The sequence below is a fragment of the Budorcas taxicolor genome, chromosome 9, assembly GCF_023091745.1.
Source record: "Budorcas taxicolor isolate Tak-1 chromosome 9, Takin1.1, whole genome shotgun sequence".
Classification (NCBI taxonomy): Eukaryota; Metazoa; Chordata; class Mammalia; order Artiodactyla; family Bovidae; genus Budorcas; species Budorcas taxicolor.
The window spans coordinates 83692269-83836447 of record NC_068918.1 but is presented as its reverse complement, the minus strand read 5'-3'; positions in this window follow the sequence as shown (position 1 = coordinate 83836447).

Genomic DNA, 144179 nt, shown 5'->3' with positions numbered 1-144179 from the left:
GTAGATGCTCAATCCTGTGAGGGGTGGGGGATGCAGGGGCAGAAAAGGCAGTTTGCCAAGTCTAGGGCAGGGTTTATATCGAGGGGAGTCAGGGAGTATCTCCCTGGTTGTGTGTATGTGTGTGTGTGTGTGTGTGTGTGTGTGTGAGAGAGAGAGAGAGAGAGAGAGAGAGATGAGAGCCTTCCCTGAGCACTTCTTAGCTTGCTTCTTCAAGTGGCAGGTGTGAATCCTTTATATATTTGTATATACTGAGTGTCCAGCCCAAGGTCACAATATTGACCTTGGCATTGACTCATTCATCCATTCATCAATTCAACAACTATCTAGTGACAACATCTGTTATGTGTGCAATGTGCTTGGTTATCAGGGTTTTTTCCCCCTTAGATTTGCTCTGTGTCTATCCAGGACTTGATACACTCATAGTGGATAATTGTTAAGTGATCATTGGTTGCCCTTGAATCATCCAGTTCCTTCCTTCACAGCCCAATTAACTAATACTCATGCAATTAGTTACTAGTATAACTAATACCTACATCTGGATTTGAAAGAAGTTTACTGGCTTAAGTGTTTTTTCTGACATTTCTTTAACTACAACTCCTTTATTCACCTTTTTTTCCCCTTAAAGTTGTCTTCCATTTTTAGTGTGAATCCTACCAATTTATATTTTGTGCATTCTTCAATTTATTTATTCTTTATTATGTGTAAAAGGTTACTCAAATCTAGCTTACCACCAGATATTGTAAATAAAGTTTTATTGGAACACAGCCACTCCCATTTGTTTCCAAATGGTTTATGGCTGGTTTTTACAACAGCAGAGTTGAGTAGTGGAGGCAGAGACCAGTATGACCTGAAAATATTTACTGTCTGGACTTTTATAAACATAGTATTCCAACTCCTGAACTATAACACAGTCTCCTATTGATGAACATTCAGGTTGTTTCCAGTATGGGGTCTGCGAAAACAATGTTTCCTTGAACCTTTGCAACCTGCTCACTCTTACATGTGCAAAGGCCTCTCTACATTATATGCTTAGGAGTGGATTCCAAGGGTTGAAAAGTAGGAACATTTTTAACTCTGCCTTTTTCCCTAGCTAAATTGTATCTCAGTCCTCTGTTAATTCTTTTCAAAGTGTTATGCATATTATATTCTGTGCAAATTGCTTTTCTTTTTAAGTAGTAATATCATGAGGCATAAATCCTACAATTAAGCTTTCTCATTCTGTGAACTTGAATACCTTGTCCTGAAGACTTCAGTAGAGAAATCTGAAGCTAATTTTTATTCTTTTTTTTAAGTTTTAAAATTTTTAATTGGGATATAATTTACTTTTCATGTGTATTACTCAGGCTAACACAACAAAGCAAATTTGCTATACAAATATTAATACATATATCTACTCATTTTTAACCTTTATGGATGCTTGATTATTTTATGTACTTATGTATTCAGTTGGCCAAAAAGTTTATTTGGGTTTTTCAATGAACATTTTGACCAACCCAATATTTATTTATTTATTTAGTTTGGGTACACTAAGGAAGATTCGTCTCTCTTTTTCTTTTATTTGAAGCCTAGGAACTGAATCATTTTGATCTATATTGAATGTAACTGGATGAAGGGTCCCTGTTCAACATGAGCAACACTAAAAAGAATGGGATTATAATATTTTCCTCCATTTTTTATTGCTTCCGCCAGAAACTTAAAGATATCAGCCATCCTGCATCCTGGTATTAGGATGAACAGTATTTCTCCAAATTCCTGTTCTTTCTGGACCCTCAGAATGTCAGGATGTGACCTTATTAAGAAATAAGCTGATTTCAGGTGTAATAAGTTAATATGAGATCATACTGGATTAGTGATGGTGAAAGTCACTCAGTGGTGTCCAACTCTTTGAGACCCCATGGACTGTAGCCCACCAGGCTCCTCTGCCCATGGAATTCTCCAGGCAAGAATACCAGAGTGGATTTCCATTCCCTTCTCCAGGGGGCTCTTCCTGACCCGGGGATGGAGCCCAGGTCTCCTGCGTTGCAGGCAGAGTCTTTACCATCTGAGCCACCAGGGAGGCCCATACTGGAGCAGAGCGGCCCTTAATCCAATATGACTGGTGTCTTTGTGAGGAGAGGCACAGAGACAAAAACACACAGAGCAGAAACCATGTGATGACGAGGAAGACCAGCGTGGCGCCGCTACCAGCCAAGGAGCTCCAAGGGCGACGGCAAACCCCGGAAGCCAAGAGAAAGGCACAGGGCAGAGCCTCCCTGGGCACCTCCAGAAAGGACCCATTCTGATGACACCTCCATCTCGGACTTGGAGTCTCCAGAACTCTGAGACAGTATATTTCCATGTTCCAGAAAAACATTTCCTTTTGCCTTATTGACTATGCCAAAGCCTTTGACTGTGTGGATCACTACAATCTGTGGAAAATTCTGAAAGAGATGGGAATACCAGACCACCTGACCTGCCTCCTGAGAAATCTGTATGCAGGTCAGGAAGCAACAGTTAGAACTGGACATGGAACAACAGATTGGTTCCACATAGGAAAAGGAGTACGTCAAGGCTGGATATTGTCACCTGCTTATTTAATTTATATGCAGAGTACATCATGTGAAATGCTGGGCTGGATGAAGCACAAGCTGGAATCAAGATTGCTGGGAGCAATATCAATAATCTCACACATACAGATGACAACACCCTTATGGCAGAAAGTGAAGAACTAGAGAGCGTCTTGATAAAAGTGAAAGAGGAGCGTGGAAAAGTTGGCTTAAAACTCAACATTCAGAAAACTAAGATTATGGCATCCACTTCCATCACTTCATGGCAAATAGATGGGGAAACAATGGAAACAGTGAGAGTTTATTTTGGGGGGCTCAAAAATCATTGCAGATTGTGACAGCAGCCATGAAATTAAAAGACGCTTATTCCTTGGAAGAAAAGCTATGACCAACCTAGGCAGCCTATTAAAAAGCAGAGACATTACTTTACCAACAAATGCCCATCTAGGCAAACTATGGTTTTTTCCAGTGGTCATGTATGAATGTGAGAGTTGGACTATAAAGAAAGCTGAACACTGAAGAACTGATGCTTTTGAACAGTGGTGTTGGAGAAGACTCTTGAGAGTCCCTTGGACTGCAGGGAGATCCAACCAGTCAATCCTAAAGGAAATCAGTCCTGAATATTCATTGGAAGGACTGATGCTGAAGCTGAAACTGCAATCCTTTGGCCACTTGATGCGAAGAACCGACTCATTGGAAAAGACGCTGTTGCTGGGAAAGACTGAAGGCAGGAGGAAAAGGGGACGACAGAAGAAATGACTGGATGGCATCACCGACTCAATGGACATGGGTTTGGGTGGACTCCGGGAGTTGGTGATGGACAGGGAAGCCTGATGTACTGCAGTCCATGGGGTCCCAAAGAGTCAGACACGACTGCACAACTGAACTGAACTGTTCATGCCATCGGTGTGTGGGACTTTGTTAGAGCAGCCTGAGCGAATGAATACAGTCATGCTACTCCAGTTTCAAACACTAGGATTCCCCAGGCTGTGCAGTGATTTCGAAACCATGCCAAGGCTGGCTTCCCACGGTCCCTCCACTTTTCAGCTATAGCCTATCAGGCCCCAACCTTAAGTGTGTGGCCATTTTCCAGGGCTCCCACCTTGGCACTCCCTGGACAGCTGCTCTTAAAGCCCACTTTGGAGAAGTCCTTTTAGATGGATGGGAGCAGACATCCTCTCTGGGTGCCCCCTTCACTCTGGTGCAATTTTCACTCCACTTGGCAGCTTTTTATTTTTAATGTATATTTTGGCTTGGGTTCTAAGTAATTCCATTTTCATGAAAACGGTGTTTCTTTGGGCCCCCTTCTCCCCTCACTGCCCTGTTGGCTTACAGAAAGGAAAAGAAAGAGGCAGAGTTATCTTTATTTTGTCATCTTATAACTGCATTCCCATGGCAGATTTTTGAGTGGGAACTTTGTTTTTTTGAAAATCTTTCAAGAGGATCCAGAAGATAGGCATCTTACATCCTTTGTGGGACCGTATTCACTTGGTAAGACTTTAATTAGATTTACAGCAAATGAGCCAAGTTTATGTGCCCAGAATCTATATCATTTGCCTGGTTTGGGAATGAAAAGATGATTCAGAAATGTGGACAAAAGCATTGTGCAGTCAGGTTCTTGCTGAAGCATAATCTGAGGCCACAAAAAAATACAGATGATACACAGGTGCTGCAAAGTGATTAGCTCTACTTATTGAGCCATAGATTCTCTGTTTTCTCTCTCTTTTCTAAAAACAGAACCATGGCCCAATCCTCTTAATTGGAAAGTCAGAGGGTCAAAAAACTAAATCTGAAAGGAGAAATAATATTTGGCTAGTAGGAAAGCAGAGTACTTGATCCTGGTCCATTCTGACAGATCCCACAAGTCATTGGAAGCATGGAAGTGGAGGAAAAATGATATTGAAAACACAGGGCAAAGTTTCCATTGCTTCACTTTGAACGCTTTCTCCCTTCTGTTGATGACTTACAGTTATTAATAGATAAGTCTTTTAAGTTTGCTAATTGAGGAGCTTTGAATTAATTGACCCATTTTGAAGGCACAGGTTAGGGAAATAATATTTTAGAACAGCTATTCTTGCAATGAATCATGAATCATCCAAAGTACAGCTAAGGTATAGCAATTGTTTCCAATTATTCACTCCAGTTCTTGGAGTCAAGATAGACCATGTTGAACTTATTATGTGTTAACATCTCTCCCCAGAACAGCATGTTAAAGCTTTTTTTTTTCTTCTTCTTCTTTCCTGTTACTACTTGGGTCACCCTTTTCAAGCTATTCCTGAATTCTGCTTTGTCTTGTTTAAACTGATCTGGCTGAAAGTGAACTTGGTCCTTAAAATCAAGGGAGCCCTGAACTTTTGCTCTATGTAATGGCATCCCTCTAACATGTCATATTCACTTTAAAGGATTTTGGGGAAGATTATGGAAAATGATTTCCAGTGGAGCATTACTTTTCCTTATCTAAGCGGAATTTCTTTCCTTGGCCATCTTTGTGACTTATTTCTACCTTCCTTACAATTTCTCCTACCATTGACAGACTGTGTAATTATTTTTTTATCAGCACATTTTGCACTTTCAGGTTGTTAATAAATATATGGAAGAAAATTAGCACTGGAGGATTAACTGTAATCAGATTCTTAAAGCAGTAACTATTAACGTTGTCTAAGGCTGAGAAATGACCATTGATTTCTGTTCTTTAGTTTCTGTCTCTTAACCAGTTCTAACAACCCATAATAGGATTTCACACCTTACTTTATGTATTCACCAAGTTTTCCCAAAAAAGTCACTAAAATCTTTTGGAAGCCTAAATTTGTTTTATGCACTCATTTTTCCTTTATCTACATTTAAAATAAGACCTTTCAGAATATTCTCTAAGCTAAATAGTAACACTCTCCCCTGTACAAAAATAAGTATGTCTTTATTACAGAAAACTTTCTCTTGCAGGTGCATTACAATATCATAGTTCTTAGCCTGACATTCTTAGCTCCTCCCAAATTGTTGAAGGAGTAAGGCAGAGGGAAGGTCTATCTTGTAATGGGTTTCCAAGGGGGTCGTGTGTGTATTTCTAAGTCTTGAGCTAGGGAAGCAGAAGGGGGAATTAACAGACATCACACTTTCCCCAAAGATATTTAAAGATAAACTCAGCCTAATGCATTTAGAAACTTGGATTTACTATATCTTAGAAAAAAAAAAGTGTTTCTGGAAAAATTGTATCAGTGTAATTTTGGATTATCCAGCATCAGGTCTGGATATCTTTGTCACTTTTTATGTGAAGACATCCCAAACATGGGTCTCTGGGTTTAGAAAAAGAAGTATTTAGGCTGGAAGCAATCTTAGTATGGCTTTATAAGAAGTAATACTTCTTTCTAGGCAACCAAATGAATTTGAATTGGAGCCAAAAAGACATTGCCAATGAGTGAGCCACAGAGGGCAGATACAAATGTGTGGCTTGCAGATCCTGGAAGACTGCAGGAATGGAAACACTGGTTCAGATGAAATAAGAAATCCCCCAGACTTTCTCTAAAGGTGCACCCTTGAATCTCATTTCTCCCTAAGTTTTGGAAAGAATTGGACAATAGGAACTTTCCACACCTCTTATTTAGGGGTCTACCAAGAGAACTCACGCATCCTGATTCCAATTTTCGCCAAGCCACAGAGCCTGACCACACTGCGTATAAAACCAGTTCTCTTCTTGTTTGTCAGCTGAGTGTAGTTGCCCTGAATCCTCACCCTGGTTTCACTACAGAGCACTAGAGAGCAGGCGTGTGCCCCTCTTCTCAGAAGCTGCAAGTTTAGGGGCTGTGTGTGGCTTGTTGCTATTCAGTCGCTCAGTCACGTCCAACTCTTTGTGACCCCATGGACTGCAGCACACCAGGCCTCTCTGTCCTTCACCATCTCCCGGAGTTTGCCCAAACTCATGTCCATTGAGTTGGTGATGCCATCCAACCATCTCATTCTCATCTCATTTAGTCGCCCCCTTCTCCTCCTGCCCTCAATCTTTCCCAGCATCACCACACAGTATTCCAGTCTAGGCAGAGGTCACAGCAAGAACAGGCACAGCTGTGTCCTCCTCCCCCCCCTCCATTTTCATTCCTCTCATCTATTACAACCTCCCTCTAATATTGCTCTATATATGCTCATGACTTTCTCTGATGTAAGGCTATGAGAATCATTCATTTTACTTTATTAAGAAAATATAACAGGTTTGGGATACTTATTCTCAAAATCAAGATAGAAATGTAGTGAAGAGTAGGACCATGGCTTCTAAATCCAGGTCTAGCCATCTGCCACGTGAGTCTCCTGGGGTTCCTAAAAAACTCTCTGCCATGTGCCCTATCCTGTGACAGTTCTAGATTTGAAATGATTCAAATTCCATTAGAGGATATTGAGGTTTCAGAGAATTTGTGGTTGCTGTTCAGTCGCTAAGTTGTGTCCGACTCTTTGCAACCCACCCCTGGACTGCAGCACGCCAGGCTTCTCTGTCCTTCACTGTCTTGCAGAATTTGCTGAAACTCATGTCCACTGAGTCAGCAATGTTATCTAACCATCTCATCCTCTGCTGCCCCCTACTTGTCCTGCTCTCAATCTTGCCCAGCATCAGGGTCTTTTCCAAACAGTTGGCTCTTGCATCAGGTGGCCAAGTAAGTTACTAGAAGACTGATGTAGGTTGCAGTGGACTGAATGTTCATGTCTCCCCCAAAGCCATGTGTTGAAGTCTAAATTACTGATGTGATGGAAGTGGGGCCATTGAGAGGTCATTAGACATGGAGGTGGAACCCTTTTGAGTGGGATTAGCACTATTATAAGAGGGCTGAGAGACCAGAGCTCCCTCTTTCTGCCATGTGAAAATACAGAGAGAGCATAGCTGTCTTCAAACCAGGAAGGAGGTTCTCATGAGACACCAAACGTGCCAGAACCTTGATCTTGGACTTCCTGGCCTCCAGAAGTGTGAGATCTAAATGTCTGTTGTTTAAGCCACTCAATCTGTGGTGTTTTTTTGTCTTTTTAAATGGGAGCCTGAACTGAGCCTAAGAGAGACACCTTCAGTAAAATCTGTACAAATTTCTTTTCTGGAAAGTAAGTGGTGAGGCCTAGTATCTACTGTCTATTTCCCTTCTTTTGTGTACAATTTCCAACAAAAAGATTCTTGTAGATGTCTGTATCTGAGCCTTAGCAATTCAGAATTCCCTATAATCATATCATGGGCCATGCATGTCCATTTTTAAATCAGATATATCTTTAGGGAGTGGGGAATACACATCAGAGATTAGTAACTGTTGTTGCCTCGGGTTCAAAATCCTAGGTAGAAAGGTTGAGCTCCCTCTCTGCTAATAAATGGACATCAATCAGTATATATAGCTAATAAGTACATTAAATTAACTCCAATTATGATGAATCCTGCAAGGCATCTCCCCTCTGTTATGACAGTTTTGTTAGATAAGGGTAGAAATTTGACAGGTAGAGATGATTTCTAGCATATAGTCGACAAGAAATGTTTGTTAGCTTATTAAAAAAGACATTCATTTTGGATTGCTTAATAAGCATATTTGAAATTTTCTGATCTCCTCTTTGCTGCTTATTGCCTATACCTCCTTGTGCCTAAAGTGTCCTGAGTGGGCCGAGGGCGGATGTGATCTTTTGATTTATGCTGATAGTAGGAAGGCTTCCATATAGTGAGGACTATCTTGTTGCTACTGTTGTTTGGTCACCAAGTCGTGCCTGACTCTTTTGCAACTTCATGGACTGTAGCCCGCCAGGCTCCTCTGTCCATGGGATTCCCCAGGCAAGAATACTGGAGTGGGTTGCCATTTCCTTTCCCAGGGGATCTTCCTGACAGAGGATCCAACCCATGTGTCTGGCATTCACAGGTGGATTCTTTGCCACTGAGCCACCAGGGAAGCCCCAAGGACTGTCTTAGGTCAATACAATTAATGTGCTTTATTTCATTGGGTCAAAATATTCAAAGTTTATGCTTTTTTCTTCTTGCTTTATTTTACTTTACAATACTGTATTGGTTTTGCTGTACATCAACATGAATCCGCCACGGGTGTACATGAGTTCCCAATCCTGAACCCCCCTCCCACCTCCCTCCCCATACCATCTCTCTGGGTCATCCCAGTGCACCAGCCCCAAGCATCCTGTATCCTGCATTGAACCTAGACTGGTGATTCATTTCTTATATGATATTATACATGTTTCAATGCCATTCTCCCAAATCATCCCACCCTCTCCCTCTCCCACAGAGTCCAAAAGTCCGTTCTATACATCTGTGTCTCTTTTGCTGTCTCGCATACAGGGGTATCATTACCATCTTTCTAAATTCCATATATATGTGTTAGTATGCTGTATTGGTGTTTTTCTTTCTGGCTTACTTCACTCTGTATAATCGGCTCCAGTTTCATCCACCTCATTAGAAATGATTCAAATGTATTCTTTTTAATGGCTGAGTAATACTCCATTGTGTGGTACATATACACAAAGTTTATGTTTTTATCTACATTTTCAATGTGAGGAAGCATGGCCAGACACTGCTTAAGAAATTGCATATAAGAAGCCATAGAAATGAAATGCAGGTCCAGACTGATCTCATCCTGGAGTCTGAGCTTTCGCTACTTGGCTGCATTCTCTCTGTTTGTCAAATCCCAACATCAGTGAGTGTGTTGGTGATAATGGTGAAAAGGGAAGAGGGAAGAGCTCTTCCTGTCATACTCTGACTCCATGGCTTTCCCTTGACGTGGCCAATGATGGCGGAGAGTTGAAAGGAAGGACCTCAAGTGTCCTTCGTCTGTGTCTACACCACACACCCTGCCAGTCATCACAGGGACTTCTTTCATGTCTGAGCGATGGTCTGAGCAGACACGCAAGTGATGATGTGTATCTAGTTTTAATTCTTCTTGTCTGTCAAATGGTACTTTAGCTCATGCATTGGCATAGGGCTTTATACATTTACATTTAGAAAGTTTTTGTTTGATGGTATTTTTCTCCCTGTGGTTATAGCAAGATCTGTCATGTCACGTCTTTCTGAGCCATTGGTGATTTACTGTGTCTGTACTGTTTGGAATTTTCTAAAAATGTTCAGACAACCTTACCAGGGTTGCCATGCTATTTCTGCCTCCTATTTTTTTTTTTTTTTTTTTTTTTTTTTTTTTTTTTTGCTGTCACTCTTTTTTTTCTCCAGGGGAAAGGTACAGAGTTGGGTGTGTGACAGGATGAAGGTGGGGGGGGGGGGGGCTACACTTGGCCTCCGTAAAGTTTCAGTTCATGAGGAAGGAGAATTGCTTTAATTAATGTGTCTCCTAGGAAATCTGAGATAGACTGGGACAATCTCATCACAATCAGAGCTGTCCCCTACCTAATTAGTGAAATATTAAAGCAGAATTGCTTAAGTCAACCAATCTCACTTTCATAATCAGATGTGCACCCTGAATTTGCATGCATTCCGATCTGGCCTTTCTACTTTTAATTTATTCCAGGGACTGGGGTGAAAATTCCTTCTAAAAGAATTGTCCTCCTCAAGAAATATGCAAGTAGGCCCGGTGCCACATTAGTTAGCTGAGCAGATTGGTGTTATTTTGGGTGTTTTCTTTTCCCCAACATCAGTCCAAGATGCTTTCTGTCAAAATGCATTTGTTTGTTTGCTTAGTTTGGTCTTTAAGCAAAAAGCTGGGGCTTTATAAATTCAATAAATAATGTTTAACATCCAAAGCTGACTTAAGAAGATATGAATAGTTTTAGTTTTATTTATTTATTTATTTTTGCCCTTTGACATCGCTGAATCAAGGACTCCCATCCATAATAGAAATTTGTGGTTCTGAGGAAAGCCTTAACATTTTCCCATGTATTTACCTAGTCAACATTCTTAACTTATAGTCACTCAGTTTGCAAATGAGGCAAAAATGTTTAGCAGCCCCTACCGCTGCCTCAGCATAAGTGGCTCTTCTCTCCATTTTTATCAAAGGACCAACCAGGTCCCTTCACCTCTGTGCTCCTGAGTGCTGAAGTCATCTTCCTCTGCTTGAAGTCTGTGCAGGTCCTGTCCGGCATCTACTTCCATTCTCCCCAACTCCACATCTTTTATAGAATTCACTCTTATTTACAACTTATGACTAGCTCCAGAAGAGATCAGGGTTCAGATAAAACCTTGCTCGCCATTCAGCCACATGAAGTCAACTTTTCTGGTAAATTTCTGCTTCCCTTGGAGTTACTTATTCCCTCTGATTTTATATTTGTTTCACTTATTTTTCTGCAAACGTCTCATTAATTAATCACACAACTCTAAGCTCTTCCCAATACCTCAGGGAATCTCGCTGTTCAATTATTTATCTCAGAACGTCTTCCTGTCTCTGTGTGGATGGATGGTTCACTGAGCCCGACGTACAGCTTCTTCTCGAAGCATCCACAGACCTTCATCCTGGAAATTTCCTCTGCTTCCTCCACTGTTCACTGAAACCTGTATCTACCTCTCTTTTAGTTTACTTCTTGGTTTGAAGAAGCACAGATTCTAGATGCTTTCTTAGGTCCTATGGGTGTGTTTGTACCAACTGAAAATATTGTCATTCTGTACTCAAACTTGATTAATAATTTGACTCACTTAGAATTCTAAGTGAGAATTAATTTTCAACAGGACTTTGAAGAACTATTTCAGTGTCTGCCAGCTTCCAGTGTGACTTTTAAAAAGTCAATTACTCTTCATACTCCTGACCCCTTTATATGTGGACTGTTTTTTCTTTTTGTTTTCTGAAAATTTCTGACATGTTTTTTCCTCCTATACTTCTAAATAATGTCAAAATGGCTTGAATTGGTAAGGATATTTTTATTCAACTGGCTGGACACTTTATAGTATTTCTCAAGATGAAAACTAATATCCAAGATGTTTTATTGCGTCTCCCCTCTTTTTTTCTGTATCCTATCTGAAATTCCTAAAATTTGGACACTAGACACTCTACATGGATCTTGTAATTTTATTTTATTTTATGTTGGTGATCTCTTTGACTTTTTATTCTACTTTCTGAGAGGTTTTCTAAGCTTGTCTTTCATACCTTCCATCAATATGTTTACTAAATTTCCACCATCATACTTTCATTTCTAAGGCCTCTTTCTTATGCAATGAGTATTATTTTTATAAGTTACTGTTCTTATTCTACGGATTTGAGAATATTTTTGCAAGTGCTTTTTTTCCCACTTCTGTCTTCTGTCCTTGTGCCTACTGATGCAAGCAAGTCTTTCCTAAAAGAAATCAACCCTGCATATTCATTGGAAGGACGGATGCTGAAGCTGAAACTCTAATACTTTGGCCACCTGATGTGAAGAGTGGACTCATTGGAAAAGACCCTGATCTGGGAAGAATTGAAAGCAAAAGGGAAAGGAGGCAGTGGACGATGAGATGGTTAGATAGTATGACTGACTCAGTGAACATGAATTTGAGCAAAAGGCAGGGAGACAGTGAAGGGCAGAGGAACCTGGCGGGCTGCATTCCATGGGGTCACAAAGAGTTGGGCACAGCGACTGAACAACAATTCAACAATCTTCCAACGTGTTTGTTTCCACCTCTTTGCCCTTCTGTCACGGTGCCGCTTCCGTCCCACATGGAGTGAAGGTAGTGTGCCAGTTCATCTGTAAAGGTAAGAGCATTGAGAATGTGGGATTGCTGATAGTGATCCTCCGACCAGAGAAGGGGTGGAGAACCAGCCCTTCTGTTAGGAGTGCCTTAAATGTTAGTTTGTATCTCTCCCTCTCGGCTCATTATTTTCCTTGGAGAGGAATCCTCTACTTTTCTGCCTATAGAATGTAAGTTTCTTTGTAAGTATCCTTGGAGCCATCAGGAAAGGGGCTGGGATCTCTTTGCTGAAATACAGCTTCTCACTCAAACCCCATTTCTTGTTCTTAATTTAATTTTAATTTATATTGGAGTATAGCTGATATGCAATATTGTGTAGTTTCAGGTGTACAGCTAAGTGATTCAGTTATACATAAATATATATCCATTCTTTTTCAGGTTATTTTCCCATGTAAGTTAGTACAGAATATTGAGCAATGTTCCCTGTGCTATACAGGGATTATTTATTTTATATATATATATTGATTATTTATTTTATATATAGTAGTATGTATATATTACTCTCAAACTCCTAATTTATCCAGCCTCCCCCACCTTTCCCCTTTGATAATCATGTTTGTTTTTGATGTCTGTGAGCCTGCTTTTGTTTTGTAAATAAGTTTATTTGTATCATTCTTTTATATTCTGCATTTAAGTGATATGCTATTTGTCTTTTTCTATCTGACTTACTTCACTCAGTATGATCATCTCTAGGTCCATCCATGTTGCTGCAAAGGGCATTATTTCATTTTTGATGGCTGAGTAATATTCCATGGTGTACTTGTATCAAACTCCACATCTAAGCTGGCTTCCACCCCTGGCCCAAAATGTGCCTGAAGTCTAGACAACACTCTGTTTCACCCTTTTCTAAGCTCATCTCTTCAGTCTGTTATCAAGGTAGAGGAGTGACTGCCTGGGCTTAGAATTTGATGGAAAATATAATTCCATTTGGGTTTCTCTGGTGGCTCAGAGGTTAAAAAAAAAAAAAAAAAAAAAAAACTGCTTGCAATGCAGGAGACCTGTGTTTGATCTCTGCATTGGGAAGATCCCCTGGAGAAGGACATGGCAACCCACTCCAGTATTCTTACTTAGAGAATCCCACGGACAGAAGGTCCTGGGGAGCTGCAGTCCAAGAGGCTGCAAAGAATCAGACACGACTGAAGTGGCTAAGCAGCAGCAGCATACCTCTTTGCGCACATCACCAGCTGAGCGCCATGGCACTCGCGTACCCAGTGTTCCCGGCGGGGCAGCAGACACTGGTCTGATTTCCATGCCCATGACCTGATTGTTTTCCTCTGGAAGCCCTTGGAATGGTCTCTTCAGTTCTGGTGTTGTGATGAGACCACATGTTGAATGTATTGACATTCATTACGTTCAGGATTCTCCATGGACCTTTTCATCCTGGCAACTCCTGTCTTTCCACAGCTCTGAGAAATCTTTATTATATCATTGCTTTAATGTCCTCCCTCCTGCTCTCTGTGTTCTCTCTCTGAAATTCCTCTAGTCAGATACTTTACCTCCTGAAGTAATCAACTCTGTCATTTACCTTTTACTTCATATATTTTTCATTTCTCTTTTAATTTTCTTTTGTGTGAGAATTCTTTTATCTTCTAGACATCCTATGAGATTCTCTGTTTGATCAAACTATTTTTCTTGACAAGAAATCGTTCTTGTTTTCCTATTATATTTTCTGTAATGCTGTCCTGTTCTTGTTTTTTAAATTCATATCTTCTTAATTTCTTTGAGGATATTAATTAGAGGCTATCGTTCCTTTAAAGTCCTTCTTGTGATGTTCTGTGGGACTTATCATCTTTATCTTACATGCTCCATTTTTTTCTAAGTTACCTGTTCGTGTATTATATTGAGCAGCTGCAAGTTTACTGCAAGTCTGGTCCTGTACGTGGACTAGAAGCTTCATGTGAAATACGGAGGCAGCTGTAAACCTTTGAGACCACTGAGATAAGTGAATGTGGTTTGCAAACAACAGCACCATATGTTTCCTTTTTTAATTTAATGAACAGTCATAATTTTATAGAAGGGTGGTGGTTTTCAATGACTGCCAGGCATCTACTTGCAAGAACAGGAGTGAAGGGTAAGAAAAGTCATTGTTGGATTTTCTGACATTCCAGGTTTTTGCAAGGAAGTTCTCTCCGCTACTCTAGCCTACTTTTGTTTCTCCTTCTTTTCCTGGAAATTTTACCTTTATTGCTAAAGTAAATGAAATATTTTTAAAAAAATCTCACTTTCTCATTTTCTTGGTACTAATTCTTATTGATCTTTGATGAAATATTTTGAGTTTCTAAGCATACAATCATACGACTTATAAATAATGCCTCCTGCTATTTAAGCTTATACATTTTTTTGTTTCATTACATTAACCAGAATTTCTAAAACAATGATGACTAATAGATTAGAATAGGTGCACTTTCTTATTCCTGATTTAAATTTGATTATTACTAGTGTTTCACTTATAAGGCTGATGTTGGTTTCAAATAGGTATTGTTTATCCAGCTAATAGCTATATTGTATTCACAATGATTTCTTGTGATAACATTTTCTTGAGGAAAAATTAATATTGATTTAGTCATAGAGTTGGGAGAAGAAAAGCAGCTCAAATTGAATTCTAGAAACTTACATTGACTTAAATGGAAGATGTGGGAAAGGAAAATAAAGGAAACTGGTGTTGAAGGACCACTTGGCATCTATCAGTGAGGAGATAAGCATCGGGTAGAGAGATACTGACTTGTTGATTCATCTGTGGAATTCAAATTTTCACTGATCTCCCGGGGCTGACAAGCATAACTTGAAAATTAGGACACCATGTTTTGATCAGCTTCAGAATAAATAAGGGACTGAAATCAGTTGTTTGAAGGAAATATGACTGCAGGGCTTGCGTTTGATCATCAATCTTCAAATTTTTAGGTGAATGCAAGTTATCTGCATAAAATTTCTTGTTTGTTCTTTGTAACCTTTTTCTTAAAGAGTGACAAGATTCTTTAACTCTCAAGCCTTGGTTCATTACCAGCTTAACCGCTGATTGTCCAGAGAAATAGGTTGTTACTCGGGGTTACTAGGGTTTCCTTCCTGGAGACCTCCAAATTTTTAGGGACAGAGATGCCGTGTAGGTCAGACACAGCCTTCTACTCAGTATCACTTACACTTTGATGTGTTTCCAGACAGAGATTCTGGATACCTGGGTAAATCATCAAATATACTTTAGCCTCCATTTCTTTAGACTTGTATTCTTCCTTGGTTTCCTGGGATACTTCTTTCTTTCTTCTGTCATCAAAGCCATGCAACATGCTTTGGCTGCCTTTATGGTCTAAATTATACTCATATTAGACCCAACCTAGCAACGTGAAGCTAGTGATGATGCTAAAATAAAACAGGGGCTTCCCTTGTGGCTTCGTCAGTAAAGAATCTGCCTGAAATGCAGGTTCGATCTCTGGGTCAGGAAGATCCTCAGAAGAAGGAAATGGCACTCTAGTATTCTTGCCTGGGAAAGCCCAAGGACAGAGGAGCCTGTCAGGCAACAGTCCACAGGGTCGCAAGAATTGAACACAACTCAGCAACTAAACCACTGCCACCACCACCAAAGGTATTATAGAAAAAGCTTAGTTCTCTGGGATTTGGTGAAATCATTTTTATTCGATTTAACCAAATGACCAGATTGACAACATTCTGGAATGGCTCAGATTTGAGAGTATTTTCAGCCTGGGGAAGAGGGAAGAAAACAAAACAAAACCTTTTTTCTGAGTTGAGTCTCAAAATGGGGCTCAAGACCTCTAGGTGGACTTGAATTAAGTTGTGGACACACCATCTTCTGGATCCTTGATGTTTCCGTAGAAGTACAACTCTCCTTGGACCATTGTTTGCCAGATTTCTTCCCCACATGTTTTACTATGAGCGTCTAGTAGTTGGGAATTACTGTGTGAATCATCACACCTGCTTTCAGCTTCTGCTTGCTTTTTTGGATTTCTTAGCCCATGTGGTGCCAGAGAAGACTCTTGGGAGTCCCTTGGACCACAAGGAAATCAAACCTGTCCATCCTCAAGGAAATCATTCCTGAATATTCATTGGAAGGACTGATGCTGAAGCTGAAGCTCCAATACTTTGGCCACCTGATATGAAAAGCTAACTCACTGGAAAAGACCCTGATGCTGGGAAGGATTGAAGGCAAGAGGAGAAGGGGATGACAGAGGATGAGATGGTTGGATGGCATCACTGACTCCATGGACATGAGTTTGAGCAAACTTTGGGAGATAGTGAAGACAGGGAGGCTTGGTGTGCTGCAGTCCATGGGGTCAGAAAGAGTCAGACACAATTTAGCAACTGAATAACAAATGCATGTTCTGAGAGAGGAAGAGGTGTGTGAGGTTTTCTGGGAATGGTCTGAACTCCAAGCTGTCACCACAAAGCTTCTCACTGAAGAAACAACAGGTAGAAAGAACACTTGTCGCTTTCAGTCCTGTCTCTTCCTCCACCCGGCTCTACACAGAGATATAAAAGCCAAATACTAACTTTGCATGCCACTGGATTTCCACCCCCCTTATCACTTTCCTCGGGGGTATAAAGTGCTGATGCAGTTGAGATCTTGAAATAAGTGATTTATAACCAAAATGGCCCTCTGCAGTGAAAGGTCTATGAGAGACGGCAGAATTTATTTGCTGAGTTACTATGCAAATTTCACAATTAAATCTTAACTCAGCTCCTGAGGGGATAGCAAGGATTACTGAAGGAAAGGAGCTTTGACACGATTTTTAAAAAGGAAAGAGCGCAAAGAACTGCAGAATGCGGTACAGTTTCTCAGCCCCACTCCTCCATGTCAGTCTCTCAGTGGGAATCACGTTGGAGAGAATCAAGTAGAACAGGGAACCAAGAAGATGCAATCAGGGGAAAAGCAGACAAACCTGCTTTCTTATTTGCGAAACTGAATTAATGAATTTTTAAAAGCACTCGTCGCCACAACACCCTGTCCAGGGGGAAATGCATTTGGAGACACACACAGCCACTCATCTATTCCTTCCCCGTGTGCCTCAGTCCCCTGTCCTTCTTTCTGCACGTTCCCCAGACTCTGGTGGTGGGGAGCTGACCCTCCCGCCTCTCCCCCCAGCCTTTCCTGCCTCCAGCCCCTCCTGACTACCCAAGCTTTCTCAGCTAAGGTAGTTTCAGCAAGAGACTTCTGTTTTGACAGCCAGTCTCTTGGGTCTCTTCCCTGAAAAGGCCAAAGCTCCCAGTGCAGCTAAAATCTCTGCCTTTAAACAGCTCCCTTCTCTGAACTGCATGCAAATAGGAGGGCTCTCAGAGCTTCCCCAGGCTCCTGGGGATCATCTCAGCCCTGGAAAGCCATCACTGTGGGAAAGGCTTCTGAAGGGCAGTCATCCCGTTGACACTAGTCCACTGGTCACCACCAGGCTGTCTTCGGAGTCCTGCTCCCTCAATGTTCAAGGGCCTCCATCTTCTTCGTGCAGGTGAAAGGCTCTTTCTTCTTTCCTCCAGATTCAACTACACAGGAAGGCAGCTGCTTGTCCATGCTGCTGCTGCTGCTAAGTTGCTTCAGTCGTGTCCGACCCTGTGAGACCCCATAAATGGCAGCCCACCAGGCTCCCCTGTCCCCTGGGATTCTCCAGGCAAGAACACTGGAGTGGGTTGCCATTTCCTTTTCCAATGCATGAGAGTGAAAAGTGAAAGTGAAGTCTCTCAGTCCTGTCCGACTCTTAGCGACCCCATGGACTGTAGCCCACCAGGCTCCTCCATCCATGGGATTTTCCAGGCAAGAGTACTGGAGTGGGGTGCCATTGCCTTCTCCATGCTAGACGATAACAAATAGTGGGACAGTGCCGTGACAACACCCTTGCTCATTAGCTCAGGTTCCTCTCTGAGAAGGAAGTGAATACTTTCCCTTCCAGGAAAGAGTGCATGTGGTTGCCAGCACCAACTCACCCTTCCCCACCCCCCACCCCACCCCCCCCGCTCCCCACCCCCCACCATGAGGGCCATTGAGCAATGTGCAGACAAACACTGGGGGAGTTGTGTGTATCTTAGGAAATTAGGAAAGTGAGATTGAAAATTCCCATGAGGCCCAAGCATCCATTGTATTTAGTTCCTTTCTCCATGCCCCTGCCCTGATATTAATAGAAATCCACCCCTGTGGAAATGCTTGAAGTGAAAGTCTCTCAGTTGTATCTGACTCTTTGCGACCCCATGGACTGTATAATGCTAAATTCTCCAGGCCCGAATACTGGAGTGGGTAGCTTTTCCCTTCTCCAGGGGATCTTCCCAACCCAGGGATTGAACCCATGTCTTCCGCATTGTGGGCAGATTCTTTACCAGCTGAGCCACAAGGGAAGCCCAAGAATACTAGAGTGGGTAGCCTATCCCTTCTCCAGGGGATCTTCCCGACCCAGGGATCGAACCCAGGTCTCCCACATTGTAGGTGGATTCTTTACCAAGAATCCGCTATGGAATTTGCTTGGAAGAGGCCAAAAGGCTTGGGGGCTTTTCTGTGCTCTGCTTGGGCCAGTTATAGTCCCTGGGAGAGCTGGCAGTGGACAGGAAAGACCATGCAGCAAAGACTTTGGGAAGTCAATGGAAGTTGCAAATAAGTTTCCTTTTAATTATCCTGCAGGCTGAGATTAAGGAGAATGTGTGTATGCATAAGCTAAGTCACTTCAGCCGTGTCCGACTCTGTGACCCTGTGGGTTGTAGCCTGCCAGTTTCCTCTATCCATGGGATTCTCCAGGCAAAAATACTGAAGTCAGCTGCCATTTTTTCTCCCAGGGGATCTTCCCGACCCAGGGATCACAGCCACCTCTCTTATGTCTCCTTTGGCTGGTGGGTTCTTTACCACTAGTGGCCTGGGAAGGAGAGTGATTTTTTCCCTGGCTTTTAGGCATGGAGTCTTCCTAATTTGGTTGCATGTGCCTCTTGGAATTTTATCTGCTGGGCCTCCCCAAAGTTTATTTCCATGGGGAAAGTCTGTGTATTTTTCCTTGGGATCTAGTTAAGTTTGTAAATCTTGATAAAGTTTATCAAGATTTATATTGATATTTTGTTGTTATTTATCTTATGTTGAAGGCCATTTTGTCCACTAAGATACTGTTTGTGATAAGAACCACAAATTACCATCACAGACTTCCTTCATTCCTGGGAACACAGCGAGCTTTCTCTCTGAACAAATGAGTTTCTTTTCTCTAGCTGTGGTGTGGAAAGCATTCATAATTATACTTTAACATCTTGTAAGGTGGAAACCTTATTCTGTGGTATTGCTGTACGTAAGTTGTACATTTCAAAAGAAGTTAGACTTGGAGCACGTTATATAGATCCCTTTTTAGTGCCAGGTCTACCGAACGAATTATTTTCCCAAAGCTCCTCCATAGATGTCTTATTTGATGCTTACCATAACCCTGTGAGGCAGATGGGACAGGTGAGGTGATAAGTGGGTTATTTGGAACTTGTATGTGGTGGAGTGCATTTTTCACTATAACGTAGCCTCTTTCCTCTACTACTTAATGGTTATGAAAACATTGAGCTTGTACCAGCTCTTCCTGAGGAATGAAGGCAGATGGTGGGAAATTCAGCACCAATAGCAGGAATCATAGGCTCTCATCATAAAGGGACCCCAGTGTTGCCTGTTAGCTGGTATAGCACGACCACCAGTGCGCTTGCCCCATCGCCGCTTTGTGGAGGGTCAGACCCCCCACAGACCCTTCTGGTGACAGGGAACTCTCTAATCTCCTGAAACACCCTGGATTGTTGAAATACAATTTCTTAGTTTGAGTTTCCTTGTAACTTCTGCCAACTGGCCCTTATTGTTCCCCTGTTTACTTCACAAAGAGAGACTAATCCCTTATTTCATTTATTCAACAGGTATTTATTGAGCATCCACTGTATGTCAGGCACTGTTCTAGGAGCTAGGGAGATGGCAGTGAGTAAGACAGACAAAAATCCCCGTGTTCAGGGGACTTATATTCCAGTGGAAGAAAATGAAGAACAAAGCAAGAAACTGATGTAGGGAAACGAATATGATAATGATATTGAGAACAATAACAGGGAAGGGTGGAAGTGCTATTAGCGAAGGGGGCCTCAGTGTAAAAGAAGTGCTGAAGAGGTGACATTTGATCACAGACCTGGAGTAGTTGAGCCAGTCACCCATGCAAATCTCATTTTAGGCAGGGTGCTCAGTGAGGAGAGTGTCCCTGGGGTGCAGAGGAATGGCTATTGTCCAGCAGGACAGCTAGGATAGTGTGGGCTGGAGGACGAGAGGTAGGAGAAGATGCTGGAGGGAAACTCAGCAAGTGGGCCAACTGGGCAGCACAGGTTCTGTGCACCTCTGGGTCCTCCTCAGAGCGACATGGGAAGCCTCTGAAGGCCACGGACAAGCGACCTGCTATGAGTTCTGTGAAAGGAGTGCTCTGGTTCTTGGGTTTATACTAGACTTGGATAAGGGTTGTAGGTCAGGCAAAAGTGAATAAAGGAGATAAATTTAGAGGTTATTAGAGCAAACACCCTCTTCTAACAACACAAGAGAAGACTCTACACATAGACATCACCAGATGGTCAACACTGAAATCAGATTGATTATATTCTTTGCAGCCAAAGGTGGAGAAGCTCTATACAGTCAGCAAAAACAAGACTGGGAGTTGACTGTGGCTCAGATCATGAACTCCTTATGGCCAAATTCAGGCTTAAATTGAAGAAAGTAGGGAAAACGACTAGACCATTCAGATATCACCTAAATCAAATCCCTTATGATTATACAGTGGAAGTGAGAAATAGAATCAAGGGACTAGATCTGATAGACAGAGTGCCTGATGAACTATGGATGGAGGTTCATGATATTGTATGGGAGACGGGGATCAAGACCATCACCATGGAAAAGAAATGCAAAAAAGCAAAATGTCTGTCTGAGGAGGCCTTACAAATAGCTGTGAAAAGAAGAGAAGCAAAAGGCAAAGGGGAAAAGGAAAGATATAAGCATCTGAATGCAGAGTTCCAAAGAATAGCAAGAAGAGATAAGAAAGCCTTCTTCAGCGATCAATGCAAAGAAATAGAGGAAAACAATAGAATGGAAAAGACTAGAGATCGCTTCAAGAAAATTAAAGATACCAAAGGAACATTTCAGGCAAAGATGGGATCGATAAAGGACAGAAATGGTATGGACCTAACAGAAGCAGATGATATTAAGAAGAGATGGTAAGAATACACTGAAGAACTGTACAAAAAAGATCTTCATGGCCCAGATAATCACAATGGTGTGATCACTCACCTAGAGCCAGACATCTTGGAATGTGAAGTCAAGTGGGCCTTAGAAAGCATCACTACAAATAAAGCTAGTGGAGGTGATGGCATTCCAGCTGAGCTATTTCAAATCCTGACAGATGATGCTGTGAAAGTGCTGCACTCAATGTGCCAGCAAAGTTGGAAAACTCAGCAGTGGCCACAGGACTGGAAAAGGTCAGTTTTCATTCCAATCCCAAAGAAAGGCAATGCCAAAGAATGCTCAAACTACCACACAATTGCACTCATATCACATGCTAACAAAGTAATACTCAAAATTCTCCAAGCCAGGCTTCAGCAATACGTGAACCGGGAACTTCCAGATGTTCAAGCTGGTTTTAGAAAAGGCAGAGAAACCAGAGATCAAATTTCCAACATCTGCTAGATCATCGAAAAAGCAAGAAAGTTCCAGAAAAACATCTATTTCTGCTTTCTTGACTATGCCAAAGCCTTTGACTGTATGGATCACAATAAACTGTGGAAAATTCTGAAAGAGATGGGAATACCAGACCACCTGACCTGCCTCTTGAGGAATCTATATGCAGGTCAGGAAGCAACAGTTAGAATTGGACATGGAACAACAGACTGGTTCCAAATAGGAAAAGGAGTGAGTCAAGGCTGTATATTGTCACCCTGCTTATTTAACTTCTCTGCAGAGTACATCATGAGAAACGCCGGGGTGGAGGAAGCACAAGCTGGAATCAAGATTGCCAGGAGAAATCTCAGTCACCTCAGATATGCAGATGACACCACTCTTAAGGCAGAAAGTGAAGAGGAACTAAAGAACCTCTTGATGAAAGTGAAAGAGGAGAGTGAAAACAGTTGGCTTAAAGCTCAACATTCAGAAAACTGAGATCATGGCATCTGGTCCCATCACTTCATGGGAAATAGATGGATAAACAGTGGAAACAGTGTCAGACTTGATTTTTGGGGGCTCCAAAATCACTGCAGATGGTGATTGCAGCCATGAAATTAAAAGACGCTTACTACTTGGAAGGAAAGTTATGACCAACCTAGATAGCATATTGAAAAGCAGAGACGTTACTTTGCCAACAAAGGTCCGTCTAGTCAAGGCTATGGTTTTTCCAGGAGTCACATATGGATGTGAGAGTTGGCCTGTGTAGAAAGCTGAGTGCCGAAGAATTGATGCTTTTGAACTGTGGTGTTGGAGAAGACCCTTGAGAGTCCCTTGGATTGCAAGGAGATCCAATCAGTCCATTCTGAAGGAGATCAGCCCTGGGATTTCTTTGGAAGGAATGATGCTAAAGCTGAAACTCCAGTACTTTGGCCACCTCATGTGAAGAGCTGACTCATTGGAAAAGACTCTGATGTTGGGAAGGATTGGGGGCAGGAGGAGAAGGGGATGACAGAGGATGAGATGGCTGGATGGCATCACCGACTCGTTGGAAGTGTGTCTGAGTGAACTCCAGGAGTTGGTGATGGACAGGGAGGCCTGGAGTGCTGTGATTCATGGGGTCGCAAAAAATCGGACAAGACTGAGTGACTGAACTAAACTGAACTGAGAGTCATTCAGTGACTTGGAAGCAGTAACGATGCTGACTATTGATACATCCTGAAGATAAAGCCATCAGGATGTGAGGTAATGTGAAGAGAAAATTCAAGGATAACTCTTGGGTTTTTAGGCTGGGGACGGTGAAAGGATGCAGCCTTTTTTTAATTTGGATGAAAGTGACTGTGGGTGAAACAGAATTTGGAGAAATAAACAGGGGTTTATTTCCTGTTTAAAACTCATATTATAAACTCCAGTTCATTTCTGCTATGTTAGATTTGAAATCCCTAACCCATGATATTTCAAATGTTTAAAGACAATTGTCACACCCAGATGGTAATCGAACATAGTCCCTTCTGCTATAATGGACATATGTGTCCCTAAGTAATCAGCATGCCATGCAAAACTTCATGCTAAAAACTGCAGAGTGAAATTGGAGGGGGGAGGCGCATAATATTAAACTTTTTCAGAGACACTTCAAAATAAAAAAAAAACAGCATTGTTACAGATGTGTTAAATGCTTATGGAATACATAAACTCTAAGATAAAAATGGCACTTTGCCCTGAAAACACTTATTCACTTGGGAAAGTGGGCTTTTCAAAGGTTGTAGCATGTGAGTTATTGCGAAAAGTGGAGTATCTGAAATGGCTTGAAAAGAACCAGTGTGGAGGTGGGCGTGGCTTATTGTTCTTGGTTCAGCATTGGCATTAAACATCACAGTTATGTGATCTTTCCCAGCCTTAAATCCTGGGCATATTTTTCTGCCTTTGAGTTGAAGGTCCTTCAAGACATACATTTACAGCAGATGCCTGTTTCATTCAAAACTGAAAATTTGATGCAGTATGTGTCATTCTTCTTTAATTAACTTCTTTGTAACCTGGAAAGTCTTTTATGGATTTGAAACTGTAGCAATGTTTGAAATCACTAAAGGAGCCACTACTAGCATCAGAAGGAGCCACTTCTGCAGGATTTAGTGACTTCTAGTGAAAGTCTTTGAATACAGATAGTCCTTTGAAAAAAAAAAAAATTCCTACATGAACTACTTGGCATTTTAAACCAGAGCAGATAGGTAAGTCTGAGATGTTTCTTTAGTGTGTGTGTGTGTGTGTGTGTGTGTGTGTGTGTGTGTGTGTGTGTGTGCATGCATGAACTTGGTTTTTGTCTCTTGTTTTGTGTTAATAAAAATTTAAAAAATACAGAAGGGTAACAAAACATCGCCTGGTGGAATAACACACTGGCTGAACCAGTGTGCTTGGTAGATGTTTTTTAATAGGCAAGACCAAATCAGATTCCATATTGAATCTATTTCTTTTACTTTAACCTTGTATTGTTGCATTTGCTTCCAGTCAAGAATGTTTCCTATAGCTTGAAATATTCAGGATAGCCCATTCTCAGAGCTCTGACATTTAAGGGTACAATACCTTTCCATTCACATAGAAATAAAAAAGTTGCAGAATAAACAATAACATGTCTTGCTGGAGGTTTACAGAAACACTGTGACCTGACCTACCTCACAGCTGCAAGAACAAAGGATTCCCACAACCGTCCTCGCCTTCTCTCATCTTGCCTTTTAAAATGCTTTGCTGAAATCCTTTAAGGAGTTCAGGATTTTTGGTCATGAGCCACCCATCTCCTTGCACCGCTCAGCAATAAACCTTTGTCTACTCCAAACTCCAATGTTTGGGTATTGTTTGGCCTCATTGTGTGTCAGGCACACAAACTTGTGTTCAGTAACAGTTTGACCTGTGGGCATGTGTATTTCCATGCAGCTCAGTTCAGTTGGATGCAGTTCTTTGTTTCTCAGAGACAAATGTCAGAAAATACAAAATTTGGGTTATGCTCAAATTGTTCCCAAGTATATCTGTTTAAAGGTTGAAGGCAAAAGGCAAAGAGAGCAGCAGAAGATGAGATACTTAGATAACATCACCGACATGATGGCAGCACGTCAATGGACATGAACTTGAGCAAACTCTGGGAGACAGTGAAGGACAGGGAAGCCTGGCATTTTGCAGTCCGTGGGGTTGCAAAGAGTCGGGCACAACTGAGCAACAGAACAACAGCGTGTCTGTTTATGAGTTGCCCTGGAACAAATAAACAACTTCAGAGCAGTATGGAAGAATTAACACTGCCACAGTAAAATTGTTGAAATACTAGAAATGTAAATGTGTAGGGAACAAATTTAAGAGTGCTTTGCATCTCTGGTGTTAGTTTGATGTAGAAGAGGGGCTTTTGTAGTATAAAGCCAAATGGGACTTCAATTTATGGAAAGAAGTTAATCACGAAATCTGTGCCAGACCTCACATGGTGGAGGAGTTTCAAAAACTCCCAACCTCTAACCTGCTCTGGGGACTGAGTCCTGGGCAGCTCAGAAACCCCCCTCCCCGTGGGATCTCCCACAGCCTTCTGGCCCCAGCAGGATTGAGGATAAGGATTGCTTAGTAATTGCTTGCCCTGTGCAGAACTTTACCTTGACCCTAACTGGGCACATTAGCTTGAGCCTAGAGGCCCAGGACCTAAATGAAATGTAGCTCAACTCACAAGGAGCCCGAGTCTCAGCAAATAAGAACCACGTATAAAAATGAAATCGTGGTCCCATATGTCTTTAAACCCATGACGGTTACTGCTGATATGATACTACAGGGGAAAATGACTTAGATTTTTGTTGGGTAGATGGATTTGGAGGGGTCTCTCTGTGCAATTTTCTGTAACATAGTGGGGTCTTTGTCACTGTAATGAAAACTGCCTTCAGCTAGAAGGAAAAAAAAAAGAAAGGAAAGGAAAAGAGAGATACAATAGCAGCCTAGAAGCAGAATTTTCCAAATTAAGCACTTTTGAGACACAGGATTTATATTAGAAACACTGATACAAGTTTATTCTTGAAAGTGTGAAGATCTAGGATCTTAAAATTAATGTAAATAGCAGTATTACTGCCTCAGGCATCAATGGAGATCTTTGAGTGTATGAAAAGCTATGTATAAAAATGAGGGGGAACAAAAGAAGGGGTCACTCCAATAAAGAATGTTTGCAAAATCTTAGAGAAATCTTTGCAGCTTTGAATTATAACACCTTTCATTCTTTTTTTTTTTAAAAGATATTATATAAAATGAAGTAAAAAGAAAATAACAAAGAGATGGTTTTGCACATGCTTCATTTACATGAACAAATTTGGACTTTTCAGTGTTTCTTCTATTCTGTGTATGTGTGCAGAATTCTGTGGATCCACAATCAGGAGGTCTGAGATCTATTCTTAGCCAATCATAGATGTGACCTTCCTTGGGTTTCTTTCCTATAAATATAAAAACTGCTCACCTCTGAGGTTTATTGGTCAGATTAGATGAGTTGATACATATGAAAATATTTTTCAAGTAGTAATATGCTCATCGAAGATTATTAATGTGGGAATATGGAAGGAAGAAAAATACTCAAGACAAGAGGAAGATTGCTTCGGTTCATCCAGCTCATCCAGCTCCCGCAGGAAATGTGTGTTTTGCTGGTGGGGAAACTGGGGCAGCTGGGTATGTGAAAGACAGAGAAAGACAGAGTGCACATGTTCAGGTGTTTGTTAAATGCAAGGGGGACAACCCTTTATTAGGCAAGAGATATGCTGAGTTTCAGGTTTCCATTACCAGGAGACTTGGAAAAGTTGAAACTCAGCCTAACTAGGGCTGCCAATGGCCTCTAATGAAAATTTCCATTTGGAGAGACTAGATGTTGACTTGGCATGACACCAAACAAGCAGCCTGCTGCAAAATTTTACACCAATTGTATTTCTCCTAATTAAACCCTGTCTGACCTCAGCATTAAGAAACAATTTGTTTCAGGATATAACCAGCACACATAAGCAATTACATTCTGTTTGCCCCATTAGCATTATTTGGCTCCTTTGCTACCCTGGGCTGCTACTGCAGCGAATGCTGCCCCAGAGCCAGAGCTATAAAAAGCCTGGAGTGTTCGGAGGCTTTTTCCCCCATACTAAGAACTAAGAATATCATCATATTTAGCCAAGCCAAAGATTCTGGGAACAGTGTGCTTCTGTGTTTATTATAAGGGTGTGTCTATATATATGTATGAATATTTTTATGCGTTAAAGATTTTACTTATAAAAAACCTGAGGAAGCTATAATAGTCTAAGTTTATAATAAATTTAAGCTTTTCTGGAATGCTATTTTTCATTTTCCCTTTCAGGTTTGACCCTTGTACTTTTACTTCTTTGTAGCTGTCAGACTTGGTGAATTTTAGATTTTAAACAGAAAACACTGGGTCCTATGAAGCTTTGGGGTGCTTTGCGGGCAAATGTTCTTTTCTTTAACTTTATTGCTTTATTTTTTTAACACCAAAAACATTTTGTATTGGAGTATAGCTGAAACAATCTTAACATTGTTACTTGGCAAATGTTCTTTTATAAAAGAAGCATCCTATCCATATAAGGAAGAGTGAAATAGACAAAGGCTTTCAAATTTGAAAACTGTGAGCAGACCCACCTATAAAGTTCACTGAAGTGGCAGGAGCTCCAGTCCTGGGATCAGGGAGAGGGTTTGGTCCTCTCAGTCCCGTCACTTGTACCTTCTGGGTCTCATCCCTAAACCCTCTGAGATTCTATTTTTTCTTGATAAGATGGAACAAGTGATATCCAAGTTAATTCTGTAAGGTTAATTTCAGGGATTAGCTAAATCATACTTTGTGTTTCTACTTGGTCATTGAAAGTTGCAAAGCTCTAAGCAGATACTAGGACATTCTGCATTCTAACTTCATTCTGAATCTTACAGCAGCAGGCTTCTCTTTTTCTGTCGTCCTTGGTTTGGGAGCTGTGGTGGGTAAGATAGGAAAGAGGGTGCCGTGAATTCCATATCACAGGGAGATACGTGGAAATGAGGAATGGATTCTATGTATTCTGTTGGAGTAAGCAACAGAGGGCGATGGGGGGAGTCCTCAGTTTTTGTCTAATTTTTGCCTTCAGTGCCTAGGAAAGGAATTTATCATTGGTTTTTTAACTCTAATTTTTCAACCTGTAAAATGGGAATAAAACCTTCTTCCCCATTTTATTTCAAAATGATACAGTGGGATTATGCAAAGCTTGCCTGTTAAGAGCTTTGAGAGACCTCAGATTGCAGGTGTTAGTGAATGGAATGTGGTTCCTTTCCATGAACTGCAGTGAGGTGTACAGACAGGCTCTGACACTCGCTCTGCAGAGCGGTGCTTCTCTGTGAATCAAGAGCACCTTCTGTTGGCAACTAAGTCTCGTGAGCCTTAAAAATAGGCCTTTGCTTCAGCGCTGAGGCAAACTTAAAGGAAAAAAGAGAATAAAAAATAAGTACTAATTGACCTTAATAAACCAAAATGATGAATACCCCTTTTTCCTGTCTCAGCCCAATTGTTATCCTGCTACATCATCACCCTGGTCTTAATGTGTAACAGATCAGCTCCTATTTGGAGACCCAGGGTCTGGGTGTAGTAGGTCACAGTGAAGCAAGAGCTGCCCTTTGTTATTAAAAAACTGCTATGTGAGTCCCATTGCAGACATTTCCCAGCCATGTGGCTTGGGCGAGTCCCTTAACTTTACCCGGTATGAACTAAACATATTTAATTTTCCAGACAGCATTATTTGCATTTTGCTTTTCTCCTGCACATTTCTCACAAGTCAAAGGCACTAACATACCAGATTTGTATTAAACAGTTGGTAGATCAGTGATTTGAAAATTTCAGAATCATCTCAAACACTTCAGATTCCCATATTCCTTTATAGTTCATGTGGGGCCCAAGAACCTACATTTTAAGAACAATTCTGGTGAATTTAATGCATTTATGCTGAGATCAAAATACACTTGGTAAACATACCTAAGGACTTCCCTGGTGGCTCAGACGGTAAAGCATTTGTCTACAATGAGGGAGATCCGGGTTCAATCCCTGGTTTAGGAAGATACCCTGGAGAAGGAAACGGCAACCCACTCCAGTACAATTGCCTGGAAAATCCTGTGGACGGAGGAGCCTGATAAACTACAGTCCATGGGGTAGCAAAGAGTCGGACATCACTGAGCGACTTCATTCACTCACTCACTCACTCAAACGTACCTGGCACCCAGAACAGAGCCTGATGTGTAATAGGCATTCAATATTTACTGAATAAATGCAGAAGCAGTGGCCTAGCCTGGTAGCAGAAGGAAAGAGAGAAATGGTCAGAATAAGGGTAGGAAGCCCTGGAATTTCACAATTCCATGACAACAAGGCCATTCTGGCAGACTTTGGGCTGAACCCCAGCTTCTTCTCAGGTGGCGCCAGTGGTAAAGAACCTGCCTGTCAATGCAGGAGAGAGAAGAGACTCAGGTTTAATCCCTGGGTTGAGAAGATCCCCTAGAGGAGGAAATGGCAACTCACTCCAGTATTTTTGCCTGGAGAATCCCAGGGACAGAGGAGCCTGGTGGGCTACAGTCCATCAGGGTTGCAGAGTCAGAGACACTGAAGCAACTTAGCATCACACACTCACAGCGTCTCACTTTTTAATAAGCATTTCCCTCTCTCTCTGTACCTTCGTGGGCCCTTGACTGCTACTTATTTTGCAACTCTGACATGGATATCTGCTCCCTCCTGCTCTACGTGGCTGTGACCATAACTGCTAATGGCTAGTGAATTATGATTTCTTTGCATAGTTCAGTTCAGTTCAGTTCAGTCGCTCAGTCGTGTCCGACTCTTTGCGACCCCATGAATTGCAGCACGCCAGGCCTCCCTGTCCATCACCATCTCCCGGAGTTCACTCAAACTCACATCCGAGTCAGTGATGCCATCCAGCCATCTCATCCTCTGTCGTCCCCTTCTCCTCCTGCCCCGTATCCCTCCCAGCATCAGAGTCTTTTCCACTGAGTCAACTCTTTGCATGAGGTGGCCAAAGTACTGGAATTCCAGCTTTAGCATCAGTCCTTAGTTGATGGTAAAATACAGGAGACTCCATGAAATCTGAATTTTGGATAAGCCACACTTATCTTTCAATAAAAGTCTGTCCCAAATATCACATAGGACATATTTACAGTATAAACTATTTTTGGTTTGTCAGAAACTCAGACTTAACTGGGGATCCTGTATTTTTATTTGCTGAATCTGGTAACCCTAGATGATCTTGCTTTACATCTTTGGTTCTTGTTAATCTCTGATTTTTTAGTTTTTAATTGGAATATAACTGCTCTACAATGTTGTGCTAATTTCCCCTGTACGAAGTAATATAGCAACTTCCCACTAGCCGTCTATTTTACACATGATAGGGTATTTATGTCAGTGTTACTCCCTCAGTTTGTTCCACCTTCTGCTTCCCCTGCTGTGTCCACAAGTCAGTTCTCTACAACTGTGTCTCTGTTCCTGCCCTGCAAATAGATTATTCAGTGTATTTTCCCTAGATTCCTAATCTCTGAGTTTTGATTGTCGAAGTTACCCTAGCTTTCTGACGATTTGTGTTGACTTTTCATGGCTGTCTACCAGAAGTTTTTATCTTTCTATGTTTCTAATCTCAATTTGCAGCTTTCTGGTTCTTATAGCCCATTTTGGTTTTAATACATCATTACTAAGTAACAGTTATTGCCTTCAGTGGAGACTGTTCTAGGCCTGTTGCTAATTTCAACACAGCTCTGAAACACACAAAGGTTCTCTGGTATATTCTCCCTATGACTTGTATCTGCCTCCTAGTCCTGGAAAAAAATAGGAGGAGGTTAGGAGCGGTGACCAAATTGCAAAAGGGGTTGAGCCACAGTGGCCTAGCACTGAGTAGTAGTCTAGGTTAGTTTTGGCTGCTCCTGACCATCGCTGGTTGCAGATGGAAACACAGATGCCCAACCTTCAGATCTATTCCTTACGCCTTGGGAAACAGAGAAGTTGGACATCAATGGGAGATATTTGTCAAGATGCTGAAGATAACTCTTTTCTTCTTTCTCTCATTACCCTGACCTTTCCTGTCTATCATAGTTCCTTCACCTCATCACAACCTACCATTTCATTATTTTTTTTCAATTTCAGCATGTCGTGCGTGTGATTCACACAAGACTTACTAATTCTCTAAATATTTTCTTACTATTAGAGACTATTCTGTTGTTGTTGTGTTTTTTTATTTTTATTTTTTGAGTTTGGTGGGGGTCTTCCTTGGTGGCTCAGATGGTAAAGAATCTGCCTGCAATGATAGAGACCTATATTCAATCCCTGGGTTGGGAAGATCCCCTGGAGAAGGGAATGGCAACCCAATCCAGGATTCTTGCCTGGAGAATTCCATGGACAGAGGAACCTGGTGGGCTATAGTCCATGGGGTCTCAGAGAGTTGGACACGACTGAGTGATGATCACACACACACATTCTGTTTTTACTTAATAATAGCCCATATTTACTGCAGCCATGAAATTAAAAGATGCTTACTCCTTGGAAGAAAAGTTATGACCAACCTGAAAGTGAAAGTGAAGTGGCTCAGTCATGTCCGACTCTTTGTGACCCCATGGACTGTAGCCCACCAGGCTCCTCTGTCCATGGGATTCTCCAGGCAATAGTACTGGAGTGGATTGCCATTTCCTTCTCCAGGGGATCTTCTCAACCCAGGGATCGAACCCGGGTCTCCCACATTGTAGATAGACACTTTACCATCTGAGCCACCAGGGAAGTCCAACCTAGATAGCATATTCAAAAGCAGAGACATTTCTTTGCCAACAAAGTTCTGTTTAGTCAAGGCTATGGTTTTTCCAGTGGTCGTGTATGGATGTGAGAGTTGGACTGTGAAGAAAGCTGAGCACTGAAGAATTGATGCTTTTGAACTGTGGTGTTGGAGAAGACTCTTGAGAGTCTCTTGGACGGCAAGGAGATCCAACCAGTCCATTCTGAAGGAGATCAGCCCTGGGATTTCTTTGGAAGGAATGATACTAAAGCTGAAACTCCAGTACTTTGGCCACCTCATGCAAAGAGTTGACTCATTGGAAAAGACTGTGATGCTGGGAGGGATTGGGGGCAGGAGGAGAAGGGGACGACCGAGGATGAGATGGCTGGATGGCATCACGGACTCGATGGACATGACCCTGAGTGAACTCTGGGAGTTGGTGATGGACAGGGAGGCCCGGCATGCTGCAATTCATGGGGTCACACAGAGTCAGACATGACTGAGCGACTGAACTGAACTGAACTCAGTGCCTTCTAAGAGCAACCCTCGTGCCGAGCATTACATTACATCTGTGGCCTCATTTCAGTTTCATATCACCATCATCTGGATGATACAGAAAACAGAAAAGTAGATGCATAGAAGTGAACATAACTTGTGCTAATTTACATTATTTGGCGAAGCCAAAACTTGAATCCAGTTCTGATATCACAGCCCTGCTTTTAATGTTATGCTGAACACTCTATGCGACTTCTGCTAAATTCTAAGAGGAATAAGAATTACTTATTATTCAAGCCATTTGCAATATTTCTTCCCGTTTATAGAAAGAATCAACTATAATCCGGGTGTGGAAATCCAGACTAGAGGTACCCATAGTTTTCTCTTCAGTCTCCCGTGTCTCGATTTCTTCCGTAAACCTTTCCCATCCCCCCCATTGACCTTGACCTGGTACCCTCCCTAAAGTCTCTCCCTTTGATAATTTCAACCACTGTCCCCGTCGTTGGTGGGTATTTTTTTTTTCTTATGTGAAACTGAAATGGATCCCCTCCTGTCACTCCAAAAATATTTTTTCTCCAGCTGTAGGATTTATAAGATTCTTGAGATCTAGTCAGATCTAAATTTGGAGCAGTGAGTCTCTTGAGACAGTTCACTGAAGTCTGGAATATTCCTGAAGTAATAAGATTCTGCTGTATTGTTTCTACCAAAATTCAAAAGAAAATACTTTTTCTCTGTTTCACAAGCACTACTTATAGAAGAAACTGATCTACCCCAGAAGAGAGCATGATGGCAGGGGTGGGATACAGTCCCATTTACCAGGTTATCACCCAAACCCAAATCTTTTTGCATTTGCCCTACCTCTGCTTGGAGGGTCAACCTGCCTCCAAGGAGCAGTGTGATTTGTTGACTTTGCTTGAATCAAAGAACGGTGAGAAACATCTAAAGTGACAATGGGTATTTTACTCTTACTATTAAACATTTCTCAGTGAAAACTGCTACTGTGTTCTTCAGATTGCACGCAGTTTCTGTAGAATACTATTCTCTTTGTGTTCCTCACTCTCTACAAGCTGAGGGATTTATGGCACAGTGCAACATGGACCTTGTTTTTCCATTTTGAACTTGACCTTTCTGTTTAGCTTTATATTGAGACATTGAATACCAACATGAACCTGCTCAGGCACTTATGACTCTTTGCAATCCTATGGGCTATAACCTGACAGCCTCTTCTGTCCATGGGATTTTCCCACAAGAATACTGGAGTGGGTTGACATTTCTTCCTCCAGGGGATCTTTCCAACCCAGGGATTGAACCCACATCTCCGGCACTGCATGCGGTTTTTTACCCCTGAGCCACCAACGAAGCCCACCAACATGAAGGGGATGTGTGATTTGTGAGACCCCAGCTGCAGAAAGCTTCTAGGAAGCAATAGTGTCTGCCTACTAAGCACACACATGTGCAGGTATAAACACACACACACACATTCTCCAGAGCTAGTGTTCTGGGCTATCGTGTGGACAAATCATCCTGAGGTCCAGCCTGGACTTTGAAGGCCAAGTTTCTAGCAGTTCCTTAGGGATTTGACCCAGGCTCTGCCTATCACCGAAATGTGCCAGGTTGTCCAATTTGTGCTGCCTGCAAGACAGTGGAAGGTGAAAGCTGGTCGCTGAGTGAGGCATGGAAATACCCCTCACTTCTCAAGAGAGGTTGGCCTCAGCAGGACGCTTTTACTTCTTTTCTAGTTAATTGTTGAAAAAGTTCTCAGTGGTGGAGCAGCTAGGAAAGAGTTCATCCGAAAAAGGTCATGATCCAATTAGGTAATGGGAAGAAAGAAAGAAGACCCCTCACCCCTCCAGTTAGAATCTGGGAAGGAGGAAGGACTTTGTCTAGAAGTCACTGTGTGGACCCTGACATGGAAATTTAAGGAGGCAGAGATCCGTATTAGTTAAGAGCTCTGGCTGCCAGAATTTGAATTATGGTTCTGCCATTTGTTATACAGACATCTAGATTCCATCCTATCTAAAGGCCTTTGTGGCCTGTAAAGAAGGATGTCTGTATTATTCAAGCAGTGGTCAGTGCCAGGATTAGGTGAGATAATTATGTAAAATGCTCAGCAAAGGGCCTGGGACATAAGAAGTGATGAAAACAATGAGGGTGGTACTTAGTTTTCTATTGCAGAGTAACAACTGACCACAAAGATAACAGCTTTTATCACTCTTATCACTCAGGGTTCTGTGAGCATCTCTGATCACTCAGGGTTCTGTGAGCATCTCTGATCACTCAGGGTTCTGTGAGCATCTCTGACTGATCCCTCAGGGTTCTGTGAGCATCTCTGATCACTCAGGGTTCTGTGAGCATCTCTGATCACTCACGGTTCTGTGAGCATCTCTGATCACTCACGGTTCTGTGAGTCATAAATCTGGCTTGGCTCCGATGGGGTCTCTGTTTAGGGTTTCACCAGGTGGAAATCAAGGTGTCGGCTGTGCTGGTTCTTTACTGGATTATTCAGGGAAGGATATGCTTTCAAGCTCATTCAGGTTGTTGGTCAAATTTCGTCCTTGTGGGTGAAGGGTGGAGGTACCCTGTTTCCTTGCCTGGTGTCAGGTGGAGGCATCTGTGAGTTCAAGGCCACTTATATCCTTCTCATGTGTATCCTTCATCTTCATGCCAGCAATGGTGCATCAGATGCCTCTGTGCTTTGAATCTACCTGAATTTCTCTCCTGCTACTAGTCAGAGAATACTCTGCTTTTAAAGGATTCACCTGATTGGGTCAGGTCTACCCAGACTGTCTCTGTATTTTAAGGTCAACTGACCGAGAGCTTCAACTCTCTGTAATATCTCTTCCCAGCAGTACCTCGATCCATGCTTGATTGGAAAACCAGAGGACAGGAAACTTAGGAAGGTTATCTTTAGAATTCCATCTTCCCTGATATCTCTGGGGGTGATGTCAATTGACCACTCAAACTTTTGACCAGTCTTTGTTTATGCAAGGAGAGGGCTAAAGCTCAGTTTGGAGACAGATGGTAGAAACTGCCTAACAGCTCTGTATCAGAAAGCAGAGTTCATTTCTTCACTCCTGAGAGGGCAGAGGAGAGTTGTTAAATGAGGTCTGGATGGAGAGAAGAGAGAGGAGCTAAGGCACATGGCAGTGAAACTGATGAGTTTAAGGATCAGGGTATTTCCAGTCAGAATGCCTGCTATCAAAAAGTCTACAAACAATAAATGCTGGAGAGGGTGAGGAGAAAAGGGGACCCTCTTACACTTGGCGGGAATGCAAACTAGTACAGCCACTATGGAGAACAGTGCGGAGATTCCTTAAAACACTGAAAACAGAACTGCCGTATGACCCAGCAATCCCACACCAAGGAAACCAGAATTGAAATAGACATGTGTACCCCAATGTTCATCACAACACTTTTTACAATAGCTAGGACACAGGATGGAAGCAACCTAGATGTCCATCGGCAGACAAATAGATAAGAAAGTTGTGGTACATATACACAATGGAATATTACTCAGCTGTTAAAAAGAACACATTTGAATCAGTTCTAGTAAGGTGGATGAAACTGGAACTTACTATACAGAGTGAAGTGAGTCAGAAAGAAAAACACCAATACAGTATATTAATGCATATATATGGAATTTAGAAAGATGGTCATGATGACACTATATGCAAGACAGCAAAAGAGACACAGATGCAAAGAACAGACTTTTGGACTCTGTGGGATGATTTCAGAGAATAGCACTGAAACATGTGTATTACCATATGTGAAATAGATCACCAGTCCAAGTTCGATGCATGAAACAGGGCACTCAAAGCCGGTGCCCTGGGACCACCCAGAGGGATGGGATGGGGAGGGAGGTGGGAGGGAGGTTCAGGATGGGGGACACATGTACACCCATGGCTGATTCATGTCAATGTATGGCAAAAGCCACCACAATATTGTAAAGTAATTAGCCTCCAATTAAAATATATAAATTAGTTTAAAAAATAAAATGGATAACCAACAAGGACCTACTGTGTAGCACATGGAACTCTTCTCAATGTTATTTGGCAGCCTGGGTGGGAGGGGAGTTTGAGGGAACATGGATACATGTATATGTACGGCTGTTCACCAGAAACTATTGCAACATCATTAATTGGCTATACCCCAATACAAAATTTAAAAAAAAAAAAAAAAGGATATTTCATATGGTAATCTTTTTTGGCAAGCTTTGTACTTGTCTTCATTATTTGTCTTTATTATTATTATTATAACCATTTTTAATTGAAGTGTAGTTAATTTACAATGTTGTGTTGGTCTCAGGTGTTATATTGTTATAAAATATATATATTTTTTTCAGATCCTTCTCCATTATAAATTATTGCAAGATACTGAGTGTACTTCTCTGTGCTGTACAGCAGGACCTTGTTGATTATCCATTTTGTATGTAGTAGTATGTATCTGTTAATGCTAAACTCCTCTCCCCCCACTCTTGCCTACTCTGCTCTTTGGTAGCCGTAAGTTTGTTTTCTATGTCTGTGAGTCTATTTCTGTTTTCTAAATAAGTTCATTCCTATTGTGTGTGTGTATGTGTTGTCACTTCAGTCGAGTCTGACTCTTTGTGACCCTTTGGACTATAATCCACCAGGCTCCTCTGTCCGCAGGATTCTCTAGGCAAGAATACTGGAGTGGGTTGCTATGCCCTCCTCCAGGGGATCTTCCTGACTTAGAGATTGAACCCCTGTCTCTTATGTCTCCTGCATTGGCAAGTGGGTTCTTTACCACTAGCACCACCTGGGAAGCCCTCATTCATATTCAATTCAGTTCAGTTCAGCTCACTTCACTTGCTCAGTCTGAACTCTTGGGTGCTGCTGCTGCTGCTAAGTCGCTTCAGTCGTGTCCGACTCTGTGCGATCCCATAGACGGCAGCCCATCAGGCTCCCCCGTCCCTGGGATTCTCCAGGGAAGAACACTGGAGTGGGTTGCCATTTTCTTCTCCAATGCATGAAAGTGAAAAGTGAAAGTGAAGTCACTCAGTCGTGTCCGACCCTCAGCGACCCCATGTACTGCAGCCCACCAGGCTCCTCCGTCCATGGGATTTTCCAGGCAAGAGTACTGGAGTGGGTTGCCATTGCCTTCTCTGGTCCAACTCTTTGTGACCCCATGAATCACAGCATGCCAAGCCTCCCTGTCCATCACCAACTGCCAGAGTTTACCCAAACTCATGTCCATCGAGTCGGTGATGCCATCCAGCCATCTCATCCTCTGTCGTCCCCTTCTACTCCTGCCCCCAATCCCTCCCAGCATCAGGGTCTTTTCCAGTGAGTCAACTCTTCGCATGAGTTGGCCAAAGTATTGGAGTTTCAGCTTCAACATCAGTCCTTCCAGTGAACACCCAAGACTGATCTCCTTTAGGATGGACTGGTTGGATCTCCTTGCAGTTCAAGGGAATCTCAAGAGTCTTTCCAACACCACAGTTCAAAAGCATCAGTACTTTGGTGCTCAGCTTTCTTCACAGTTCAACTCTCACATCCATACATGACCACAGGAAAAACCATAGCCTTGACTAGACGGACTTTGTTGGCAAAGTAATGTCTCTGCTTTAATATGCTATCTAGGTTGGTCATTACTTTTCTTCCATGAGTAAGCGTCTTTTAATTTCATGGCTGCAATCACCATCTGCACTGATTTTAGAGCCCAAAAAAATAAAGTCTGACACTGTTTCTACTGTTTTCCCATCTAATTCCCATGAAGTGATAGGACCAGATGCCATGATCTCAGTTTTCTGAATGTTGAGCATTAAGCCAACTTTTTCACTCTCCTCTTTCACTTTCATCAAGAGGTTCTTTAGTTCCTCTTCACTTTCTGCCTTAAGAGTGGTGTCATCTGCATATCTGAAGTTATTGATATTTCTCCCGGCAATCTTGATTCCAGCTTGTGCTTCTTCCAGTCCAGCGTTTCTCGTGATGTACTCTGCAGAGAAGTTAAATAAGCAGGGTGACAATATACAGCCTTGACATACTCTTTTTCCTATTTGGAACCAGTCTGTTGTTCCATGTCCAATTCTAACTGTTTCTTTCTGATCTGCATATAGATTTCTCAAGAGGCAGGACAGGTGGTCTGGTATTCCCATCTCTTTCAGAATTTTCCACAGTTTATTGTGATCCACACAGTCAAAGGCTTTGGCATAGTCAATAAAGCAGAAATAGATGTTTTTCATATTACTCTGCCATAAAAAAGAATGAAATTATGCCATTTGCAGCAACATGGATGGACCTAGAGATTATTGTATTAAGTGAAGTAAGTTAAACAGAGAAAGACAAATATCATATCATATTGCTTATGTGTAGATTCTTAAAAATGATAAAGATTTATATTTTTTATAAAAATAATAAAAATTCATATATTTTGTATTACATCTGAGGGTTTTTTTTTTTTTAATCTGCTGCCTTCCCAAAGGCTTCCCCCGCCCTGCCCTGCCCACAGTGCAGCCTGTGTGTAGTTTTCTGGGAAAGTTTGGGAAAATTGAATTCCAAGGCTGTGATCTTCTTTGAATGACTCCGATTCAGTGCGAAAGGAGCACAGGCTAGAGATGGGTTGGGAATCTGTGGAATCTTCAGATGGGTTTTATTTTCTCCACAAATTTAGAGTGAAATCTGTGCAGTTTTCCCTGATCATATGAGGCACAGCAGTCACAAAATAGTACTGCAATTACATATAACACTTAGAGCTGGGAAGTAAGTTAGAAAGAGAAAAACAAATATCATATGTTAACACATATATATGGAATCTAGAGAGATGGTACTGATGAACTATCTGCAGGACAGCAGTGGAAACACAGACATCAAGAACAGACTTGTGGGCATGGTGGGCGGAGGAGAAAGAGGGACGAATTGAAAGAGTAACACTGAAACATATACATCACCACGTGTAAAACAGATAGCCAGTGGGATTTGCTGAATAACACAGGGAGCTCAAACCTTGTACTGCGTGACAACCTAGAGGAGTGGGATGGAGGTGGGAAGAGGGAGGGAGGTTCAGGAGGGAGGGGACATGTGTATACCTATGGCTGATTCATGTCGATGCATGGCAGAAACCAACACAATATTGTAAAACAGTTATCCTCCAATTAAAAAAAAACGAAAACACAGAGCTGGGCCAAACAACGAGAGGTCATCAGGCCAAGTGCCTTGCATCCTGGGATGAGACACTGCAGTCATTTCTTCCTCTGCTTAGCGTGTTCACCCACTCATTCATTCAGCAATCTCTGCAGTACCTAATGTTCAGTACAAGACATTGTCTTAGGTATTGAGGATTTAGTGGTGAACAAAGCCAAGGTTTTGGCCTCCTGAAGCTCATCCTGGTTTGGAGGCGATGAAAAATAGACAAGGAAATAAGAAATAGTATAATGTTAATTTGTTATGTGGTAGAAAAAATAAAGCAAGAGAAAGGACTTGGTGTTGATGGTACACACTGTTTTAAATGAAGGGGTCAGGGAAGGTCACTCTAAAGTGACGATGAACAAATCCTGAAAAACATCGAGCAATGGAGAACCTGACTTTACAAACTAACTGAGTGGCTCAGAGACAGTGAGCCCAGGAGAAGGAGGAGCAGAAGGAGGATGTCATACAATTCTGTGACTTGCTTTATTTCCATCTTGCTAAGCCTGCTTCGAATTCACGTAGGTAAATGCCATCAATTATTAATACAAGCATGTTCTCAGTAGCGTATGGGGAAAAACCACAACTGTCATGATATCCAGGTGCCCTCAGCATTGCCTGGGAGATGAGACGGGGCTGTGTCTGAGGCGTGCTGGGAGCAATATTCTGAAAGGACTTTCACCAAAATGGTTTGGCCTCTGAATTTAGACTCCCTTCACTAAGATTGATTGTATCAATTAAGAATAGCCATCCCACAGCCCTGTTCCAACCCCTCCTCCCTTTCTATTTCAGAACAAGATAGACTAGGTTTTTGTTAACATAAACCAAATCCGAGACACTGGTGTGTCCTGTGAATGCTGGATGAGGCTGAAGAACCAGAGCAAACAACAGTGGGGGCAGAACGTGAGGATCTGTGCTGATTTCTAGGTAGCACGTGTCAATGGCATCGTGATAAGAGGTACTCAGGGGTGCGTGGTGGATGCTGTCTCTATGTTGAAAGAAATGAGTAACGTGAAACGTTTCAAGCAGAGAGAGGTAAGTTCAGGGAAAGACGGCACTTAGCATAAATGTAATTCTCACTGGATGATGAGTCCTGTGAAGACAGGGGTGACGTCCTATCTCCAGCCCCCAGCCCAGATCCGATCTACTGCTGGTGACCAAATACTGTGGAATGCATGAATAGTGAATAGCAATGAAAATGTATTTTTTTTTAAAGTGGAAAAAGTATTTTTGTGAGAATAGGAGTAAATAGTTGTCTGTTGCTCTAAAAGATACTCTGAAACAATGATAATCATGGGACTAGATGCAATCCTATGAAAAGATAATTTTATAGTAATTCAGATGGATAAACAGAAGACACAGTTGCCTTAGGAGAAGGTGAAATTCCAGGCACTGAAAGTATTCAAATGGAGAATGGATGGCCTCTGACTCCTGTGTTCTGGACTAAAATCCCTCCATTGAATAGGAAGTTTTTCAGGAGACATTTAATGATAACACTTTAATGATACCAGTCCCTGATCCTAAATGTGAGAGATGGGCAATATGTACTCTGGAAAGTGTGAAATTTCCCAAGACTGTGTCTGGGGACCTTTCCATGGCAGGGTGAGATGATACTCTAATTAAATGAGGGACATCAGACAGCCATCTGACTCCCATGCAAGTCATACCACCCCTATGAATTCGTTTCCTGAATCCCTCCATATCCCTCTCTTGACATGGTTTCTGTTCTTGGCGTCCCAACGTACGGCCCACAAAGATCAGAACGTAGCAGGATTTAGCCTTTAGCAGTGGTTGGAACCCACCATCTTGTCGAATGATAGAAGCCTTTTCCTCTTGCTCCTCTTGCTTGTGGCCTGTGAAGGAAGACTCAGTGAAATGAGTTTGGGGGCAGATGAATACCCACGAGGGGCTGTGGCCCAATCCTTCCCCTTAAACCATTTGCTTTTAACTGTCTCTTGAGCAACCCTTCCGTAAAGTTAATAGCCACAAGCTCTTCAGGGGAAGGTTTGTTAAAATCATGTCCAAGAAAATAAATATAATGAATGAACAATCTCTGGAGAAAGCCTTGACATTTAAAAAAAAAAAAAAAAGGAAATTAGTCTCACAAGGATTTGCTATGAAATAGGCAAAGTGCTTTAGTACAAATGAGATATTTTTACAGCGATTATAGGAGCCATCTCCTGGGGACCACACCTGAAGTCTTAAAAGCTGAACCAAAATCCAGTTGTGTACCCAGGAATCTAGCGTGACAGATTTGAATGTATTCCACTAATAACTCTCCTCACCCCATGCCTGCATTTGAGTGCACGGTTCCCCTGTTGTTCAATGAGCTTTGATACAAGGATGCTGGAGCATGGCTTTGAACTCCTCTGAACCCAATTATATCCAGCTATTTGGAAGTGCCATGGTGGGATGATGGGAGAACAGTGCTCTCTGAACTAGCACGCAGAGAGTTCAAGAAGGAGTTGACTACAGCAAGTCTGGCAGCCAATTCATACATGGAACTGTGCCGCCAATGGCACTGCTGTCTGCCAGCCTGACACGAGGAAGGAGAATGAAAAAGAGAGATTCAATTAGTTAACCAAAAACGGATGGAGCAAAGTGAAGGGGCAGCTGGTAGCAGCTTTTATTCTTGCAGGAGAACCGTTTTGCTCCAGCAGGTGTCACTTGGACGGGGCCAGCCTGTGAAAGAAGGGCCCTTCCCCTGCCGTGAGGGGAGGCGTATCCCCTTCCCAAAGCATTTCCCAGCTCTTCAATCACAATGGAAGTCAGTGCTCCAGGTGAGAATCCCAGCCTTTTTCTCTCGAGATCAGCTTGGGACCAATTAAGATAACCCCAGCAGGGAAAAAGAGGAGCTGGCAGGCAGGATACTGCTCTTCTCCCATAGGGTAGGATGTGGACAAGTCTTCCTTTCAGACAAAGGGCACGGCCCCAAAGAGTATAGTACCCAAAATAAGGGGGAAAAAAAGAGAGAGAGAGAGAAAAGGGACTGTATTTTATTTATATCATAAATCTGTTTTGTTTTATGGTCTGACCATAAAACCTTAAAATGACATTTTAAATCTAGAGTCCCTAACATGGGTCCATTTCAGTTGCTTGAAGCAGATCTAACCTGCAGGCACATAAAGTCCTGCAGCCATTCACACTTGTCCTCTTTAAAGTTTGGAGGGGGTCACAAGGCGAGAGGCTAGAATGGTTAATTTCTCCGTTTTCCTGGAGGTGAGAAATCACCCAAACTTTAAAAGGCAGAGCTCCATTTTGTTAGACTCCTGGACTCCTAGACAATGGGGGAGACAAAACGGTTTTTCCAAGCACCTTAAGTTGATTGCAGAAGGTGGTTTCTCCACCGTTATATTAAATGAAATAAACAGGCAAGTCTTTCTGGGATGTGAGCCCTCTCTGCTTGGGGCTGGACAGAGATGTTGATGCCTGGGACTCTGCAGCTGCCAAAAAGGATGGGACCTGCCTCCAGCCCAGTCCGGGGTTCCCATGGGAGCCATAGATTGGACAAGCGCATTCCCTGCGCCCTGCCATCTGGGCTCCCTGTGCCCCGTGGCTCCTCAGCGCTCTGTCCTGCCTTCAGCCTCCTCTTTCTGCTCACATCCCACCTGCTGGTTTTAGCAGTTCCCACTGCAGCAGTTTTCTGTCAACCCCAAAGAAAACTTTTCCGATTTTGTGCTCTGGGAGGAGAATACAGGTATCCTACTCCCCTAGAATCATAAGCATTGGCTCTATGGGCACCTTGCTGGTCCTGGGGAGAGGAGCCCCTTCTCTCATCTCCCCTTGGCGGTCTATTCCCTCCTAATCCATCCCAACCTTTCCTTAACAGACCCAAACTCCCCAAATCACAAGGCTTCCCAGCTGGCTCAGTGGCAGAAAATCTTGCTGCCAGTGCAGGAGACACGAGAGACTCAGGTTCTGATCCCTGGGTTGGGAAGAGCCCCGGGAAAAGGAAATGGCAACCCACTCCAGCATTCTTGCCTGGGAAATCCCATGGACAGAGGTCGGACACGATAGAGTACGCATGCGCGCCCGAAATCACAGCATGAGTAGGAAATTGTTTGACGGTATTTTCAATTTCTATTTTCATCTCCATGACAAAAAGTTGTTCACCACCTCCTGACTTCAGAGAGGCCAGACTTAGAATACACACTAACTGTTGGTATGGGAGTGAGGGAAACACCTCTCATTTATTTCTGCACGGTTTAATATATTAATTTTTTTTTTTTTTGCTATACTGACACCAGTGTTTCTCTATTGCATCGTCAGAAACACCCTTGACTTTTTCTTCCTCTTCCCTTCCAATACCCGAGAAACAGCTACGTTCATTCTTTTGCTTTTCCGTGGCTCCTACTTGATTGCTGAAGGATGATAAAACCTTCCTTTCACCCAGCGTGCTTCTAGCTTTACAGGGATTTTGTCTATGTCAACTACCACGATATCTCCAGCATTTAAAAGAGTGTCTAACACGTGGTAGGTGGTCAAGAAATAACGATGAAATGAATCGTTGGAAGAAAGGAAGGAGGCAAAAAAGAAAGGTCACAGATCTCAGGCAGGAACTTGCAAATCTCATAGAGCTCCTTAAGAGCAAATGGAGGACAGATTTAGGAGCTGCAATTCCTCTGAGGATGTTTCCCCAAGAATAAGCGACAATTACTTGAGATAACATCTTCCTGGATTCCTCCCTACATCCAAAGATGATAAAATTGCTAAAGCATGTTATGTCGACACCTTGCTCTTACAGTTGCTAGAGGGAGTGGTGTAAACGTTGCCACAGCAACGGTACATCTTATGTAAAATCTCCAACTTGCTACAGATGTGGTAGCCAGTTTATAAGTTTTCTTGGGGATTCGAAAACACATGCTGCCTGCTAATTTTGCTTAACCGACTGCTTAGAGTTAATAACAAATTTGTTGTTGAACGTGTTAGTCGCTTAGTTGTACGTAATTCTTTGCAACACCATGGACTGTAGCCTGCCAGGCTCCTCTGTCCACGGAATTCTCCAGGCAAGAGTACTGGAGTGGGTAGCCATTCCATTCTCCAGGGGATCTTCCAAGCCCAGAGATCAAACCTGGGTCTCCTGCATTGCGGGCAGACCACAGATTGAGCCACCAGGGAAGCCCCAGTATCCAACTATGCATATAATACTAAAACTACTTTTGAACTTTGTCCCTTCGGGGAAAAGCTAAAGAGCTCTGGGTCATTTACATAGAACAGTACGGCAAATGTAAATTGCTGCTGTAAGTTCCACTGCCATCAATCCAAGGTTGAGAAGACAAGATTTGTAGCACACTAAATGAAAAATGACTTTGTGTCTGTCCGCATGGTGCTGTCTCGCTGTGGCTTCTTGTGGTCCCCGCACAAGCAATGTCTTTCTGATTTTGCTTCACCCTCCTGGTGTCTTTAAATTTTCTGTTTCCTCTGCCCAGATACACCCAGATATTTTCACAGCTTACTCCTTTCCTTCCTATTTCTGCAAATAGTGCTTACTCAGCTGGTTTTTCCTGACCATCTGCACTAACATGCTGGAAAATAGCAACTCTTATCTGCTTTCCATTCTATAGTCATCTCCATTTTTTCTTTCTAATACCTTTTACTACAGGTTATTCTTCATATATATTTACTGGCTTACAAATTTATTTCCCTTATGAGAGTAGAAACTCCGTGGGGGTAGGACACCATTTTGCCAGCTATTTATGAGTCTTTTTCCATTGTATGAATATATTACCACTATTTGTCCATTCAACATTTGACAGATACTTGAGTTTATCTAGTATAGGATTCTTCTAGAAAACTGCTAGGAACACATATCCAGGTCTTTGTGTAGATACATGTTTATATTTCTCTTGGGTAAATACCCAAGAAAGAAATTATTTTCTCATGTAGTAAGAGTATCTAAATTTTTAAGAAACTACCAAAGTGTTTTTCAAAGGTATGCTACTATTTTGCAAACCCATGAGCCATGTATAAGAGTTCAAGTTGATCCACATCCTTGCCAACCCTTAGAACCTCAGACTTCTTCATTTTAACCATTATAATAGATCTGTACCAGTATTTCATTGTGATTTTGATTTGCATTTCCTTCATGACTAATGATGTTGAGCATCTCTTTATGTGCTTACTGACTATTTTATATGTATGTTTGATTAAATGTCTGCTCATCTCTTTTGCCCATTTTTATTGAGTTGGTTTCTTCGTTTTCTCAATGTTTATTAAGATTCACTGTAAAAACAATTACATGAAAAACATCCCCACGCATTTCATGAAATTGCTCTTGAAACTGTATTTCTTACATTCTTCAAATGTGATTTCCTGTATAAGGAAAATTTACCTCTTTCACATAACTAGTGTGAGCTTTTTCAACATGAAATGGGAATCATATTCTCATAATATTTTCAGTTTTGCTTTGAACAGAGGAATTTCAGTGCTGAATTTAATGCTTAATTGTGGATATTATATTATTTGAGGTCTTTGATGTATGTGATCAAGTGATCACATGATCTATTTTTCTATTGAGGGTTTATGGTTTGTATTGTGTACAAGCTTTAATTAATCCACTCCAAATTTCTTTTGAAAGCATCTCACTATCTCACTTTCTTCGCATTTGAATATGAATAATACCATCTCTGATCCGACACAAGGGAATGCTAGAAATTTCATTACTGCCCTGACATTGTTTTTGGTCTTCTTAGACTAATATAGTCCAAACGGCCTTTATGCAAAACACGGGCACTCAAGTAATTATTTTCCTCTGTTTCTCGAAACACTTACATTTTATCTTGAATGTACACAATTACTTATGTTTAGAGCAGCATTTCTCAATATTTTGTGTAGTTTTAGGCTATGTGATGAAAGTATAATATTTTTCTAAACAGAGTACATACAGTTTTTTCTTTTTGAATTCATAGCTCTCCTTGTAGATAAGATTTTGGTGTCAGGAACCTTGTCTTAAACATCTTTTTATTTCTCATAACCCAGAAAGAACTTCCTGTACATAAAGCATTTAATAAACATTTGTTAAACAAGCATTAGATAAAGGAGTAGCAATAACTACTGACCTCTGTACACCAGTCATTTGCTTATTCAGAGGCTTATCCATCCATTCTAGGGTAGACATCTGGACATCTGTGAACTGGCTTTAGGGAGCTGAAGAGAGAATCCCAAAAGGTGCACCCATCATGTTCTCCAAATGTAGTTTTATTTCTAGAAATATCAACGTCCGCATAGTGATGAAATTAATGAAAAAAAAAAGATGAGAGGAAGGTGCTCGATGGGGAGCCAGACCTGGAGAGGAGGAGGAGGGGTGGTGAGAGACAGAGGCCCCACAATCTGTGGCTGTACTGAGTTGCCTCGACTCGAACACCAAGGGTTAATTCCCCCTAATAAAGTCAGCATGAACACTGCCGAAGAGGCCTGAGCAGACCCTCAAGTAAGTAATTAATTCTGGCTGCTTTCCGCTCTCTAGCTTTCATCATGCTTAATGTTATCTAATTGTAAAATTATTCTTCAAAACCTTCCTAGTATAAAGGAAGAAAATGCCCAGATCTAGCCCGCTTTTCTTGAGGGCATGGGTGCCTCCTGTGTCTTGGTGGAAGTATCCAAGATGCTGCTAATTAAGGGTATGTGAACACTTGAAAACTTTTGATCAACTTTCATAAGACAGCCTACAAAAGACTTCTAGAAAAACTGTGGGTGAGCACGGAGCTACCATTCTAGGGAAAGCATCGGTTTGCCTCCACGGCCCCTTGGGCCTTCAGACCTTCGCACTGACCTTGGGGAACCCTGGGTTGGGGATGCACATAAAAGATGAATGTGCAAGGAGGAAAGAGAAGTTTCTGGCCCAGCCTCAGGTTACTGCTGCTATTGGAGGTGATAAGGAACATCTTGGAGACCCTTTTGTTTTGTAATGTGCCAAAGCCATATATATATGGTCCAGGGGTAAAGAATCTGCCTGTCAGTTCAGGAGATGCAAGAGACACAGGTTCAATCCCTGGGTTGGGAAGATACCCTGAAGGAGGACACTGTAACCCATTCCAGTATTCTTGTCTGGAAAATTCCATGGACAGAGGAGCTGGGCTGACTACAGTCCATGGGGTCGCAAAGAAACAGACACAACTGAACCTGCACACACAAGACTCTCAATGCCAAGGGTTTTTAATTGATGTCAATACAGACAGACAACTAAAGTCTTTACCTTTAAAGGGCTCTCTTTTGTCCCTGTGTCTTCTTCCTTCAAACATGAATGCCCTTCCCTGCAGACAAAGTCATTTCTTTATCCATGACCGCAGCAAAAGAGACCAAGCTGTCTTTTCCACCGTGACTACCTGCAGAGGCTGTAGGCCTTGGGGTCCCTAGGTATCCTTGGTAACATAAGTGCAATGCACTATTAAAATAATGACTATTTTCTTCAGTCTAGTTAAAAAATAGAAGGGACAGCCTTGGATGGCATTCTGGTCAGGGGGGGAAATATCTCATGTGTCTCTGGGGTGAGATAGAACACTCAGGGCTTGACCTCTTCTGGCCATTAAAGACCTTTGAGTCCGTGCCTGTCTCTTTGTTTCCTACAGGAGTAGTGGTAGTATTAATTCTGTGGCTGGCTAAATTCTAACTGGGGTAATTATACTGTCACCCTATATTCCCCTGGAGATTCGGTTAGAAAAGTTACTCTTTGATCATGCTCTTAAATCCTACCGCGCTGGGCTCTGTAGCATGGCAGGTGAAGAATGGCTATTGGATTCTGCATGCCTCCCTCTGCTGCGTGAGTGATGCTAATTCTATGTATGTATTCTGCTGAGTGCTTGGGGATCCTTCTGGGGCAAACTGCTGCAGTAAGCATGAGCTATTATTAGTTGAGTCTCTGAAAAAGAAATTGTTGTTCTAGGCTTTGATCAGTTTTAGTTAAAGCTCCCAACAAACAATTAGCAAAAGGGAGGGGAAGATTGCTGGAAGTTTAGAATTGTTAGAAGTTTCTGATATATGCATATCATGGCAGAGCTAAAAATAAGCCTTTTTTTCACAGACAACATTTTTTTCTTCATAAATGTCCCGGGTGACCTATTGGATCACTGCTGTTTGTTATTGATTAATAGTCTCCCATGTTGATGGGGCCAGTGAAATGGGGATATTGGGGGGTGGTTCCTGAGCTGGGCACCTTTCAGGTGGTCTGATTTAAAGCCAAAATTTATTACTGAAAATGCTTTAACATTTTGGTGAAGGAGTCATGGAGACAGTAACTATAGACTTCAGTGAAACTTCCCAAATGTTAAATTATTAAATTCTCAAAAGGAAGAGCTTAACTACAGAGTTTACAGAGCTTAAGGGCTTGATGAGTACTGCAGGCTTAAATAAAAATGTGTGACTTAATGAGGATCCCACATCTGACTCCAGGGTAAATTCACACTTACCGCGATAGACACCCACATATTTTAATTTTGGGGGCCAACCTAAACACAACATGAACCCCATTATTTTCCAGTCTTTTCCTTTGTGTGTCCTTTTCTTCCTCTATGTTTATTTTTGGTAGCTAAACTTATGGAAACAGATTAGCAGTTTTTATAACCTATTAAATTTAGATGTATAGTAGTTAGGGCTTTCTTTTATAAATTAGAATATGTAGCAAAAAACAATGTAGAACCCCATTTGTGAGCAAGGAAAGATGGTAAGTAAAAAATCCAGTTGCAAAATCATGTTGTTGTTGTTCAGCCGCCAAGTTGTGTCTGAGTCTTTGTGACCCCATGGACTACAGCACACCAGGCTTCCCTGTCCCTCACCATATCCCAGAGTTTGCCCAAGTTTATGTGCATTGCATAGGTCCAATGCAAAAATCTAATACAAAATCATATTTTATATAATTATGCAGTAAGTGAAAGTATATATTTCTGAGTATGTATGGTGCAAGAATGAAGTCTGGACATTTACACCAAACTTTGTGATTATCTCCCAGTGGTTTGGTCATTTTTTATCTTTTTGAACTTTTGCTGAATATGGTAAGTTATATTTTATAATGAATACCAAGTACTATGTGAAATGAATTAAAAACAATACTACAGAGAAACTATAATTCCAACCACAGGGTATGCTAGTGCAAAAGCTTGGGAAAGTAGAATTCATTTTATTGGACTATATCAGTTATCTGTTTTTAAAAGTCAGGAGAGGACTGGTTTATTCTGAATTATGGTGTTTTGTTGGTCTGATGGGGTGGTGGGGGAGCTGCTAGAGATTTGCTCTGAGGTGATACTTGTCAAACGAATTCAAGTTCTGAAGCTCCAAGCAGAAATTTCAGCTAAATCCTCCAACCTGGCTTAACCTCAGGTGATCATGTGGTCAGTGTTCCTTGCACAGGGGACCCAGTTCTGAGGAAGCGGGTGATTGGCCCTCTGTGGGATGAGAGAGTCTGAGAAGGGAATTGCCAGGTCAGAGAAGGGACCTCAAGGGCCATGTAGAGACAAGGAAATTAAGAATCTTGCAACCTCTTGTGTTGTTGGCAGTAAATAATAAATGAAACATCAACAGAGTGATACAAAATAATCACATTTATGTTACTATGCAGAAACTTATCTAAATGTCTACTGTGAGACCCCCAAAAAATATTTTTAGGTGTTACCTTGTCCCCTTACTTTTAATCTGAAAGTAAGTAAAATAGCTGGATTTTAGAAACTACTGATTACATCCGGTGTTCTTCCAAGAACTTCATGCATCACATATATTAACTCATTTAACACAATGAGCCTAGGAGGTAAACGCTGTTATTGAACCCCAGACACCTACACTGGGCCCCAGGGAAGGTAAGTAATTTGCCCAAAATAGACAGCTAATATATGAATGCTGGAGTCCAAATTCAAGCCTTTATTTTTCCCCTCCAAGCTTGTGTACTCTACCGTATTTATGGAAATTGTTGCAAATGAGAATAGCCTTTGAAAATTTTTCTGAGATTCTGTATTTTCACCTGTGGAACAAGTACACTAATGTTGACTTAAAAATTGTGAAGTTCAAGTGAGCATGTGAAATGCCTCTAGCTTAGTAGCTCCTAGATGGGTAGGTACTTAGGCAAGAGGCAGCTGATGGTTTCGAGCTGCAGAAACACCATATCCAGATCTTGCTAGTTTCTTTCTGCAAAAATTGACATATATATAAGTAATGGGATAGACTTCCAGTTGATTTTCCCCGTCTTTTCTAGCCATGGTTACCATCAATTCAATGATCGTGTTTTTCAAATAATAACTAAACACACGATCTGATAAATTATTTTTCAAGTTTTAAAATTTATGTAATATATTTTTAATTATAGAATGTTAGGGGTATAACAATTATTTTTTTCATACATAGAATGGATCCTTTATTGAAAATAAGGCTGCATGAAATTTCAAATTATTCTGAAAAAAACCTCAAGCATATGACCACTAGACTTTGAACAGATATGATTCATTATGTAATAGGGTTGGGGAAACATGGGCTTCCCTGGTGGCTTAGCGGTAAAGAATCCGCCTGCAAAGCAGGAGACGTGGGTTTGATCCCTGGGTCCAGAAGATCCCCTGGAGTAGGGCATGGCAACCCACTCCACTATTTTTGCCTGGAGAATCCCATGGACAGAGGAGCCTGGTGGGCTACAGTCCATGGGGTCACAGAGAGTTGGACACGACTGAAGTGACTGAGCGCTTTTGAGCACTGGGGGTCGGCTGATATGCTAGTAGCTGGCATCAGGCTTCCTGTTAGAGAGAAGCTTTGCTGGGAAACTACCTCGATGAAACCTGCCTGGGGAAGTGAGAATGAGTGGAGACATCAGAGGTGGCTCCCCGCATGAGAGCAGAGAAGATGCAGATGGATTTTCCATCTCAGAGAGGAAAATGTGATGACTAGCCATCAGAATAAGGGAAGAAGATAGAGAAGCTAAAAAGATAAGGGATTCTGAGACTCCTGCTGTGTAAATATCCGTCCTCCATCTTGCATTGCCCTGGGAATCGTAATAAAGTCTATGTTCTTACACACTGCATGTGGCCTGAGATATTGGAAAAACTTCAAAGTGGCTGCATGGAGCACTAGTATCAATCACCACAGAACAGAGAAGGAACAGACTTGAAATAGCAGAGGCCAGAAGGTAGAGGAATCCATGAACAGAGGTTACCTTCTCTCTCTCCTGGCTTGGGAATTTTTAGAGAATGAGGGAAGATCTTAGGCCATAAAACCAAGTACAATGTGCCAGGGACAGGGATGGACCGTGAACCAAAAACATCTGGAAATGAAAGGTCAGGGAAGCCCAGGTGATATCTGATAAACACATTTTGATTGGGTCTTTGCAACATTTAACATAAAACATGGGATAAAGAAAGAATAACGATTCCTTCTTAACCATGGCCTGGAGCTTAATTTTGTATGATTCTAAGCCTTCTGTATAAAATAATACAAAGCACTCATGAGCAGAATTTTGGTCACATTTGAAATGACTTTTTAGGTAATTGGAATTCTGTTTTATAAAAGATCCTGGTACCCAGCAATATGGCTTCCAAAAGCCCTCAACCTGACGTTTAACAGGTTTCTAAACTGATTGCTGTATAGAAAGGCCACCTTGAATTTCAGCTGTAATTGACAAGCCTATCAGTCCACCAGTAAATTTAAATAATGCCTCCACCTTGTCTTTGTGGTTGTCCTTGCTTTTCTCTTTGAGAACCTTCTCTGTCACTATTTCTTTCCCTCCTCTCTCTCATAATCTACAGTTGCTTAGATTATACCCAATAGTATCTTGTGAATATAGGGCTATAACAATTGTGAAAACTTAGTCCTACAGATATGCTATCCTTGGGCACATGACCTTTATGCTACATCCCAAGCATCTTGACATCTGGTGAGTGAACAGGTGGGTAGGGCTCTCTAGATGTTCACAGAGCCACAAGGGCAAGACTAGCTTAGCCACTAGAGAATGTAGAGGTCAAGGATCTTAGAAAAAATTTACACTAAATTTTTGTCTCCACTTCTTTATATAACCCATTTGTTCCTGTGCCCCAAGTACTCAAACCACCAATTCCAAAGAGTATTGTTGGCCTCCTGATTACCAAAAACAATGACAAATTTTCATCTTTATTTTACTTGACCTCAAGTTTGACAACACTGATCTCTCTCTTTCTTGATTGTTATCTTGAGTTCCTCAATGACACTGTTGTTTACTGGCCTTAATGTTTCTGATCATTTACCTTAATCTCTTTTTACTGGTTTCTTCTCCATTTTTTTTTCAAGATCTGATATATTTCCTGGGCTTTAGCTGTCATGCCTAAAACACTATAAATATTTTTTAAAATGTCCCCAGACTGATACATATTACTCTCTACTAATGTCAACAACTAAATTATTTATTTGATTTATTGATCACTTTGCTATGATCAACGCAAAGAAATAGAGGAAAACAATAGAATGGGAAAGACTAGATATCTCTTCAAGAAAATTAGAGATCCTAAGGGAACATTTCATGAAAAGATGGGCACAATAAAGGAAAGAAATGACACGGACCTAACAGAAGCAGAGGATATTAAGAAGGGGTGGAAAGAATATACAGAAGAACTGTAAACCTGCATGCCTCCTGATTTTTTTCATAGCTTTCCTCCAGACTTTTTAGGAAGCTGACACCCGCATTTGGGGTAGGGGTCAGGCTGCTTAGGAGGAAAAAAGTGAGATACGGAGAGGGTAATGTAGACTTTACTTAGGAAAAGTATACAAATTAGGTTATTTTACACAATTATGGTTTGTTGTGGGAGAAGGCAATGGCAACCCACTCCAGTACTCTTGCCTGGAAAATCCCATGGACGGAGGAGCCTGGTAGGCTGCAGTCCATGGGGTCCCTAGGAGTCAGACACGACTGAGCGACTTCACTTTCATTTTCATGCATTGGAGAAGGAAATGGCAACCCACTCCAGTATTCTTGCCTGGAGAATCCCAGGGACGGAGGAGTCTGATGGGCTGCCATCTATGGGGTCGCACAGAGTCGGACATGACTGAAGTGACTTAGCAGCAGTATACAAAAAACTCTTCATGACCCAGATAACCACAATGGTGTGATCACTCATCTAGACTCAGACATCATGGAATGCAAAGTCAAGTGGGCCTTAGGGAACATCACTATGAACAAAGCTAGTGGAGGTGATGGAATTCCAGTTGAGCTATTTCAAATCCTAAAGGATGATGCTGTGCAAATGCTGCACTCAATACGCCAGCAAATTTGGAAAACTCAACAGTGGCCACAGGCCTGGAAAAGGTCAGTTTTCATTCCGATCCCAAAGAAGGGCAATGCCAAAGAATGTTCAAACTACTGAATAATTGCACTCATCTCACATGCTAGCAAAGTAATGCTCAAAATTCTCCAGGTCAGTCTTCAACAGTATGTGAACCATGAACTTTGAGATTTTCAAGCTGGGTTTAGAAAAGGCAGAGGGAACCAGAGATCAAATTGCCAACATCTGTTGGATCACAGAAAAAGCAAGAGAATTCCAGAAAAACATCTATTTATGCTTAATTGATTACACCAAAGCCTTTGGTGTAATCACAACAAACTGGAAAATTCTGAAAGAGATGGGAATACCAGACCACCTGACCTGTCTCCTGAGAAATCTGTATGCAGGTCAAGAAGCAACAGTTAGGACCAAACATGGGACAACAGACTGGTTCCAAATTGGGAAAGGAGTACGTCAAGGCTGTATATTGTCACCCTGCTTATTTAACTTATGTGCAGAGTACATCATGAGAAACACTGGGATAAATGATGCATTAGCTAGAATCAAGATTTCTGGGAGAAATATCAATAACCTCATATACTCAGGTGACACCACCCTTCTGGCAGAAAGCAAAGAGGAACTAAAGACCCTCTTGATGAAAGTGAAAGAGGAGAGTGAAAAAGCTGTCTTAAAGCTCAACATTCATTAAACGAAGATCATGGCATCCGGTCCCATCACTTCATAGCAAATAGATGTGGACACAATGAAAACAGTGGCAGACGCTTACTCCTTGGAAGAAAAGTTGTGACCAACCTAGATTGTATATTCAAAAGCAGAGACATTACTTTGCCGACTAAGGTCTGTCTAGTCAAGGCTATGGTTTTTCCAGTGGTCATGTATGGATGTGAGAGTTGGACTGTGAAGAAAGCTGAGCGACAAAGAATTGATGCTTTTGAACTGTGGTGTTGGAGAAGACTCTTGAGAGTCCCTTGGACTGCAAGGAGATCCAACCAGTCCATTCTGAAGGAGATCAACCCTGGGATTTCTTTGGAAGGAATGATGCTAAAGCTGAAGCTCCAGTACTTTGGCCACCTCATGCGAAGAGTTGACTCATTGGAAAAGACTCTGATGCTGGGAGGGATTGCAGGCAGGAGGAGAAGGGGACGACCAAGGATGAGATGGCTGGATGGCATCACGGACTCGATGGACGTGAGTCTGAGTGAACTCCGGGAGATGGTGATGGACAGGGAGGCCTGGCGTGCTGCGATTCATGGAGTCGCAAAGAGTCGGACACGACTGAGCTACTGAACTGAACTGAACTGAACTGAAAGTCACTGCAGGTGGTGACTGCAACCATGAAATTAAAAGATGCTTACTCCTTGGAAGAAAAGCTATGACCAACCTAGACAGCATATTAAAAAGCAGAGACATTACTTTGTCAACAAAGATCTGTCTAGTCAAAGCTACGGTTTTTCCAGTAGTCATGTATGGATGTGAGAGTTGGAATGTAAAGAAAGCCGAACACAGGCTTGGAAAAGAATTGATGATTTTGAACGGGTGTTGGAGAAGACTCTTGAGAGTCCCTTGGACTGCAAGGAGATCCAACCAGTCAATCCTAAAAGAAATCAGTTCTGAATATTCATTTTAAGGACTGATGCTGAAGCTGAAACTCCAATCCTTTGGCCACCTGATGCGAAGAACTGACTCATTTGAAAAGACCCTGATGCTGGGAAAGGTTGAAGGCAGAAGGAGAAGGGCACGACAGAGGATGAGATGGTTGGATGGCATCACTAACTCAATGGACATGAGTTTAAACAAGCTCCAGGAGTTGGTGAGAGACAGGGAAGCCTGGCATGCTGTAGTCCATGGGGTCGCAAAGAGTAGGACACAACTGAACTGACTGAAACTGTTTATTCTCAGTATCTTTCTCCCCCTCCCAACCTCTCACATCACCAGGTTGTAAATGTTCTACTCTAGTGGTGGTTCATGTCTTAATTTTATTCTTTATTCTTGAGTATCGTTCCTCTTTATCATCTTACTGGAATATAATACTAGCTTTAAATTATGTTCTTTCTTTACTCTTTTATACCATCCTCTATTCCATGGGAAAATGTCTTTCTCACATTTGTAGGAGACACTCATACTGGTTGCTCTGTGACGAGTATGTCTCCTGGTCTTTATGCTCTTGAGGAGACATGACCTGTATTGGCTCTGGGGTTAGTCCTGTGACCTGCTTTAACCAATTCTATGTCAGCACCATGTCTTGTCAGCCTTTCAGATCAGGACATAACCCGATTTGCAATCTCATCTTCCATCTTTCTTTCTTTGTTCCATTGCACAGGCTGTGTCCTCTGCAAGAAGGACCATCTACCTCTTTCCTATGTGATCAGGTCCTCACCCTCTAAAACTTGATTTAGATATCACCTCCTTTATGGTATTTTCCAGGTAGTTAGCCTCTGACTCCTCTATGTTGCTATAGCACATAGTACTTGCATCTTCCGTATTGTCCTTGATGTGATTGTTTGTATGTGTTTTTAGGTTCAATATTTGTCTATCAATTTGTTTTTCCAATTGACCACAAAGATTGAATGATCTGGTCCCCACTTACCTCTCTGGCCTTACTTTTGCTCTCATACTCTGTTTGCTGTAGTTACCTTGAATTCCGTACACTCTGCCTGGGTCACTCTCCCATTCATTCTTTACCTACAATTCCATTTTTCACTCCTCTATTCAACTACTAGTTTCCCCCTTAGACATCACTTCCTCTGGACAGCCTTTCCTGACTCTGCAAGGCTCCATCTGTAGATGCTCCATTTACGAACTTCATCCACAGTGACTCTCAAAGCCAATTCTTATTTCACAGTTTCCTAAGTGCCTCATTGTTTGCAGCTCATAAGAGAACAAAAATGCCTAGAATCAGGGTGAGTTTTCCTTACACTTGAACTTAGAACAAAGCCTAGCAGAGTGTGTATTGAACAGATATTTGCTCCAGCAAAGAAAGAAACAAACAATTGAGTGAATAAATCACTGTTTTTCATATATACCAAACCCACATACAGACTTCCCTGGTGGCTCAGATGGTAAAGCGTCTGTCTACAATGCGGGAGACCTGGGTTCGATCCCTGGGTTGGGAAGATGCCCTGGAGAAGGAAATGGTGATCCACTCCAGTACTATTGCCTGGAAAATCCCATCGACAGAGGAGCTTGGTAGGCTACAGTCCATGGGGTCGCAAAGAGTCAGACACGACTGAGTGACTTCACTAGTGACTAGTGAAACCCACATATCCTGGATTTTTAAGGATAGTTATGTTTTCAAATGTTCTATACCAGAGTCTCTGCATGCACAACTCTACTTGCCAAATTTTGGTTTGGAAAAGTAAGATCCATGTACCTACAAGAGTAATGTACAGTGGGATATTTCCTTTTTTAAAATTTGGACTATTCACTTAATGTAGCCTAAACTTGCATTAACTTTTATTAGCAGCCATATCATACTGTTAGCTTATAATGAAATTGTGGTCAAATAAAATCCCCAGGTCTCTTTCACATGAACAATTGTCAAAATGTATAAACAAACTGGTTGAATTAATAGCTGGAAACAGCTAATAGGGAAACCCTATTGCTTAAAATGCAATTCTTTCTGGGCCAAATGTTCACCCATCTTAACAGTAATTGCACAATGCATTTGCAGCTAAGACCTCATTAAAACTTCATGCTCACCTGTGCTTAAGCAGCATCGAGGATGCACATGGGTTAGGGCAATAGCCAGGTGACTACCTCCTGGCCTTGCCCAATTGTGAATTTCAGTTAGAGCCACGAAAGTCTGTGCCTTTGTGCCATGATTTATTATAGGGAGCTTGTATCCCAGGGGAGTTTAAGCATTTCAGAAGCAGCAGGAAGAGACAGGGAGGCAGGTGAGCAAAGAATTGAGCGACTGTTAGAGGTATTGTGACACCTTGTTAATTATTAACTCTGGCAGCAGGCTGTCAAGTTCACCGGAAGGGGAGGGTAGACCTAATTAAGTAACCAAACAGCATTTCTAAGGAGCAGATATAGTCCAGAAGCAGGCAGTTTCTATGCAGTTGGACACAAAAAAAACTCATACACTTTGAGCCCTAGGGAACCTGGATGCATTTCAGAAAGCTGTGCAGAGTAAGTTTTGTGTACTTGTACAGGTTTCCAGTTGGATTTGTAGCATGGGCCTCACACTGCCTCCATTAAAGGGGCTCTATAGGTTTGATGGCCAATTTTTAGCCCAAGATAAGACGAATGGTGCATAGACAAGAAGGAAGAAATAAATATTTGGGCTGCATTAGGCAGTTGTTTAAATTACTTTTCTGTCCAGAGCAAAGTCACAAGAGGGACCCCTTCATATGATTGATTTTGTTTGGATTCAAATATAAAGTGATGCTTTTCTGCAGGATAATTTTGGAGAAATTATACATGTAAGTTGTCCTTTGCTCTTCCTCAGTAGCATACTGAACACCTTTCAACCTGGTGGCTCATCTTTTGGCGCCATATCTTTTTGTCTTTTTATCCAGTTCACGAGGTTCTCATGGCAAGTATACTGGAGTAGTTTGCCATCACCACCGGATGCAAATAACTGACTCACTGGAAAAGACCCTGATGCTGGGAAAGATTGAAGGGAGGCGGAGAAGAGCACAACATAGGATGAGATGGTTGGATGGCATCACTGATTCAGTGAGCATGAACCTGGGCAAACTCCGGGAGGTAGTAAGGGACAGGGAAACCTGGCGTGCTGCAGTCCATGGCGTTGCGACGAGTTGGACATGACTTGGCAACAACGAAAACAACAACATACTTATAAGATGGATATGAATTTAAGCAAACTCTGGGAGACAGTGGGGACAGAGGAGCCTGGCAGGCTACAGTCCATGGGGTTGCAAAGAATCGGACACAGTGACTGAACAACAACAACAAATACATTGATAAGGATAGAGTGAAAGTCGCTCAGTCATGTCCGACTCTTTGTGACCCCCAGGACTATACAGTCCATGAAATTCTCCAGGCCAGAATACTGGAGTGGGTAACCTTTCCCTTCTCCAGGGGATCTTCCCAACCCAGGGATGGAACCCAGATCTCCTGCACTGCAAGTGAATTCTTTACCAGCTGAGCCACCAGGGAAGCCCATATAAGATAGAGGGTCTCAGTAAATCAAGAGGGTAAAAATCCAGAGGCTAGGTATATAGAAAAATATCTCAGAAGAGAAGGCAGAGAAGAAAGGGTTCTCGCGAGAGAAATGAAGTTCTCCCGGGGCTGGTCTGCTTTCTGCCCTCAGGAAGGTGCTGGCATTCCTTCATGCCTTCTCCCCATCCTTGGCCAGTTACCCAACCACATCAGCTGAGATCCACACGCATAAGATAAAGTCTGCTTCACAGACTTAGGAAAATTCCATGAGCTAGCCCACATTCATTTCCCAGGACAACCCTTCTCTCCATAGCAAGAGCTTGGTAAAGAGCAAGTACCTTATCGACACCTGCTGTTAAGGCAGGTTCAGTTCAGTTCAGTTCAGTTGCTCAGTCGTGTCCGACTCTTTGAGAACTAGCTAATAGGAGGACTTTTAGAAGGAGTGCTGCAGACATCTGCAGACTGCTTCCTGAAACAGAGAACTTTATTCTGTCGAATGGGCTGAGGCAGGCGCCATGCTACCGTCTCACAATGTCTCTAAGCTGGGTTGCCATGTGTGCCCTTTACAGCTAGAGTGGGCCCCTCAGGTAGACTCAGATGTGAGGGGTGCCTTCAAGAATTGTGCAACGTGCAGTCTGCAGAACAAAACTCACACTTGGGCTGCCCCTCCTAAGTCACTTTACGATGTTTGTAGATATTGTTTTTCTTCTCATGAAAGAAAAATATACCCATTACAGAAAACTCAAACACAGAAAAACTAAGTGACAAAACTATTTAGCTTCTCAGAAATAATTCCTCTTACAACACTAACATGTTGGCCCATTTTCTTTCAGACTTTTTGTTTTTCTTTACACATTCACCCCTGGCTATTTACCAGCTATGTATTCTGTTCTTCCTCTGACTGGGATTGACTTTTAAATCATTAATGTTAAGAATGAAAGAATGGAGACTTGTGACTTTCCCTGTAGGACGATAAACTCAGGAAACTTTTTTTTAAAAAACATTAGTGGGCTTCCCTCGTGGCTCAGATGGTAAAGAATCTGCCTGCAATCAGGGGACCCTTGGTGGGGAAGATCCACTGGAGAAGGGAATGGCAACCCACACCAGTAGTCTTGCCTGGATAATTCCATGGGCAGGGGAGACTGGTGGGCTACAGACCATGGGGTTGCTAAGAGTCAGACACAACTGAAGTGACTTAGCATGCATACATAAAATATTAGAGTTAATTATTGATAGGTTTTTACATTATGTAGCATTTTAAAAAAGACTGATTATTTTGATATCTTTATGTCATAAAATAAAATTAGTCAAAAAAGTAAACAGAAACAAAAGAACCACTACCATGATAGGTTTAGAACCCACAAGAAGGGATTATTGAGTAGACAAAACAAAACAGTACGGTACAAAAAAAGTTTGGGGAGAAATCAGAGTCAGGCAGAACTGATGACTTTGAAGCCCTATGTGTCTCTGTTAGATGCAGTGGCATTAAATAATTATTCAATCTGAAATAAGATTTACGTTTGCTTCATGTTGTTAATCCTTCTTTTGTATTAACATCACCAAGATGCTGACTAGATGATGTCTAGTGGGGCTTAGCTATAACTAGTGTTCAAAAAAGAAACTGTTAGAGTGTTTTACAGTTTATAACACATATTTACTTAATGTATTATGTTGAACCTGCATCATGACCTTTAGCATTTAGGAATCATTGCGTTCATTTTTATATATGAGGACACTGAGACCAGGAGTAAGTGACTTACTTTTCCCAGGCCACCCAACTGCTAAGTGGCAGAAATCTGATTCCAGGTCTGTGAACCTTCTCCCAATCTTGCCTAAAAGAACAAGAACATCAGTGGGTCCAGTCTGGGGTCAAGGTTTTGTGTTGTTTCCTATATGTTGGAGGAGTCATTCATGGTCTCTCATTGGAGAGATCACACACTTTATTCATGATACATTCCAAGCCTTATTCTTCCTTTTAAACAAAGAGTCAATAAGTTTACAAAATTAGTGTCTACAGAATAAATTTATATTCTTTTCTCACAAGTGTTACTCTTGAACTGCATTGAACACATCTACATACAAATTTACTCTTTGTAGAAAAATAGCACCTTAATTGCTGTACTAACGCATTTTGATTTTTTCTACTTCAATTGCTAAGTCAGAAGAATAAATAGGATGAGTCATTTCTTAAATTTATGCAGCGGGGCCCCGCAATAGTGCATTTACCTTAAAGTTTGATATGATACTAAAGGGATAAAAGAATAATTTAAAAAACACCTAGTTCTGACACTACAAATTTTTCCCTCATCCTGTATGTAGAATATATGTTGTATTCAGTTGCTCAGTCATGTCCGACTGTTTGTAACCTCATGGACTGCAGCATGCCAGGCTTCCCTGTCCTTCACTATCTTCCAGAGTTTGCTCAAACTCATGTCCCTTATATATGCTATAAATTTGAATGTATGTGTATATTATTATAATATCCTACAAATATATATATAAGCATACAGAATATACAATATATCTTTTGCTATCACTAAAATGGGTTGACTCAACTAGATTAATTCCAATGTGATTTATCAGGGACTTCAGTCTTACGCATATACAGTGATGATATTTTTATTCTTTTCCTTTCTTAGTCCTTAGGAATCTTGATCTAAGTTTCTTATAAAGGGTAAGAAAGAGAAACTTCAGAAATCTGTGTCTTCTTAACAAGCTATCCTTTATTAAAGTATTAGGTTCAAAAGAAAAACAATAACTTATTCTCTACTGAAAGGATACAGGTAATGATATTCCAATTTAATGTAAGAAATTTTAAAATATGACAGAGATAATTTTGAAAAACCTGTTATCACCTTTTATAAGGTTCTTTATAACTAATAATTTGAATGTATGTGTATATTATTATGTTATAATATCCTACAAATATATATATATGCATACAGAATATACAATATACAATATATCTTACCTTAATTCAGGATTATAGCCCACATTTCATCTTTCTGTTATACTATTGATTTCTAGATCTGTTTCCAATTGATGCTGTCACTGTGGCTCTAAACTGAGAAACAGGAAATGGAAAATTAGGTCTTCATGCCTTTCCAGAATATTTTCTGATCTTCTTCTATTATAGGTGATGAAAGTCAATGAACATCATTGCTTTTTCAGTAGGAGGCAAAATTTAACATGTAATGGGAACTATTTACTGAAACTGAAGATTTTGTTAGGTGAGGAAATGGTAGCTGCTGAGAATAGTTACACTTGAAAGGAACTAAACTATTATAAAATACTGTACTTTCAAATCAATTTGGAATACAAAATAGTAAATTTTTCAAATAAACCACTGTGCTTATCTTACTGATTCTGACATAATCTAGGACTGAAACTTTATGAGTTATTTGACAGTAAAACTACTTACATGTTTTCTTTGTATTATATGTTATTAACATGGATTATATCAGCAAAAAACCACATTATTCCCCTCTGCTGTGACATGTAAGAATATTTTCAGAGTTACTATAAATCTGCTGAAATTCATTTTCTAACTTGATTTCTCCAAGAATAGATTTTGGATTTATCCAAAGAGATATCCACCTTTATGTCTTTACTATGTCAGGCAGTGAACTAAGTGCTTTTATAAATTACTCCAAGTAAATTCTACCATTTCTGTGTGAAGCAGATATACTGTCCATTTTGCTGACAAAAAAATTGAGCCTCAGACCAGTTCAATATTAGACCTCAAATTATGCAACTTAGTACTTAGCAGAGCTGGCATTGGAATCCAGTTTTGTCTGGATCCAGAATCCACCTTCATTTCTTTCGTATACATCTTATTGCTTCTACATTCCCCCCAAAGTTGGATTAACTTGATGTAAGTCTTCAGTTTCAGTAAATCAGCTAAATAAGTAGAATCTTGACTCATGCCCGCGCTGGAAATTCTCAGCCCTCAGTTGAAACATTTCGTGTTAGGACTCCTCAAGCTCCAAGTCAGCAGAGCCCTGGGGAGAAATCAGAAGGTGTTAGAATGCACTTATGTAAGTATCACATTTACATAGCGACTGATTACATTTACATTTCCCCACCAGTCAATTCCAGCCTCTACCCAATCAGGTGGCAACTACAGAAAACACCTAAGAAGAGAGCAAGGTGTAAAAGAATCCACCCAATTTCTCAAAAAAAAGACAGTCATAGATTTCTATCTGACAGTCTTTGAATTCTGTGGGTGCTACATATTTACATTCTGTGGGTACCAAAACTGTCATTTTGTCTGTGTTAGTCAACAGTTAAACAGGTAGAAATAGGCGATGCTTCTGATATGTCCTCCAGTAATATGGACCAGGGTCTTGCCACACTAAATGGAACACTTCTTCTCTTTTAAGGGGACTGAGATGAGTCCTCGAGTGCAACGAATATGCACGTAGTGTTGGGAGAATTCTGGGTTAGAGGCACATCCTGGGCTCTTTGTGCAGATTATGGATCTGCTTTCTGTCTATAAAAGGACAATGGTAATGCCCCCAGAGAATGGGCCAAGACTAAGAGTTTAACAGCCTGGCACAGAGATCATAGTGAAAAAAATGCCAGATACCCCAGGAGAGCAGAGTCCCTTCCTGCAAAGGTGTGCCGTGACAGTACATGGCTTTCCTGTCCTTGATCTCAGGGTGCCCTCATTTTCTGATGATTGCGATCAAGCTCTTTAGTATTTATCTCCTTGTTAATTGAATGACTAGTTCTGGATAATGGATAATTCTCAATTTTCTATTTTTAGAAAGTGTATAAATATCTAAATTAGATTTAGGCAAAGTGAGCTGCAGTATTTGATATGCCGAGGACATAATTAGGTTGCTCCGTTTACCTACACAGTCGCAAGCAAACGCTAACTCATTAATCTGTAACGGACTTTGATGAACCTTTGAACTAGATAAAAATATGCCAGTCATGGCAAAGTTCTACTCCATTCTTCGAGAACTTTCAAAAGACTGAAAGTGACTAATATGTTTGGCTTTATAATATCATCTGCAAGCTCTGATCATGCTACCCTGAAATCTTCAGAGGATTCTCACTGCCTCAGAGTCAAATAAAAGACATTAGAGTAGGATGAGCAGGAAAAGAAACAAAATCCTGTGCCGGGAGTCAGAAGACCCATGCTCTGGTTTCCGCCTTTACCCTCGGTGATCTTGGATAAGATGTGCAACCTTCCCAGCCTCAGTGTCCTCATCTGTTAATAGGAATAATAACCACAGGATCAGAAAGAGGTTCAAAGGCCATAGTGCTTGAGAAAATGCATTTGAGAGTCCTAAGTCAAGGCTGTATATTGTTACCCTGCTTATTTAACTTATATTCAGAGTACATCATGAGAAACGCTGGCCTGGAAGAAGCACAAGCTGGTATCAAGATTGCCAGGAGAAACATCAATCACCTGAGATATGCAGATGACACCACCCTTATGGCAGAAAGTGAAGAGGAACTAAAAAGCCTCTTGATGAAAGTGAAAGAGTAAAAAAGTTGGTTTAAAGCTCAACATTCAGAAAACTAAGATCATGTCATCTGGTCCCATCACTTCATGGGAATTAGATGGGGAAACAGTGTCAGACTTTATTTTTGGGGGCTCCAAAATCACTGCAGATGGTGATTGCAGCCATGAAATTAAAAGACACTCCTTGGAAGGAAAGTTATGACCAACCTAGATAGTATATTAAAAAGCAGAGATATTACTTTGCCAACAAAGGTCCGTCTAGTCAAGGCTATGGTGTTTCCAGTAGTCATGCATGGATGTGAGTTGGACTGTGAAGAAAGCTGAGCACCGAAGAACTGATGCTTTTGAACTATGGTGTTGGAGAAGAGTCCCTTGAACGGCAAGGAGATCCAGCCAGTCCATTCTAAAGGAAATCAGTTCTGGGTGTTCTTTGGAAGGACTGATGCTAAAGCTGAAACTCCAATACTTTGGCCACCTCATGCAAAGAGTTGACTCATTGGAAAAGACCCTGATGCTGGGAGGGATTGGGGGCAGGAGGAGAAGGGGACAACAGAGGATGAGATGGCTGGATGGCATCACCGACTTGATGGACATGAGTTTGGGTAAACTCCGGGAGTTGGTGATGGACAGGGAGGCCTGGCGTGCTGTGATTCATGGGGTTGCATACAGTCAGACACAACTGAGTGACAGAACTGAACTGAAGTCCTAAAGGAAAACAACCCTGATATTCATTGGAGGGACTGATGCTGAAGCTGAAGCTCCAATACTTTGGCCACCTGATGTGAAGAGCCCACACACTGGCAAAGACCCTGATGCTGGGAAAGATTGAGGGCAGGAAGAGAAGGTGGAAAAAGAAGATGAGATGATTGGATGGCATCACCAACTCAATGGACATAAATTTGAGTCAACTCCAGGGGACAGTGAAGGACAAGGAAGCCTGGTGTGCAGCAGACCATGGGGTTGCAAAGAGCTGGACACGACTGAGCAGCTGAGCTGAACTGATGAAAGTCTTGGGGCATCTCCTCTACCTCCTGATGCCCACTCCGCCTTCCAGAGCCCTGTATTTTCCATTCTTTGGGTCTTCCCTGCCCTGCTTAACTGTCTCAAGGGCTTTACTGACAATTTTTTTCTGGTGCCAGAATATCTCATCCTCAGGAATTCACTCATCAAGACCTGGCTGCAACACTGCAACTTTCTTAGATCCATCACCTATGCTCTCCACCCGTCAGAGAGCTTGCCAGGCTGGCTCCCAAAGCATTGTTCGTTCTATCTATTAAACTTATCATATGCTGCCTTGTTTTATATTATCACACATACAACTCAAATCTATTTAACATATGCATCATGACTGGTCTTCTCTAGATTTCCCCCTATGATTCTCTTCCTCCTGATTTTGAGAATTAACCCACTACGTATGCCTCCAAAACTGGTCTTTCTCATCTCCTCTGAGAAATTACTTGATCATGCAGGTCCCCTTTCCTTTACTTCTTCTCAGTGGAACTCATATCTTCAGCTTGCAAACATGCCAAGGTGTCTCCAACACTATCACAATTTCCCATCGCCTTCCTTTCCAGGTGAATGTTATGAAAAGTCAGAGGGCCATGTTGCCTTAATTTTCCCTCCTGTTCACCTCTCTATGCTTAGCTCAGGACCTCAGGGCCATGGTCCTCTAAGGAGATGTTTCTTTGCCTTTTCTTTTCTTTTTTTTTCAGATTTACTTATTTGTTTTAATTGGAAGATAATTGCCTTACAGTGTTGTTAGTTTCTGCTGTACAAAAACATGAACCAGCTACGTCAATGCTACTCTCTCGATTCGCCCCACCCCTCCTCCCTTTGCTGTATGCATCAGTCTGTTCCTTACATCTGCGTCTTTATTTCTGCCCTACAAGTCGATTGATCTGTACCACTTTTCTAGATTCCATGTATATGTGTTATTATACCATACTTGTTTTTCTCTTTGTGATGTACTTCACTCTGTATGACAGACTCTAGGTTCATCCACATGTTGCTATTTCTGCAGCTAAGCCTTCTTTTGGCTTGGTTGCTTTCTCCAATTCTTGATTGCTTTCTCTGAAATTCCCCCACTAACTACTTCTGCAAAAATAGTCCTTACTGTTTTACTTTCCTCCCTCACAGAAAACCTTTGTCTACAAAAGAACAGGTATTCTCAAAAAAGAAACAAAAAATGGCTGTTAAACATGTGAAAAATACTTAACCTTACTAGAAAGCAAAGAAAAAATATGTTGGAGTTATCTGTTTTTCACCCTATTGATAAAGTTTAAAAAAATACCCAATATAATTGAATTTAGGACTAAAAAAAAACACATGTTAGGAGCAATGGTTTTAGAGTAATTTGGTATGATTTTTCAGAAATCTCAAATCACACATGCATAGTTTCAATCAACTGAATTCTAATAAGCTATATTAACTCCTTATTATATCATTTTTATGATAACTAAGATTTGGTAACAATTCTGTGACAATACAGAACACATGTCACTACAATAAAATACTACACACCCACTCAAAAGATTGTGTACAAATGCATTTATTGACATGAAAATATTTTATAATATATACTATGCAAAAATTTTTTTAATGGCCTATAAAAATTTCTTAATTTCAAAAATATTTACTCAGAAACTATTTATTGAATACCTATTCTGTACCAGGGTATTATTCTAGGTGCTGGAAGTATGAGTATGTATAGAAAGCTTAGAAAAATATACACAAAATATCAATAATAGTGAAGGTTTTTAAGTGGTAAAATTTTTTTTTTGTTTTCTACAATGGATGTGCATTATTTCTACTGTAACTCTACAATTTTTTAAATACAATTTCTTTAGAATAAACATCAGACCCTTTAGTGTACTACCCATACTTCCTTTTCCAGCCCTACTTCCCATAAGTCTGTCCACTCAACATCTATTATCTATTTCTGTTTGTTTTATCTGCTCCTGAATTTCTTAATATTGTATCTGTCACATGGGACATCCTTGCTTCATCTTGTCATGGCTAAAACCTATGTAACCTCCTTTGCAGGGGCCCAGCAGGAAATCATCTTCCTTATCTCTGAACTCACACGTTCTCCTGTCTTTGAACTCTCACAGCATGTCTGCATCTCCTCCTCCCATGACCAGACTGCATGATCTTTGAAGGCAGATTCCTTAGTGTTCTCCGTATTGCCAAAGGAGCGCTCACTGAACAAATGAAGAAATGCAGGCAACTCTCTCTAGAGTTTATATTCCTTGAGAAGAGGGGATCTTGTTCTTCACTGTATCTTCTACATCAGTATTTACGGAGGGGTACTGTGCATCTGGTCCCGTCACTTCATGGGAAATAGATAGGGAAACAGTGGAAACAGTGTCAGACTTTATTTTTGGGGGGCTCCAAGATCACTGCAGATGGTGACAGCAGCCATGAAATTAAAAGATGCTTACTCCTTGGAAGAAAAGTTATGACCAACCTAGATAGCATATTCAAAAGCAGAGACATTACTTTGCCAAGAAAGTTCTGTCTAGTCAAGGCTATGATTTTTCCAGTGGTCATGTATGGATGTGAGCGTTGGACTGTGAAGAAAGCTGAGCGACAAAGAATTGATGCTTTTGAACTGTGGTGTTGGAGAAGACTCTTGAGAGTCCCTGGGACTGCAAGGAGATCCAACCAGCCCATCCTAACGGAGATCAGCCCTGGGTGTTCTTTGGAAGGAATGATGCTAAAGCTGAAACTCCAGTACTTTGACCACCTCACGTGAAGAGTTGACTCATTGGAAAAGACTCTGATGCTGGGAGGGATAGGGGGCAGGAGGAAAGGGGGACGACAGAGGATGAGATGGCTGGATGGCATCACTGACTCGATGGACATGAGTTTGAGTAAACTCCAGAAGATCGTGATGGACAGGGAGGCCTGGTGTACTGCGATTCATGGAGTCCCAAAGAGTCAGACATGACTGAGAGACTGAACTGAACTGAACTGTTCTCCTAAGCATGAGAACTTGCAAGGAATCAAAGTTTAGATCCCCACCTTGCACGTGTGCTCACTCTGCAAACTGAGAATGCAGGTTTGGGACTGGGGTGTTGTTCTGGCACTCCCCTCACATCTTTCCTTTTCTAATCATCTCCTCCCACTTTACCGAACAAGCAAGCATTGCCCTAAGATATATATGTCTGCTGGGCACCATGGTAAACAACAGTTTGAATTTTTTCATGCAATCACATCATTTTTTTTTTCCATCCTTCTCACAAAGTTCCATGAAAGCAGTGGCTTCTTATTTTCTATAAGTGACAAATTCTTAGCTAGACTTTTTGCTTTATCTTTGTATCTATCAATGGTTTTATCTTTCTCTGTTTTAGAGTTAGAATACAATAGGGAGAGGGTTGCCATGGAATACGTATTAATCCATCCCTTTGAACTGAAAAGGAAAATCGTACATTTTCAGGCAGAAGGGGAGTCCAACTGGATTTGTAGCTTTGACAAAGAGGAATTATTTGCTATTTAGTTTATATGGTGGACATTCTCATAAATTCAATGAGTTAAGCCTGAATCTTTGAATGTTGACAAAATTATATGTAAAGCATGAGAAGAGATGAGATTAAAATATTTTATTGCACTCGCAAAGGACTTTGAAATGAAGCACCACTTTAAAATAAATCTTTCTTAGCATGTTGTGTATAAGATATTAGCAAATTTAGTACAACATGCCTCCAAGTGAAAGAGTAACTGACATAATTAATAGTCATTTGAAAAGTCTTGGTGAAGATTTTAAGTTTTTTCCTTGGAATCTGAAAAAGAATATGTTCAGTATCTGGGTAAAGGTAAGAACAAGCAAATGGAAAATCTTTGCAAGTCACGTTTTTTGATATTTTGTTTTCTGTAAAATTGAAGGAGATCCTCAACAAGTTTTCAGCTCAACATGAAACTGTTTGATCATAGATCTTTAGTTGCATTTGCATATAATCTAGAATTTGTGGATCTGAGTGACAGTGCTATAGCAAAATTTCCATTCTCACCTGCTTATTTATGTCAACAAATATTTTCAGCACCACAACTATGAAAATGACATTGAAAATGGATTTAATACTAATAATATATAATTCCAGCAACAGTTAAGCATTTATAAAATTTAACTTTTATATTTTAATAAGGACTCATCAAGATTCATAATGATAATAATGAGTCAATGCAGAAGAATGTTTAAGTACAATAATAGATCTTGATGGCCAAGTAGAATAATAAATGAGTAAATGCATTTTAATTTATGTACCTATTTTAGTAGCAGAGGTGAATGATTAAGTATAATGAAAATATCAGTCAAGAAGTAAAATACAAAATTACTGAATCTTGAAGAGCTTGTTAATATTTTTTAATTAATAATAGTGGATAAAAAATTGCTCTAGTATATATTTATTCATTTATTTCTTATTTTTCAGATTATCTTCTCAAATAGGTTATGAGTATTGAGCAGATTTCCCTATACTATTAGTAGGTCCTTGCCACTTACCTCTTTTTATGTACTAGTGTATATGTTAATCCCAACCTCCTAATTTATACCTTGCCCTGAAATATCTCCTTTGGTAACCATAAACTAGTCTTCTAAGTCTGTGTCTGTAAGTATTTCTTTCGTTTTGTAAATAAGCTTATTTGTATCATTTTTTAGATTCATCATACAAGTGATATCATATGATGTTTGTCTTTCTTTGTCTGACTTAATGTCACTTAGTACAGTAATCTCTTGGTCCATCTATATTGTTGCAAATGGCAGCTCTTTCTTTTTTTATGACTGAGTGAGTCACATTCCATTGCATTAGGTACCACATCTTTATCCATCCTTCTGTTGATGGACATTTAGGCTGCTTCCTTTTCTGGCTATTGTAAATAGTGTAATAGTACTTCAATGAACACTGGGGTACATGTATCTTTTCAAAATGTGGTTTTCCCTGGATATATGCCCAAGGGTGAGGTTGCTAGATAATATGGCAGCTCTATTTGTAGTTGTATAAGGAACATCTGTACTATTCTTCACAGTGGAGAGTACCAATTTACTTTCCCACCAATAGCGTAGAAAGGTTTCCTTTTCTCCACACCTTCTCTAGCATTTATTTTTTGTAGACCTTTTGGTGATGGCCATTCTGACCAGGGGTGAGGTGAAATCTCATTGCAGTTTTGATTTGCTTTTCTCTAATAATTAGTGATGTTGAGCAGGTTTCATGTGCCTCTTGGCCATTTGTATGTCTTTGGAGAAATGTCTATTTAGACCTTTTGCCATTTTCTTCTTATTGGGTTGTTAGTTTTGATGGTATTGAACTGCATGAACTGTTGTATATTTTGGAGATTAATCCATTATCAGTAGCATCTTTTGCAAACATTTTCTCCCATTCTGTCAGTTGTCTTTTCATTTTGTTTATGGTTTCCTTTGCTGTGCAAAAGCTTTTAAGTTTAATTAGATCCTATTGTTAATTTTTTGTTTTTATTTTCATTATTTGGAAATAATGGATGGATTGAAAAGATCTTGCTGTAATTTATGTCAAAGAGTGTTCTGCCTATGTTTTCCTCTAAGAGTTTTATAGTATTCAGCCTTATTTAGGTCTTTAATCCATTTTGAGCTTATTTTTTGTGTATGGTGTTAGAGAATGTTCTAATTTCAATTCTTTCATGTGTAGCTGTCCAGTTTCCCCGGCACCCCGTACTGAAGAGACTGTCTTTTATCCATTGTATATTCTTGCCTCCTTTGTCATAGATTAATTGACCATAGAGAAATGCTCTATATTGATATGCAACTTGATTTAAATTTCAAAAAACTATAATAATTTTATTTTAAAATGTCAATAGTTACAATTACCAGAAATTAAACCCTTTCAACAATTTGGATTTGTGATAAAAATTTACATACTTACCCCAAAAAATGTGTGAGACTATAACAATATTTTTAAAATTCTTTGGGGAGACATGATCAGATGTAATAAGAAATAATTTGCCTTATAAGACAGAGTGCCTTGCACTTCACTGGTACTCAATAGATGTCACAGTTGTTCAGTTGCTCAGTTGTATCTGACTCTTTGAGACCCCATGGACTGCAGAAGGACAGACCTCCCTGTCCATCACCTTCTCCTGGAACTTGCTCATATTCGTTTCCATTGAGTAGGTGATGCCATCCAACCATCCCATCCTCTGTTGTCCCCTTCTCCTCCTGCCTTCTATCTTTCCTAGCATTAGGGTCTTTTCCAATGAGTCTTCACATAAGGTGGCCGAAGTATTGGAGCTTCAGCTTCAGCATCAGTCTGTCCAATGTATATTCAGGATTAAAATTCCTTTGGGATGGACTCCTTGACCTCCTGCAGTCCAAGGGACTCTCAAGAGTCTTTGCCAACACCACAGTTCAAAAGCATCAATTCTTTGGTGTCCAGCTGTCTTTAGAGTCCAATGCTCACATCCATACATGACTACTGGAAAAACTATAGCTTTGACTCGATGGAATTTTGCTGGCAAAGTAGTGGCTCTGCTTTTTAATATGCTGTCTAGGTTGGTCATAGCTTTTCTTCCAAGGAGCAAACATCTTCTAATTTCATGGCTGCAGTGACCACCTGCAGTGATTTTGGAGCCCAAAAAAATAAAGTCTGTCACTGTTTCCATATTTTCCCATCTATTTGCCATGAAGTGATGTGACCAGGTGCCATGATCTTAGTTTTTCAAATGTTCAGTTTTAAGCCAGCATTTTCACTCTCCTCTTTCACTTTCATCAAGAGGTCCTTTAATTCCTCTTTGCTTTTTGCCATAAGGGTGGTGTCATCTGCATATCTGAGGTTATTGATATTTCTCCCAGCAATCTTGATTCCAGCTTGTGCTTCATCCAGCCCAGCATTTCGCATGATGTACTATGCACACAAGTTAAATAAGCAGGTGACAATATACAGCCTTGACATAATTCTTTCCCAATTTGAAAGTAATCTGTTGTCCCATGTCTATTTCTAACTGTTGCTTCTTGACCTGCATTCAGGTTTCTCAGAAGGCAGGTAAGGTGGTCTGGTATTCCCATCTCTTTAGGAATTTTCCACAATTTGTTGTGATCCACACAGTCGAAGGCTTGAGATAATGTGAAATGGATTTAATCTAAAGCAATAGTTAATAGAAGGTGTAAACCACTGATGTTGTCTTTTCAAGTCGGTAAAAATGGAATGTAATTCTTGGCTAATTTTCTCTAGTAGAGTTTGGTCCACTGGTCATGATGAAGAGAACAAAAGTGATGGCCCAGTTTTTACCTCCTCATGGCTCTTATGCTTCTATGGGTTTAATTTAAATAATGAAAATAAATTCCACTGAAAATTTATCATTTTTCTGACTATAAATAACAACTTTGGCCAATTAATCTCTATGTTGGAAGCTCACATTAACTTTTAAATGTTTTCAAATAGAGTAACTAGAACAAAAATAAATGAGGTTGTGCCAGAGAGAAAGGCTTTGATGCTGGATATTAACCAGACAGTTCGGCTCACTTGTGGCTCACAGACACTTGCGCACTTGTGAAGACCCGACTTTCCTATTTGTACAAAAGGACACAGCATCTCCTTTTCAGCAGAAGGTGATCTGATCATGGCCTTCTCTATTTAATTATGGTAACAAATGTTCCCAACCATGGAGTATTACTAACAACTTTGCGAGAAAAAAGAAAAGTTGAGCCCACCTTAAAGGTGTTCCAACATTTCCAGAACATTGGGATGAATATTTAAGTAAGGTTTGCACATGGAGTAACTCAGTCTCACCTGAGCCTTTGTCTTTTCCCCCTTGCTCACAGGCATGACACCTGCTTTCATCTCTTGCTGTTCTTCAAACCTGCTCTGCTCTCTGCCTGAATGACGTCCCATTATTCAGGGCTTACTCCTTCCTACATTCCCCTGAGAGTTCCCCTGACTACCTGCCTAAAATAACATCCTCTCCATCCCTGTAAATGTAGTATTCTCCTCCTAATATTTATATTGGGGTGAAAGTGTTAAACTGGGCTTGTCCCAGGTAAAAAGGCATATGGTCATACTATTCACAGCACATATCACTACCTGACTTTGTCTTCCATATAAGTTTCTTGAAGAAAAGGGCTTTACTCACTTGAAGCATAGCTGGCACATGGTGGACCTTCGATATTTGTTGAATAATGATAAAATTAGTATCATCTAATTTTATCAAGATTTATCCCACAACATTATTCTTTGACAATATAAATTCTGAAGATTATTAATACATATTGCCAAATTGGTTCCCAGAAAGACTTTTGTCTTTCAGCCACAGTCTATGATAATTGACTGGGATACCTGGAGGGCTACAGTCCATGGGCCGCAAAGAGAAATGGCCGAAGTGACTTAGCATGCGTGCACGGACAGCATCCGCATAAAGTCCTAAATCAGCAAGGGTTAGGTACACAACTTTAAAAAAGACATCCTCTGTTTCCTAATTGATTCTTCTGTAGCTGCATAGTGAATGAGTAAGAAGCAGAGTTTTTAAAATTAAGAAACAGAGATTTCAAGAGGGAAATTCTTCCAGTCCTACTGACCATAAAAAGGGAATGGTTCAGAAAGGAGCCAGCTACAGCCTGTCTAATTTCTGCTGAAAGTATTGGAATGAGTTAAATCAGCTATACCACACAGTAGCTATGTCCAGTGAGTCACAATTAAAGTGATGTTTTGCGGTGTTATTTGGCAAAGAAAGTGAAAGCATTAGTGGCTCAAGTCTGTCCAACTCTTTGAGACCTCACGGACTGTAGCTGGTCAGGTTCCTCTGTCCATGGACTTCTCCAGGCAGGAGTATTGGAGTGGGTTGCCATTCCCTTCTCTAGGGGATTTTCCTGACTCAGGGATGGAATTCGAGTCCCCTGCATTGCAGGTGGATTTTTTACTGCCTGAGCCATCAGGGAAGCCCATTTGGCAAAGGAACTCAGAAATAACTGAGTTCTGTCTTGACATTGATAGCTCTTGGGGTAAGTTTTCTAGGGAAATGCAGTCAGGAGAGGAAGACTAACCAAGACTGACAAAACTGCCCATCTTTTTTGGCTCTGATCTTCCTCCTTAACATAAACCTCCAGCAAGTCGGTTGTTCTCAGAACCTTTTTTTCCCCAAGCCGTATGGTTGATTCTCTGAACCCAACCCTGATTCTTTAATGCTACCAATCATGTTGGTGGAGCTAAAGTAGACCTCCCAAGCTGGGAGGAAATCTAAGAGAAGTAGAGAGAAACAGAGGGAAGAGGGAAGGTGTTTGCCTCAACACAAAGTCTCCTGCTTCAAGCTTTACCAAATCTGGGCCCTTGCACCCCAGATCCAGGGCGGTCCTTTGAGTCAGGGGAGAGTCCAGAGTGGGAGAGGTGGTGGTGGTGGTGGTGGTGGTGGTTTAGTCACTAAGTCATGTCCGACTCTTGCGACCCCATGGACTATAACCCTCCAGGCTCCTCTGGGTTCAAACCCAAGTCTCTCCTGCATTGCCGTTGGATTCTTTACCGCTGAGCCAGCAGGGAATCCCAAAGTGGGAAAGAGAGAGACCTAAAGATAAAAGAGAGATGGTTGGGTTTCCTCTGAGGGGAAACGGCTCCCATCCTCATTAGCCTTCTGTCTTCCATGGAAGAAACAAGAGATCAGAGAGGGAAACTCCACATTCAAGCGCTGCCACTGTCATCTCTTCAATTGTTTTGCCAGTACAAAGGGTTTCAGCCATTCAGATCGCAGCTCCTTCTCCCCGGGGGTTAGGGTGTATGACCCTGAGTCTTTCTTGGGGTGGGGTGACTAGGGGTATAGAGAAAAAAGCGGAGATGCTCAATGAGCTTCTTCTGGGGCCAGTGCTGGTTATTTCTCTGAGAGATAAGGATGTCATCAGAGGTACTGGCCAGTGAAGAGAGAGCTTTGTTCTCCTCTTAAATAAGGTAAAAATACTCAGCAAAACTAGGTCTAAAGCTCAGAGAGATGCTCCTTGCTGCCAAAGGGTAACGCTCGAAACAGAGTCATTGGGGGATTGATTAGCCTGAAATTTTCTGGAACATCAAAGAAAACTGAAAGTTAACTGGGAAAACATCAATTCTCCTTCGCGTTAAGAAATTTAGGGAAATAAGAACTATACATCAGAGAGAAGAAATACTCTACATATAGATTTTTTTTTAACTCATTTGTTTTCCTTTATTTAAAAGGATATTTAGCTTCAAATAAATTGGAATATTTAAAATCAAAATCTGAAAGTAGAATGAACATTTAGCTACTATTCTGGTGTTCTCACATTATAGATAAGGAGGTTGAGACATGGACATCACTAAGCTAGACTAAATCCATGGTTCCAGGCTCATATGCAAGAGTCATTTTTCACTATTAATGTAGATTATTACATCTTGCAAGACAACAACTGTTTAAAAATTATAATCATTGGCCATGAATGAATGTAGCTGTATATAAATTTTAAAAACAGTTTCTATGTCTCTGAAGAAGTAAAGAATTTTATCACCAAAGTAACCAAAAGAACAGTTTACTGATAGCTTAAACAATCTGCAAATGTGTGATCCATTATGCTTGCAGAAAGAAAAAAAAAAATTTGATGTTGATGCTGATCAATAAGGTCATATAACATAAATGCATGAGGCAATATAACATAATATAATCGCACTTTCTATATGCTGGGCTTTGTTAAAAGTATTTTACACGCTCTATTACATTTTATCATTGTAACAACCCAATGAACTAAGTGTTTTTGTCATTCCCATGTTACAGATGAGGAAACTAAATGACAGAGTTTGAGTCACTTACTCAAGTTCACACAGTTTGTTAATGAGGGAGCCAGGATAAGCCAGGGGAATAGTGTTAACAGAAAATGCTCACAACATCTGAAGGAGGGATCAACTACCACTTCCTGGAGTAGAATTTTATTCATAATATACTGTGGTGAACCCAGCAGCATCTGGGAAAATATGATATTTGGGGAAGATTATTTAAGGGATCTTTTATTTTGCCATGTTTAGCTATCCTTGATTTTGGCTTTTAATCAGATTTGATCTGTGTAGAAGGCCACACAATTGCAATATACCATAACCACTCATGGCCAAGATTATGGTTTTGCCTTTCTTAAAGGGTGTTACAAATTCAGTCTCTGTTTATATTTTATTTAGGAATTTCACTGAGGCATTTTCTAGGATACTATTTGGTGTCTGGTACCTGGAGCTCATTGTGGAAAAACTTCAATTTAGAAATTTTTTTCTGGAAAAGCTTTACGTCTCCTATGATAATTTTTGTTTCTGAGACTGTTGCTTTTTCATTTTAGATGCCAGGAAGCTTAGATCAAATTAGAAAATGATCTAGTACAACTATGCATAACTGTATTGGTGGAGGCATCTGTTTTCACTTGCTTCTAGTTTTGACTACTTCCTTTATTTACTCTTCTCCTGGACACAATTCTCCATCCTCGGTCTTCTCTCCCTCCTTCAAGCCCTCTTCTTTCTTCTTCATCCACTCCCTCTCTTTCTTTTTTTTTTTTTTTTAATCATTTGAAGGATAGAGTTTTGTTGTAAACCAGCTCAAGTCTTTTGTATAATCATGATAGATATTAATAAGCATTCCTACAATTCTATATTGAGTGTAGGGAAAAAAATCAACATCTAAAAATACGTTGAACCAAAACCTTTGAGGTCATTTTCATTCAACAATATTAAACCATTAATACCTTTATTAAGTGATTAACTATACAACATAACATGGGGGAAAAAAAACACATGGGTGTGAAGATTAGTGTTACAAAGATCAAAGAGATAATATTACAGATGATGATGCTTCGAGACGCTAAACGGTTTGCTTTTTGTTTTTAGCTGGTTAGTGGCAAAGAAAGAAAATAGAGAGCAAACATTTTTTATATAGTCAGTATATAAGACTGAGTCCAATATTATGTTTTTTATTAAAATTTGAGTACTTTTGATTAACAATGTTATGTTATGCATGCTGTATAGTTTCAAGTGTACAGTAAAGTGATTCTATTATACATACATTATATATATTCTTTTCCAGATTCTTTTCCATTATAGGTTATTGCAAGATATTAGATATAGTCCTCTGTGCCATGCAGTGGGTCCTTGTTGTTTTTCTATTTGATTTTGTACACAGTAGTATGTATTTGTTCATCTCAAACTCCTAATTTATCCCTCCCCTCTCCAACATTATGTTTTGTATCTCTTCTAATATACCAAGAAACAAGATTAATTTTTTTTCATAAATAGGGCAAATCAATAGTTTAAAATGAAAATTTGATTTTTACTCTTTTTCAGTAAAACCAGAATGTGATTAAAGTCTAACAAGGAAGCCACAGGAGTAGCTTGTGGTTGTAATGCAATACACTCAAGTCTGTAACAGAAGGATACATGGGGAACTAAGGAAGTATGGAGAGGAACACCTAACTTAGCTAAGAAAGACCAGGGACAGCCTCATGGATGAGTGGCCGTTAAACCGAGCCTTGAAGAGAAAGTGGGGATGAACCAGGAGGAGAAGGCTGGGAACATCTAGAAAAATGGGAGAAGAAAAAACAAGAGAAATAGGCAGGCAATAGAACACAAACCAAGCCTTTTCCTGAAGCCTATGGCAGTTCTTGAGCATCTTCAGCAAGAAAGGACTGTTCTTGCTTTGGAGTCATCTCTATGGAAAGGACTGGAGGGGCAGAAAAACTGGCTTGCAGAGGATTGTGAACTTTCAGGTGAGAAGTAAGAAGGGTCTAAACACCGTGGTGGCGTTGAGGACAGGGAGGAAAAAACACTCGTGAAAACCAGTAAATGGACGTTAACCTGCAGCACTCGTGATCCAGTTGGGTTGGTAGAGGGGGTAGGTGAGCAACGAAGGATGGAGAAAAGTCAAGACTCAGGCTGGCCGCTTGGGTGACTAAGTATGAGGGACACCACTTTACAAGAAAGGATAAGAGGCAGAAACGGTGAGTTTGCAAAGGAAGCCATTGTTGAACAGATTTACGAGCTAGTATTAGATTTTCTAGTAGAAACAGCCAATTAGTTTTGTGTGTCTGGGACTGGATTATCATAGAGTGATCTGCAGTGTAAGAAGAGAGGAATTTTTATAAGAGATCACTCCTAGTGATTAAAAAAAAACCTTGCATATATTATTTTGCAGAAAAAAAAAATCTTTATAATTGTGATGTTTGTTTAGGGCCCTGTGGTATGCAAGTAGAGTCAGTAGTATAAGATGAAACTGCACAGAGAAAGTGTATAGAGTGAAAGAGACCTGAGATATTAATGCCTCCCATATTTAAATGTTGGATGAAGAGAGATACCCCTCAAAGCAGTCAGAGAGGCAGGAAAAAAATCAGGAGGGCTTTATTTCAGAGAAACCAAGGACAACATTGTTAACTATTACAAAAACTCAACCAAAGAAAAGTCACGTATTACAAAAAAAAAAAAAAGGTCAATGACAAATATTTTTAAAAAATAGAATATAAACTGTCTCTTTGATTTTGGCAATTAGAAGCTCATTGATAGTATCATCAAGATCAGTTTTATGTAATATCTCACTCAATGCAAACACCAAACTGGATGAACAGTGGATTTTTAATAACTGCTCACTAAACCAATGAGTGGAATTTTGCAGCAGGTTGGCAAAGAATTTGGGGTGTTTTACAGGAATTCTGTGTATGAAAAAGATATAAGCTCTCATATGATTGGCATATACCTATAAAATCAAGCTGGCAGTTGGGTGTTTTACATCAAGCAAAATCATTTAAGCCTAAAAGTGGGTTAACTTTTTTAAAAGGGTAAAAAAGTTTGGTTCAATTCTTTTCTCAGACCAATTATTTTACATCGATTTAAACAATGAAATGAAGATTCAAACTGGGGAGAGAAGCATGAAGGTTGGAAGATACACAAAACATTTTATACTGGATCACCTAGCGTGATTCTGGGTGTGTAGAAGGTGCTCAAGACACGATCATCATCAGCATCATTACAATATTTCTGGAATTAAAATGTTCTCTAGTCAAAGACAAGTTGGGGAGAGCCTAATTGTTCCTTCATGATGTACCTAAGAGGAATTATTTGGGGATTAATCTCAAGATATTATTTTTTCTCTATGGAAAGTATGTTCATAGTAACCCTAGTGTGAATGGTAATAAAGTTGAATTATTGCCATGATAGCATTCTATTTCCTTGAACTCCTGCCATTCTGGAGGCATTGCTGAAATTATTCTCTTAGGCATTTCATTCCTTTGTAAATATCGCATTTCCCAAACTCAGTTGTACATACATAACGATTCTTGCAGGCATAACGGTAGAATCAAGAAAGAGAGGGAGTTGGGAGTCACTGCTGTTATTCTTTGTGTCAGCAAGCTTTACAGGCATTTTTTAGCAGCTTGTTTTGGTCTATTGCTTGTTAAAGCAATATGAAAAACTATGTAACTATATTCCACAAATAATTGATATAAAGGATGAATCACAATCATACCTTGTATTTTTTCTCTCTGCTTTCAAGCCTTGCTCTTTTTACAGTAGCTGCATGTTGGTTCTAGGCTGAGTGCCAGTTGTATCAATTAAACAGTAACTAATTCAAGTACATTTGCAATCTGTGTTTGAAATGCCAGCCCATACAGTAGTTCCCAATTAAGCATGAGGCAGATTAATGGATGCATTGTTCTCCTGGGCTAACTTCACCACATTGTCATTAAGCGGTAAGCCCTAGTGAACCAAAGACTTCCATTTAAAGGGGAAGGGAAACACATGCTTACAAAAAAAAGTTGGGTGTTTATATCAAGCAGAATTATTTAACAGGAAAGGTGGCGGGTAACCTTTTGAAAGGAGAAGAAATTATGGCTGTTTAGTGTTTTTCTCAGTCCCTTTATTTTGCATAGATTTGATCAGTGCAGAAATACAAAGGTGCAAAATGGGAAGGGAAGTGATGGGAATGGATCAGACAGACAAATGGCTCCTGTAAGTTCACAGTTCTTAAAACAGATGTTCTTTTCAGCTGGCTATAGTATATCATTATCTCCAGGAACCCTGAAAAGAAAGTACAAAGATTCACCAGGGATCATGGAAATGCAGGGTATTCACTGTGCAAAATACTTGGCTCCCTAACCTCCACCCGCTCTCACCCTGTTTTAGGAGACAGATATCTGGGGCAGTGATTTGGCCCATTTTAAATCTTGCGATTTTTAGAACTCAGTGTAATCACTGCAAAGTAAAACTGGTTTTGGCACTCATTAAACATTTAATGGTTGTAGTTCATATAGAACAAATTGAAAGACATTGAGCATTTAAAAAGGGACAATTCATTTCAGTCCTCCTGAGTTCCTGTGTAAAATTTCTTTTCCCTCTTTCTTTTTTTTAATTTTTTTGATAATTTCATTGGACAACAAAGAAATTTGATGCCTAAAAAAGACATGCGGTTCTTTCTTACGAAAGAAAAGTGGGAAAAATTTTTTTCCGTTTCTGTTTTGTGATGTTTTCCAGTGGGCATGACGGGGTTGACCAAACCCTCAAGTTGTTCAGTTTCCAAAATCTTTAAAAATTACACAGTCCATCGTATTAGTTGGACATGCGACACTTGTTTATCTCAAGAGCACGACTGCTTTTTAAATGTATCTACTCACCAAACTCTCTTCTGTTTCAGAGTTTTCCACCCTGGTCTGCTCTGCTGCAGTCCAGAACATACCCACCAGGCTGTCTAGTAACAGTTCAAAGACACAGGCAAAAATGAACTCACCACCATCCAATCCCATTTTTTGTCTTTCCCCTCTCTTGGCAAATGGCTTTTGTCTGCTTTTAGGAAGACACTGTCCACCCTTTTGTGCAGACAGAAGAAGAATAAAAGCAAAATCCACTCAGTCTGTGAGGGAGATTGTCACTGTGTGATTCTTAGACACGTGTAATGTCTCTGCTTGCAGAAGGGTGTGTGTGTGTGTGTGTGTGTGTGTGTGTGTGTGTGTGTGTGTGTGTTGTCTTTCTGTCTGGTGTGTGTGTCTGTCTGTTGTGTGTATCTTTCTGGTGTGTCTTTCTATTTCTTTAGTGTGGAAATGGAAAGAATCCCTTGGTATAGCTGTCTTTAAGTTTAATCATTATAGAGTCATTCCCATTTGGCTGTCATTTCTGCTTCCAGTGCATTTAAGATGTACTTAGTTTTCCCACATAACTGGAGTGTGTGGCTTTCTGACTAATGAAAGGATCCAGGGCTTTCAGCTTCTATTCCTCTCCCATCCTTCTCCTGGCTCTTCTTCCTCCAACCTCCTCATAACCCTTCCTCTCCCTCCCCTGATTCCTGGCTCATTGGTAGAGGAACAGAAATGTTGAAATCAATATGAGAATAAATTGCCACATGGTCTTTATTGTGGAGGCAAGGTTTCTGCAGAAAATCCTTGCAATCAGAAAAGAGGGAAGATGAGATTAAACTGATTAAACTGAGAAAGTCAAAAAAGGACAACTTGAAAGATTAGCTCTACAAGCCAGAAAAGCATAATCCTCTGTGCATGCTAAGTAGAGCTGTCCTCTTCGCTATCAGCCCCTTCATCGGGTGACCTTCTGTTGCATTAGCACTGAGCTACTTGATCCAAGGCAAATACTGGAAATTGAAAAGCCAGAATGCCAGTGATTACAGCAGGTATCAATATTATTGTAATGATGCTTCGTTATCATTAGGGAACTTAATTAGTTAGGGAGAGTGAGAAGGCCAGAAAGAAAAGCACCAAGCCCCTGCTGAAGTCAGCATCTAGATCAGGCTGATATTTGAGAACTGCCTCAAGTTTAGATTCAAAGGTAGCCAGAAAGTGAGAGGAAGGAACCGGGTTTAAGAAGATTCTCATGAGCATTTCAGGCTTGACTTGTGTAGGGAATGGTTGGCCATTGAGATACAAGACAAAGTTACTAGCTTTTGCAATGACTATTACAGTATTGTTAGGGGGTGCACACTGATTGAAATCGCCCACCCTGGCCAGGCACCATAGTAACCATTTGCATGAGCTGTTTTTTGACAGGAGGTTCTGGTAAGGAACACGGAACTAATAAGCCTCCACCAACTGGAAGAGTTTGGGAAAGGTCAAAAGGAGACACCACATGTCCGACCACCTCCCAGAATCCTTCTCTCTGGCAACCATCTTGCCTGAACAAGGCGTGTGCCACCAGGAAGGACTCTGAGTCAGAATGGTTGGCTAAAGACAACCCAGAAACTAATCCCATCACCATAAAAACTGAGCCATGTGGCAGAGCAGTCCTCCTGGGTTCCCTTACCCTACTGTTCTCCACCCAGGTGCCCTTTCCCAATAAAATCTCTTGCTTTGTCAGCACATGTGTCTCCTTGGACAATTCATTTCTGAGTGTTAGACAAGAGCCCAGTTTTGGGCCCTGGAAGGGGTCCCCCTTCCTTCTACATAGTGTGTGTGTGTGTGTGTGTGTGTGTGTGTGTGTTTGTGTGTGCTCTGTCATGTCCAACTCTTTGTGATCCCATGGACTGTAGCTTGCCAGGCTTCTCTGTCCATGGGGTTATCCCAGTAAGAATATGGAGTAGGTTTCCACTTCCTCCTCCAGGGGATCTTCCCAACCCAGGTTGAGCCTGTCTCCTGAGTCATCTGCATTTGCAGGTGAATTCTTTACCACTTTGCAACCAGGGAAGCCCCTACTGCATAGTAGGTACTTCATAAGAGTGAAAGAGTACATAAATAAATGAAACAAATAAACCAACCAAACTTACTCTAGTGGCATGCTAAAAATGATTAATTCCTAAAAATATAGATGCAAAAATACCAAATTTTGAGTAGTGATCTTAAACAACTCGGCTTCTTTTTAATGCAAAGCTAATCTTAGATCTCAACCTCTTTTAAACTGCTTTTCAAATTTAATCTCTCTCTACCCCCTACCCCTACCTCTCTTTTTCCATAGAGATATACAGTTGATAGCCTGGTTGTTGTGACATTGTGATTATAAAATGCAGAGTTCAAGCTGGGCGCATGTTTTCTTTTAAATCTGACCCCTAAATAGAAACGCGGAGCATTTCTGAACACTCTGGGGCCATAGTTGTGCTGAGCCAAGCCAGAATTAGCCCCAGTTATTGACCTCCAAATAGACCTGACCCGGCCTGAACTGCCTTTGTCAGGGTGCTGTGGAAAATTCATATTTCCAAATTTATTGAATCAAATATATTTAGTTTTGAGAAGGCATAAAAGCCAAAGTAAACTTCAAACTGCATTTGAATGAACTCACATCCAGCTTCACCACCAGCAAACTTGGTCCCGTTGAACTCACCACTAGGCCTGTTTTTTCTTTGGCCCATTTGAGCATTAAAAAGAAAGGGAAGCGGGGGGAAAAAACTGAAATGGGAAAATGTGTTCATGTGTTTGGAGAAGGAACATGGAAAAGTTACGGTCAGAATGGAGAGTGTTGTTTGCTGTTGTTTAGTTGCTAAGTCCTGTCTGACTCTTTTGCGACCCCATGGACTGTGGAGTATGTTGAAGGCAGGTTAATTCAGAAATCAGTCGTATGGCAGGGCAAGGGTTGCATTCGTTCTTGGCCACTCACTCCTATTTACACTTTGGCAGTGGCCTCGGGGTAAGAAAGTAAACCATGATCGAAGGCAAGCTAAGATTATATATGATTGTCTCTAGGCAAAAGCAGGTGGATGGTCCGTATTAAAACCCTCTTCTTTGGATAAGAGATGGGAAGAAGAGAGTGTGAGTATTTTTCGTGCTATGCAGGATGTGTTCAGAACCCACAGCTCAAGTCTAGCTGCAGGATTTCCTGCGATATTGTTCTCCTACCACTTCATTCCCTGTGTCACAATGCTCAGGCATTTCCATGCCTTGGAGTTGAGGTCAACTCTCATGGTTCCCTCGTGGCTCAGACAGTAAAGAGTCTGCCTGCAATGCAGGAGACCTGGGTTCAATCCCTGAGTCAGGAAGATCCCTTGGAGAAGGGAATGGCAACCCATTCCAGTATTCTTGCCTAGGAAATCCCATGGACAGAGGAACCTGGCAGGCTACAGTCCATAGGATCACAAAGAGTTAGATACAACTGAGTGACTAACACTTGCCCCCTTAAATCATCATTTTTTGTTCTGGATGAACTCATTCCAATGTTGATTGAGTGTAGCTACACTCCTTCCCCTTAAGCGAAAGCCCCATGTTCTAGGGACTCTATATCCAAGAGGGTTTTGAGTCTATTGTTTAAAATACACTTGAAAGATCCCATCCACCATATTCTTCAGTTGCCTTTGCTAACTCTGTGTTGCACATTACAGTCATCTGAGACGGTTTCGATAAATAACTCCCACTCTGCCATGTTCTGATTCGGTTGCTTTGGAAAGAGGCCCTGGGTTTTGTTTTTATTCTTGACCATTATAAATTCTAGGATGATGTGGTCATTTGACTCATACTTCCTCCACATTGCTAAACTTTTATTTATTTGTTTGTTTATTGCTAAAACACCAGCTTTATCAGCTTCTGTTTGGTTCCTGTTTTTGATGTTGTGATGTGCAGAGAAGCAACGCTTCTCCTGGCATTTGTTACCTCTAAGTGTACAGTCTACCCTCAACTCTGGCTGCGTATTAAGATACCCTGGTGAGGTTTTAAACTTTATGGATGCTGGGCCTACTCCAAGGTAATTAATTGGTTCTGAGCAGAGCTTAGGAAACAGGATTTTTTTTTTTTAATGAAATCCTCAAGGGCCATAAGCACAAACTGTTCAGTGAATTTGAAAGCCATAGATACCCTGAAAGCTTTATCAATTCTGTTTGTTGCTTTTTACCAGCAGAAAAAGCACTGGATGCATATTATTTTCTTCTTGATACAGGTTTGATGAGTAATATTTTTTTAGTAATCAGGAAGTCACATGCCAAGTCTAAGAGATGCACCGACTTCTGCTGGTTTTAGAATCATTCTATTTTTACCGTGATCTACATAAGCAAAAAGCCTTTCTACAACCTCTTAAGCCAGGGTTCACACCTAGAACTTCAGTGGTAGCTGCTGCAGAAAAGCCTAATGTCTTCATAACTGTTTATCAGTTGAAATGACAATGATATTGATTCCCCATTTTAATTTCAGTCTAATGTGTACACATCACTTCCAGGGTCTTGGCTACCATGGAGAAAATACATTTTTTTCTTTCTTGCCTTTGGACTTAATTAATAAGAGTTCAGCAAGATAACTAGACATGTGATCAACATACAAAGGTCAGTTGTAATTCTAACAATAGCAATGAGAATTAGAATGTGTAATTTTACAAAACCAATAGCATTTACAATGGTATAAAGAATAGACAATAACTTGGAACTAATCCTATAAAATGCATGCATAACCTATTTGGAGGAAAGATAGCATTTTAAAAAATATATAATAAATATGCCAAAACAAATGGGACAATCTGTCATGTTCATAAATGGCAAAATATATTTGAAAAATGTTTAAACTTACTGTGGTTACAGAAAAGCAAAGGAAAACCCTGAAATGCAATTTCAAATTCATCAAATTAGCAAAGATTAATATGTTTAATATTAATGGGTGTTGGCAAAGATATGGAGAAAAGAGCACTGATGAGTGGATGTAAATGAAGATAACCACTTTGGAAAATAAATAGGAGACTTCTTGAAAAGTAGAATATGGTAATACCGCTGGATCTATTTCCTAGGGTGAGTATCCCATGTGCCTACAAGGAAGCGTGGACAAAGATGCTCCTAGCAGAATTATTTGTAATGTAAAAATTTGAGAACAGCTTATATATTCATCAACAGAAAAATAAATGAACTGTAGCATGTTAAAAAACTATAAAGTTATATGGTAATACTTGCCAACATGTTACACATTAAGGCGCACATAGAAAATAGCATCTATATGACATGCTGGTATGACCTAGAGGGGATTTAGGGTCACTTGTATAACCATGAGTCCTGGTTTGTCCAGGGAAATAGTGGTTTTTCTGGACTCTCCTTGTTCAATCTGCTGTGCCAGCGTGATTAATAACAGTGCCAGCTGTACTTTCAAAATATTGTAATTTGAACAAAAGTTAATATGGTCACCCTTTGTTTCTGAAGGTTAGTGAAACAAACTGTACTTTCATTTTACCTTATAAACGTGATAAAGATAAAATACAAATATTATGGAAACTTTTAAATAATAGATGTTGAACTGTTAAAAGACAGACATATTTTTAAAAATTATGAGTTTATTTGGGAAAAATTCACTTCCAATCAGGTAGCATCAAATAAGAAGTGCCTTGGAACTCTACCCAAAGGGGCCAGGGGAAGACTTTTAAAGAGAAGAAGGGGAAGCAAAGCAAAGCAATTATTTGATTGGCTGTAGCTTAAGTAGTTGCATTATTTGGGAAAATCTGGTTGGCCATTTGTAATTGTCTTTAGGTTTTAATTTCTTAACCTTGAGGTGTTTACAGGCTTATGTTTGGTTGCTCACATAGGCAGCTAAGGCATTAAAACCACTTGTCTTATGGCCTCCTTGTTCACTTAAACAGAATACATAGAAAATAATTTTTTAAATATTAATGAGAAACTGAAGCATATTCACATTGTTAAAGAAATTTATTTTATAAAACTTAAAATTGTGACTCCCATGAAACTATAAAATGAATATGTGTCAAAAATTTATTCAGTTTACTAATTAATAAGAGATTCAGTAAGATGTTAAAACAAGTTGAAAGGAGAATACAAAGAATAGGCTCATACATAGGCAGTCAATACAGCTGAAATGAATTTACTAATAGAAGCAAACTGATCCAAGAACCTCAGGATAATAACGTGTAATGTTTGGAATCATCTCCTCTATGTGGGAGGAAATCAGTCACACTCCAAGAAACAAAGCTCATTTACATCTCTATGAATAAGACTATTTGCATTACCTTGAAACAGAAACACCTTCATCACCATCAGCTCTACAGGGTAAGTTTTATCTCTACAGAATTGTAAAAGATTCCCATAGATTCAGACCAACCCAAACATGTCTGCTAGACAACACCAAGCATTCTTCAAAGGACATCAGAAACTTGCAATTCAATTTTTTTTAATATGGAGCTAAAGTAGTCTGGAGTTTATGAATTTATCAGTTCACCATTTTGATAACACTAATCTTTACAGGTTGAAATAGTCAGTGACAAAACATTAGCTCTCAGGGTTCCCAAAGTATTTTGAAACAAAACCTTTGTGTTTTCCTGTTTTTCAGCTGTACCCACAATACAAAATATACACAGTATTTAATACCTTGTTTCTAAGCATTGATTTATTGTTTTCACTATTTCACACTCAGTAGCTTGTTTTGGTATGTCTTTGCAGAACTAATAATGTTCTATAAAGCATTTCTCTTGAGGACTTCTAATTAGTGCTATTAACTCAGCACACTTAATAATGTCTGCAGATTCATCCATCTGCAATAAAGCCATTTTGCTTTTATAATTTTCTGGATTAGTGTTGTGTCAAGTTATATAGCATGTTGACAATGAACCTATAATGGTAAATTTAATAATGGCACCTTTCCATTTCTTATGCTTCATTGGTTCAAAGTATTGTATGTATTGATGATTTCTATAGGGTGGTAAAAGAAGTGACTGTAAGATTGTTTGAGGCATTCTGTGATCTTTAACTATGAACTATCGTGCACTAGTTTTTTTCAGATAAAACCTTTTACTGATCTGGGGCATGAAGACACTTGTAAAAGTCTAATCAGAAGAATGTCTCTAATAAAATGCTAATGTCATTTATTGTCATTATTGCTTCATTTCACAATTTTTCTACATAATTAAGATATTTAGACTGAGGAAGAAAAGGATTAACAGGATATAAGGCTCCAAATTTGAGTGTCTGATACACACACACAGAAAAATATACATATACGTACATACAAATATGTATTTATACATATATATATAAAAAATCATAGGTTTGTCCTGAGAATCTGAAGCTTTATAACTTTAATGAGGAAGTTACCCACCATAACAGAAGGAAATCTATTTGAATGTAAATTTCTTAAAGAAAGGCTGGTGGTGGTGGTTTACTCTTAAGTCCTGCCTGACTCTTTGTGACCCCATGAACTGTAGCCCGCCGGGCTCCTCTGATTATTGGATTTCCCAGGCAAGAATCCTGGAATGGGTTGTCATTTTCTTCCCTAGGGAATCTTCCTGACCTAGGGATTGAACCCTCAAGGCCTGCATTGCAGGTGGTCTCCTGTATTGCAGGGGATTCTTTACCTATTGAGCCACCAGGGAAGCCACAGGATTTTACAAATTCAGAAAATCAGAATTTCAGAATGTTTATTTAATATTATGTGCACTCATGAAAATATTTTAAAGATTTCATTAATAAATTAAAAAAATAAAGATGAGGTAAATAAAAACTCACTGCAGATGGCTGTTTTCTCTGTCCTCCTGTGGCAGAGAGCAGAGAGTAAGCAAGCTCTCTCCAGACCCTTGTAAGGGCATAAATCCCATTCATAGGGGTTCTACCCTCATACCCTTGTCTAATCCTAATCACTTCCCGAAAGCTCCACCTCCTAATATCAGCACTTGGAAGGAATAGGGTTTCAACATATGCATTTGGGGGAGACACAGACTTTGTCCATAACATATATCAACTCCCCAACTTTACTCCTTTTTCTTTAATATCTTAAGTATAAAATATTACAGTTTTTGTTTCTATAAGTTTATTCTTCAATCTGATTTTTTTATAGTCCCCTGTGCTTTACTCACCATTTCAGTTTCTTAAGAACACTGAACATGTCCACATTACGTTCCATGTTTGATAATTCCATTATCTTAGTATTTTTGTGTTTGATTCTTATGTCTGTTTTTCCTGATTTTTTCTTTTGATGCCTTACTTAGTGTGACATATTTGCTTTGGTTTTTGTTACCCATTCTAGCTCTTTGTGCCCAAATCTCTTGGACTTTAATAATGTAATTTCATTGAAGTTTGTGTTGAAGCAAGTTTCTGCAAAAAGATTTATTATTTTGCCAGACAACCTGGGAATCCTACTAACCTGGAATCACTTTATACTAAATTCTTAGCTTGAGGGTTTCATTCAGATCATCCAAGTATTACAAATTCAGGTTGCAAACTCCCACAGAGCTAGCTGTTTACAGATTCCCTGTTAGAGGCAATTTTCCTGAAAGTTCCACTGACATGGAGGTCATTTTATTTCTTATGTATTTAACATCAAGGATACAGACTTTTGGAGGCCCAGCTTTATATTGGGAGACTCCTAATAGACACCTCATTTTAAGGAGGTCCTGGACATGTCTGTTCTTTCCTGAGCCATATAAACCATATAAACCAAAGAGACCATATAAACAGAGCTCCTTCAACTAATACTCTAAAAAAAGCAAAAACAAAAAAGCTGGATTTAGTATTCCGTGTACCTTTCTTGGCTCTTGCTATCATTTGGTGTGTTGGTCAGGGGGACTTCCCAGGCGCCTCAGTGGTAAAGAATCCACCTGCCAATGCAAGAAATGCAAGAGACACAGGATGGATCCCTGGTTTGGGAAGATCCCCTAGAAGACGAAATGGGCAACTCACTCAAGTACTCTGGTCTGGGCAATCCCATGGACAGAGGAGCCTAGTGGGCTGTAGTCCGTAGGGTTGCAAAGAGTTGGACATGACTGAAGCAACTGAGCATGCATGCATACGTTGGTCAGGGTTCTCCAGAGAAACAGAACCAGTAGAATGTGTATGTATCGGGAGTGAGATTCACTTTTGGGAATTGACTCACATGATTAGATAGGTCTGCTGAGTCCAAAGTCTGCAGGGCAAGACATCAGGCTGGAGACCCACTAAAGAATTGCTTTTCCAGTCCAATAGCTTTCTGTTAGCAGCATTATCTGTTCTTCTGGGGAAATCAGTCTTTTTCTGTTAAGCCCTTCAACTGATTGGATGAGGCCCACTGACATTATGAAGAGTAATCTGCTTCACTCAAAGTTTACTTTTTAAAATGTTGATCTCATCTGAAAAATACCTTCATAGAAAAATCTAAAATAATCCTTCACCAAATATATGGGTACCCTGGCCTTGCAAAGTTGATGTTTAAAGTTAACATCACAACTGCTTTTGAGGTTTGTTTGCATATTCACCATTTACATCCCAATTCTTCATTTAAGAAACTACTTTAAAAAAATAAGTTATCCAGTATTGCTCTGTTGACGTGTAGTTTAGATAGAATAAAATTGCACAGAAAAAAGGTTCCAATTGATTAGTTTTGACAAATGTATACATCTATGCAATCTACACAGAAAATAAGATATAGACTATTTCTGATAGAGAAAATTCTTATTTTCCTGTTACCAGTCAACTCCAACCCACTATACAAAGGCAAACACTTCTGATTACTATCAATATTGCTAATTTGTCTTATTTGGGGATTGAAAATAAATAAACCCAAGTAGTACCTCTTGTGTCCTTTGTTTTCAAGATGGAGTCACATTTTTTAGGGTATCAGTAGTTCATTACTTTCACTGTTTGGAAGAATTCCATTGGCTGGATAAAACATTAATTGTTTTTCCATTTTCTTACTGATGGATATTTAGATAGTATCCAGTTTGGCTCTTATGGCAAAAATTACAACTAGTTTTGTGAAAGTATTTCTTGTGGAAAATATGGTCTCATTTTGCTTGGATAATATTTAAAATAGAATTGCTCTTTTGTGGGGTAGTGTATAAGAAATTGTCATTGTTCTCCAAAGCAGTTATGTCATTGTACACAACCATGAACAATATACAAAAGTTCTAATTGCTCCATATCCTCAGTATTTTAAAAAATTATCTTTATTTCTGTATACCAACCAACATAAAAGGAAAACAAAATGAATGTTATTAATAATAATGCCATTTATAGTAGTATAGCATATCAATTGCTTAAGAAAAAAATCAATGAAAGACTTGCAAAACAGATATAGTGAAAAGTACAAAGTATTTTTTACAGAAATTACAGAACTAAATAAATGAAAAGAAATGTCATGTTCACAGATGAAAAGCAATGTTTATCTGGAAAAGGTTTAGAATGGCTGTGACACATGAATTCCTGACTGCACATCCAATGACATCATCTTACTAGGTTGTATCAACCATGATGGAAATATTTACACTAAGTAAATTAGCTAATACTCATAAGCCTATATATACTTCAGTTCAGTTCAGTTCACTTGCTTAGTCATGTCCGACTCTTTACAACCCCATGAACTGCAGCACACCAGGCCTCCCTGTCCATCACCAACTCCCAGAGTCCACCCAAACCCATGTCCATTGAGTTGGGGATACCATCCAGCCATCTTATCCTCTGTCATCCCCTTCTCCTCCTGCCCTCAATCTTTCCCAGCATCACGGTCTTTTCAAATGAGTCAGCTCTTCTCATCAGGTGGCCAAAGTATTGGAGTTTCAGCTTCAACATCAGTCTTAGCAATGAACACCCAGGACTGATCTCCTTTAGGATGGACTGGTTGGATCTCCTCGCAGTCCCAGGGACTCTCAAGAGTTTTCTCCAACACCACAGTTCAAAAGCATCAATTCTTCAGTGCTCAGCTTTCTTCACAGTCCAAACACTCACATCCATACATGACCACTGGAAAATCCATAGTCTTGACTAGATGGACTTTTGTTGGCAAAGTACTGTCTCTGCTTTTTAATATGCTGTCTAGGTTGGTCAGAACTTTCCTTCCAAGGAGTAAATGTCTTTTAATTTCATGGCTGCAATCACGATCTGCAATGATTTTGGAGGCCCCCCCCCCTCCCCACAATAAAGTCTGACACTTTCCACTGTTTCCCCATCTATTTGCAATGAAGTGATGGGACCAGGGGAATGAAGCTGAAGCTGAAACTCCAGTACTTTGGGCACCTCATGCGAAGAGTTGACTCATCGGAAAAGACTCTGATGCTGGGAGGGACTGGGGGCAGAAGGAGAAGGGGACAACAGAGGATGAGATGGCTGGATGGTATCACTGACTTGATGGACGTGAGTCTGAGTGAACAATGGGTATTGGTGATGGACAGGGAGGCCTGGCGTGTTGTGATTCATGGGGTCACTAGGAATCAGACATGACTGAGCGACTGAACTGAACTGAACTGAACTGATGGGACCAGATGCCATGATCTTAGTTTTCTGAATGTTGAGTTTTAAGTCAACTTTTTCACTCTCCTCTTTCACTTTCATCAAAAGGCTCTTTAGTTCTTCTTCACTTTCTGCCATAAGGGTGGTGTCATCTGCATATCTGAGGTTATTGAGATTTCTCCTGCCAATCTTAATTCCAACATCTACTTCCTCCAGCCCAACGTTTCTCATGATATACTCTGCATATAAGTTAAATAAGCAGGGTGACAATATACAGCCTTGACATACTCCTTTTCCTATTTGGAACCAGTCTGTTGTTCCATGTCTAGTTCTAACTGTTGCTTCCTGACCTGCATATAGGTTTCTCAAGAGGCAGGTCAGGTGGTCTGGTATTCCCATCTCTAGTTAATTAAATATTCAAATAAAACTGCACAATATTCTCATTCTCTAGAAATGAACGGTTCTTAGAATGTTTATAATTCATCTTGTTCTGAATATGCATATGAAGTTGTTTGGCATTTTAATACTATATTCTGTGTGACTTTTAAACTGCACTTATTTAAGTTACTATTTTTTGTCTCATGGCATCATTGTTTAGATTTATAGGTATGTTTTCACTCATTTCATTCAACAGCAGCCATCTGATATCTCAGGTGTGCTCTCTGCTTTCATTTTGCCTCTTCTTGAAGTATGTCCTTTAAAAGTTTCTTTGATAAAGGTGTTTTTGTGGTAAATTCTCTGTTCTTGTTCATCTGAAAATGCATTTCATCCTTGCTCTTAAAGGTTTTCCTGAATATAAAATTCTAGATCGATAGTTATTGTCTGTCTGCACTTTGAAGATATTGATTTACTCTGTTAGCGTCCAGTGAGTTGAGAAGTCACCTGATTTTCAGTTTAATAGTTGCAATAGTAAATGTGAATTTTCAAAACCTCTAGCGGCTTTCAGTATCATCTCTTTGTCTTTGGTGGTCTTTATTTTCACCTATGCTGTTTGAAATTCATTCAATTTCCTGAAATTGAGGATTTATCTTTGAACAATTTTGAAAACTATTAACTGTGATGCATTTTAACACTTTTTCTCTCTCCCATCCTTTCACGTTTTTTTTTTCCTTTGAAATAACTGTTAGGTGATTTTTGGACATTTTTATCTTCCAGGTCTCTTAAACTCTTTTTTCATGCTTTCCATCTCTCAGTCTCTCTGCTGCATTCTGGATAATTTTTTCACATGTGTAATATAATTCATTAACTCTCTCTTCAGCTATATGCAATCTTCAGTTAAAACTTTCCTTTGGATTTTAATTTTTAATGATTATATGTTTTTTCATTCTAACTGTTTCTTTTCTTAGTGTCCCTAACAGTTTCACAGGCATCTATTTTGTAGTCGCTATTATTGTTCCTGAGTATCAGCAGTCATTGTCCCCCTTGCCTCAGCACAACTTTATAAACAATGGTGTACATTCCAATGGAAACTCAAAATCCCCTTAGGCTGCCTCCCATTGTTTCTGGCTTTTGTGTGATTTCTGCTTGAGCAGCCTAGAAGCTGCTTCTAGAAATTTCCAAGCTTGGACAAAGAGGTCATATGATAAGGAAAATCTAGTTTAGAGGCAAGGATTGTAGAGTTCTCTGGGAAAATCTGAGCACTTTAGAAAATGCAGGACAGACACAAGGAAGAAGTGCTTGTTTCAGTCTGATAGATATATCCTGTATTGGGCTGAAAGGTCCATCTCTTACCATTGTGGGAAGCTAGGGAAGTAAAAGCATAGCAGGGCAGCCCAACAGGATCCCTTAAAACAGATCTTATGAGCCTGGTGTATGGAGGCACCTGAGAACTAGAAGCTCAGAAGCTTCCTGGGATAGATCACATCTTTTTCCATCTATCACACACATTCTTTCATAAGACATTACTGAGCATTTTTAGAGTTTCAGAATACTTGGTCCATCATATCAGTCAAATATCAAAGTCTTAAAGTCTTAAATATTTTTTGCAAGCATGATTCAGACACCAATCTACTCTGGATACAATCTACAGTGGATAAAATTCCAGCCTGCAAACTGATCTCCTTGAAACCTCTCGCATTCAGCTTTAAGTGAGAAGTCCTATTTCTCCCCATGGAGGTAGGGGGGAAAAAAATAATAACAAAGAAGCTGGAAAACTTTCCCTCTTGTCTTATCTTCTACCCTGTGATAGCCTTGACCTAAGGATTGAATAACCATTTGGCAATTCTTCATTTGTGAATGTGAGAGCAGTTGCCCTCTATGTTTTTGTTTGTTTGTGTATGTTTATTTCTGTTTATAAAATATTTTGAAATGTCAGCCCAAATTGAGGCAGAAACAGCCCCATTTAAAATAATCTATAGCATCTGAATGTTTATATTCAGTCATATACCTATATTTTTCAAACAATGTGTCCTATACATAAAAGCAATTATATTATTACATTCTAGACATAATAAACACAAAAGATAGAGTTTTTTAAAAATGATACAGAACAAATATGAACAGAAATTCTCACTTTATTCTTCTATGCCAATTTATTATTTTGTACCTGTTACTTTGCAGATTAGAGCACTGAAAAATAATAAAGGTTTGACTCAATTTGTATATTACCAAAGTTACAAAAATTCTGATAATAAAATAAAAAATGCCATGGGCTTTTTAAAGTTATAATTGATAACAAGAATTAGCTTTCTCCTTTGAGATTCTAGAGAGAGGACTATAAAAAAAAATTCCCATAGTGATACAGCTGCAGGCATATTTGGAATCCCACACAAGATGTTCTTTCTAGTTATCCACCACCTCTTCAACAGACTCTCAAAGGAATTGTTAAATATGATTGTTTTTCATGGTTTGAGACTTTTTTAAAATGACACAGCATGGGCTGGTAGATGCTTCGGTGTTTGTTGCTGGTATATCTCTGAGCTGTGTGATAACAGTTTCATGCTCCAGAAGTTATATCAATGAAAAAACTACACTCTATGATCATATATGAGAACTGCCATCATAGCTGCTAAAACCATAAAATGGCTTTTCTTAAGAAAGGATTCTGGCCCAGAGAGAAATGTAAAAGTAAAGATTATTCACTGGTTCTTGTCTAGCTAAGCTAAATGGTTACAGCTACTGTCAAAGTTGCTAATCTATACATCAGGAGAGATTATCAATTGATTTACTTTGAAATGTCCTGTTTCATATTCATACCTGTCTTGGTTCATTCAAGCTGCTATAACAAAATGCCGGAGAATTAGTAGTATATAAACCACCGAAATACATTTATCATTGTTCTGGAGTTGGAAGTCACAGATCAGGGTGTCAAAAAAGTCAGGTGAGGGATCTTTTCCGGGTTACAGACTCCCAACTTCCATCTGGGACTAGGGACCTCTCCAGGGACCCTTTTATAAAGGCACTAATCCCATTCATGAGGGCTCCACCTTCATGATATAAGTGATTTCCAAAGGCCCCACCTCCTAATACCATCACACTGGGCATGTAGATTTCAACATATACATTTTGGGGGAACAAAAAACATTCAGACCACAGTAGAACCTTCTTTGGGAAAAGTTGACTTGACACTTAAAAAAGGAAATGCCAGGGATTAGATGAGCTTTGTGCACCCTTCTCTTTATTTTTTGCTGTCTTTTTTAAAGGATAGAAGAGTAAACTATATCTAAGTGAAAGCAGTGGATGGCCTGAAGGCCAAAATACTCACCTTTCATGCTATTTTTAGGTCATTTAAATTGTATATGGGTTCCCTTGTGGCTTAACTGGTAAAGAATCTTCCTGCAATACAGGAGACCTGGGTTTGATCTGTGGGTTGGGAAGATCTCCTAGAGAAGGGGAAGACTACCACTCCAGTATTCTGGCCTGGAGAACTTCATACACAAATTTTATACACAAAGCTTAGTTATGGAAATCAGTGGTCCTTCCTCTCTGGCTCCTGATTTAATCTGAAGTTTCCAGTGTGTGCTAAGTTTTAGTTTAAAATATTGATGTTTGCCATCTTTAGTGAGGTTATGAACTAAAAGTTGTATACTTGTTCTATGGGCCTTAAATAATATTTGGTTGAATACCTATAGATTCCAGTAAAATATTTCCAACAGATTTCAGCAACTTTTTGTACAATTTACTCTTAAATAGTAATAATTTCTTTGCCATGAAGTCCTTGACTAATACTTGTTAAGACTGGATAAAGTGTCTATCACCTTGCAAGAATAATCATTATCTTCATGTTTAAAACGAGAAAACGGAGGCAGAAGATTTAGGGGATTTGCCAAAAGCAGCATTCTAAGGTAAGAATGAAATCTAAGTATTTCCCAGCCCACTGCTTTAAATCACTGGTTTCCTTTATAGTCATTTTTGTAATTCTGTATATCGTCCTCCCACTTTTTCTTAAGGAGAAAGACATGCATTTTCAAAGGAACATGCCGTATTCTTACATTTTTCTTATCTTGGAATGCATAGGTGATTTGGTCAGTGAAGACTGAAGGTTTTGAAATTAACCTCATAACTCTGGAGTAAAAGTCAGCAGTTATGATTCAACTCAGATACAGACAATGGGCATCTGATTGTGAGGCCATACTCCATTCCACCTACTTTCTCATTTCTCCCTTTGGGTGATTTGTGCAAAAAAAGCAGGGAAAGTCATCATTATCGTTACATTGTTTATGCACTAATTCCTTTTGAGCAAACTTCCTGCTTCCCCACCTACCTCTCTATGGGTCATTTGAAGCATGTCCAAATTGGAGGAGTTGCACACATTTTTTCCATAGTAGGTAATTTAGCTGAAGGATGGGTGTAGTCAACCCCATGGGGCTCACTTTCTTTCTGCTTCACCCAGGTCCCAGGTGGGCAGTTGTGTCTCTCAAGAGAAAATGTTTTGTTTTATGGATGGAAGCTTGGGAAGACACAGCTCAGGGCTATAGACTCAGCTGATCATAAATAGATCAAGAACAAAGAGACAGAATTGGATTAATCCTGGAAAGGAAAGAATTTAAACTGGAACATAAAAAAAATAAATAAATCATTACTATAGAGGAGAAAGTAGGAGTTTACTTCCTCAGCCTTTATCCCTATCATGAATATATACATTTCATTCTATTTTTGTAACCTAGTATAAAAACTTGGCTGAAAATGAAAGCCTCTTTAAAAAAAAAAATCAGTTACTGATTTTGAGGAAGGGTGCAAAAATAGAGGCGAAAAGTAAGCTACACACTGTAGTGAACGTTTGGACATTTGTACATTTTGCACATTTCTATATGTGTGTCTGAGTTAGACATTATGGATGATACATAGAATTGAAGCGCATGGTTCCTGCTCTGAAAAAGTTGGAGAATACAAAGTTTATATATTTACATAGATTATATAAGATTTTAACAACATGATAATATAATAACATAGATTATATCAGATTTAAACCAAGTCTTATAGTCACCCTTTGAATGGCTAGAGTACAAACTAAAAGCCTTTAGGGAAATCTGGTATTTGAAACTTCAATATGGAAATGTTATTAAGAGCATCTTCTGTATCCAGGTCAGTTTAAAGATCACTTAATTCCTGATCAACTGCTGTTCTGAATATTTTCCATAAGTATATAAGAACCAAGATGCAACAAAATCAGCTATGTCTTTTAAACATTTGTATCAATATTTTTAAAAAACAGAATATTTAAAACACACATACTATCTAGACAGCAGACCCCCAGGTGAACCGAGTTCTTTTTGTTTTCCTGCCACTGCCATTTCTGAAGAGGAATAGATTCATCCAGTCTTGAGTAATATGAGTCAAGCATTTCATGCCATGAAAAAATGCTCGCTATTATTTAATGAGTGTTCAAAAATTGCTTAATTCTAGTGGAAATATTTTGCCAGTATCTAAGGCACTTGATTAAGTGTTACTGGAGTAAATGTATGTGTTTTTGGCATTTAATCCCATCTACTAGTGGCAAAAAGTAATCATTTTAAGAATAAACTAAAACTGGTTCATGCAATCAGGAGAGCTAGGTTGCTGCCCTTCCATTGAGAAGTATTAATCGATTGAAATGGGCAGCATGAGAACTTGTGTCCTCTGCAGCAGTTTGACCAGAAAGGGAGAAAGGAAACAAAGAGACATAGACAAAATTCCCTGCCCGCCCCCTTCCCAGAATAGACTGGAAAGGATGGAGACATTTTAGGTAAAGTCTTGATAGCGGCAAACCTGGAAGCACAAAAAGAAGCTTGCAAAGGGCTGCTCCACGAGATAAGCACGCTAGTTCACCCTTCTGCTGTATCCTCTCAACAGGCTATTTTAAGCGTGGGGGCATCATCTGCCCCCTCACTCTCTTTAGCATGTTATCACCTCTTCAGTCTTTCATTGGCTGCTGATGGATAGATGCAAAGATGGCAGTTAACACATATAGTTTGTAACAGTTAATCAGATGCAGGATGCTGGAGAAATGCTGGGAAGCAGAGTCAAGCAAGTCTTAAGAATCAAAGCACACCCCCGAAACATAGACTAAAGTAACTTTCTTTGCAGCAGCAAGCAGACTGAATACAGCACCAACACTTAGCTATAGATCTCAAGTCTTATCTGTAAACACTAGTGTGTTTATCATACGTTCCCTATATTTCTACTACAGTCCTCACAACTGTAGTCTTTTCATTAACTTTTTAGTTCATATTTTTTTAAAATTACATTTTCAGAGTACATTGTTTTAGATTATACCCTGAAGAAACTTTGTGAATGAGTATCTACAATATTTGTAAGTGTGGTCCTGCTCTGCAAACCACAAGAAACTGTCATTAGATTCAAGTTTACAAATCAAATATATAAACATGTAGCCTGTCTGACACCTTGCGACAGTCTCTCTACTAGATGGTCAGGCCAAGTTTGTTTTGGAATGTATTTGCTTCAATCTTAATGTCTTGCTTTGACCGATATTTTCCCTCTTGCTGAGTCACACTCCTGTGAAAATTAGAAGGAACTCAGACGTTGGGTCAGGTCTTACAAAGGAGCAACATGATAAGGCAACTTTCTTTCCTGTTGCTTCTTCAGGTCAGAAAACGAACTACATCATGGACAATTGTCTCCTTTGGGGAGGGGGAAGAAAACAAGGTTGGTATCCTTCTCCCTGGCTCTGCCCCACAGTTTTCACAGTCCTGCTCTCTCACCCCACTTTCTGAAGGTGAGCTGGCCTCTGTCTTAGCTCAGGCTGACATCACAAAGGACCACAGGCCGGTGGATTCAACAACGGCAATTTGTTTCTCAGAGTTTTGGAGGGTGTGAAGTCCAAGATCAACATGCTGGCAAAGAAGGTTTCATTCTGAGGCCCCTTCTCTCGGTTGCCAGGCTGCTGCCACCTCACTGTGTGCCCAGGTGAATCCAGTGGTGCCTGGCATATATTGTAGAGGCCTGGGGGGAGAAAGCTCTCTGGGCCTCTGGTGTTTCTTCTCATAAGGACATTATTCCCAACAGAACAGCCCCACCCCCTCCAAGACCTCATCTAAGGCTAATTTCTTCCCTTAGGCTTCATCTCCAAATACCATTATATTGGGGGTTAAGACTTCAGCATAAGGATTTGAGGAAAACATATTCTTTCCCTGTAGGAATCTTAATAGAAGAAACCAGTGAACAGTTGAATAATTGTTTTTTCTTTTTTTCTCACTGGTTCAAGACAATTATTTCCTATGAGTTTGTACCATTCAGCCATACATTTAAATGAATATTCCAACACTGTTTGTTATTGCTAATAGCCTTAAATGGAGAAAACCTAGTGTAACCTCTTAAACCACAGGGCCCATCACAAGTAGAATTGGAAATAATGTGTAGGTGACATAAAGATAGATATCAACCCTACTAGGTTGCAAAAGAATATATATGTTCTGAAGTCAGAGAATAAGTTCAACCCTTTATGTATCGCTTTGCTTAGAAGTAGGCAATTGGTACATACTTCTTGTGTTTTCTTGTGTCTGCTACACTACAAAATGCTTCAGGGTATGTTAGAGATGTCACAGTGGGCCATCAGAATTCTTAGAGTAGATCATCAAATTTGGCATATAAGAAATTTTCAATTTTATTCATTATTGTAATTTGTTATATATGTAATATGGCCTATTGTAGGATTATTTGAAAATGTGAATAAGAACCACAAATCAACTAACCTGAGATATCCATCCGTCACTACCATTTATCCACATCTCTTCCTCTCTGTCCACACAGAGACACACACATATACACATATATGTAGGTGTTGTTGCTGTTCTCCAGTCCCTCAGTCGTGTCTGACTCTTTGCAACCCCATGGACTGTAGCAAGCCAGGCTTCCGTGTCCATCACCAACTCCCAGAGCTTGCTCAAACTCATCTCCACTGAGTTGGAGATGCCATCCAACCATCCCATTCTCTATCGCCCCCATCTCCTTCTGTCTTCCGTTTTTCCCAGCATCAGGTCTTTTCCAGTGAGTCAGCTCTTCATGTCAGGTGGCCAAAGTATTGGAGCTTCAACTTCAGCATCAGTCCTTCCAATGAATATTCAGGATTGATTTCCTTTGGGATTGACTGTTTGGATCTCCTTGCAGTCCCAGGGACTCTCGAGAATCTTCTCCAACACCACAGTCCAAAAGCATCAATTCTTCGGCACTCAGCTTTCTTCACAGTCCAACTCTCACATCCATACATGACTACTGGAAAAACCATAGCTTTGACTATATGGACTTTGGCAGCAAAGTAATATTGCACTGTCTAGGTTGGTCATAGCTTTTCTCTGCAGGAACAAACGTCTTTTAATTTCATGGCTGCAGTTACCATGTGCAGTGATTTTGGAGCCCAAGAAAATAAAGTCTGTCACTATTTCCATTGTTTCCCCATCCATATGCCATGAAGTGATCAGACTGGATGCCCTGATCTTAGTTTTTTGAATGTTGAATTTTAAGCCAGCTTTTTCACTATCCTCTTTTACCTTCATCAAGAGGCTCTTTAGTTCCTATTCACTTGCTGATAGAAGGGTGGTGTCATCTGCATATCTGAGGTTATTGATATTTCTCCCAGCAATCTTGATTCCAGCTTGTGCTTCATCCAGCCTGGCATTTTGCATGATGCGCTTTGCATAAAAGTTAAATAAGCAGGGTGACAATATACAGCCTTGATGTACTCTTTTCCCAATTTGGAACCTGTCCGTTGTTCCCTGTTCAGTTCTGTTGATTCTCGACCTGCATACAGATTATTGACCTGCATTTAGGTTGCTCAGGAGGCAGGTCAGGTGGTCTGGTATTCCCATCTCTTTAAGAATTTTCCACAGTATGTGTACAGTATCTAATATGTACACACATATGTTAGAGAAATATAGTAATACTCTACATATAGTGCTATAACCTGGTACTCTCACCTCTAATTTGTCATAGTCTTTCAAATCAAGAAATAAACATTTTTATTAAAACTTTATGTAACATTGCAGGATATTTAGATTGTTGTGACTTATCTTTAGTGTAAGAAAGTTTTGATGAACACACTTCTTCATATATTTGCACACTTGAACAACTATTTTTTGAATAAATAACTAGTAGACAAGTTGCTTTGATAAAAGAAATAAACAGAAATCTGTTTGATAAGTATTTTAAAATTCCTCTGAAACAAAATTCAGGTTTGTATTTCTCTAGTAATGCATGCAAATTTGTATTTTCCCACATGTGTAACAATACATATTATGTATATTTTGTTTTGATTTGCCAATCAAGAGAAAATAATATTATGTAATTTATGTTATTTTGATTTCCAGTGAGGCTTAGTATTTTTATATGTTTATTAATTTGGCTTTCTGGGTGTCTCAGGCAATAAAGAATCTGCCTGCCATACAGGAGACCTGGGTTCAATCCCTGGTTCTAGGTGATCCCCTGGAGAAGGGAATGGCTACCCACTCTAGTATTCTTGCCTGGATAATGCTATGGACAAAGCATGATTATTTCAATTTCTTATCCTCTGGAATTATCTTTCCATGCCTTTTATTGCCATTTTTTCTCTTGTAATACTTGGGTTTTATTGGTTTATGATATACTTGTACATTATTTATTTTATACATTCATTATTAAAAATTTTATTATAGAAATCTTGAAGCAATTGAAAAAGTGAAAGGAATACTTGGCTAGTGAGAAATAATATATTTTGTAAATATTCCTCCCTGTTTTGAGTTTATTTATGAATTTCTTTTAAATTTAATTTAATTTTTTGTGTGATGAGAGCCCCATTTAGTATTTCATTCTACTTTTGGAGTTTTCAGTGTATCATCAGCTTTTTGGAGAATATTAGAATGTGATATTCAATTTTTAAAAGGAAATCTGTTTACCATTTTACGTTAGCACTAAGTAATGGAGACAATGCTGACTCCTCTGAATTCTCTAATTTCACTCCACCATTTGTCAGTGCTACAGAAATGTCTTTTTTTCTTGGAAAATGTTTTCCTTTAGATACTGAATTGACCTGTGTTTCGAAAATATCAGCATCCAATCCCTTCTCTGAGTCAAATACATAAGAAGTGCTTAAAATTATACAAGCCTATTTAGGGGATTCTAAAATACCCTGAGAAAAGAGATCTTTGTTATCTAAAAACATAAAAACAGTATCTAAGCAAAGTGAGTCTCAGCAGGCAATTAAAGAAAATGATTGCTAGAATGAAATGCTTTAAATTGCATGTTTAAAAGACCTAGGAATCCTAATATATACTTCCTGCCTTTCTCCCATTATGTTGCTGAAAAAGTTCAGAGTTTTATAAGTTGAAAAATACATGAACAGATGTGTTTATCAAAATGTTTAAGTGGATAGCTCTTATTAACTCTGGCACTGAGTTTCCTTCTTTATTCTATTAATTGCATTTTCCTAAATATGGATTACTAAATTTTTAAAATCATGATCTTTTCTTAAAAGTGGCATTTCCAATTTTATTGAAACTAACAGAAATTTTATGATGAAACTATATGCTTTAAAATGTGGTTGACCCAGAGGAGAGTTGTTGCACATTGATTCTCACTGTTTTGGCAGAAATTTGAAGCAGAGAAATGCCACAGGACTGGAAAAAGGCAGTGTTCATTCCAATCCCAAAGAAAGGCAACGCCAAAGAATGCTCAAACTACCGCACAGTTGCACTCGTCTCACATGCTAGTGTTCAAAATTCTCCAAGCCAGGCTTCAGCAATACATGAACCGTGAACTTCCTGATGTTCAAGCTGGTTTTAGAAAAGGCAGAGACCAGAAATCAAATTGCCAATATCCGCTGGATCATGGAAAAAGCAAGGGAGTTCCAGAAAAATATCTATTCCTGCTTTCTTGACTATGCCAAAGCCTTTGACTGTGTGGATCACAAGAAACTGTGGAAAATTCTGAAAGAGATGGGAATACCAGACCACCTGACCTGCCTCTTGAGAAATCTGTATGCAGGTCAGGAAGCAACAGTTAGAACTAGACATGGAACAACAGACTGGTTCCAAATAGGAAAAGGAGTGCGTCAAGGCTGTATATTGTCACCCTGCTTATTTAACTTATATGCAGAGTACATCATGAGAAACGCTGGACTGGAAGAAACACAAGCAGGAATCAAGATTGCCGGGAGAAATATCAATCACCTCAGATATGCAGATGACACCACCCTTATGGCAGAAAGTAAAGAGGAACTAAAAAGCCTCTTGGTGAAAGTGAAAGAGGAGAGTGAAAAAGTTGGCTTAAAGCTCAACATTCAGAAAATGAAGATCAGTTCATGGGAAATAGATGGGGAAAGAGTGGAAACAGTGTCAGACTTTATTTTTGGGGGGCTCCAAAATCACTGCAGATGGTGACTGCAGCCATGAAATTAAAAGATGCTTACTCCTTGGAAGGAAAGTTATGACCAACCTAGATAGCATATTCAAAAGCAGAGATATTACTTTGCCAACTAAGGTCCGTCTAGTCAAGGCTATGGTTTTTCCTGTGGTCATGTATGGATGTGAGAGTTGGACTGTGAAGAAAGCTGAGTGCCGAAGAATCGATGCCTTTGAACTGTGGTGTTGGAGAAGACTCTTGAGAGTCCCTTGGACTGCAAGGAGATCCAACCAGTCCATTCTGAAGGAGATCAACCCTGGGATCTCTTTGGAAGGAATGATGCTAAAGCTGAAACTCCAGTACTTTGGCCACCTCATGCGAAGAGTTGACTCATTGGAAAAGACTCTGATGCTGAGAGGGATTGGGGGCAGGAGGAGAAGGGGACGACAGAGGATGAGATGGCTGGATGGCATCATGGACTCAATGGACGTGAATCTGAGTGAATTCCGGGAGTTGGTGATGAACGGGGAGGCCTGGCGTGCTGCGATTCATGGGGTCACAAAGAGTCGGACACGACTGAGCGACTGAACTGAACTGAAGTAGAGAATCAGAAATATTGTGTTAAACAGTAAAGAACATATTTTTAAATTAAACCCTGGTCTTCCACATTGCAGGCAGATTCTTTACCATTTGAGCCACCAGGGAAGCTCCAAATAAACGTTACCCTCCAAAAAAGAAATTATATATATATATATATATATAAATTATTTCCAGAATTTGTTTTTTCTTCCCATTCTCCCTTAAAATAAAAAAAGAGGGGAGGTAAAACAAGTTTAATGACTCAAAGTTTATCCTTTACATAGCTTTTCCACTTAGCTAAATGGTAGATAGGCAGCTGACCGAAACTGTCTCAGTAGGGATGCATGAAAACTCATAATTACAACTCAAAATGTAAGCCCGTGGAAAGACTTCATACGTATCCACTATTCTGGAAAACCAGCTATTTCTAATTTCACTTGGCAGAGTATTTCACATTCTCAGGTTTGAAACTTTCCCTTTTACAGAAATAAGTGGGTCAGCTTTTCAGAGCCTACGACGCAGTCAAGCTGACCCGCAGAATCTGTTCGATTAGGTCAACCTGAAAGTGAAGAGACAGATGAAACGATTTGGAACCAAGTATCATTTCAGCTCTGGAGCATATTGACATCTGTTACAACATCTTATTAAACGTCAAACTCCACATGGCGCACGAAGGAACGCAAGGAAAGAAAATGACTACAAAGTGAAAAACCTTTTGGATTTTGTCACAAGTGGATAACATTTAAAACAAACCAGCTGATGTCATGTTTGTATACAGAGAAAATAAAGATATCAAAATGTAGCAGACAATCTAATACCTTATTTTGGCAATTTTTTTCAAAAGTCACTCTCATTCTTAATTGTCAGGTATGTAGTCCTGTCTTTAGCACATACAGTTGGTCTGCCTCCTATAGGAAATGACGTAATTCCAATAGATGTATAAACACAAAATATTTGCAGCAGAAAAGCATCATATTACCATCCAAAGAAAATTCGATCACTGGCAGACAGAATATCTTCCCAGGTCCTTTGATTTTTCTTTGCTTTTGGCAATTTCACTGCTCAGCAAAGACATGGAGATAAGAAATCAAGGCAAGATTTATTGAAATTTGGCAATAGGTCATTATTGCCGAGAAAATCCCATGGACGGAGGAGCCTGGTGGGCTGCAGTCCATGGGGTCGCTAAGAGTCGCACACGACTGAGGACTTCACTTTGACTTTTCACTTTCATGCATTGGAGAAGGAAATGGCAACCCACTCCAGTGTTCTTGCCTGAGAGAATCCCAGGGGCGGGGGAGCCTGGTGGGCTGCCGTCTATGGGGTCGCACAGAGTCGGACACGACTGACGCGACTCAGCAGCAGCAGCATTATTATATTTCACTGTACATTTCTATCTTCTTTAGACTTGATGTACATGGAAATTTATTTGTAGGAAGACAACAATCTAATTGAACTGAAGCAAAGATAAAGTTCTGGTCTGTGTAACAGCCAAGAGAGCTCTCTGCAAGGAGTGCTAGAGAATAGGAAACACTTTTACACTGTTAATGGGAATGTAAATTGATGCAGTCATTATAGAAAACAGCATGAAAATTCCTCAAAAAATTAAAAATAGACTACTGTGTTAGCCATCAGTCTCAAGTCTGGGCTTATATCTGAGGGAAACAAAACCAAAACCTGGAAGAGGCATCTGCCTCCATGTACAGTGTGGCGTTATTGAAAATAGTGGAGATACAGAAACAACCTGAGTGCCCACAAACAGATGAATGGACATATAAAATATATGTGTATATATGTATGTATATATATAGAAGATTTGTTATAGCCATATATACACACATAGGTATAGAGACATAAAAACAAATTATGTGTCCATGAACAGATGACTGGACAAATAAAATATGTATATATACATATATAAGATTTAGTATATATGGAGTATTATTCAATCACAAGAAGACTGAAATCCTAGCATTTGCAACAAGATGAATGGACCAGGAGTGCATTATGTTAAGTGAAATAACTCAAAGAAAGAAAGATAAGTACTAAACAATTTCATAATTGAAATCTAAAAGAAATCAGACCTTAGAGAACAAATTGGTGGTTGCCCACGTGGGAGGTGGGAAGTGAGGGAAATGAGTGAAAATGGTCAATAGATACAAATTCCCAGTTATAACACAAGTAAGTCCTGGATGTAATTTCCATCATTGTGATTATAGTTAATATTGCATCAAATATTTGAAAATTGTTAAGAGAGTTGATCTTAAAAGTTCTCATCACAAGAAGAAATTTGTAACTATGATGGATGTTAACTCAGCTTACTGTGAAATCAATTCACAATAGATACATATAGCAAATCATTCTGTTGGACGTCTAAAACTAATAAAATTTTATATGTCAGTTATAGCTAAACAAAACTGGAAAACATTTAATAATTAGAAAAAAATGTTTAAAGCTAAGACAAATATCCATGGGACAGCCAGCAGTGGTTCCCCCTCACAAGGAGTGCTGTGCTCAGAAATGTAACAAGGTGAAAGTGTCAGTCGTTCAGTTGTGTCCAACTCTGTGCAACCTCATAGACTGAAACAGTCCATGGAATTCTCCAGGCCAGAACACTGGAGTGGGTAGCCTTTCCCTTCTCCAGGGGATTTTCCCAACCCAGGGACTGAACCCAGGTCTCCAGCATTGCAGGAGGATTCTTTACAAGGTGAGCCACAAGGAAGCCCTAGAAACTTGTTTAGCAGATATCCTCTCAGGGACTAGTAGTGGGAAATTCTTGAGCCACTGGTGGTTGAATGTGACTTCCCCTAGAGCAGACTCCATGCCAGTAGCTGACTGCATTTAAAGAACCAAGGATCTGGTTAGATTAGCTGCAAAACAAGGAAAATATTAAATATATTTTTATACTGAATGGGGTAAGTCTGACCTAAGAGCCAAGAAAATGATGGTGAGGCAAAGTTCCTTATTCTTTTAATTTTCTCTATATAGCTCTCATCTTTTCTTAAAAATAAAATTTGAAAAAGTTTTAAAGAGTGTCACTTAAGAAGTACTCAATTAATTGCTTGCCTAAGACTCCCATATGGCTTATACTGGCCCTGGTTACAGAGACAGGTATGGTTTTTTAGTGCATTGCGATGGAAAGTTTTTTTTTTTTTTAATATTGTCATGGCAAATATAGGTGGCATGTCCACTAGTGAAGTACAGAGCATTTTTCTGGTCATGAGATTTGATCAATATTGTATGTAACAGGCAGTTGAGAACAGTGCTAAAGTAGAATGGATTCTTTATATGAACATTCTCTGTGGGGCAGCGCTTTTACTATCTAAAATGGGAGTTGGAAAATTAGGCCTGGGTATGAAACGCTCAGTTTGCTTGCACCTTCCAAAAGCATAGATAATTGAAACAGCATTTATGATTCTGCAATGTGGAAAAATAAACTTATTCATTGTCTTAAATTAGAGAAACTCAGTTTGACCTGGCAAAAAGTCTCAGGGAGAACATTTAGAAAAAGTCAGCTTTATTAACTACACAGTAGGACAGGGAAGACATGTGGTGGTATAACTTGAAATGAATGCAAATAATTTGTGATTATCATATTTATTATTAAAACAAAAGGCTGCTGCTCAAATGGTATTTGAAGAAAAGCATGTGATCTTTGCTTATGGATGTGTATATGTACACACATATACATACAATCTCACCTAATTCGCGTTAGTGTATTTTTTTGACCAGTTTTATGATGATATTACTTACATATAATACAATTCACTATTTTATGTGTAAGGTTCAATTATTTTTAGTAAGTTTCTGGAGTTTCGCCCTGTCACCACAATCCAATTTTGTAACAATTTCATTACCCCCCAAAGATCCCTCATGCCCATTTAGTTACACTCCATTCCCATGCCCAGCCCCAGGTAACCGCTAATCTACTTTCTGTCTCAATAGGATTACTTTTCCTGGACATGGTGCTGGGCCTATGTCTTCTGTGTCTTGATGCTATTGCTGTTGTTCAGTTGTCCAGTCATGTCTGACTCTTTGTGACCCTATGGACTGTAGCACGCCAGGCCTCCCTGTCCCTCACCATCTCCTGGAGTTTGCCCAAGTTCGTGTTCATTGTACCGGTGAGGCCATTCAGCCATCTCATCCTCTGACTGTCTCTTCTCCTTCAGCTCTCAATCTGTCCCAGCTATTCTTTAATGAGCTACCTTCTGTGTCCTACCTTCAAGTAAATGATTAAGCAGGGGAGACACCTTCTGATACTTTGGTAAATTCCTGGGTTAGGGCAAGTTTTCTATTGAGTGGAATTACTGTGTGGCAAGGTTAGAGTTCAAAGAGAGCCCTCCAGATATTTTCTTTAGGAAAGCAATGTGGTTTCAGTTTGAGCTCTGGAATGAAGTATACCTGGGATTAATTCTGAACTCCATTGCTTTCTAGAAGAGGGACCCCAGAAAAGTAACCTGTCTGAAGTACCAGTTCTGTCATATGGAAAAATAGGGATGCTGGAATATGGCAGGCATTCCATACACAGTGTCAATGGCACTACATATGTGTTCAATAGCAAATTGATAGCCGTTTGTTTAAGCTTTCTCATTAAGGAAGAAATAGTAGTAGCACATGTTCTGTTGTGTCCAGCTCTTTGCAACCCCATGGATTGTAGCCTGCCAAGCTCATCTGTCCATGAAATATTCTAGGCAAAAATATTGGGGTGGGTTGCCATTTACTATGGAGAAGGCAATGGCAACCCACTCCAGTACTCTTGCCTGGAAAATCCCATGGACGGAGGAGCCTGGTAGGTTTCAGTCCATGAGGTCACTAAGAGTTGGACACGACTGAGCGACTTCACTTTCACTTTTCACTTTCATGCATTGGAGAAGGAAATGGCAACCCACTCCAGTGTTCTTGTCTGGAGAATCCCAGGGACGGAGGAGCCTTGTAGGCTGCCATCTATGGGGTCGCACAGAGTCAGACACAACTGAAGCGACTTAGCAGCAGCAGCAGCAGCAGCAGCAGCCATTTCCTATTCCAGGGGATCTTCCTAACCCAGGGATTGAACCCACATTTCTTGCATCTCCTGCACTGTCAGGAGGATTCTTTACCACTGTGCCATCATACTACAAATCTTGACCCTTGTGTGTAACTTTAAAGTTTTTCTGCAATTCACTGCTGTGGTGTGCTCAGTCACTCAGAAACAAACAAGTCACTAGAAATCAAAGAGGAATTAAGAAAGTATTTAGAGACACAAACACTAATGCCTCTATTTGACCCGCAATTTTGCTTCAGAACACCTATTAGAAAGAAAACACTTTCGATGAAGAGAAGATTTTGAACAGAGAGATTTAGCAAAACATCAATCATACTTGGAAGTAACAGGAGATAGCTATTGAGATATTCCTTGAAGGATGAATGGAATTCCAATTTGTGAAAAACGGCAAGAAAGGGCATTTCAGGAGAAGTGAACTTCAACTTTATCCATTTATTTCTGTTTTCATTCATCAAATACGTGAGTGTGCACTTGTATCATCAGCTTTCACTGAGTTAGTCTGGATTATTCTGAAGTAACATACAACGCCAAAAACCTTAGTGGCTTATAAAAAATATAAATGTATTTCTTATTCATTGTAATTGCATCTTTCAATCTCTCTCTTTCATCATTTTGCTGCAGCTTTGTTCTTCACCACAAGACCCAAGATGACAGGGCAGCCTCTATCTGGAACTTGTTAATCTCATGGAAAAAAATCTAATTACAGAGCCAGGAACCATACAATATGTCTTGTAGCTTCTGGCCCACACAACTTCTGTTCACATCTCATTGTTCATTGCAAGTTGTATTATTAGATATGATGTCCAGACTGGGGGCTTGGCAGAGATGGCCAGATAAGATAATAAGAAAATAATGTATGAAAGAAAACAGAGGAACATGAAACAGGAAAGAACATTTCTGGTTAGATTGAGAAAGGCCTTGAAAAACATATTGTACAGAGTAGATTTACTTTTAGAATCAATGGGAAGTAACTAAATAAATGGGAAGTAAAGGTGTGATGTTTAATTTTATTTATAGTCTGGGTTATAGTGACTAGTGATTTAAATAAACAGTAATCTATATATTGCTCTGAAGGTATTTTGGAGATGTGGTTAACATCTATAATTAGTTGATTTAAAGTAAAGAGCTTATCCTTGATGATGTGGGTTGACCTCATTCAATCAGTTGGAGAATTTAAAGAGCCAAAATTGAGATTTCATAGTGAAGTAGAAATCCTATGTCAAGGCTGCAGCACAGATATATTGTGCTTTATTTGTTGTGCTTATCTTTAACCCATTTTGAGTTTATTTGTTTATACAATGTGAGAAAAAAGTCTAGTTTCACTCTTTCACCTGAAAAGCTGTCCAGAGTTTTCCCCATTGTATATTCTTGTGTCACAGATGAACTGTCTGTGTGTACGTGGATTTAGCTCTGGGCTCTCTACTGTGTTCCATTGATCTATGGGTCTGTTCTTAGGATGATACCACACTGTTTTGATTACTTTAACTTTGTAGTATAGTTTGAAGTCAAGGAGCATGCTATGTCTAGATTTGTTCTTTCTCAAGATTGCTTTGCTTATTTAGGATCTTTTGTGGCTCCATACTAACATTATGATTATTTATTCTAGTTTTTAAAAAAATGTCATGGGGGTTTTAAAAAGGAATTGAAAACACTGAATATGTAGATTGCTTTGGATAGTATGGATGTTTTAACAATATTAATTCTTTCAATCCATATATGTTAAATATCTTTCCATTTATTTCTGTAATTTTCAATTTTTTCACCAATGTCTTACAGTTTTCAGAATACAGGTATTTCACCTTATTGGTTTATTTCCAGATCTTTTGTTTTTATGAAATTTTAAATGGGATTGGTTTCCTGATTTCTCTTTCTAACTGTTCATTATTAATGTATAGAAATGCAGTAGATTTTTCTTTTTTATAACTTTATTTTTATTTTTTAACTTCTAAAACATTTTGTATAAGCGTATAGCTGATTAACAATGTGACAGTTTCTGGTGAACAGTGAAGGGACTCAGCCATACATATACATGTATCCATTCTCTCTTTGGGGAGAGAGTAGATTTTTCTATGTTAATTTTGTATCCTGAAATTTTACCAAACTTAATAGTTTTCATAGATTTGGGGTGACATTTTTAGGGTTTTCTATGTATATAGTTTCATGTCATCTGGAAATTATGACAGTTTTATTCTTCCTTTTTAATTTGAAGGCTTTTTATTTCTTTTTCTTATCTGATTGCTATGACTAGGACTTCCAGTACTACTGAAACTGTAAAACTCCTGGAAGAAGCATAGGCAGTACATTTTGGAAACTGGTTTTAGCAATAATATTTTGGATCTGTTTCCTTGAGCAAAGTCAATAAAAGGAAAAATAAACAAATGAGACCACATCAAACTATTGAGACCAAACTATGAGACCAAAATATATATGCAGTAAAAGAAACCATCAAAACAAAAAAGCAACATACATGAGAGAAGATACTTAAATGACGTGTCTCATAAAGGGGTAATACCCAAAACATGCAAGGAACTCATCCAGCTCAGTGTAAAAAACCAAACACATAAACAATCTGATAAAAAATGGAACGAAGACCTCAATAGGTATTTTTCCAAAGCAGACATAGGGATGGCCAACAGGCACATGAAAAGAGGCTCATCACTAATTATCAGTGAAATTAAAATCAAAATCACAATAAGGTATCACCTTGCATCTGTCAGAATAACATCACCCAAAAGACAAGATGTAACAAGTGTTGGTGAGGATGTGGAGAAAAGGAACCTTCATGCCCCATTGATTGATTGATGCCCCATGTGATGGGTAAATTACAATCTACCCATTGTAAACTGGTTAAGTCACTATGGAAAAGAGTATGGAAGTTCCTCAAAACAATTAGAAATAGAACTACTATATGATCTAGCAATTCTACTCCTGAGTATTTATCTCAAGAAAACAAAAACACTGATTCAAAAAGATATGTGCATCCCAATATTTATTGCAGCATTGCAATGGCCAAGATATGGAAGCAACCAAGTGTCCATCAGCAGATGAATAGATAAACCAGATGTAGTATATAAATAATCTCCATTGTGTGTGTGTATACATATATACACACACACATATGTGTATGCATATATGCGTAATAGAATATTACTCAACTGTAAAGAAGAATTAAGCCTTTACATTTGCAACAACATGAATGGACCTAGAAGGTATTCTGTTAAGTGAAATAAATAGCCATAGAGAGACTGTCTCTCTATGTGAGAGACTGTCTCACTTATATGTGAAATCTAAAAAACAAATGAACAGATACAACAAAACATAAAAATGTTCATAAATATAGAGAACAAATTAGTGGTTGCCAGTGGGAGAATAGGCAAAATAGGTGGGAAGACTTAAAAGATACACACTACCAATTATTAAATAAATAAATCACAGTGATGTAATGGACAAAGAATATAGTCAATAATATTATAACTTTGTATGCATAATCCATAAAATTATTGGATCACCATGTTATATACCTGACAAAAACTATGATATTGTAATCAGCTATACTTAAATGAAAAAAATAAGACTTCAGTAAAGAAATCCTGCCTGAGTTTCCAGATTGCTGGTCGGCTCTCTAAGTTTTGGACTTGTCAGTCTCCACAATTGCCTGAGCCAATTTCTTAAAATAAATCTCTTTAGACATATAGATATAGATAGATTTATAAGTAGATAGATATTTAACTTACTGGTTCTTTTTCTCTGGGGAACATTTACTTACATGAGAGGATTTTATGATTCATTTTTTATAGACAGAAGATAAATTATAAATTAGAATGGAAAGAATTTGCTAACTGCTCAGAGATCAGAAAGAGAGGGAAGAGGTAAAGATGAATTCGGAATTTTTTTTATTTTGTAGGGTAAATAATATCATTAATTTCATTATTTCTTCAAATTTCTTCAAATCCCTATGTTTAATTTTGTGATACATTGCTATATTGCTAATAACCTTGATTTATTATCCATTACAATGTGCATATATAAAAATACTTTATAGGATGCAAATGTTGGTTATTTCTATTTATAAATATACTGCTGTTCAATTTCTCATTAATGGTTCTAAATCTGTGTTTTCTCAGCAGAGCAGAAATAGACATATCATCTAGGACCCAGATCTAAGCATGTGATCAGGAAGAGCATGACTTTTATTGAAATAACAAACTATTATTATTCGATTTATTCTAAATGCATTAGAGTCTCTCCAAATGAGTAAGAAAATATTAGCAGAATTTATCTTGAGGATTCTCACCATTATCTCAAGAGGGGTTAGAACTCGTCAGATATATCTCAAATGAGAGGAGATGTCTGCACTCTAGCCTGTTCTGATCCATTTAATCCTCTTTATCCCAACCCTATTGCCCACCTCTATAACTCTTCAATTTCTCTCACAGTTTCACATGATTCCAATCTATAACTAGGTCAGATATAGTGGTGAAATTACTGTCATTTAGTATTTAAGAATGCATTCACAATATTAGATGAAGTTATAAAATTGAGAAATGTAATTCTTGCCATATCCCTCTGAGATAATTTGTGATGTACTTTGAGTGAGAAAATGTAGAGTCAGGTGGCTGACCAGGATTTTTTTTAAAAATGCCAGTAAATCTATTTTCTTATGGAAAGTATCAAGTCAAAACCGTGGGCAAATCTCTTCCTTAGAAATTATCAAACAAAATGAAACAAAGAACCACAAAAATAACTAAAATCATATAAGCCATCAAGAAGCTAATGATCTGGTCTCAAAGAAAACACTGGTGTAAACTAACCCCCTAAGCAGCTTGTTTTGCCTTGTTAGGAACACCTATTTCCTTTACCATTGCTATCGGGCCATGTACAAGTTCCTCAGCATAATGTGCGGGCCATGTCCAAGTTCCTCTGTATACTCCTGGGCCAGGGGATTTGTAACCATGTCTCCTCAGTCTATCCTTTCTCCAGCTGTTCAAAACCAGCTGTGGCAATTCCAAATCATTTGTAACTTTTATACAATGTGATTTTAACTTACCACATTCAAGGCTGAAGCAGAGATATTTCTCCCCAAACCTTTCTCATCTCAGTTCTTTTTTTTTTCCATTTTATTGAAGTATAATTGACAAATAAAAATTGTACACATTTTGTTGGACTGTGTAATTTTTAAAGAGGCACATGGATACGATTTAATAGGGGTTCCTTGGTGGCTCAGATGTTAAAGAATCTGCCTGGAATGCGGGAGACCCAGGTTTGATCCCTGGGTCAGGAAAATCCCATAGGGAAGGGCGTGGCAACCCACTCCGGTATTCTTGGCTGGAGAATTCCATGGACAGAGGAGCCGGGTGGGCTACAGTCCTTGGCATCACAAAGAGTTGGGCATGACTGATGACTAATATTTTTACTTTGTTTCATGATTTAATATGGATATTTGTGAAATGATTCCCACAGTTAAATGAACACATCTGTCACTCACATAGTTCCACTCCCCCCATTTTTAAATGTGAGAATACTTAAGATTTACTATTCCAGCCTCATTTTATGATAACCTTGCTTTTCTATTTCTTCTGGCCTAAAAGTGTGCAGTCATCCTTAGCCACTTTTTTTCCCCCCATCCCATATCTAGTCTGCCTGCAAAGCCTGTTGGGTTTGTTTTCCAAATAAACCCAGAATCCAACCATGTGTCATCATCTTGACCATCCTTACCTGAGCCACACATCTGAGAGAAAAAATGCATTGTGAGGCCAAAAACAAATAAATTAGTCTGAAACTTGGTGAAAAGATCAATTTGGTTGATCCTAGTGATGGCCAGCTTGTTAATCTGTTCAAGTTGCCAAAATACAATAGCATAGACTAGGTGGCTTTAAACAAGATAAATTTAATTTAATGCAGTTCTGGAGGTTCAAGATTCAAAACCAAGAGCCGGTTTCTGGTGTGGACAGCCATCTTCCTTCTGTGTCCTCGAATGGCCCTTCCTCTGTGAGCACACATGCACAGAGATCTCTGGTGCCTCTTCCTTTTTCTTATAAGGACACCAGTTCTACAGGATTAGGGCTTCTTATCATCTCATTTAACCCTAATTGCCTCCTTCAAGGCCCCATCTCACATTGGGGGTTAGGGATTCAACATATAAACTGGGGGGGACACAATTCAAACCTTAGTACCTAGTATAATCTCTCATTTGATCTTTGTTATATTACTTATTTTAGTTTTTAATTTCTAAATAATAAATAATGCATAGTCAAGCCGGTGGGCCTCCCTGGTGGCTCAGCAGTAAAGAATTCACCTGCAGTGCAGGCGATGTAGGAGTTATAAGTTCGATCGCTGGGTTGGGAAGATCCCCTGGAAGAGGGAATGGCAACCCACTCAAATATTCCTGCTGGGAAAATCCCATGGACAGACGAGCTACCGTGCATGGAGTCACAAAGAGTCAAACACAGCTGAAGTGAGGGAACACACGTATAGGCATTCAGCCTTGCGCTCAGCGTAGTGTTGAATTTAACAGCTGCAAACCTAAATTACACATGGATTTATTGTTCATTAGGACGGATTGTTTAATCGCCCACCACTTGCTGTTTTTTGCACACTTACTGGCAAGTGTGCAAAGCTGCCAATATCAGGTCACAGGTATAAGCACGTTATGCAGTGAATAAGCTTGAAGTATTTAATTTTAACTGATACTGCATACCTTTCAAAAGAAGTAGTATTTTGTCTTATTCCTCTGCATTAAAAAAAAACAAAAACAAATTACTCTAAATGTCAGATTTCAGTGAACATCATTTATTAAATGTTGTATACTCAGTTTAAATCTAACTGGGTAACTAAACATTAAAGTAAAGGGGAAAAATCTATATCGGTCTAATTTGAATTATATGTTCTTCTCAACAGGCATAATTGCTATTGACTGCCTAAAGCACCATTGTCTAAGTCATGAATAATCATAAAACATTACAATTGGCACAAGAAGAATGGAATGAAACCCATCAAAAAAAAAAAAGCTAAGCACAACATATCAACAACCTCCCCCCTCCCTTTTCCTCTTCCTAAAAGAATAAAAGCCACACAAAACACAATGACTTTATTACCTGAGAAAATGTGCTACATAATAATCATGAGAAGCCTCATTTATTATAGATAGTATTTCACGTTGGGTTTGACATTTTATTCTGGAATAAACTCCCTCGTTACTAGGTATGTGTCATAAAGAAGAGAGAAACCCTTCGTTCCTCACTCTCCCCTCTCATTAGCTGAATTCTCCACTCAGAACTAGTAACACAAATTTTCCTTTAGCAGAATATTTTCCTCAAAGCTCCAGAAGCTGGCAAAATGTTGCAAGTTGAATATTGTGAAGAGGAGTTAAAGTTTAAAGTCAATAAGCCTCTTACTTGTGGGGAATCTATTACCACTTTGTAGAGAGTGTTGCTAAATTGCCCTGTACTTGGTCTTGGGCGCCTTGAGAGCTTCGGATCCTCATAGAGTCCCCCATGCTAGGTGACATTAAAATAAAGTAAAACACAGGCCATTTTAATGCCTCGGTCGCTAGTTGAAAAACCCATGGATTAAGCTGAAAGTTAATTTCCTTTAAAGTACAATGTTCATTTTGTGAATAAACATCCTTATGTAAATATGTGTATAACCAGCAATGCTATTTTTCTGTTTCTCAAGCAGAGTGCAAAGCTTAGAAAAGGATTCCTCAGCCTCAGTGATGCCTACTTTCGGGAAGGATAATTCTTTGTTATGTGGGGCTGCCCTATGGATGCAGGATATCTGAAGACTTCTCTGGCCTCTACCCACTAGATGCCACTGCTGCCAGTAGCACTCCCTGAGTTGTGACAGTCAAAAATGTCTCTAGACACTGCCAGAGGTCTCTTGGGGGTGGGAGGGCAAAATCTACACACACACATACACACACACACCCCTGCCCATGCCTCTGTCCAATTCCCCTCTGGTTGAGAACCACACTCTTTGAGGATAAGTTCACTGGAAGATGGTAAAACCAAAAAAGCAGAGCAAAAGCAAATTCCCAGTTGGAAAAAGAGTGAGATGTATTTTGTCCCACCACGTTTCCCAGTTGGCGCAGAGGTCAGGAATCTGCCTGCCGATGCAGGAAATGTGGGAGGGGTGGGTTCGATCCCTGGGAAGGGAAGAACCCCTGGGGAAGGCAACGGCAACCCACTCCAGTACTCTTGCCTGGAAAAGTCCTTGGACAGTGGAGCCTGGTGGGCTCTAGTCCATGGGCTCGCAAAGAGTCAGACACGACTGAGTGACTAAGCACACCCACAAGTTTCCCTGCAGCTATTTGAAGTACCTGGAAGAGGTGTCCCAATACTATGGATCAGCCTTTCTGTGGCTCTTTTGATGGGTCCCATCCATAACACTGTGAAGCCCCTGTGAAACAATTTGAACAATTTCCCATGATCAATATTAATTAGTACCTTGACCAAATTAATAGCAATCAAATAAACAAACACATAATTGTGGGGCAGAGCTGGCGAAATGGTATTTTAAAGTTAGCTGCTTATTCCAAAGGTGTTCCTGATCATAAGGAGACCCTTAATACCCAAGAATTGTACATTTCCCACCTTTGTGTTTTCTCATCCTCACAGCCTAATCATGCTGCACTTTGATTATCTGATAAAGTATCTGTCCACCCACTGGGTTGTGCTGTGCACTCTTGATGAATAGTGAGTGTTTCTTACTTATTTTTACATACTCTATGCCCAGCATATGGGGGACCATGAAACAAGTGTTGGCTAAATAATGTGTTATACTTGCTGATTTATTTAAAAAAAACATTTATTAAGCAGCTTGATAGGTCAGACCTTGGGAACAGAAAAGTAAGTCAGGGTTGATGCTTCCTTTGAGAATTCATGGCAGAGTGGAAATGAGAGAAAGCCTAAGAACAGGTACTTAGAATTGAACATGCAAAAAAAAAGTGTGAAGGAGCAGAGTACGCAAAACAGTGGTATAATCAGCACCAAGCCAGATTTGTTCAGAATGAAGAAAGCCATGGCTAACTTAGCAACTATGCATTATTCTGCAACTATGCATTAAATTTTTTGTTTGCAGAAGGAAATTTTGTATAAAGTTATGCCTTGAAGATCAATTTCAGTTAGAATAATTAAACATGGAGGAGGAAAAGCTGATTATTCTCTTCTTCCAAGTACTAAAAATGTAGGAGCATTATAGCTAAGTGGAAAGCACAACTCGAGTGAGAGAAAGTCTGGGTTAAGCTTCAGGTTGGCACTATTGGGAAAAATAACCAAGGCTCCATTGTGTGGTGTTGTTTGTTTTTTTTTTTTTTTTGCTGTAGACCATTTTTTAAGTCTTTGTTGAATTTGTTACAATATTGTTTCTGTTTTCTGTTTTAGGTTTTTGTCCGGGAGGCATGCGGGATCTTAGCTCTGTGACTCCTGCTTTGGAAGGCAAAGTCTTAACCACTGGACCACCAGGAAGTCTCTGGTTTTCTACTCTTCTTAATGATGGGTTCTACTGTTGTCCAGCTTCCCTGGTGGCTCAGACCATAAAGAATCTGCCTGCAATGCAGGAGATCCGGGTTCAGTTCCTGGCTTGAAAAGATTCCCTAGAGAAGGGAATGGCAACCCACTCCAGTATTCTTGCCTGGAGAATCCCATGAGCAGAGGAGCCTGGAGGGCCACAATCCATGGGGTCACAAAGAGTCAAATATGACTGAGTGAGTAACACTTTCTATTGTTGCCATAAAAAAACTACCAAAGGCTAAGTGGTTTAAACCAATGCTAAGCTATGATCTTACAGTTGTACCGGTCTGACGTTTGACATGGATCTCACTGGGCTAAAACGGAAATGAAACCAGGGCTGCATTTTTTTCTGGAGGCCTGGACCAGCTTCTAGATGTGCCTCATGTATTTTGGCTTCTGTTCTCCTTCTTTTGTCTTCAAAACCAGAAAGAGTGTTTCTCTAAACCCTTCTGTTGTCACGTCTCTCTCTGACTACAGCCAGGAAAAATTTTCTCATTTTAAGGATTAATGTGATTAGCTGGGGTCCACCTGAAGAACAAGGGAAAATCTTTTTATCTCAAGACCATACCCTTAAGCATATCTGCAAAGTCTCTTTTGCCATTTAAGGTATCTTATTCACAAATTCTGGGGATTAGGATGTAGACATCTTCAGGGGAGCATTCTTTTGCCTCCCATATGAATAAAATGAAATTGTCTCCGGTAATCTTAAAGATGAATTCAGACCTGACCATTTGTGGCAGAGAACTACTTCTGTCTCCTGCTTTTCCCAGGTGGGGTCCTTTTCTCCAGTCAAGTGGGTATGTGAAGATCTGTTTTCAAAGAGTCTCGTTATTTGTACTTCATTGTCATTAAGGAGAAATAGAAAGTAGAAAATGACATCAAAGGAAGTGTGAATGACTCGGCTTGGTCATTCGTAAGAATTTTCCCAATACTGGAGTGTGATGGAGCATCACTGAACACTCATAGTAACAGATTCTTTGTTGTCTGAGAGATGTAAGATTAAAGATAAAGACAGCATAGATATTTTGAGATTGTTATAGACTTAGATATCTTACATGATCATTACCTCTGTCAAAAAAATGAACACAATCAAAGTTAAAGGTACCATATTATCAGAAGCAATTCTTGCATAATAGATATACCAGTTGTTTTCCAATTTAAAAGAAAGATGCTAAGGAGAGGTAATTGCTTTTTAGCAGTTCTCGTCTTTTTGCATTTAAGATATTGATAGAACCAGCTCTTTGGACTGTGGGATATTGAAAATGTTCATCAGCCACAAAACACTCTTTGGACTTGGGGTTAGTTCTTTCTTATTGTGACGGGAAAAGGAGGAGAGATTTTGAGTGGTATATTGTTCTTCCTATTTATGAAATGGTGTGAACACACAAAAGCTTCCTTCCTAGAAAACAAACAAACAAATAAATATAGTTCTCCACAGTTAGCAATTTTGTAACCAGAAAATTCTGAAACATTTGTTATGTTTTTCTTATCTTTCTCTCTATTTGACAACTTTGCGGGAATTAACTATACTTTGAGAAATACTGTTTGGACATTTTTACTGAGACGTTTGTTTTCTTGTCAGAAAAACCTACTTGGTAGAAAGCAGACTGGAGAGAAACTACTGAATCAATGAGATACTTTTAAAGTCTAAGAACATTAGAGTTGAAAAGAATCATACAGGTCTTAATTGAACTCTCTGCCAAAGATGGGTCTGCTCAGTTACATCCTTTATAAATGGCTAAACAAATATGACTGGACCTTCACCTGTTCCTCACCATGCCAGTTTGCAGGGTCTTACTTTCTGATGACCCTCACCTGGATGCATTCTAATTCCTTGCTCTTCTTCTGAACAGCACCCAGGATGAAGTCATTGTTCATTGTTGCTACTGAGAGCTGAGCTGTGAAGAGTAGAACAAGTCTACCATCTTCTTTATCTTAGACACCATAGAAGTCTCTTATCTCTTCTGTGTTGCTGTCTCTCAATCTTGTTAACATCTAGTGAGAACAACCAGCAATCCCAACTACCTGAGCACATGATGCTCTGACATTGGGTCTCTTTTGCGTCATCCTTGTGCAAGTAAGTGACATTCATCTGTTTGGATTTCATCTCTGACACTGTGATGGCTCTGACTGTATAATTCAATATTTCCCATTCTTCCCAATCCATCAACTTGGAAATTTATGACTCCTGTGCCATCATCCCAAGGATTCTCCAGCTGCTCCTGGTTGTGCTCGGCCAGGCTGACTGCAAGCTTGCTTACAGGTGAGATCCTCAGCAACAATTCAACTAATTGTTGAATTGCTCTCCTAGAAGAGCTTGCAAGATCTGATGACTTGCTTGTTGGAAAAAAACAAAAAACAGAAAACTTGTAGTTTTACCAAAATTGGTCATGAATTTGTTTTATATTTATTTTGTTATCTGTGGTCAAAGTAAAATGGAGCTTAAACACATATATGCAGACAAAATGAACAAATCCATTAAAATGACAGGGCGAGTTTTATTACAGGAAAGCTACAAAATTTGGATTATGATTCCCACAGGGTCTCCAGCTTAGAAGAAAACCCAGCCTGTGCAGTGATGCTTTGAATTCCTTTAATTTGCAGTTATTGCTTAATTAGAAATAAGCTTTAGATTAATATACATGGAAAGTTAGCATATTGACATGATTTCCTACTAAAGAAGAAAAACTCATACCAGATTTGTTCCTGAGCAGATTTGATTCAGAACAGTAAGGTGAGGATAAGAGCGGATTTTTCTCAATTTGGTTCTGTAAATAGTTTGTGACAATTCATTTATCTGCACAACTGAATTAAGTAATTTGGGAGTAAAATTAGAATCAACATGGCATGTGGCTCAGAGTTCCTAAGGCAGCTCATCTTCTCGCTCCTTCCAAAATGCTTCTGGAGGATCAGAACGGGTGACAATTCTCTGAGAAAATGAAACACCAAGACAGACATTGCACTAACTGCTAGAAGCTTGGAGATCATTCCACCAACTACAAAACCTATGGAAAGGAATAGAGAGTTATAATCAGAAGCACACTTGGGTTTTGCTGCTTAGAGGAGTGAATCCATCTCCATGAGAAGATAAGCTCGAGCTTCATCCCTCCTCCCATCTCCTCCCTACCTGCCTCTGGGCTCTCTGTTCTGAATGTGAAGGACCAACCTGAGAATGAACTGTCTCTCTGTCACCTTAAATGTATCCTGACTGAACATCTTGTATCTCTTCCTAGCTATGATTTTGTCAAGCTTTATGAAATTTGGTTGTGGGTATAAAAAAACAACAATCATAGGGAATATGCTTTTTTTATATAAAGCAACACATCTCCTCCCAAACACCATATGCATTTGACACCCATCCTTACTGTGCAAATAAGAAACACAGAGCTAGACACTGAACACTGGGCTGAACAACGACCTTGCCAATCTGCTCTCTAGGTCTGGATCTGAGACAAAGAGAATTCTCTTAATTTCTTTGGACTTCTACTGTTATCCTCCTACTAATTTTTCCTGGGGAATAAGCAGAAAAAGCAAGGATAAATTAGATGCTCTGTCTAGTGACAAACATAAGGGCTGCACACACAGTTCTTCATTTTAGAAAAGGAAAGATTACAATGTAGAGTAACTGCTGCATTATTCAGAAAAATATCTCTGGAAAGGACTTTATGAGAATTTTTAAAATGTAGTAAATTGCTTTGTACCTTCAATACAACAGAAAAATTAATGGGCTCCATGAATTAGGCACTGCAAGGATAAGAAGAGACTGTGACGAAAGCTGGAGAAACTGGATGAGTTAAGAAAAGGTAGCAATCATAAAACTGAAATGAGTATTGGAAGCAGTTAAGAATAGAATTGACTCTGTAGAAGATGGAAACACTAATACGGATCATCATTTTGAGAAGCTTTTCCAGAACGTAGAAGAAAAAAGATAAATAGAAGTAAAAGAGGAAGTGGAGACTGTTGATGTGGAATACAGAGAAAAAGGAGCTAACCTAAGTATGAGTAACATGCATGAAGAAAAGACCAGACAAAACCTAACCAAAGCAATAATAAACTTACGGCAAGGAGTTTTCTCTGGATCGTTTCGATCCTATGAGCTCAAGTAACAACGAATGAAAATAGATTTGCTTATAGACATATGGGGACAATATTTAAATCTGAAGACACAGAAGATGTCCTAAACTGCATCACACATGAGGAAAAGGAAGGTCAACTCTAAAGGAAGACATCAATCAGCCTTCAGGATTTCACTTTATGATCGTAAATGTCAGAGAGCAATGAAAGAACGTCTACAGAGATTTGGGAGGGGAGAAAAAGCGCCCAGGAGTTTTATACTTAAGCGTATATGATCACAGGAAAAGGAACTTCTTAGACGTGCATTTATAGATTAGGGGGAGGTGTTGTGAGGATTCCAGGAAGCCACAAATGGGAGAGTACTTGGCTGCTACCAAGGACTGCATAAATGTGGATTCTTGCTACCTGAAAGTCCATCATAGTCTTTCTACCCCATGAGGCATCTGGCACATTTTGGGTCTCCTTAACCTCTGTTGAATCTGAGACAGGGACAGATTCAACCAGAGTCCCCTCACTCTGAGCACATTGTTTGGGTATTATACTTTAATATTCCTTTGTTTTCTATGCTAGGTTTTACTTTAGCGACAACATTTACTTCAGGCACATTCACTGAATAAGGAAGATGGATAGGCTTCAAATAAATAGCATTTGACTTTGTACTTTGCACATCTGGTCAAAAAGATCAGGGGATGAGCCTCCTTGAAAATGCAAACAATTAAACAGATAGGTTCTGAGTGTATATAAAATGATTTGGAAATTATATTTAAGGCTGGATTAAAGTTTGAAATGTTCTAACCCACAATACCATAATATTTGGGTGGTGAGAAGGGGTAGAGCTGTAATGGGGTTAAAGAGGAGCGCTGTTAAGGTTTGTTAATGGAATCTCTCTGTGAATTGTGTTGGAACTGAAAACACATTAATAATAAAAGCCCCACTTTAAAAACTGACCTTGCAGTTGAAAGATACGCACTTGTATCATTACCAATTAATGTGTTAGGTAACATAGCTTATACTTGGAAAGCAACAAGGAGGAGTCTCTAAACGATATTCACACATCTTAATTAATGTCGTTAATAGTTCCTTCGCCATCTTTCATGAAACCAATGGCATTGCATTGCAAGCATCTTGTTATAAGCCAAACCAGGGAGTTAGGTTTGAAGCCAAGTCCTTAAGAGCAGTTTTAAACTATGGTGCCTACATGACTAGAATGCTTCTCTAGCGTTGCTTCTTAGCTGCAGGACTTTTGAATGCAATCAGCCATAATGCCAGACCTGAAGGTAATGGTGACTCCTGGGCGGTATTGCAGAGGTGCTGATGAAACCAGGATGCAAAAATATACGGAGAATTACACAACCCAAATTTCTTATTATAGGGCCCTCCCCCATCATGGACCAATGATTTAAATATTGTTGGTAATGAAATATAATGGTTGATCTATAAACTTCGTATCTGCCACCGAACAGTTTAAGAAATTTTGAGAACTAGGTTCTGAAAGTTACAAACAAGAAGGCCCAGTAAAAAGCCTTATTACTGAAAAATGTTGATGCTGTAGCTTATTGTGGTGCACATACAAACAGGTATAATTTAGAGCCTGTCCTCTAATGGGTGCACTTTAATTCTTCTGCCTTCTCTAGAAACTGTAACATATTCTTAAATTTTCTTGTTGGGGTTTCTTCTGATTCTAAAAGACCTATTTCTTTCAAGTGATATCAGAGGATGGGACCGGCAGACTACAAAATAGAATACAGAAGGAATCAAAAGAGAAAAATTGATGAGCTACCATTCAGCCTTTTTTTTTTTTCCTATGCAGAATTCTTTTCCTTTTTTAAGTGTTTAATTCTAATGGAATCAGGTTATAATGTAATCTTACCTATTTTCGGCTGGCCTTCGTTGCCTGACGGGCTTTTTCTCTGGTGGCCAGTGGGGGCTGCTCTCTGGCTGCAGCGCGTGGGTTTCCCGTTGCGATGGCTTGTCCTGCTGTGGCGCATGGGCTCTGCATAGGAGGCTTCAGGAGTTGGGGAACATGGGCTCAGAAGCCGTGGTTCCCAGGCTCTACAGTACAGGCTCAACAGCTGTGGTGCGCGGGCTTAGTTCCTCCTTGGCCTCTGGGATCTTGCTGGGCCAGGGATTGAAGCTGTGCCTCCTGCATTGGCACGTGGAATCTTTACCACTGAGCCCCTTGGGATGCCCCCTTTCTCTTCTATGTAAATACAATTATTTATAAATATTCATAAATACAGTGTTAAGCTTAACTGTATAACTTTCTTTTGTCACTTTCAGGTTATTACAATTTTCAAGTGCCTAATAAATATGCATAACAGCTTGCTGTATAGATATACGTGAAATATGTAACCTATAACTTATTGTTGAACAAATTATAGATTAAATAATTTTTACTTATATTTTATTAAATAATCTTAATTTAATGAACATTAAAAATGTGAATCAAAACTAACACTTGAGTTATTTCCAGTTTCTCACTATTGAAAATAATTGTGTTAAATATATTTGCTCATTAATTTTATTTACTTGTCTAATCATTTTATTAAAATAGATTCCTGGGAGTAATATTTTTTAAGCCAAAGGGTGTATCCGCCCTTAAGATTCTTTATACATATTACCAAATGGTTCTAAAAAAAGGTTAAGCCAATTTATACATGTGTCAATTGTATATAAAGGGTTCCAATTTGCAAACTATTCATTTTTGTTGTTATTACTGCTCTTCATGAACTGTGAAGATGAATGTTTTCAGATTTATCAGTTCTTTGTGGTTTCTTTTCTAATAACGATCTGTTTATATCCTTTTGGACACTAGAATGCTACTAGCAATTATCTCTTGGAGTCAATTAGGTGCATCTGCCTTAATAAACACTTAAATTTAGTATTTTATAAATGATAATAGAAAGATCAAGATCTCATCCTACACTATACAATAAAAACTATATATATAAATGTGATTCATTAAACAGTTAACTAGAATAATAACAGAGTGTGGCAGGATCCACATAAAATTTGAACAAAACTGCCTAGTGCTTTGTTGTTTAACCATTTTAGGCTCATTTATTTGTGGGCTACTTAGCACAGTTATTTAAGGTCAACTGACTATGTCTCTAGAATTAGCACATTTTTTTCAAGATCATATTAAGAACAAAAAATGGAGTGATTATAATTAAAGGTCTCTTACAATACTAACTGTGAGAGCACTGTTTTTAAAGACCACTTTTTTTACATTAACAATCATTCCTCCATCCCTTTCTCATATCTAATTGGTTTTCTGTCATCTTGCTTTTAGGCAACCATTTTCTTTTACGCCAACTTAAGCATTCTAGAAATTTAAAATTTTTATAGAAACACTTTTTGAGTGTTAACAAAATTAGGAAACCAAAATTATGGAGCTTTTTATCCTTTCTATAGCAGAGGAATGGTTTCACTGGTGAAACAAAATGCAGTATTGTAAAGCTGCATTAATATTTTCATTTCTGTGGCAAGGCTGATTAACCTGGTTTACAACTGAGACAAAAATAATTTTAACTAATGACATTCACACATCTTTCCCACTTTTCACATGTAACTGCAAAGTTAAAGTCTAGGGTAGTTACTATTGCAGTGTTATATTCTATTGCATCGTGTGAAAAATTTTGGAAAATATGGCAAGAATTTCCTCTTGGAAATACCTCCCTCCAATGAAATAGAGATCTATAGTAGAAAGAAATCAGAGGGCAGATTAACTTCATGTCTGTAGTTAGAGAAGTGTGAAAATGAATTTTTTTTCTAATAACTTCTGAAGTTCACTGAAAATATGCTTGGAAGGTTTAATTTTTATTTGGCTTTAACCGGTTTGATATTTTCATGTTTATTTGTCTCCTTTAAAAAATGCCTGCATTATGATGGCCATCTCTTCCAAGACACATACTTGTTTCCTATTTGAGTTCTGGTCCTAGGGTTTATACAACACAGCAGTAGGAGTTCTCATATCTTCTACAATTAAATTATTAAGAAGGTCTGACCAACCATACATTACCCAGGCATCTTATTTTTTAAAAAATTGTATTACTTTCACTATGTGGCAAAAACGATTTAATCCAGCATCATATCCTATTTAATCACTGACCAGAAGAAATCTAAATATTCCCATTTTATTCCAGCTCACATAACTGATCTTCAAAAAAAATTCTAATTTGGCTATGTCTCTCAGAGCTGTTAAGCAGAGCAGGAAATTTTTGGGAGAAATGCCACACATGTGACCATGAATAGCAAGTCGTCTGTATCCCACACAAAAATATCCCAGACAACTTAAACATATATATACACACACATTTAAAATGTGGGTTGCATAGTCAAATGTCTTCTTACATAGTTTAATTTACAGTAAATCATATTTACAAAGTTAATTCACACGTTAGGGGAGTGTGTGTGTGTGTGTGTGTGTGTGTGTGTGTGTGTTGTTCTTTCCACTTCCACGTTACCTGAAAACAATTTACCCAGCTTTCACCTGCCTGGGTGACATCAGTGATCTATGCCTTTGTTTCATTAGCCTTGATTTTTGAGTCACATAACAAAGTGTTCTGGGGTCTTGTTATACAGAGTGGTTCCTGAGACCCCATCATAGGCCCTGAACTGGCATGAGACATCCCAGGCCCTGAATCAAGATCTCCATTTCTAAGGAGATCCCCAGACAATAAGCATGAATGTTAGTTTGAGAAGCATTGCTGTAGGGCACGTCATTTTTACTTCTAAGTATAGTTTTTAAAATAGAGCATTCCCTTCATCTGGGTATGTGCTGGCAGAAGTTTTATCTCAGGTTACAAATACCTTCACTTGAACATTAGTAAAAATTTTCTACTTCGTGCTGTGAGAACATTTTGTTGTTCATACGACATAACCCCTGAGTATGTCAGCTTAACTGACTTATTAAACAACATCTACCCCTGGAAGCCAGGAGATTCTGCCTCCAAGAATAATGGATAAATCTCTATTAAACTTATCTTTTAAAAATGTTTTAAACCTGTTTAATCAGATGATCTTCATAAGCAATTTGTCTGAGGAGTTTTTTGAGGGAATATATTTCCTGCAAAGACTACTCAGTTGTTAAACAGAAATCAACTCACCAAGCAGTATAACTCGGTAGTAGAAAAGACTCAGTAAAAATGTGAATACAAGGTGGATTAATTCGGGGGTGAGTAAAAGCCTTGTCTCATGTTTGGGAAAATATGATTCTTGCTGAATGCACTTAAATATAAATATTGGCAGAACATTCGTCTTGCTCTATTTTGGGATGTTCAAATGTGGTATATCCCCGGAGGTCCTGATGGGCATGAAAAAATATTTCTTTCTTTCTCATTAGAGTGGTTGGAGACACATACACCAAATGTGCATACACTTACCTATGGGAAAAAAGTGAAAGTGTTAGTTGCTCAGTTGTGTCTGACTTTTTGTGATCTCAGGGCCTATAGCTTCTGTCCATGGAATTCTCCAGGCAAGAATACTGGAGTGTGTGCATGCATGCGTGCTAAGTCGTTTCAGTTGTGTCCGACTCTTTGCAACACTATGGACTGTAGTCTGCCAGGCTCCTCTGCCATGGGGATTCTCCAGGCAATAACACTTGGAGTGGGTTGCTGTGCCTTCCTCCAGGAGACCTTCCCAACCCAGGGATGGAACCCAGGTCTCCTGCATTGCAGGCAGGTTCTTTACCATCTGAGCCACCAGGGAAGCCCATACTTACACAACATAGATATCTACACACACACAGATGCACATACATTATGACAAAGAAAAAAATGCTTCCAAGTGTCTCAAGAACCTGGCTTAATGCTAATTTCAACTGGACAGTAAAGGTTTTAAGCAAATCAGCTCCCCCTGATTTGGATGGCTTCCCCTCTCTGTAATTCCTGGGAACTGATCAAGCCTCACAGTGTGACTCCTGCAGGCATCTTCATCCCTGTTGATTTCCTTACTCTTGCTGGCTAAATAATGTAGCACACCTAATAAATTCAAATAAAGCTTCTGATTGGTTTGTCAGCAGTTTAACAATCTCGAATAATTTACCAATCTCAGAGACTTTGTGTGAGCCCATAATGTTTAGACTAGAAATAATAAAATGCACTCAATTGATTAAACTGTTTATAGATGCCTAAGAATTAGCATATTGTATAATTGCAAATATTTTATAATTACCCAGTGGGGCTGATAAAAGCGTTCAGTGCTATCAACTACTGGACTGGTAACCTTGATGAGAGGAGAATATCAGTGAAAGAGGAATTCTCTGGGGGTTGAATGCGGACAGAGTCTGGGTCCCCTTCCTACAGGTTCTCTATTGCTTGTTACTCTGCCTGAAGCCAGGATTCCCCAAAGCCCTGGGCATTGGGACCTCACTGTGCAAGGGGGCTCAGTCCTGAGAAAATGCTCTAATGAATCCCTTGGCCACCTGAGATGGCATTTTTTCCCCTAGAGTTCCTACTGAGAGGCTGAAATCTTTAGAAGTCATAGAAGCAAAGTGTGGAAGGCCAGCTGAGAACCTCATTAGACATAGTTTACTAATGAGGTCTGTCTTTGCTTTTGCTTGTTTCATTTTAAAATTGTTGCTAATACTTTTACTTTCCTAAAAGTAGCATATGTTCACAAACCTTCAATCTTCTTATTACCTCAGCTCAATAAATTGAGAAGTATGATTACTTACCCCTCATTCCAGTCACATTTTTCAGAGGCAACAATTTTAACCTTTGTTCATATTCTTTAAACTTTATAGCCTTAAATAATAGGGGCTTCTGTGGTTACTCAGCTGGTAAAGAATCCACCTGAAATGCAGGAGACCCTGGTTCAATTCCTGGGTCTGGAAGATCCCCTGGAGAAGAGATAGGCTACCCACACCAGTATTCTTGGGCTTCCCTGGTGGCTCAGCTGGTAAAGAATTTATCTGCAATGTGGGAGACCTGGGTTCAATCCCTCGGTTGGGCAGTTCCCCTGAAGAACGGAAAGGCTACCCACTTCAGTATTCTGGCCTTGAGAATTCGTTAAATAACATGTTTTAACCTATATATCTTGTTTTATTAGCTTTATTTTGTTTATGAGGCAGCTAATAAACATTCTCCACAATCATCTTCTTAAATTTTGTAAATTTCAAAAACCACCTTCAGTTCTTCTTTTGCTTACTTTTGAATTTTTAAATAATATAATTATGCTGTTTTTCTCATCTCTAATACAGAGGCTCTTGATTTTCTACTGTGCAGGACAAAGAAGAAAGTAATGCCTAGACTGTCAAACTGTATACATTCTCATTTAGTCTGTGCTGTAAGTCAATCGTCTGTGCCTTGCCTATGGCTTAATTTTAGAAACTGGAAGCCAATATAATTTATAAAATTTTAATAACATAATTATACAAATATAACTTATTGTAGATCCATGTTAGGTCACTAATAGGAAACTACAAAAATCCCTGGTCACTAGGCTTCAGTTCAGTTCAGTCACTCGGTTGTGTCCGACTCTTTGACCCCATGGACTGCATGCAGCATGCCAGGCTTCCCTGTCCAACGCCAACTCACTTAGCCTTTTAGATAAAAATATTCTAAGGCTCAAGGTTAAATGGCTTATCCTTGCTTATGTTTGTTAATTAAATTATGACATATTTAGTCTTCTACATATATGGTCATTATCTTTTATCTACAGTTATGTGTTTCCGTAGGGTTTTTAATCATATTTCAATTTTTCCCAGTTTACAAAAGAAAAATATGCTTTTTTTTTTTTTTTTTGCCAAATCACAAAGATACTTCAGATTTTCTTCTGCTGGAAACAATTCTTCCATTCTTCTTCATATGCAAGTTATTACTTTTTGTTCTCACTCGACCTGATTATTTCTAAACCTCTAAACCACTGATAGTTTGTGATTTTATTTCAGAGACCTCCTCAGTTTTATCGTTTCTTTTTTAAAAAAAATAATTTTACCAAGATATAATTCATATGCCACAATTTTATCCACTTAAAGTGTAACATTTGTTGGTTTTTCATGTATTCTCAGAATAATACCATAACTATACCATCACCAAAATCTAATGTTAGAATATTTTAATTATTTCCCAAAGGAAGCTCTTTTGCATTAGCAGACACTCATGTCCTACCCTCTCTAGACTTTGGTAACCTCCAGCCTATTTTCTGTCTCTATAGGTTTGCCAGTTCTGGACATTTCATATAAATGGAATCAAATAATATGTTACCTTTTGTGACTAGTATCTTTTACTTAGCAGATGTTTTCAAAGTTCACTCATGTAGTAGTACTTCGCTTCTTTTTATTGTTGAATAATGTACCCATTATATGGATATTCACTTACTGTTTAGCACCATTCATCAGTTGATAAACATTCGTTTTTTCTACTTTTTGGCTATGATGAATAATGTTGTTTTGTATACTCATATACCAGTTTTTATGTGGTCATATGTTTTCATAGTTTGAGGATATTTACCTAGGATTTATGACTGAAGGGATTTAACATGCATGCATGCACCTAGGATTGCAATTGCTGAGTTAAATTGTAACTCTCTGTTGAACATTTTAAGGAATGCCAAACTGTTTTCCAAGGTGTCCACACCATTTTACCTTCTTACTCTCAATATATGGTTCCAATTTTTCCACATCCTCACTTACAATTTTTACTGTCTCTCTTTTTAATTTTAGGCATCCCCATAGGTGTGAAGCAGTATCACTTGTGGTTTGGTTTGTATTTTCCTAATGCCTAATGATATTGATCATCTTTTTGTGTATTTGTTGATCATTTGTTTATTTCCTTTGAAAGAAAGTCTATTCATAATCTTTGCTCATATTTTATGATTCCTCTCCAGCTCTTTGGGTTATCAGCAATTCCAATCCTAGGTGCATGCATGCACGTCTTTTTTTTTTAATTTTAATGAAGTCTAACTTATTTTTTCCCTTTTATCTGTTGTGCTTTTGGTGTTATATCTAAGAAGACGTTGCCTAACCCAATAGGACAAAGATTGGTTTGTTCACTTTCTTCTAAGAGTTTTATAGCTTTTTGCTTTTACATTTAAGTATATAGTCCATTTTAAAGTAATTTTTATGCATGGTGTGAGGTTAAGGTATAACTTCATTTTTTGCCTGTGGATATCCAGTTTTCCCAGTGTAATCTGTTGTAAAGGTCATTTTCCCCTCCTATTGAACTGTCTTTGCACATTTGTTGAAAGTTAACCATAAATGTAAATGTTTCTTTCTGGACTCCAGATTCTATTTCATGGATTTATATGTTTATACTTAGGCCAGTGCTATAGTATCTTGCTTATTGCAGGTTTCCGGCATGCTACAGTCCATGGGGTCACAAAGAGTTGGACATGACTGAGTGACTTAACTGAACTGAACTAAGTTTTGAGATTGGAAAATATGATTCCTCCAACTCTGTTCTTTTCAAGATTGTTTTGGATATTCTGGCTCCCTTGCCTTTCCATATGCATTTTAGGATTAGCTTGTCAATTTCCACAAGAAAAAAGCCAGCTGGTATTTTGATATAAATTGTGTTAAAACTGTAGATTAATTTGATATTAAGTCTTCCAACCCATAAATATGAGATGTCTTTTATTTAGAGCTTCTTCAATTTCTTCCAACAATGTTTTATAGTTTTCAAAACTATAAGTATTGTGCTTTTTGTTAAATTTTTTTCTTAAATATTTCATTCATTTTGATGCTATTATAAATTATTTCCTTAATTCTATTTTTGGACTGTGCATTGCCAATGTATGTAAGGACAGTTAATTTTCCTCTTTCTTGAATCATGTAATCTTGCTGAGCTTATTACCTATAATAAATTTTTAGTGTATTCCTTATGATATTCTGTATATGATTATGATATTTTTGTATAGAGATAGTTTAACCTCCTTCTTTTTGATCTAAATACTTTAAATTTCTTTTTGTTTTTTGTCCTAATTGCCCTGGTTAAAACTCCTAGTATAATGTTGAACAGAAATAGTGAGACCAGAGGTCCTTGTCTTGTTCTTAATCTTATGGAAAAATAACAAGCTCTCAGTTTCTTTGTAAATGGCTTTTATCAGATTCAGTAAATGCCCTTCAATTCCTAGTTTCTTGAGTGGTTTTATCATGAATGAGTATTAGATTTTTTCACATAATTTTCCTATGACTATCAACATTATGCATACTGTCCCATATTGTATTAATACGGTATATTACATGGCTTCCTGGCAGCTCAGCTGGTAAAAAATCTGCCTGCAATGCAGGAGACCCCAGTTCAATCCTTGGGTCAGGAAGATCCCCTGAAGAAGGGATAGGTTATCCACTCCAGTATGCATGGGCTTACCTGGTGGCTCAGATGGTAAAGAATCCGCCTGCAATGCATGACAAGCTATCAGTTTATTTGTAGATGGCTTTTGTTAGATTCAGTAAATGCCCTTCTATTCGTAGTTTCTTGAGTGATTTTATTATAAATGAGTATCAGAGTTTGTCACATAAATTTCCTATGTCTATCAATATTATGGGCATTGTCCTTTATTTTGTTTACATGATATATTACATAGTTGTTTTTCAGATGATAATCCAACTTTGCAGTTTATTGGGATAAATCTCATTTGGCCATGGTGTATAATCCTTTTTTGCAAGTCTGGACTTGGCTTGGTAATATTTGGATGAGGATTTTTGTATAACTATTCATAAAGGATATTGGTCTGTAGTTTTCTAGTGATGTCTTTGTCTGATTTAGCATAAGGGTAATACATGCATCATACTTCAAAAGTATCCCTTCTCATTTATGTATTTTGAAAGAACTTGTGAAGAATTGGTATTAATTCTTCTTTAAATGTTTGATAGAATTCACCAGAGAAGCCTTCTGGAAACTGAACATTGTGGGAAGTTTTTCCATGGTTTTTTAAATTATTATTTAAATTTATTTATTTTTAATTGGAGGATAATTGCCTTACAATGTTGTGTTGGTTTCTGCCATATATCAACATGAATCAGCCATAGGTATAGCTATGTCCCCTCCCTTTTGAATTTCCCTTTCACCTCCTACCAATTTTTTTTTCCTAGAAGTAAACTTAATTTTTTATTTATTTAATTTGGAGGAAAATTGCTTTACAACGTCGTGGTGGTCTCTGTACGTGATGACAACTCAGTCACAATTATAAATATGTATATGTCACCCCATCTCAAGAGCCTCCCCCACCCATTCCATCCTTCTTGGTTGTCATGTGGGAAATTTTAAAATTATTAAATCAATCTCTTTACTTGTTATATGTTACTTATTATTCTGAAGGTAAGGGCCTAAATCATAGAACTCCATCCAAAATAAATATTTTCTCCACCACAGACTTTCCAGGAGATGTTTCCCATAGATAGCTCCTCGGTTACATTTGTTTCATTGATCTGGAGCCTCAAATTTCTCAGATTGCATTCACTAAACATTCCTAAGAAGTGTGAGGGATTCCACTCCATGGCTCACTGCTACATACAAAAATGAGGCAACCTGAAGAACGATGCCTTGTAAAAGGCTCTGTTGTCATGCTTACTTGAATAGCCAGTGCTTTCTATTGCTGGGCAGCCATATTTCAGAACCACATACATCTGGGTCAGCTAGTTATTCCTATAACTTCTCAGGCTTTGCTTGTTATTTAAAATGTTGTTGTAAGGTGAATATGGCTTTGTAGTAGAAAAATAAGAACCTAAAAGAGCATGATGAAATTTCTATTCTGATTGAAGAGTTTTGCCAAATGTGGCTAAGAAAAGACCCAAGGTTAAATAGTCATTAAGATATAACTAGCTATATACTCAAAAGATTAGGGATAGTTGATTGTGGATTCTAGTCCAGATTAAAATATAACTCTCTTAATGGAAACTTTCAGCAGAAAAACAGATGATGATCAAGAGATAAATGCTGAGGACACTGGCAGAAGGGGAAGTCTCATGAGTTTTCAGAGTCTGAATATTTAGACAGACGTTGCATACTAAATTTTCACTTTCAGAAATATCAGAGCCATGCCAAACATTTTGTAGCAAAATATGCAAGCTGGAATTGGGGATTATGCGACCTGCATTTATTTCTGGATACATGTTTGATACGCAGAGCAGGCAGAACACATGTGTTCATCCATTCTGAACTCATTAACAAAGCAGAAACATTAGTGAAATATGCCTTTCTCTGGTTTCTGGAATGGAAGAGAGAACAATTAAGCTGTAAGACACTCCAGGGTGGGTATTATGACCTAATAATGACATGCCCTGGTAGTTTTGACTGAGTGCCATTAACTGCAAAGGCATATTATTGCTGGTCTATAATATGCACTCTGGAGTATCTTATGGGGAGGATATAAATGTTAGTTCTTAAGGAAACTCATTCAGCAAAACACGCCATTGCTCTAAGATGAGGAATGTGTCAAAACCTCCATGTTGTGTTCAGTTTTTTGAGGCAGATGGAGTCAAACTGTTTATGCATTTATCCAGCAAAAAGCAGTGCAGCATCACCCAAAAGGGCAGGAGTCACGGCATCAGAGAGAAGAGTTTGTCTTCCAGGTCCATCGGTTTCCACTGATCTGTCCTGTTGGTCCAGTGCCCACGTTCTCCATTTCCTTTCTTTTCAAGCAAGACTGAAGATGCTTCCAGCGTATTTTATAGTGTATTTGGGAAATCAAATGAGATAAAAATACTTTATAAAAGTATTTATAATAAACTATGAGCTGCTTAACAAATACAAAATAGGCCATAGTAAATAACGAACTTAAGAGAATTTAAAAACATAGTATCAAGTGGATGAATATTTTATTTCTAAGGGAAAATTTGATGTGTATAAAGATTCAGTAGGTGGTTCTGTGTTCAAAGTTGGCCTTAGCGACTGGCCTTGCTTCCCTGGGGCAGAGGTACCCTTCCTATTGACATTATGCCATCCTTCTCGGCAAGGCACAATAAACAGTTCAAGGCCACCCAGCCATTCAGGAGTAGGAGGACAATAGAGAACTGCTGTTTCCTTTGAAATCTGTGACTTGAAACCAAGGCTGAATATTTTGGCCAAAATAAATCTCCATTTCGATTTGGGAGCTCAGTTTTGCTTTTTCTATTTATCTGAATTTTTGTTTCACTATGAAGATATTATCTCACGTTGATAACTCTGGGAGTATAATCCTGTCATTTTTAAAGTATTTTAATAAACATTTGTCCAACGTGGGTAGAGGTTACAGAACAATATGTCTAAATTTTGGAAGGTTTCTCCATTTCCTTGCCTGTGTGGGCTGTGTGCAGAGCATGAAGAAAAAAACTGCAATGTTTGTTTTGATCTATGTAGCCTTGGTAATATCACTGATAGTAACAAAATCAGCGGCACTAATGTTTATGAAGGATAAATAATGCTATCTAATGCTTATGTGCACATTATGTGAGCACAACAAATCAAAGATTATTATATATCTGAATCCGTGGTAACTACATGCCCAGAAATAAAACTGAATGAGTTGCCCATTGTTTGCAATCGAGGCTTCTCTGAAATACATAAAACAGATGTTATGATAATAGATGAGAATTTTTCTTCATAAGGATGATAGTTTTGCCAACTTTGGGATAATGGAGCAGCAGTAGTTATTGTTTTGTTTTCCCATGGGTCAGTTGACTTTCCCGATCTTGTGAGCAAACCACGTCACCTGAGTTCCATCTAGCTATTTTGAAAATTTGTCACCACCAGTAAAAACAAAGCAAAACACAACAAAAAATTTAAAAAAAAAAACACAAACTTTGCTCATCATCGCTACCTTTGTGATTTTTTTTTCCCTGCATGTACCTACACCACTCTGTCCAGAGCGCAAAGGGTTAAAAGGAAGACTGGGCTAATACATAGACCTAGCAGTGTTTGTGGAAGAGGAGATGTCAAATGGGGAAGCAGCTATAACTTAGGTGGGAGAGTGCCTCCCAGGGTTGTGAGATGCAAGATGCCTGGGAAGAACCACCCAATTTACAAGGAAAAAAAGGAAATTTTTGTTGTTGTTTTGGTGTTTCTTTCCCTGTGGGAGAAACAGTAACTAAGATTACTGAATAACTAAGAAGCAGTCCTGAATATTTAGGTTTGACTAAAACAGAGGGGTTTTGTGGTACGAGGAGAAAGGCCAGAAAAGGATGGTAAGAAAAAAATTAATCTACTTCAAAAACTGTCTTTTTTTTTTTTTTTTTAATTGAAGTATAGTAGGTGGTTAAAAAACCTGCCTGCCAATGCAGGAGACATAGGAGACATGGGTTCAATCCCTAGGTCGGGATCCCCTGAAGGAAGGCATGGCAACCCAGTGTAGTATTCTTATCTGGGAAATTGCATGGACAGAGGAGCCTGGCAGGCTGCAGTCCATGGGGTCTCAAAGAGTCATACACGACTGAAGCGACTTGGCACGCACATAGTTGATTTTCAATGTTGTGTTAGTTTCTGGTGTATAGCAAAGTGACTCAGACATATATGTATACACACACACACACACACACATATATATTCTTTTCCATATTCTTTTCCATTATGGTTCATCACAAGATGCTGAATATAGTTGCCTGTGCTATACAATAAGACCTGTTGTTTATCCATTATATTAATATCTATAATATTTTGCATCTGCTGATTCCAAACTTCCAACCCCACCCTCCCCAACCCCTCTATTTTACACACACAAGCCTGTTCTCTGTGTCTGTGAGTCTGTTTCCCTTTCATAGATGTGTTCATTTGTGTCATATTTTAGATTACACATGTGAATGATACCATATGGAGTCCATCTTTCTCTTTCTGACTACTTTGCTTAGTATGAGCATCTCTAGGTCCATCCATCTAGCTGCAAATGGCATTATTTTATTCCTTTTTTATGACTGAGTAATGTTCCATTGTGTATATGCACCACATCTTCTTTACGTGTCCATCTGTCAATGGATATTTAGGCAGTTTCCATGTCTTGGCTCTTGTTTCGATAAAGAGCGCTGCTATGAATATAGCGGCGTATGTACCTTTTTGAATTATAGTTTTGTCTGGATATGTGCCCAGGAGTGGGATTGCTGGGTCTCCCCAAAAGGCAGAATAAAGGTGAAATCACATGCCAGAGCAGTTACTAGGAAAATTTCCAGGAAGAAGCAGTCATATGTCAAGATGGGATTGGTTAAAACATAGCTATCCTGGAGGATCAGAAAAAAATGAGACCTGACAATGGAATTGCATACGGGAAGAACTATCAAGGAAATTCCAGCAGAGAGGCTAGTGTCGTGCCGAAATATCCAAGACAGGGCAACCGAGTACTGCCCTGATCGTATCCCTGGGACAGACACTCAGCAGCGGGTGCTATCTGAAGCTACAGGCAGTCAGTCAGCACCTGGAAAGCCTGATGGAGAGGACACTTAAAAGAATCAGAAGAGCCTTTCTAAAGCCAGGTGGGTTATGATACTGGAAAGACTTCGAAGATGGAAAGGCAAATCAGAAATTCAGTTACTAAGATTAGGATTGACAATGACAAAGCTGGATTTTTTGATCTAATCATTATTTTGATTTTGCTGTTAGGCCCAGGCATAAAGAAGATAAGGCACCAGGCATGGGACAGATAGGTAAAGTGGGGCTTATGGAATAGCTTATGAACTAGGACTAAGAAGAGCTGGCTCACACTCTTTTTTGATAATTAAAATGAACCTAAAATTATAATGATTTATTTTTCTGGGCCATATCAAAACATCCCTATCAAAATGTCCCCCTATCAAAATAATCATATTAAAATGTCAGGTAACCCAGCATGGGAACAATGCAGAGACTCTGTTATTACAGTTGAAATAAAGGTTTATGGCTAAAATAGCAGCAATGCTAGCTTAATCCAGAACCTCAAAGTGTTACTGGATTAATTTAAATCCCTCCTGCCTAAGTAAGATGGATCTACACACAGGAGCAAAGCTGAACCTCCTGGTGGGCTCCAAACCAAAGGCTCCTGTGATAAGCCAATTGTGGCTATGGCTGTGAGTAAACAACCATTTCCTAAAACCCAGGAAGAACCTTGGAAAAGGTGCATTTAAGATAAGCCTTGAAGAATAGCAAGAGTTTATCCCCAAAAGAAAACTTTAACGAAAACAGAAAAACAGACAAAAACTGCAATTTATATGTTCTCAGCTCTGTAGAGTGTAACTTTTAGCTTCAAACACAAGAAAATGATGCACAAAGAAAACAGAAATTGGTTCCACTGCATTTTTTTTGGCTTTAAAAACAACATGATGCTAAAATAAAAGGAAGAGTGTTTAATTGTGACAAAATGTTAATACCCTTAGTATATAAAAAGCTCATATGAATTGGTGAAGTCCTTAAAAAATAAATGTGCTTCTGTGGAGCACAAAGAAATTCTCAGTGCTATTCATGTATCAGAACAGTGCTGAGCTCTGCTATGAAAGTGAAAGTCGCTCAGCCCTGTCCAACTGCGACCCCTTGGACTGTAATAGTCCACGGAATTTTCTCCAGGCCAGAATATTGGAGTGAGTAGCCTTTCCTTTTTCCAAGGGATCTTCCCAACCCAGGGATCGAACCCAGATCTCCCACATTGCAGGCAGATTCTTTACCAGCTCAGCCACAAGAGAAGCCCAAGAATACTGGAGTGGGTAGCCTATCCCTTCTCCAGGGGATCTTCCTGACCCAGGAATCGAACCGGGTTTTCCTGCATTGCAGGTGGATTCTTTACGAACTGAGGTATGAGGGAACCCTGAGATCTACTATAGGGTGGAAAATAAGAATGACACAGCCTCTAACATTTTGAAGTTCATAAATTTAGCCAGAAAATAATACAAACAATAGAAGAAGAAAATAGAATAAACAAAATATGAACAAAATTTACATTTCCTAATACTAAACATATGAAAATTAATGTATTAATAAGGTACAGTTGTGTTTCTTTTGAACCAGCAAGTTAGTAGTAAAAATAGTATACTCAGATATATTATTGGTGGCAGTATGAGTTGGTATAAAGTTTTTGGAAAACAATTTGTCAATGTACACCAAAAAGCCATAAAAATTTTATTTCTTTGATCTATTTCACTCCTGGAAAGTTATCCAAAGGTAATAAACTCATGGGAGGGTGTTATACATGGAACTATTAATTGTACCATTATTTATAATAGCTAAAATTGCAACATTATTTATAATAGCTAAAATTAGAAAAAAAAGAAAGTCTAACTATAGATAGAAGAATGGCTAATTGAATTATAGCACATCTGCTGGTTGAAAAATTATGCAACTATTAAAATGAAAATTATGAAGATTACGTGGTCAAATGGAAAGGGATTATAACTGGAATGCAAAGATTCATGTAAAATTGACTAGAGAGATGAAAATACATATGTATATATAAAAGTAAAAAAGAAAGGACTATATAAAAATTGAAATAACTGTGAATAGTATTGTGTAGTTTTATTTCTTTTCTTCTTTTAATAAATGAAAAGGGATAGAGATTCAATAGCATATGAGAAAGTGTAAGCCAAACCAGATAAAGGAAATATATGCTCCCATGTGTGACTGTAAGAGAACCATTCTAGTTTGGTTCAATCATGGGCAATGAGCAGACAGAATAAGATAATTTGTAATGCTACTGAGAGCCTCCAACTCTGGCTAAGGAATTTTGATGTCATTATATAGAAGTAATTAATCAAAAGTATGACTTTATGAAAGCAAATAACAGGAGGAGAATTGTGAACTGAAAGGTTAATTTGAATTGGAAAAGAAAGAAACTGGAGGCTAGGAGGTGAGATAAAAGTCTTTGCAATGACTGAGATGATTGCAATCAGGATGTGGACATGGGAGATAAAAGATTGAGATAAAGGTGAGGTACTGACTGGACATGGGCGTTGAAACTGGGTGCCAGGGAGAATGGTGGTGGCATGAACAGATGTAGAAACTGGGAGCAAATACAGATTCACCAGGTTCTAATACTAGTGTTGGGATATGTAATTTAAATGTGTCTTCAAATATCTTTTAGCCAGTGAACTATGACATTTACAATTGAGCAGAGATTCCCTGGTTGAAAAGGAAAGTCAGACCCCAGTCGCTTGTGGGGAATCTCACACAGACCTTCAAACTATGGTTGGCATGTCTCTCTTTAAAAAATGTGCAGTGAAGACCCCTGTTTTAATGTGACTCGGGCTCAGTGGTGCTCCCCACTGCCTTTCTGAATATGAAGTCTCAGTTTTCTTGAATTCCAACAATGCTCCCTCCTTTCCTCCCCTGTACTCAGCGCTGCTAGTCCTCCGATGTCTTGATCCCTGCATTAATTTTACCTGAGCCAAATGCTGCATCTGTGAGATCTAACCCCAGGATGCTGGGTCAGGCGGGGAGGTTCTCCCAGACCTACAGAATCAGAATCTTTGAGAAGAAGGCTTGACATGTGACCAGACCCCTGGAACCCTCTTTCTCATTTTACAGAGGAGGAAATCCAGGCCAAGAGGACACTGGCCAAACTCAGGTCTCCTGACCCCCAGTTCAGTGCTCTTTCTACCCACCACCAACCCCATGACTGTCTCTGTGATTGGAAATCAGAACAAACACAGCGTATCCGGGGAGTGTTTCCTCTTCTTTTTTCCTTCAATAATAACAAACACGATTGCGCAGTCACTCATAAAATGTTAATTACTCTCCCTGATTTTTAGTTTAAACTCTTAGCTTGAAGTGTTAGGCACTGCAACAATAAAAAGCCATTCTCTTTTCAACATACCTTCAATTTTTTATTTCTTATAAATATTAAATTGAATATTTCCACTTGTGGTAGAAGTTTGCTAATTTACTGGAAGTTGATTCTATTCCCTGGAAATGTCACTTGGGTGGCCCTGCTGGGCTAAAATGCAAAGTCTAAGTACTGATTTTGAACCTGGAGTTCTGCGTAGGATTCAACAGCTGTTTGCTTTCTCTAAGGCATTTGAGAATAACTATAGTTTCAAGAGTAATCAGGAAAGACTCCTCTTTGAAAATAGAAGCTCCCCCTAAAGTAGGATTCATGTTTTTAAAACATAAAGAACTTAACTCTGATGAGATGATTACCTATAATTCATATTTTATTGGTAACCCAGCATGGAACGGTCTTTCATCAAATAAAGCTGTAGCATGTTGATAGCTTAAAAACCTAGCACAGGCATTTTATTTCCCAGTTGATTACACAAGGACTTGACCAATGGAGTGTGTGTGAGACATTTTGTTACAGCTCAGCTTGCATGTATTCAGCCTGATTCTCTGAGCGCTCAGATAGCAATTAGAAAAACTGTGTGTTACTAAAGATGAAGAAAACAGACTCTCACCTTCAAAGGCAAATGGCCAATCAGTTGATAGCAATTTTGAGTACAGGAAAAGCATAACACACCCTTCCATAGAGAAGCTGAAGAGTCTGATAAAAATTTAGCAAATAGGATTTAAAGAGGTCTGCAATGGTTATGGAAAAAAAAAAAAGACTTTATCTCTTCTTACAGATAAACCTGCTACTAAAACAACTTGGAATTCTCTTAAACATGGCTCAATACCAAGGGCAAAGTTCAATCTGTGAATCATCAGGTCGTCTCCTGATCCACCTAAGAAATTAATACAATATTTGGGGTTCAAGTAGACATTGCCCTAGAGTCCAGGGGATGTTGGTCATGATGAATTTATATTTAACAGTGTTTTCTTTGCTTAGACCCAGGACTTCTGAAATTTCAGGGATCATCAGGCCTTGGGACTTCTAGACAAGAAGCCAAAGGTTGCAAGTAGTGTCGCTCCAGCCACCCCAGGGCTCCAGTGAGATGAGAAATGAGTTGAGTCTGAGAGCAAATGACGTGGGGCTCTGGCTGTCTGCAAGGGTGGCAGCAACCACCTGATTTCTTTCATCTTATACCAAGTCTGCAGAATCCTAGGCAAAATCTACACCAGACTCCGGTCAGGGACCAGGAACTCCTGTGGAGCTAGAGCTAGAGGGATGGCTGGGGTTCGGGCTCATACACATGTTGGCCACCAAGAAGTCCTGATTTGTCTTTTGAGAGAGAGGACCATGCTACAAACTCGTATTTTGAAAAATCTCCATTGGTGCTTCTGCTATGAGAACCCAACCCCTTCCTTCCCTTCTGGATACTTTGTGAGCGTTTGGTTGCTTGGTTGTGTCCGATTCTTTGAGACCCCGTGGACTTTGAGCCCATCAGGCTTTTCTGTCTAAGGAATTCTCCAGGCAAGAATGCTGGAGTGGGTAGCCATTCCCTTCTCCAGGGGATCTTCCCAACCCAGGGATCCAACCCAGGGATCCAACCCAGGTCTCCTGCATCTCAGGCAGATTCTTTACTGTCTGAGCCCTCTGAGCCACTATAAACAAGAAGATTTTTGGAGGTAAAACTTGTCCTTTAAAGGTCCTAATCTGTCTTGATTGGAGGGTGCATAACCTCTTTTTCCTTGTCACTTAGAACATTAATAAATAAAAACAGGAAAGTTTCTTTTATAATCCACTTAGAAAAGTATATATTTCCTCATGAATCACTTTGTTGATAACTAGTTAATGATTTAGCATAAGATGAATGGAGACCACGGTTCTCAGTCCTCAGGACAGCTTGGAATCATATGGGTCAGAAACTTTGGGGGTGAACCCCAGATGTAGGGTGTTTTTCAGAAGCATTCTGGGTTAGTTCTTATTGCAACCAGGGTTGATATCCTCAGCTAAACAGCCTTGACTTTGTGCATTTTCACTTACTATTGAGTGACTTCTTTATCACAGTATAGCCTTTGTTATTCAGATTTTCACTCCAATTGATAAGATTCAGGAAACTGGAAAGTGGAGGGTGGTTGGCGAGGAGGGCATGTGTTTATTCTGTTTAGATGATTCGTTGCTATTATTTACTCCCTGTGTAGTCTACGGTCACAATCAGACATTTTTGCCTTCAGAGTCTATCCCACACCCTGTTCTTTCCCACAGTTGCTGTAGTAACAGGAAATTGCCACCTTATTTTAAGGAATACAATTGTGACATAAAATATAAGGCTCAGCTCTAGGTGTGCAGATGGCTGGCGCTTGGGTGAATGAATGAGAAGCTCCCCTTCTGTCTTTCTCAAACGGTCTATTTGCTACATGCTTTGGTTTGTTCTCCCAACAAGTCTCTTTTTTATTAGGGAAATGAGACTGCCTTCTGTGAGATAAACACAGACATACTGGATAAAATCAGAGATATCCAACTTCCAGAGCAGAATGAATGAATTAGCTATAACTTGATTCAAATCCTAAGGAGAGGGTGCCCTTGATTTCCCTGCTGGGCAAGTCC